This window comes from Camelus ferus, chromosome 9, assembly GCF_009834535.1.
Source record: "Camelus ferus isolate YT-003-E chromosome 9, BCGSAC_Cfer_1.0, whole genome shotgun sequence".
NCBI lineage: Eukaryota > Metazoa > Chordata > Mammalia > Artiodactyla > Camelidae > Camelus > Camelus ferus.
In genome coordinates this window covers 10,889,056-11,014,540 of record NC_045704.1, presented here as the reverse complement: position 1 = coordinate 11,014,540, position 125,485 = coordinate 10,889,056, and the positions used below count along the sequence as shown (strand labels likewise).

At 41.1% G+C, this 125,485-nt stretch overlaps 4 protein-coding genes, 1 long non-coding RNA gene, 1 other non-coding gene and 1 pseudogene across 11 annotated transcripts in view; 1 reads left to right on the top strand and 6 right to left on the bottom strand.

Annotated features, from left to right (window-relative positions):
• Positions 1 to 8,211: 8,211 nt before the first annotated feature.
• LOC102509088 (zinc finger protein 480-like) lies at positions 8,212 to 29,829 on the bottom strand. Of its 3 annotated transcripts, none has more exons than XM_032487894.1 (4): positions 29,692 to 29,829; positions 26,973 to 27,062; positions 19,732 to 19,858; positions 8,212 to 8,330 (listed from the first exon to the last, which is right to left on the bottom strand). In XM_032487894.1, exons 2-4 carry the CDS (start codon positions 27,042 to 27,044, stop codon positions 8,233 to 8,235), a joined length of 297 nt encoding a protein of 98 aa, XP_032343785.1. In that variant the 5' UTR covers positions 27,045 to 27,062; positions 29,692 to 29,829; the 3' UTR covers positions 8,212 to 8,232. The 3 variants fall into 3 exon arrangements, with proteins under 3 accessions (XP_032343785.1, XP_032343783.1, XP_032343784.1); XM_032487892.1 differs by lacking the exon at positions 8,212 to 8,330 and adding an exon at positions 12,203 to 13,306; XM_032487893.1 differs by lacking the exon at positions 8,212 to 8,330 and adding an exon at positions 12,203 to 13,306 and having other exon boundaries at positions 29,584 to 29,693.
• LOC116666034 lies at positions 10,687 to 11,890 on the bottom strand. Its single transcript, XR_004322888.1, has 2 exons — positions 11,611 to 11,890; positions 10,687 to 10,867 (listed from the first exon to the last, which is right to left on the bottom strand). It is a non-coding gene; the product is annotated as an uncharacterized LOC116666034 (long non-coding RNA).
• LOC116666183 lies at positions 21,303 to 21,409 on the top strand. The gene has a single exon (XR_004323027.1). It is a non-coding gene; the product is annotated as a U6 spliceosomal RNA (small nuclear RNA).
• A 6,938-nt stretch (positions 29,830 to 36,767) lies between the features above and the next one.
• On the bottom strand, positions 36,768 to 77,389 carry LOC102508851 (annotated as a pseudogene).
• Positions 77,390 to 79,623: 2,234 nt separating this feature from the next.
• Positions 79,624 to 84,423, bottom strand: LOC116666004 (zinc finger protein 665-like). The gene has a single exon (XM_032487813.1). The coding sequence runs from the start codon at positions 84,295 to 84,297 to the stop codon at positions 83,089 to 83,091; it is 1,209 nt and encodes a 402-aa protein (XP_032343704.1). The 5' UTR covers positions 84,298 to 84,423; the 3' UTR covers positions 79,624 to 83,088.
• Positions 84,424 to 101,444: 17,021 nt separating this feature from the next.
• On the bottom strand, positions 101,445 to 118,319 carry LOC102515372 (zinc finger protein OZF-like). Of its 4 annotated transcripts, none has more exons than XM_032487767.1 (5): positions 117,327 to 118,319; positions 115,514 to 115,906; positions 113,238 to 113,538; positions 106,687 to 106,813; positions 101,445 to 105,354 (listed from the first exon to the last, which is right to left on the bottom strand). In XM_032487767.1, the coding sequence occupies exons 3-5, from the start codon at positions 113,250 to 113,252 to the stop codon at positions 103,862 to 103,864; spliced, it is 1,635 nt and encodes a 544-aa protein (XP_032343658.1). In that variant the 5' UTR covers positions 113,253 to 113,538; positions 115,514 to 115,906; positions 117,327 to 118,319; the 3' UTR covers positions 101,445 to 103,861. The 4 variants fall into 4 exon arrangements, with proteins under 4 accessions (XP_032343658.1, XP_032343660.1, XP_032343661.1 ...); XM_032487769.1 differs by lacking the exon at positions 117,327 to 118,319 and having other exon boundaries at positions 113,238 to 113,335; positions 113,415 to 113,538; positions 115,514 to 116,028; XM_032487770.1 differs by lacking the exon at positions 117,327 to 118,319 and having other exon boundaries at positions 113,238 to 113,335; positions 113,415 to 113,538; positions 115,403 to 115,529.
• A 6,929-nt stretch (positions 118,320 to 125,248) lies between these two features.
• The window catches only part of LOC116665999 (zinc finger protein 160-like), a 15,437-nt gene continuing 15,200 nt past the window's right edge, over positions 125,249 to 125,485 (bottom strand). Inside the window, exon 4 of the mRNA XM_032487734.1 lies at positions 125,249 to 125,485. This exon is cut by the window's right edge and continues 5,099 nt beyond it. The gene's annotated coding sequence lies outside the window, so the exon portion shown is untranslated.

Sequence of the window (125,485 nt, the reverse complement as noted above, 5' to 3'; positions counted from 1 at the left end):
TCCAACACCTGGAGATGGGCTTTTTAATGTACCTCTATTTAATTCACCTGTTACTTTCAAGGTTTAATTTCTTTCCTCTTACTGTCTCTTTTGTCTCTCTACAAGTGCCTCAACCATCCTCTACGTCCCCAACGGTCCTCCCTCGTTCTTTTCTCCTTATCAGTGTTTCTATTTTTCTCTCACACCCCTCACCTGCTTTTCCTGGTCCTCTCGACCCACGTATTTAGAAAGATAGCGACTGAATGAGATGGCCGCCTACCGAAGACACCATTTTCCACCAGGGTGCAATTTGGGACGTAAAAACAAGGCTAGGGATGGTCACCTCTAACTTCCCGGGGTGGGGGAAGGGCTGACTACGTAGAAAGGCCTGAAAAGGACGCGAGGACACGGGCTGGCAGGCAGGGGGTCTCAGGAAAGGGCCGGGCTCCCGAGAATCCTGGGACCCGGGGAGAGGACGCGGCCTCACGAGAGCGAGGCCGCAGGCGCTGCCCTCCAGAGGCCGAGACAGCGAGGTTGGGGGCGGGGGGAGGGGCAAATCCGCCTCGCGGAAGGCGACTTTACATGGGGAAAGGGATTGGGGGACTGGGGGGGCGGCGGTAGTAAAGCGTTTCAAGCAGGAAAACGGCAGAAAGGCGGTGTCTCCGTGACTGAAGGTAGAAAAGCCAAGGGCAGGGACCACTCTCAGGAAATTCAAACCCAAAGGAAAATGATAACCGAAGTAGAGCAACGCCGTCCGGACTTACGTGGGGCCGAAGACCCAAGTGCCGAGGCCTTAGGTCCGTAGCAACTCCACACCCTGAGGACTAAATGAGCGGGATGATGCGGCACAGAACACCAGAAAACAGAAACTTCGCTCTGTTGCGTGACCTCCACGCCGCTCTCCGCTTCCGGTTCCGGGAGAAACTCTTGAGGGTAGAGTAAGAGGCGGGACTTCCGGAGGCGGGGCCCCAGCGAATAAATAACGGAGAGGGCGTGGCCTGGGCGGAGCGCTAGCGGCCGAGGGCGGGGGCGGAGGGGCAGCGAGGCAGCGAGGCCTGTTCCCAGAGTCGCGCAGCAGGGAGGGGAGATACTATCCCATACCTTGAAGCAATTGTTTTAAGTTACTGTCTGGAAGAGACTTTAGGTAAAAGTTTACACTGATGTGGACCAGTTATGTCAGATGCCAAGATGTTTTATCCTCAGATAAAAAAGGTTTAAAAATAAGCTCACAGGGAGAAAAAAAAAACATGACAATGAATATATGTATGTTCACGTATAACTGAAAAATTGTGCTCTACACTGGAATTTGACACAACATTGTAAAATGACTATAAGTCAATAAAGAAATGTTAAGAAAAAAAAAAGGTTTAAATAAAAAGCTGTTTTGCCAGCAGTTAGCGCTCATGATCTGCTGCCCAGGGATAAGCAATCCAGAGGTCCCGGAACTTGGGGCTCCCAGACGGGAAAGAGAGGGGTTGACATGGGGCGTTGGTAGGATCCAGGAACATTTTCAAAATTGGAATTAATTTAAGCAGTTTTAAAATAAACAAGAACTGGACTAGTCTCTGTGTTACTAATGCAAAAAACAAATACAAAACTCTCCCTGGGTAAAATGGGATATATACTGACACCCTACAGAACAGCTTTTCTGATTCATTCACGCAGAAGGGCAAACTGAACACACTGCTCAGTTTCACAATCTCAGGGACAGAACCTGGGATCTGAGACTGGAGGACTAAGGCATCTGACAATTTAGGTCATTAACCATTGCCTTGAAAAAAGCAATGCAGTTCTTTAACTGCTATAAATGGCATTATTCTTTCTTTTGTCCAACGTGTTTTAATTATTTCCTTTTTAAAACCAATTCTTTACGTAGTAGCATTTAAGAGTTGTTTACACAACTCTGTATACACTGATATACATCACTATGTAAGTTCCAGGTTTACAGCATATGGAACAATACCACAATGAATTTAGTTAGCATCCGTAATTTCATACTGATAAAGAGGGCAAAATAGGAGAAAACATTTTTTCTTTTGATGAGAACTGCATTATTCTTTAAAATACCTATTCTAGCCCACATCTTTGATGAATTACCTTCTGAATTTACATTGTGAATAAAAAATTCTTTAAAAAAAAAAAAAACAAGGTAAAAGTATCTTAGAACAAAATACACCTAAGCTAGAAGTAGGAAAAATGATTAGACTAGAGACAAATGAAATGGAGAATAAAACTACAGAAAATGACAAAAGTACAAAATGCTTCTTTGAAAAGGACAAGAAAATTGACAATTCCTCATCTAGATTAACAAAAAAGGGGAGAAGACTCAATTACCGAATAAGAAAAACATAACATTATAACAGATTACAACTAGTTTTACAGAATTCTTTTTAATTTAGAAAAAATACCCAGATAATTCTATGTCTAAATATAGGATATAACCTAGAAGAAACAGATAAATTCCTATGGAAACAGAACCTACCAACACAGAATCATGAAGAAATTAAAAATCAGAACATGTAACTTGTAAGGAGACTGAATCACTATTCAGAAACCATTCAACAAAGGAGAACCAGAGAGCTTCATTGCAGAATTCTATGCAAGGTTTAAAAACAATATTAATTAATTAATTAAAAAATAAAATAAATATAGGATAACCTAGAAAAAATGGGTAACTTCCTATAGAAACAGAACCCACCATGAGAGAATCATGAAGAAATTAAAAGTCCAAAAAATCCTGTAACTTGTAAGGCGACTGAATCACTATTCAAAAACCACTCAACAAGGGAAAGCCAGAGACCTTCACTGCAGAATTCTACCCAAAGTTTAAAAACAATTAAGACCAACCTTCCTTAAACTTGTCCCCAAACTACTGAACAAAAGGGGACAGTTCTCAACTACCTCTATGAACCCAGATTTATTCTAATACCAAAGTCAAAGACAGTACAAGAAAACCACAGGCTAAAACTTCTAATGAATAATGAGGCAGAAATCATCAATAAAATAGTAAACTAAAATCAACATCACATTAAAAAGATTATACACTTTGCCTAAGGAGAATATGTGAAATGCAAGGATCCTTCCACATGTGAAAATCCTTCAAAGTAAAACAACACACTAACAGAATGAAAGTAAAAACTTCCATGATCATCTCATGTGACACAGAGAAAGCATTCAACAAAAGACAATAGCCTTTCATGATAAAAAAAAAAAAACAATAAAACATGAATAGAAAAAAACTAGCTCTAAACAATAAAGGACGTATGTCAACAGCCCACAGCTAACATCATACTCAATAGTAAAACACTGAAAGCCTTTCTTCTAAGACCAGGAACAAGACACGGATACCTTTTCTCACTATTTCTAAAAATTTATTACTAGAGTTCCTAGAAAAAAAAAAAAGTAGTTCAGGAAAGAATGCATAGTCGGAGTCAGGGGGGTGGGGGTAAAGGTATTGCTCAAGCAGTAGAACACATGCTTAGCATGCACGAGGCCCTGTATTAAATCCCCAGTACTGCCTCTAAAAATAAGTAAATAAATAAACCTGATTACCTCTCTTGCCAAGAAAAATTAAAATTAAAAGAATGCATAGGCAGAAATAGATAAAAGGTACCCCAACAGAAAAAGAAAGCAAAACTATCTGTTTACAACTTATACGATCTAATATGTAGAAAACTCTGAAGATTCTGGGAAAAAAATGCTAGAAATAATGAATAAATTTGAAAAAATTACAATATATAAAAGCAAAATGTAAGAATCAATTAGTTTCCTATATATTACAAATAATCCAAAAATTGAGAAAACGATTCCATTTTCAATAGCATCAATATAAAGCAAAATATTTAAGCATAATGTTATACAGGAAAGGAATTATGTGTCCACAGTAAACTAAAAACACTTGTGAAAAATGCTCAAAAAGGCACAAATACATGCAAAAATATCCCAATTTCATGAATTGGAAGCCAGTACTGTCAAGTTGTCAATATTAGCCAAAACAATCAACAGATTCACCCCAATCCCTAAAGAAATCCCAACCCCAAATTTCTTGAAGAAATAGGTAAATCCATCATGTAACTGATAATAGATTCGTATCTAGAATATATAAAGAACTGTAAAAGGGACTGATCACCAATTCCATCATGGGGGCGGGGGGCGGGGGGGGCCTTCCCCAATCAAGCATCTCACACTTTGCAAACATAAAAACAAAAACAACTAAGAGTAACATCCAAAACACAGACCTCATGGTAAAATAAACAAATATCAAGATAATTTATAATGCATAGAAATCTACAAAATGAAAACAGGAAATTTAAGTATCTTAAAACAGATTATGGTTCACCACTGAAAGTATCTGTCATTCAGACACTTCAAAATTAGATCTGGAGATAGAAGGAACAGGGGCACACACAGGCGATGAAAAATGTGGCGTCATTAATAATTTAGTCAACAGCCTTACAGATATGAGGATGAGAAGTTGGACCATGTTGTTTCTAGGAGAAATTCCTACACTATTTACTGAGGCTCAAAAGGGATGGTCATTAGTGTATGTAAGCAACACTGTCACAATGCCCTTGAGACAGGCTTTTGTGACATGCCTCAAAAACAGGAAAATAAAACTGGAAAGACTCACAGGTCAGTCTCTCATGATAGTTTGCTTCTCCAATCTTACAACAAATGGCCACTCTACCAAGTAGCTTCAGGGAGTGATTCTGTACACAGTAGGACAATATTACAACGGTGGGGAGGGTCTAGCTTAGTGGAGGGGGAGGGTAGAGCTCAGCTGGCAGAGCACAGGCTCAGCATGCAGGAGGTCCTTAGTTCAGTCCCCAGTACCTCCTCCAAAAACAAACAAACAAACCTAATTACTAACCCTCCCCAAAAGTAAAATAAAAAAATATATATATATTACAGCATATGACAGAAAGTACTCTCCATGAAACATTTTTTGTTACCCAGTAAACCCACCCCATAGAGTCCACCAGAAGCTGTCCTTTAATTCATGTTGGATTATCACAGCAAAGAAACTGGGTAACATTTCAGACCCTACGACTATGTATTTCAAAAGCACATTTCAGAGGGATAATCATGCAAATTTAGGAGAATATGAAATCAGGAAGAGTATGCATTCCATGACTAGGTAGACAGTACTACAAGGGGAAAAATGCATGATATGGAGGTCAGAGCTTATAGACTATCCGCATGGAACCATGAACTCTACCCACAGATGCCACGCGCAGAGCATGAAGACATATATTCTCACCATGTGGGACTGGGGATGAGAAGATCTCTCTGTTGGCTGTCCTGACAGTCTTTCTAAGTAACCATCACAGAGGATCCAGAGGACTGGCTGAAGTGTGTGGCAAAAGCAGAAAAAAGGCTGAGGGATGTAAACAAGCAGACAGAATCATGCAGGTTCTGAGGTGCCAGATGGAATCAAAGAGCAGCCAGCGTGTTCCCATTCTGTGAGTAGGTCTTCCAAGAACATCCAGTGGGGAGGGAACTGGGCAAGGGCCGGGGATTGGAGTCTGGAGGCATCAGCTCTGATCAATGTGGACTGAGAACAGAGCATCCGGTGGAATCCCACCCTGAAGGAGAGAGGAGGGGACAAAAGACTCCAAAAAAACAGCCCGCCTCACGCTCTTCAGAGTCAAAGAACGAGCTCACAGGAGGCACATGACAGTGTTGAACATGGAACACTCTGCTGTTGTCTCTTGGAGCTGCAGCACCACGGAGGGTGAAACCACACATTTCACATGTTGAAGGGTAGAGGGATATGTTGGGGAGAAATAAAACTGTTTGTGAAAGTTCACAATAAATAAACTTTGGATTTCCCAAAAAACTCTCTAGTGATCAGTTTCCCAAACACTATTCATGGGGCTGCCTTTGAGATCTGACCTGTGATCACAATTTGCACACATTCCCAACAATTAGATTTTTTTTTTGCTATTTTCACATCATTCTTCTCAGTCCTGGGCTCTTCTCCTTGCTCCAAAATGCAAATATTTGTATCAGAAACAGAAATCCCTACATATCAAAAGACATAAACATCAAGTGCAGTCACTTTTCAGAATCCCAGCTCTTTCCTCAGCTGAGGAGTGAGGACATTACACGTGGGTCTGGAAAAGTATTTAGCAAACTCGTCCTCCACAAGCCTCCTTCTGAATGCATGGGGACAAGTGCAATATGCAGACACCAGGCTCTCTTAGTAGAAGTGCTGAGTCACAAGCACATGGTGGGAGGAGAGCGGAGAGCTTAGCGGTAGAGCGCACGCTGAGCACACAGAAGGTCCTGGGTTCAATCCCCTGTAGCCCCTCTAAAATAAGTAAACGTAATTCCCACCCCCAAAAATAATTTTCAAAAATGCACAAGGGTAGAAAACAGGGAAGTGGATATATGAGAAGTTTGCCACTGAGCTTTATAAACATGTAAGCTCTGGAAAAACACCTGATGTATCACGAAGTGGGCAGAGCCTTTGAGGAAAAGGTATGTTTAAACTCCTGATGCCAAATCATGAAGCTGTTCATGTCTGAGTCACCGGAGACTGCAGATCAGTCAAGTGAATCAGGGGCTCCCAAGAGGCACAGAGGGAAAATGCAAAGACACCCAAGGGTAGATCCCAACTCCCAGAGGGAAGATATCCTCACCCAGGGGCAGCAGGTTCCTGCAGGTCTCCAACATCACGTCCCTGTACAGGGCCCTCTGAGCAGGGTCCAGGCACTCCCACTCCTCCTGGGAGAACTCGATGGCCACATCCTCGAATGCCAAACTTCCCTGAAATGAGAACACATTTCACCAAGGGGCTGTGAGGAAAGCTCTTATTTGCACACAAAATGAGGAAGAGGAGAGAGGGGTAAGGATCAATTCAGTTGCTGTAAGTATTCTGATACTTCCCTGGAAAAGGATTTAGAGTAAATCATGGATCTCCAATTTTAAATTCTTGTGCTTTTCCACTGAGATTTTGATATCCTTGAATCAATGTGGATTTTTCATTTTTTGGACAACACATGAAATACATATATATAAAACTCAATAAAACAAGCTCATACTGCATAGCACAGGGAACTCTATTCATTATCTTGGAGTAACCTATGGTGAAAAAGAATATGAAAAGAAATGTATGTTCAGGTGTGACTGAAGCATTATGCTGTACACCAGAAACTGACACATTGTAAACTGACTATACTTCAATATACATATATACAAAAGAAAACCTCAACAGCTGTTTGTCTATGCAGGAGTGTTAGATACTCTGTTCTACGCACTGAGTGATATTCAGTATCTAGATGAGCTATGGTCTGAGGGGTGTCTTCCAAGATGACAAAGTCCACAGTAGCTTTATGGAGAGGTCAAAAACTTAAATTATAATAATGCTAACAACAGCAGGGACTAAAGGTGTTTGAACAATTCCTATGTGCTAAGCATTACTCCAAATGCTTTACATGTACTAACTTGTAATCAACATAGTATCTCATTAGAAGGGGGAAGGGTACATATAGCTCAAGTGGTAGAGCACATGCTTAGCATGCACAAGGTCCTGGGTTCAATCCCCAGAACCTCCATAAAAAAAGTTAATAAATTTTTAAAAATTAAAAAATTAATAAATAAACCTAATTACCACCCAACTCAAAAAAATTTTTTTAATTAAAAATAAAAAAAAAATTCTCAGAGTAGTAAAAATAATGTCAAACAAGGATATGGAAAAAATACATTGTTATTAAGGAAGAATATTTTGCAGGGAAAGTATAGCTCAGCGATAGAGTGCATCTTCAGCATGCATGAGGTCCTGGGTTCAATCCCCAGGGCCCCCTTAAAAATACAGATAAACTTCGTTACCCTCCCACAAAATCTTAAAAAAAAAATACATTGAAAAATTTTAAAAGAGAAAAAATAATAAAGACCACCAATAATAAATATAATAACAATGAAAATGTTTGAAACATTGTGAGAATTACCAAAATGTGAGACACAAACTGACCAAACGCTGTTGGAAAGATGGCACCAAAGACCTCCATGCAGGGTTGCCAGAAACCTTCAATGTGTGAAAAAAAAAATTCAGTATCTGTGAGAAGCAATAAAGCAAAATGCACAAAAATCAGGAATATGCTTGTATAGATCAAACAGAAAGTTACCATAACCACAATTACATATGACATTAAGTCAATTAAAAATGGAAAGACACACCCGTGAAATTAACTACAGACGCTGAGTAGTTGAAGGGTATAAATAACGTGCCTTGTTAGTGTAGCTACGTGCTTAAGAAATTATCTTTGCAGCCAGACAGCATGGATTCAAATCCGGATTCAGCCACTTCCTGGGATGGGATTTTTCTGGTCGCATCCAAGTTTCTTTATCTGGGAAATGAGAAAAAACATTAGAACTTATTACAGAGCAGAAAACTCAATTAAGATATTATGCATATAGCACTAACTACAGTGACTCTCAGTGAAAGTGTGATGTGAAAGAAAACAGAAATTGAAATGAAGATCACTTACCGAAAAGAAATGTTTTTGGTTGGGAGCAAATTCGAAGTAGATACTGGATGTCAGCTGTCATGTTCAAAGGAGCACAAAGCTTATTTTCTCTCACAATGCTCTGGCTCTGAATGTGAATCCATCACTGGGAAAGGGTAGGATGGCATCCACACATTTCAGAATGGAGAGTGTCTCCTTGTCACAAGCTATAGTTGGAAGCTTGGCATCTTTCTACCACGGTCATCGTTATATTTTCATTCCCCTCACTGTGTGCACGTGTGGCTCCACACACTTGATTTTCAAGCACCTGAACACAGCCAACTCCCACAAAACAGGTCAGGTCTCCACTGTGCCCTTTCCAGTTCTTTCACTGAACTGACCCCTAGAGGAGCGCTCTCTCCTCCTGCTTCTCGTGCACCTACTTTGTACATGTAATTGTGTTATGTGCATTTTCATGTTGCAAGAGCCTGAAAATAACACACCGATTCATCTGTCCCTTGGTGTCAAACAAGGGACATACGTGTGGAAGAAAAATACAATGCTAAGGAAAAACTGTATTAAAGAATACTTTATTGCATTACAAAATAAACCATATAACATATCCTTAACATCATAATTTAAAAGGGAAATTTTAAAATCTTCTGGAAAACTGTTGTTGTAGTACAAGTGCTTATTTATACTAACGAACACTTGCAAACATTTTTATTAAAATAGTTTAAATATCTTAGGCAATGTATCTAAACGGTATTTTACAGACACGCTTAACAACTATATTGAACAATGGAACATACTGTGCTGACGGAAAGGAAATGTAGTAAATTACTACTGTGAAGAAAAGTGTGGTGTGTCCTAACCAAGAAATCAGGTTTGAAGGGGAAACATTTAGTGTTTAATTAAACAGTCCGCATTTTGTGATGTTTCACTGGTCACACTGATGAAGCCTTACCACAATCTCCTATGCAACCCATCTGGGCAAGCTGCTAAAAAGAGCCTGATGACTCCTTCCTTTGGAACCAACTGGAGGTTCAAACCAAAAGCAGGTAACCTCCCTTCAACCCCACCCACTAATCGCCTTAACACACCAAGCCAGTCACCATCCCCTGGTCTCTCAAACCATTTTTTGAACACCATCAGTCTCCACTGTCCCCTGAGAACGCTGAATTATTGAAGAAATATCCTCATGACCCCTCAATGTTTGTATCAGCACTCATGATCATACCAAACTCTGGGTGAGGTTTCATCCTAATCCAGGGAATGGTCACAAATGCACACGAGCAACATGTTTTGGGAGAAACGAAATGTATATAGTTTATCCATCAACAAAAATGTCCCCACTGTATGTTGTTCAGGACAAAACTCATGATGCTGATCTTTTCAAATTATTGCACTAAGCACTTCAAGCACAAGAGAGATTTCATGATTTAAACATTTTCCAAAATTTTGCACAAAGGTACTATTTTCCCTCATGTTAATCAAGGTGCATGCCATGGGTTCTATTTCAACACAAAAAAGGGACATGAAGAAATATATTCATATAGTGTCTATTCAGAAATAGGGAGCAAGTTTTAGAGAGTGTTTAAAAAAAAAAAAAAAAAAAAAAAAAAAGCCCCAAGCTGGCGCTGCTCGCCCCCAGGAGAACAAGCCAAGATTTCACTGCGGTTTCTCCCCTCCCAGGAACGCGACCTTAAACCAGTCACCCTAGACTTTCCTAACACCAGTGAGTTAACCTACAGGGTAAGACTTCCGTCCTCCATTTACTGAAAAAGGCAACTTTGCCTGAAACAACCCTTCCTTTTACTAACAGCTTTCTTATCCTGCCCAGTTTCTGCCTTGAAAACCTTTCCACTTGGCACGGCTCCTGGAAGCGCCTTTCTTTGCTACATGGCACGCTGCCTGAGTCATGAACCGTTCCATAAAGCCAGTTAGTTTTTTAATTTACTCAGTTCAATTTCTGTGCCTTCACGGAAGTCAGAGTCTGAAGTACACTGTTAGGAAATATCCTGCAACAGAAATATCCTGCAACAGAATGTGGGGAGAATAACTCAAGCACAAACGATGAGCATGTCATTCCCAAACTGTATGCTGTTTGCATCTAAGAAGAAATTATTGTATCATAGAAAGAAATGGAGATTCATTCAACCCTGATTGCCTAATAGTGCACTGTTAGCTTCTGTTATAAAGGACCAAGGCAGAGTAAAACGGTGTTGGTGGAAGAAATATGATTCATCCAGCGTTATGACAAAAATGATTAAATTTTATTTATTAAAACAGAAGACCTGTGATACATTCTAATACAACAGCAGCAAAAGGCGACAGCAGCAGTTAAATGTGAATCCTATCCGTACACATGCCACTCTGGTTCTTCCGGTTAAACTTGTCTCTCAAGACAGCAGCTCTCTCTCCAGTTTCCAGGAGGACTAGTTTTTCTTTCAGGATCAACAGCCAGTGCCATCCGATGGAGAAAATGACCAACCTTCCCCCTGCACTATTTCTAGTGGAGAGTCAGTCCCTAGGAACTGGTCACTGTCCCCCCATGAAAAGCCCGGTCCCTTGTGCTCTGTTTATGGGCAGCTGGTGGAGCTCTCTGTCCATAACCCACAGTGACCTCTCCAGAGACAAGCACCCTGAACTTAGTGAGCAGGATGAGGCAAGTCACAGTTTTACATTATTCTCTGCCCCTCCTTGAGGGTAATTCACACACTGTTGAATTGGATAATTCAGGGTCCTCGTCTTTCCAGGGAGCATGGATGTGAATGAACCACATCTAAAGAAATCAGCCCCTTCATCCTGCTGGGCTTTCCCAGAGACCATCTTGAAAAGCCTGGAACGAGGGCGTAAGATCAACACGTTACCAACCCCAAGCTCTTAATGCTTGCCGCACGACAGGCCAGTCAATTGACGGACTAGTTGTTGGGGCAAGAATGGGGACTTTATCTGGAAAGCCAGCAGACAAGCTGGGGGGCTAGACTCATCTTCCCTGAGTTGGAATGCAGGCTTCTCTTATACTAAAAGGGGAGGCAGTAAAGTGCTGGTTCAGGTCTGACCACACTGAATACACTTCTCTGGCTTCCAGCCAGTATGAATTTCTCACGAAGCCTGAGATGTGAACGCCTGCTAAAACCACTACCCCACTGTTAAGAGCTCTCGCCAGTAAGGATACTTGATGGTAAATTAGGCTTGAAAGCGCACTGAAGGATGGGACACACTCGTTAGATCTCTAAGGTTTCTCTCCAGGATGAATTCTTTGGTGGATCATAAGGTATGAATTTTGACTCAACACTTTGAGACAGTCATTACCTTTGTAAGGGTCCTCTCCAGTATGAAATATCTGATGGTAAGTGAGGCTGAACGCGCAAGAGCTTTGCCACACTCAGTATCTGTAGGGTTTCTTTTGAAGTTTGAATTGTCAAGACCTTCCCACATGGTCACACTTGCCCAGTTTCCCCTCACGTATGGATTTTCTGATGTTTAGTGAGGGCTGAGACCTGAGCAAAGGCTTTTCCGCACTTGAAACATTTGAAAGGTTTCTCTACCACATGCACTCTCTGATGACTTGTGAGGTGTGAATTTCGACTGAAGACCTTGCCACACTCATTGCATTGGAAAGGTTTCTCTCCGGTATGAATTCTCCAGTGGAGTCGAAGATGTGATTTTTGACCAAAGACTTTTCCACAGTTATTACATTTGTAAGGTTTCTCTCCAGTATGAACTCTTTGATGCTTTGCAAGAGTAGCCTTTTCGCTAAACGCCTTGCCGCACTCGTTACATCTGTAAGGTTTCTCTCCAGTGTGAATTCTCCGATGGGTTGTAAGGGGTGAACTGTAATTAAACAGCTTGCCACACTCGTTACATTTATAACGTTTCTCTCCAGTATGAATTCTCAATGATCTGCAAGGTTTGACTTTCAACTAAAGACACTGGCACACACATCACATTTATATAATATCTTTCCTGTATGAACTGTCTGATGTCTAGAAAGGTTTGAGCAGCGATTAAGGTTTTGCCACACTCGTTACATTGGAAAGCTTTCTCTCCAGTATGAACTCTCCAATGATTTGCAAGGTATGAATTTCAACTAAAGACTTTGGCACACACATCACATTTATGTAATTTCGCTCCTGGGTGGATGATCTGACGTCTGGCGAGGATGGAGTCATCACTAAAGGCTTTGCCATACTCATTACATTTATAACCTTTCTTCCCACCGTGAATTTTCTGATGACGTACAAGCTGTGAATTTCAACTTAAGAATTTGTCACATACATCACACTGATATAATTTCTCTCCAGTATGGGTGATCTGATGTCTGGTGAGGTGTGAGACCCTGAGAAAGCTTTTCCCACACTCGTCATGTCTGTGAGGTCTTTCCCTGTGTGCTTTCTGGTGTTGTGTCATCACAGAAGGATGCATAAAATCACTCCCATGTATATTAGACACATCAGTTTGGACACTAGGAGGAAGTCTTTGAAATGGTGAAAACGAGAAACTACTGCTGACAGACTTCTCAGCTTCATCACATTCAGAAATTAGCCCTTCAGTAAGAAGTATGTGCAGCTCATCCTGAACGTTTAATCCAAGCCTATTTCCAATGGGCTTGATTCCCGTATCCCTTCTGTCAGGTCGACCTCTTCCGCCTGTGAGATCTTCCATATGGGCTACACCCATTCCTTTGTGACATCTTACGTCATCTCTCCACCAACACTCAAGGTCATACATGTTTTCCTGGATTTCCCTGAGGTGGAAGTGCTTGATCTTATGACTTTCAGGACTTCCCAACATCACTGTTTGGAGTACTTCCCCTGTATCATTGTTTGCTTTCGGTTGTAAGTGCTTAATCACATGCATAGGAGAGAGATCTACAAGATACAAAGGAACATAGGTATCCTGTTCACTACAATTCATAAGTAAATGTCTCCTTTTGAATGTATGACATTACACCAACAGCAATACTTACACCAAAGAGAGTTATGCAGCAGCCCAACCACGATCTTAAACTATCAGAAACACTAAAGGGATAAAGTTTTTGTTGGTGTTCTTTTGGGGGCGATGGGGGTGGGGGTGGAAATTAGATTTACTGATTTATTTATCTATTTATTTTTAACGTGGGTACTAAGGATTAAACCCAGGACCTCCCTCATGCATGCTAAGCATGCGCTCTACCACTGAGCTATACCCACCTCCCCATAAAGGGATCAAATTATTTACTAAAGAAAGGTAATGTGCAATTCAAATTGCTTTTAGGGTAGGCTAGTATCAAACACCCTCGCACAAAAATATTCACACTGGACAAACTTATGTCAGCTCTCAAAGAAAGGGAACTTTTCCACTATGAATGACCCCAAAGCACATACCAATTAACAGTAAATGTACTGCCGTCTCATGACTGAGGAAGAACCATAGCACAGATAATCCTGCACACTTACTGTACAGAAACAAATGCTGCTGAGCGCACAACATATTGTAACGCTAAATAATCCGAAACCAACGTAACCAATGACTAATCTAAGTGGCTGCTTAGAATTGTGAAAGAAACACAGCACAGAGAAAGATGAAGAATTTGATAAAACTGCCTTTAAGAAAGCAAACTATTTTTCTAAATACCTGCTTCAAAACTACAAATACATAAAAAGGCATTTATTTTACATTAACAGGTAGTGTGTCAGCTGTATTGCATAAGACATGCTGAAAGTCCATCATCTGTAAATCACAACCAACAAATAGTAAGATTCTCCAGTTATCTAACAGCCATTAAGTACAATTCGTACCTATGCAGTGCCTAAAATCATCTACTTCACTGGCTCCAAAACACATGCAATAAACGAGGACTTGGTAAATTTATTAACTAGGGTCAGACACAATGTCGTTGAGAACAAATTAATAATTCAAATGGATGTTATAAAAACCATGACAAAATATTTATATAGCTTTTTATACAAAAGTAACTTTTGAGTATTTACTACAGAACAGGCAATATTCTAAGCCATCTGACAGCACTAGTTTGTTTTAAAAGGCTTGAGGTAAATTAACACGATTTGTCATATCAGGGCAGCAGACTCAGAGGTTTGGCTCCATGACCCCAAAAGACAGAAAGTGGTGAGAGAACCAGGATGTGACCTTGGACCTAGACACGGAGACAGCATATTCTTAAGCAAGACTGCCCACCCAGGCAGGACAGATTACAAATATTACAACAAATACCAAGAGTTTAGAAATAAAATGTCCAGGGAGATGCAAGAAGAGGTGAGCTGTGTAAGTAATACAGTTATTCAGCCATCCCTCCCTGAAATGGTCTCTGAGTCATCACGGCTGCACATGGTGATTTCGGTTGTGTCCTGGGGAAGGTGTTCAATGGAAGAAGAGGGGTCATTTTACAGCGTGAGTCATGTGGAAGGTGGAGGGATGGGTGAGGGAGGGCTTTGGAAACTGGGAAGTTCAGGACAACAACTCACATGTGCTAACAGATAACCGTGTTTCCATCCAGACCCAGGTGCCATGTGAGGAAAGGTCAGGACGGAGAGAGGGTCCGAGTGGAGCACGGGGCACACGCACACGTGGGAGCACAGCCTGGGACTGCGCGTCTGTGTGACTGTAACTGAATCATTCACACCTGCACCTAACATACTGACCTCGAGAGAAAAGACGAATTGATTTAGCAAGTAGGGTACCACTGTCCCATTTTTAACCATGAGAATTACAGTATGGGAATGGACAGAAACGAAAGAGATTTAAAACGTTAGAGCGTGGCATTGTAAGGAAAAAGCAGAATTACGTCTATCACACTATTTGCTGTGCAATGTATCAAACTGAATATGCCATATGTTCCACTGTCATGTTTATAGTAAAAAAAAAAATACATAAAAAAAGAAAAACATATATAATATTCCAAGAGATTGTGCAAGAATGTTTTCAGCAGAAACCGGAAGGAAAAACCAGGAAAAGGACAACAAAAGGAGATGGGTGCGTATATTCTGTATACATACATCTTGTTCCACACCCGTTCCACACCCGTTCCCCCCAAAATTGAGGAATATCAACAAAAAGGGAGGACTGAAACCAAACGGGATGCTGTGAGGCCCTGCCGGGGACAAAAGCCTTTCCTAGTCCCGTTTCCTATTTGGAGAAAAGGCTTTTGTCTCCTAGACCTTCCCTGAAATCCAAAGAGCAGATTCAAGCAGTTACTGTGAAGGGGTGAGGAAAGGCAGAAACAAAGGAAAAGCAAGCCCAACATACTCTTTTCCACGACTGTAGCTTAAACCATTAACTTGATTTATGACCCCAAACTGTGGCTACAACCAGCTACCCCAAGAGGACTCAAAAGTTGATGACACCTGGAGGGGTCAACAGAGAACTGGAATTCATAACCTGACACGTGGGCTCTGAGTAAATCATAACTGCTCTTCTGCCCTCTCCCGGAAGGAAGCTGAAGGATCCCAAGACCAGGATTTAGGCGCCAGTTTTGCAGGATCAGACAGAGTAACCACGAAAAAAAGTCCCAACATGGTGCCAGAAAGGCTGCGGCTGAGATCTTGCAGCAAAGCTGGGATCACAGACACTCCCCCTCCCATCTCCTTTAAAAATCTGACACCCTGTCCAGCCAGGAAGACGGATCTGAAACAAGGCTGGGTCTCCATCATCCAGGTTGCCTCCTCAACTAATAAACCTTCCTCTGCTCGGTTTGTCTGGCTTCACGGTGCGTCAGGCACATGAACTTCGTTCGATATCATATTTTAAAGTAAAGTCTCTGTTAGGAAAAGGTGTTAACACTGCACTGAAAACAAGGCTTCAATGGAGCAGCTCCTCAGAGCTCTCATCACACTCAGTGGTGAAAGAATGAAAGCTCTTCCTCTAAGACCACAAACAAGACAAGGATACCTGCTCTCACTACTTCCAAAAATCTATTACTGGAAGCACCAACAAAGACACACGGGCAGAGAAGGAGACAACTGGTACCACGGCAGCAAAAGGGAGCAAAATTCTCTCTCTTCCCAACGGCCACAATCGGGTATGTGGAAAACCCCGAAGAGTCTGCAAAAGACTTGCTAGAAATAATGACAGCGTTCCAAAAAATTACCAGGTATCAATTCAACATACAAAAATCAAAAGGGTTTCTTAACACCAAAAATGAACACTCAAAAAAGAAACAGAGACAACTATCCCATTTACAAGGAAACAAAAATAAATAAAATATTAGACATGATGTTATAAGAAGTAAACAATTTATATACTACAAACTAATAAAAGACTGCTGGAAAATATTAGAAAAGATACAAATAATTGAAAAAGTATCCCATGTTCCTGGACTGGAAGCCAGTATCGACAAGACGTCAATGCCAGCCAAAGTTACCAACAGACACACCCGACCCCGAGAGCAATCCCAGTGCCATTCCCATGAAAAAACAGGTAGATCGATCGTACAATTTCCTATGGAATCTCAAGAGAGAATGAACAGCAAAAACAAGCTTGAAAAGAACACATTCAGGGGTCTCACACTTCATTTCAAAACTCACTCCAAAGCTACACTAATCAAAGCAGTGCGGTACTGGCATAGACACAGAGAGACCACTGGCACAGAACAGACAGACCAGAAAAAGTCTTGCATACAAGGTCAAGTGATGTTCCACAGGGGCATCAGGACCACTCAGTGCGGGAAGGGCTCTCCAATGATCAAAACGTGCTAAGAAAACTGAGTATCAGAAGAATTTAGTTGGACCATTCTCTTACACTACCGACAAAAATTAACTCAAGATCAATAAAGACCTAAACGTAAGTCCTTACTGTATAAAACTCCTAGAAGTAAACATACAGGAAAAGATTCTTGACATTAGATACACCAAAGATGTTTCAAATACAATACCAAAAACACAGGCCCACAAAGTAAAGACAGATAAATTATACTACATCAGAATTAGAAGTTATTGTGCACTAAGCACACTCAGTAGTGAAAAGACAACCTATGGTACAGGAGAAAAGATCTGCAAATCACATGTCTGATAACAGACAAACACAAAGAATATACAAAGAACTCTCACAGGCACTGGTCACCAGCTCCACCATGGGGGGGCCCTTCCCCAAGCAACCATCCCCCACATCACAAATACAAAACAAAAACCCTAAGAGTGACATCAAAACAGAAACGTGATGATAAAATAAATCAAAATCAAAATCACTTCTGATGCAGAGAAACATACAAAATGAAAGTAACAGTGTCTTAAATAAAACAACTGATGGGTCATCACTGAAGGTATCACTCCACTACGTAATCTCGCATTCAGATGCTTCAAAATCACACGTGCAGGCAGAACTCACACACAGGTGATGGCACACGGGGCATCGAGTCAACAGCCCCACAGATGTGAGGATGTGAGCTTGGACACAACTGTCCCCAGGAGAAACTAGCATACTACTGACCGAGGCTCAAAGGGGATGGTCATTGCTATATGTGAACAACAGTGTCACAGTGCCCTGGAGACACGATTTTTTGACATCCCTCAAAACTAGGAAAAAAAAAAACTGGAAAGACTTATAGGTCAAGGTCTTGAAATACTCTCTGTCTCGTATACAACATGTTGACCACTCTGCTAAGTAGCTTCAAGTGGTGGCGCTGTACGAAGCAGGAAATTATTACAGCATGTGAGGGAAACTCTCCTCCACCAAAAATTATCTGTTACCCAGTAAACCCACCCCATAGAGAGTCCACCATAGTGGTTGACTAGAGGTGGATTATCACAGCAAAGAAACTGAAAAAACCATCAAACCCTAGGACTACCTACTTCAAAAGCAAGTTTTAAGAGGCAAAACTATACAACTAAGGAGAATATAAAATCTGGAAGAGTCTACATTTGAGCCTAGCTAGAGCAGTACAGCTAGAGCAGTACAAGAGTGGAAAAAATACAACATGTGTGGGTCAGATATTATAGGACCTTGAGAAGGGACCATGTGCTCTACACACAGATGCCAAACTGGGAGCCTGAAAGACGCACATATGCTGCCCTTGTAGGATTTGGGGTCAAGAGCATCTCTGCGTCCACTGTCCTTCTACTCATCCTAAGCAACAATGACAGAAGTTCCAATCCACCTGGTTGTTACAAACAGCCCTGAAGTGCATGGCAGAAGCAAAGAGAAGAAAGGGCTGAGGGATGCAAACAAGCAGACAGGATCTGAGGCAGCTCCACGCAGGTTCTGAGGTGCCAGATGGAATCAAAGAGCAGCCAGTGTTTCCCCATTTTCTGATTAGGTCTTCTAAAAACATCAAATGGGGACGGAACAAAAAAATGTTCAGAGCTTGGAGTCTGGAGGCATCAGCTCTGATCTGTATGGACTGAGAACCAAGCAACCAGTGGAATCACACCCTGAAGGAGGTGAGGGGACAAGAGGCCCCTTTAAAACAGTCCCCATCATGCTTCTCAAAGTCAAGTAACAATTCCACAGGAAACAGATGGCAGTGTAGATCATGATACAGACTTTGCCTTTGTCTCTGGAGGAGCTGCAGCACCACTGGAGGGTGAAAGAACACATTTTACAAGTTGCAGGACAGAGTGAGAAGTTGAAGAGAAGAAAAATTTCCTGTCAGAGTTTTTGATAAATAAATTTGTTTTCTTAATGAACTCTCCACTATAAGAAGGATCCCAAACACTATTAATGCTGTGGCTTCCTCTCTGCTCTTCTGAGATCTGACCTATGTGCACACTTTTCATACATTCCCACCTGATACAGTCCCACCCACTGGGTTTTCTATTTTCACATCATACCCCACAGTCCAGGGCTGTTTCTCTTGCTCCAAAATAGAGGTAATATTCAAATCAGAAATAGAAATTGTTGCCTATCAGAAGGAAGAAATCCAAAGTACTGTGTCTTTTCCAGAATCCTATCTCTCTGCTCAGCTCAGAAGGGAGGATATTCGGGGTGGGTCTGGAAAAGTATTTCACACATTAATCCACCGCTTGCCTCCTTCTAAATGAGGAGGGAGTGATATGCGGATATCTAGCTCTCTTCCAAAAAACAGAGAGTCAACAGTCAAAAGGCAGAAATACGAAATTGGGTATTTTTTAAGAGTTTGCCATTGAGCTTTATACATAATCAACCTCTAGAACAATCCCTGATGCAACATGAAATGGGCTGACCATCTGAAGAAAGGGTCAGTTGAAATTCATGACACCACATCATGTCTGAGGCAACAGGGCTTTCGGATCAATTAAGCAAAACACAGGCTCCCAAGAGGCATAGAGGGGAAAATGCAAGGACACTCAAGGACAGATCCTGAATTCTAGAGGGCAGTTCTCACCCAGGGACAGCAGGTTCCTGCAGGTCTCCAGCATCACGTCCCTGTACAAGGCCCTCTGAGCAGGGACCAGGCACTCCCACTCCTCCTGGGAGAACTCGATGGCCACATCCTTGAATGTCAACCCTTCCTGAAATGAAAACACATTTCACCCAGGGGCCATGAGAAGAGTTCTCATCTTGATGAAAACTGAGGAAGAGGAGAGAGGGGTCAGGATTGATTTGGTTGAAGTATGTGTTCTGACAGATCCATGGAAGGGTATCTGAAGCAAACTGTGTGTTCCTTAAACTCTAATGCTTTTTTTTGTTTTATTATTTTAAAATTTTTTTATTGAAGTATTTTCCGTTTACAATGTGTCAATTTCTAGTGTACCGCATAATATTTCAGTCATACAAATACATATATATTCTTTTTTTATATTTTTTTACTATAGGTTATTTAAATCATTCTCCTTTTGATAAGTATATCATCCAATTAGTAGGGATTTTTCATCTTTGTGGAGAACCCATGAAACACATGTAAATAAAACTCAGGAACAGGCTGTTATGTGCAGGAAGTGTTACATATTCTGTCCTACACACTGAGTGACAGTCAATATCTAGATGAGCTACAGAATGAGTAGTGTCTTCAGAGATGACAAAGTCCACATCAGCTTTACAAAAATGTCAAAATCTCAATTATGATGATGATAACAATAATGATTAAAAGTGTTGGAATACTTCCTATAAGCTAAAGATTCCTCAAAGTGTTTTACAGGCATGAATTTGTTATCAACATAATAGCTCATTAGAGAAAAATCTGCTCTCATCTGACAGAGGACAAAACTGTGTCAGAGACACTGAGAAACTCAACTCAAAAAGCTAAGAAATGTCACAGCAAGCACCTGAACTCAGAGGGTTGGGCTTTGAAACTGAAGGTTAGGAATAAAACAGTGAAGCAACAGAGAGAGCATTGAAAGTACACTGACAGAGGGTTTCCTGAGAAAACCTGAAAGAAATCCAAAGTGAATGACATAAAACAGCATGAAAGTCCATTAGACATATGGGCACACACACACAGGCACATACACATAAAATGTTCGTAATCTTACTACTATTTAAGCCGTTAATACGATAGTGCAGAAAAAAGTAATAAAAAAAGATTAAAAAAAATTTTTTAAGATAGTGCAGAAAAAATTTCAGGCCATGGAATATATTGAAGATAAAATTTAAAAGGAAAAAAGATATAAGGTACAGTTTTGAAATCATGACTTTTTTATCAAAACCATAGACTTCCACATCCATAAACTCATGAACACACCTGTCTACACAAAATTAACTGAAATGAGAGAAGTTTTCTCTTGATATATTTGTGGACAATTTTTTTAATCATCATTTATTCAGTTTTCCCCTAATGAAACATTGATACAAAATTACAAAAGTTATTCGTATTACACGTTATTTTCATGGATTGAGAACAAAATTATCATAATAGTAAAGTTCAACATTTCTAGAAGAATTAAAAATCATGATAAAAAATATAATCATTAAGCAAGAACACTTCACCAAAAGTAACTATCAGAAGGAAACATTTAAGTGCTAACTTCTGCAGCACGGATACTACAACTGGGACAAAACAGAGAAGATTAGCGTGGCCCCTGGGCAAGCAAGACATGCAAGTTCCTGAAGTCTTCCTTACTTTTAAACAAAATCGACAAACCTCTGCCAGGATCACCAAGAAGAAAAGAGAGAGGACCCCACCCCTGCCCTGCCACCTCCAAAAAAATAAGAAATAAGAGAAATGGCAACCAATACCACAGTAAAACCAAACAATCTTAAGAGACTATTACGAACAATTATATGCCAACAAATTTGGGACAACCTAGAAGAAATGAACAAGTTTCTAGAAACATACAGTCCACCAAAACTGAATCAAGAAGAAATAACGTAATTTGAAAATACTGGTCACTAGAAGTGCAATAGAATCTGTAATAATAAAAAAAACAAAATCCACACAAACAGAAGTCCAGGGTCAGATGGCTTTACTGGGGAATTCTACCAAACATACAAAGAACTTATACCAGTCCTTCTCAAACTCTTCCAAAAGCATCAAGAAGAGGGAACACTCCCAAACTCATTCTATGAAGCAACCATTAGTCTGAAACCAAAGCCAGACAAAGACACTACTAAAAAAGAAAATTACAGGCCAATATCTTTGATGAATACAAAGGCAAAAATTCTCAACAAAATATTAGCAAACCAAATATAACAACACATAAAAAAGACAACAAATTACAATTAAATCAGATTCATCTCAGGCTCACAAGGATGGTTCAACATATGCAATTCAATCAATGTAATACATCACAACAATAGAAAAAATAAAAACTATATGATTATCTCAAGGGACACAGAAAAAACATTCTATAATATTTAACATCCTTCATGATAAAACACTCACCAAAGTGGCTACAGAGGGAACATATCTCAACATAATAGAAATTGACAAACCCACAGCCAACATAAAACTCAACAGTAAAAAGCTGAAAGCTTCCTGATAAAATCTGAAATAAGACAAGGACACCCATGCTCACCATTTCTATTCAACATAGTATTTGCAGTCCTAGCCATAGTAATCAGATAAAAAGAATTAACGATCCAAATAGGAAGGGAAGAGGTAAAATTGTCACTATATGCAGATAACATAATATTATATATAGAAAACCCTAAAAATTCTACACAAAAATTACTAGAGCTGATACACAAATTCAGCAAGGTAGCAGAATACATGATTAACATACAGAACTCTGTTGCATATCTTCATGCTAACAATGAAATATTAGAAAAGCTAAAAAAAAAGAAGCCTTTTAAAATCGCATCAAAAAAAAAAAAAAAACCTTAGAAATAAACCTGACCAAGGAGGTGAAAGATTTATATGCTGAGGCCTATAAAAGACCTGAAAAAGAAAATTAAAGATGATTTAAAGAAATGGAAAGATATCACATGCTCTTGGATTGGACGAATTAAAATTGTTAAAATGGCCACACTACCCAAAGCAATCTACAGATTTAATGTGATACCTATCAAATTACTCAGGACACTTTTCACAGAACAAGAACAAATAACCTTAAAATTCATATGGAATCACAAAAGACTCAGAATTGTCAAGACAATACTAAAGAAAAAGAACAAAGCTGGAGACATAACACTCCCAGACTTCAGATAATACCACGGAGCTACAGTAATCAAAACAAAGTGTTATTGGCACAAAAACAGACATATGGATTGATGGAACAGAATACAGAGCCTAGAAATAAACCCACATTACTTAAGGTCAATTGATCTTCAAGAAAGGAGGCAAGAACACACAATGGAGAGAAGACAGCCTCCTCAGCAAGTGGTGTTGGGAAGGCTGAACAGCCACATGTAAATCAGTGAAGTCAGAACACTCCCTCACACCATACACAGAAATAAACTCAAAATGACTTACAGACTGAAACAAAAGACAAGACATCTTAAGTGTCCTAGAAGAAAACATACGTAAAACATTCTCTGACATAAATGGTACCAATGTTTTCCTGGGTCGGTATACCAAGGCAATAGAAATAAATGCAAATGTAAACAAATGGGACCTAATGAAACTTACAAGTTTTTGCACAGCAAAGGAAATCATAAACAAGATGAAAAGACAAATTATGGGGGAAAATATACTTAAATTATACGACTGACAAGGGCTTAATTTCCATAATATACAAACAGTTCATACAACTCAATAACAAAAAAGCAAACAACCCAATCAAAAAGTGCACAGAAGACCTAAACAAGCAATTCTCCAGTGAAGACATACAGATGGCCAATAGGCACATGAAAAAATGTTCAGTATCACTAATTATCAGAGAAATGCAGATCAAAACTAGAAACAGATACCACCTCATGCCAGTCAGAATGGCCATCAGTAAAAAGTCCACAAACGATAAATGTTGGAGAGGGTGTGGAGAAAAGGGAATCTTCCTACACTGTTGGTGGGATTGTAATTTGGTGCAGCCACTATGGAAAACAGTAAGGAGATTTTTTAAAAAACTGAAAGTACAGTTATGATATGATCTAGCAATCCCACTCCTGGGCATTTATCTGTAGAAAACTCTAATTCAAAAATATACATGCTCCCCAGTGTTCACAGCAGCACTATTTACAATAGCCAAGACATGGAAGCAACCTAAATGTCCTTTGAAAGATGACTGCATAAAGAAATTGTGGTGTATATACACAGTAGAATACTACTCAGTCACAAAAAAGAATGAAATAATGCCACTGGCAGCAACATGCATGGACAAAGGCATTATCATAGTAAATGAAGTAAGCCAGATGGAGATGGACAAATATCGTATGATATCCCTTACAAGTGGAATCTAACAAAATGATATAAATCAACTTATTTACAAAACAAACAGTCTCACGGACATAGGAAACAAATTCATGGTTACCAAAGAGAAAGAGGGGAAAGGATAAATTTTGACTTTCGGATTGACAGATACATACTACTATGTATAAAACAGAAAAACAATAGCACAGGGAACTATATCCAATATCTCAAAATAACCCTTAATGGAGAAGAATACATATATGTATAACTGTATCACTATGCAGTACACCAGAAACTAACAGAACATTGCAAATCAACTACAGTTCAATTAAGAAAAAAAAAAGGAAACACTAGATGCATGCCCTCTGAAATTACAGTGTAGTGAAGGGGAATGGCCAGGGGTCCTGCTTTTCACCACTGCACAGGGTGCCTGAGTGGGGAGCACGAGAGGAAGTAACAGCAGGAGAAACAGAGAGTGACAGACACAGAGAGAGTGTGAGACAAAGTTCAGAGAGTTGAAACTATTAACACTCACAGATCTAAGGAGATGGAAAAGCTAAAAATGAAAGGATGAAAAAAGATATTCCATCCTAAAGAGAGCAGGATGACTACCTTATACCAGACAAAACAAAGACAAAATCTGACACAAAATACAAACGGTGTTACATAATGTTAAATGGGTCAACTCACCGAGAAGATTTAACAATTATAAACATGTGTACATCTAACATTACAGCTCCCCGCAAATGAAGCAAACATCAACAGAAGCGAAGAGAGGAACAGACATCAGCACAGTAATAGTATACGAGACTTCAATGACCCAGTGTTACTCCTGGATGAAACCAAACAGAAGATCAATAAGGGAAATGAGCACGTGAACAACACTATAGACAAATGGACATAACAGACGTGCACAGACCACTCAACCCAACAACAGCAAAAACACATGCTTCTCAAGCACACGGGAAACATTCTCCATGACAGACTGCATGTTAGGCCACAAAAGAAACCTTAACAAATTTAAGAGACTGAGACCATAAAAGGTATCTTCCCCAATTACAATGAAATAAAAGAAAACATAAACAGTAGAAGGAAAAAAGATAAATTCTGCAAACTACAGAACTTAAACTCATTCTTACACAACCAATGGGACAAAGAAGAAATCACATGGAAATTTTAGGATATTGGGATGAAAACAAAAATGCAACATACCACACACCAAAATTTATAACATGCAATGAAGGCTGTAGTGAAAGAAGTCTACACAGTAAAATGGTTACAACAAAAAGGGAAAAGATTTCAAATCAGAAAACTATTTTTACATTTCAAGGAAGTACAAAGAGAAGAAAAAACTAAATCCAATTTTAGCAGAAGTAAAGAGGTTAATAAGAAAGATTTTACCAGAGCTAAATGAAACGGAAATTAGAAAAACACGAAAGTCAACATGCCAAGAACTGGTGTTTTAAAAAAAATTAACTGGAAAAACCCTTGACTAAGAAAAAAGACAGAAGATACAAATAACAAAAAGATATGTGAAACAGGACATTAAAAAATGTCTTTGACATCAGTTGCAAAGTATTAAGGGAGTAGTGTAAACAATAATGCTAATAAATTGCATAATCTCGAACATAGAGGTAAATTATTAGACACATACAACCTACTAAACCTTAATCATTAAGAAATAAAAAATCTGAACAGAAAGATAACTGGAGAGATTCAAGCAGTAATCAAAAACCTCAAATAAAAACCCCAAACCAAATACATTCAATGCAGAATTCTACCAAACATTTAAAAAAGAATTACCTATAATCCTGCTAAAAATGTTAGAGTTGAAGAGGAAACACTGGTAAACTCACTCTATGGACCTGGAATAATTCTGAAACCAAACCCAGAGACTGACCCAACTAGAAAGGAAAACTAAAAACCAATGCCCATGATGAACACTGATGCAAAATCCATAACAAATACTAGCAAATCAACTTCAACAGCACATTAAAAAGATCTGACTTCATAACCAAGAGTATTTTATTCCTATAAGGGAAGCAGGACTCAACATATAAAAATTAATTCATTTGATAGATCACATTAACAGATTAAAAGAAAAAAAACATACATGATCATCTCAATTGATGCAGAAAAAGGAGTCAGACAAAATTCAATAACTTTTGAAGATACAAACATTCAACAAACTAGAAACAGAAAATTATGTCAAAATATACTGTTCAACAAAGTACTGAAAATCCAAGCTAGCCTTATCTGCATCAAAAGTAAAAACATCTGTGTGTCAAAGGGCACAACTGACACAACGAAGATGGAATCTGAAGAATGGAGGTGATGAAAGAGATTTTAAAAATTTCCACCTCCCAGAAGTTTAGCTTGATTTCACTGTTTAAAATTGATAACAGAATAAAAGACTTTCTATCACTGATGTCTCTTTCTGAACTTTCCTTTCCATCCCCAATCATTAAGATTTTTTAACGTCAGTGACACACATATTTAAACAAATTTCCCCTTATTGATCTATTTCCAGGTTTTACCAGGTATTGTGCATATTAATCTCTGACTTCCCTGTGCGGCTTCTTTCTCTGGTTTACAGAGAGCAGACAGCGCACCCAGATGGGCCCCTAAACTCTCCCTGCTGCCCCACAGCACTGACTCCGCGTCTCCAACCCACGGGGGTGAAGCCTGCCCAGGACGCTGCCCAGGGAGCCAATTCACAAGACCCAGGTCCCGGGTTCCCGGGGGTGGAGTCTGAGTGGGGAGGACAGACGCTGAGGGAGGGCCCTGGGTGACTGTGAATGTACAGGTGTCAGGCAGGATACTTCGGAGTCAGACAGGATTAGCGAGTCCAAAGGGCATCTCAGGAAGGACAGACTGAGAATCCAGTGAGAATATGACTTTACCTGAGAAATAGCCATTTCTGACTTCTTTTCTGTCCTCTTCCTCCTGTTTTGGGCTTCATCCTCAGACAACATGAGTCTTTAAAGGTCAGTCTTCAAAGTGGAAAACATGCTGTTTAATGCTTAGAATCAACACACATCTTCCTGTGCCATAACCACACACACACACAGGGGAGACCTCACCATGTGGGACAGTCCTCTGCTGCCCACTGTCACAGGAGGGACTCAGGATAGGAAACTCCACACACAGACCAACAAGGGAGTTTCCCCACACTGTTCTCAGATCACCCTCCCCTCCTGGTGAGCCCCTCCCCTACACGGCAGCACTGGGCGCCTCAGCTGGACCCAACAACCCCTTTCAGGTCACAGACCAGGCCCTGATCCATCCCCCCGCAGAGCAGAGCCCTCTCCCTCTCAGCCCGGATCTCAGCCCTCAGGATGGGAGGACTCAGTCAGGATGCTCAGTGAGGGATCCAGACTGGAATCACCTGGGGGCCCTTAAATATCATTGAGGTTCCCACCAAGACTATTTGAAGGGAAATCTCTGGTCAGAGGGGACAAAACATGGCTCTATGATTTGACATTTCTAGTTTCCACATAAAATATCTTTCTTCTTCTGTCATAATAACGTTCTAATTTATGGGTGACAAATTTTCTACCTCCATTCATTTGTCAACATTTTAGTTCTTTCTCCATCTTGGCTGTTGTGAATAATGCAGTAATGCTCACTGGAGTGCAAATATTTCCCTCAATATAATGATTTCAGTACCTTCGGATATCAAGCCACATGTGCATCACTTAAGCATACAAACTTTAAATATACTGCATTCTAAAGTCACAAATCAATATATCAGAAATTAATGACCCACATCCAAACAACTCACCTCCCATCTGCATCCACTCTCCCCCTCTGACCTGCACTACTGTGTTCCGGGTTCATTCTTTATCTGTCTCCCTCTCTCTGTTTTCCTCTATTCTCCTCTTGTTCCTTCTGCCCTCCTATTTCTTCCCTCACTCTTGTTCTGCCTCACTTTGCAACGTGTTCCCTATCTTGCTGCTCTTTCTCCCCAACCTTTCTGATGGTCCTGAATCACCACACATTTCTGCCTCTTTCTTCCTCCGATCTCTGCTCCCTCTCTACCCTCTGTTGCCCACGAAATGAAGCACAAAGCGGTTGTGGTGCAAAATGTCTCCCGAGATTCGGGTTCCTTTATTTTTTATACCATCTACACAAAGGAGTAACTCTTGCCAAGCACACAGTGAGTAAGCATTTTTTTAAATTGACGCATGCGCACTACATCTAAGACACTCTTCTTATTCCTTATCTTAAGAATGCTAAGCTTCCTTAACTACATCCAGACCCTCCCGTTCCCAGGCCTGTTCCTTTTGAGGAACTGGTAAACATCCCTGTTTGCAAGCAATGTTTCCCCTGGGAACGGGCAGAGTCACCTGGCAGGAAATTCTGTTTGTAGACAAGTCCGGCCACTTCCGTGAGATGTCCCGCGAGCAAGCACACCCACAGTTTTCATGCTTAATCTCCTTCACCCTCCGAGTTACACCCTTTTTATCCTTTGACCCTCCCGTCCTTCCCACTCTCTCGCACCCCAGGTGGCTATGCTTCTTCCCTGCTCTCTCTCCTCTGCTCTTCCAGTCAATAGCTGTCCTCTGTTTCTCTCCCAGGACCACGATGTTCTGAAGGCCAGGACTCCAACTGTCCTATCCTCTCCCCCACTCAGTGTGCGAAATGCCTCATCATGATTACCCTTCCCCCGCCCTCTTCCGCCTTACCGCTGACCCAGGGCCCCTCTCCCTCCACGGCACTCCAACGCCTAGAGATTCCCGCGCCTTTATTTCCTTCTCTATTGTATTCACCTGCTACTTAATTTTATCCACCTGCTACTTTAAGGTCTAAGTCTATTTCATTTTACTATCGCTTTGCAAGTGCCTCAGCCATCCTCAACAACCCCATCGGTTTTTCATCATTCTTTTCTCCTTCTCAGTATTTCTATTTCCCTCTCAGTCGTTCTCTTTTGATATCCCTCTTGTCTTCTTCTGTCTGCTTCTCCTAATTCCCCTCACCCACGTATTTAAAGGGTTGGCAACGGAATAAAACGCACCCCCCGACCCCACCGAAAGAGACCATTTTCCAATGGATGTGATTTACACGGAATTACACTGGAGGTCACATGGCTGGCCCAGGTCACATTCTCCTAGCGGGATGGGGGAAGGGCTGACTACGAAGAGGAAACCCGCGGAACAGGACCGGCCTGAGGAGGACGCGAGGACAGAGCGGCTAGGAGGGAGGGGGTCTCAGGAGAAGGCCGGGCTCCCCAGAATCCAGGGACCCGGGAGAGGACGCGGCCTCACGGGAGCGGGGCGGCCGGCGCTGACCTCCAGGGACAGAGAGGGCGAGGCTGGGGGCGCGAGTCCACCTCGCGAAAGAGGACTCTTCATAGGGGGGTGGAAAAAATAAAAGGTCCCATGAAGGAAAATAACACGAAAGGCGGTGTCTCCGTGGACGGAAGGCAGAAAAACCAAGGGCAGGGACGAACTTCAGCGGTTTCAAACCCAAAGGAAAAGATCCCCGACCTAGAAAGGCGCCGCCTGGACTTACGTGGCCGGAGGGCCGGGTGCTGGGATTTTAGGTCCGCAGTGACTCCCAGACCCTGAGAATGAAGGGGGACCTCGCAGCACACAATCAAATAAGAAACGAGCAGCTTACCGTCTACACCTCGACCTTCACGTCCAGCCCTCCTTCCGGTTCCGGAAGAAACTGCGCGCGCAGTCTGAGGCGGGACTTCCGGGACGAGGGGTCAGGCGGAGTGTTTCCGGCAGGGGCGGTGCGAGGAGGCAGCCCAGGTCCACACAGGGAGCGCCGGAGGGTCGGGCAGGAGCCAGGAGAGGATTGGCCTTTCCCGGAACCTTGAAAACGCTCATTTTAAGTTACTCTCTGGAACAGTTTCACGGTAAAAGCTTAGTTGTTTGGGGACCAGTTATGTCGGAAACTAAGATGTTTCCTCCTGACAAGTTGAAACCGGTTTCAATAAAAAGCTGTTTTTACCAGCAGGTGGCTCGCATGTCCTGTCCTGCCAGGGAAGTGGAAGCAATTCTGTGGTCTGGAAACTTCCGTCTCTAAGTGGTCGCTGTCGAGCGGTGGTTGGATCCAGGAACATTTCCTGCAAGTAGAATTTAAGCAGTCTGAGGAAATGAGAACCGAACTTGACTATAATAGAAACTAGAATGACAAGGACAAAATTCCCCCTGAATAGTAAAGTTTACTTCACACTTACACCCCACGGAACAGCCTTATTGTTTCTATTCCTTATTCAACAGGAGGTCAAACTCAACACGCTGCACTGGTCCACAGACTCAGGGAGAAGACCTGAGGGCGTCGGAGGCTAAAGGACTAAGGCGTGTGACGTTTATCCTGCCATCACAAAAATAAAGAGATGAGAGATAAGTTTCTCTATTTTTTTAACATATTTTCCCAAATAGATGTTTTTCTCTAGTTTAGAGGGTTTTTTTTGGGGGGGGGGTAATTAGGTTTCTTTCTTTTTTTTTTAGAGGAGGTACTGGGGATTGAACCCAGGACCTCATGCATGCTAAACATGTGCACTTTGAACTATACCCTCCCCCACCAAAGCTTCTCTTTATTGAAGTGATGAATAATCTGTTGTTTTCTTTGACCTGGGACAGAGAACTGCATGTATATTCTCATTGACTTTGGACATGTAGACGGCACATACACATGCGGATGAAGTGGGTATTATGTTAAAACTCTTCTGATACACCCTTACTTGCTGGAATGTCTTCACGTAATTCCGTGTCAGGACCTGTTGTGGATGCAGTGAATCTAAATTAGTAAACAGTAGTTGAGCTCAATTACACAAGAAATTATCCAAGAAATAATCGTCCTTCCACATCAGCACTATTCGGGAAAAATAATTACAAGCAAAACTAGAATCTCCTGACCCAGAAATTTCCTCCAAGTAGTAGAATGGAAGGAGAACAGCTTTATTACTGAATAATCTATAACCAGCATATGATGGGGATAATAGCCATCACTAACAGATTGCAAAGACACAAAGAAATCCCACCCTTTTATGCGACCTACCACCTACATCTTTCCAAGATAAGTAAGACCTAGTACTCAAGTAAGAGGTCATGACAGCACCATTGGTAACACCTAGTTCATCTTAGCATTACTTGGAAAATGGGAATGACAATCTATGTAAGCCTATAAACTTCATACATAGAAAAGTGGAAAAAAAAAGACATCCTGGGAGCCATGAGTAGTAGATCTGAACTATTCTCTGAACTCACTATGGAGACATTGGCTTATGCTTTTTTTAATTGCATCATTTGCATACAATAAAATTCACACTTTGCAAATGAATGAAAACAGTGGGATTTAGTACGTTTACCACTTGTTTGTCACTTTGTCTAACCACAATATTATCATTCATCACCACCCCTTAAAAGACGCATATCCTTTAGCAGTTATTTTGAACTCCACCCCCATCATAAGCAAACAATAAGCTACTTCCCATCTCTATGGATATGGCTATTTGGGGCATTTAATAGAAATTAATTTATACAATATGTGGCCTTATTTCAACCTTCTTTCACTTTCAGGGGTCATCAATGTTGTAACAGTTACCAGTACCTCATAACTTTTTATTGCTGAGTAGTAACATTCCAGTTTTTTATCCATTCGTCACTTGATGGAGCTTTGGGTTCCTTCTACATTTTGGCTATCACGAGAAAAGTTTCGATCAACAATCTTTAACAAGGTGTTTTTGTGGATAAGCGTTCTCAAATCTCTTGGATATATTTGTAAAAGTGGAATTGCTGGGTTTTATATTCTAATTTGTCAGAAATACAGATTTGACCATTCAGATGACTAATGCGTTACTTCTCATACCCTAGTTAGCAAAAGTGATCTCATGCCCTTGCCTTGTTGCAAGGAGACAATTAGGGAAATACATGACTAGGCATAAGAAGGTAGTAAAAGGGTGAGGAAAGTCATTAGGCTGAAGTGGTCTCCATCATACATAAAGAGCAAAGTGTAAAATATGATATATAGCATCTTTTTTGTTGTAAAAATTATACTTTAAAAAAAGAACAAGCTTGGCAACATTGTAATGTGGATACTTGTAGTACATTTTTTAATTTATTTTTGACATTTGGGGCTCAGTAATATTTTATATGTGGACAATGAATTTAAAAAGGAAATTCAAAAATATTAAGTTATTAATATTAAAATAAATTCAGAGATGATATTTGAATATTTCCCAACTGCAAGCCTTTTGTATATCTCTTGCTTTCAGGCAGGATGGCATGAATAAATAACATCTCAAGATGGATTCTTTTATTTCTGACATTGATTATTAGAAAATTATTTTTAACTGTGTTTGGATTCAGATAGAGAAGAAAGGAAGTAAATCTGTAAGTTAGAAAATACTAAGGTCTCTAATAATTTTTGCCTTTCATTTGGAACATGGGGCAGAGTGGCCATGTGTTACATGGAATGTTATACTATCAGGATAAAGAACAAAGTCTGTTGATATAATCTGTCCCTATCACCCCCTTTACCTTTCTCTGTTCATGAGGTAGAAATATGAAATTCAAAAATTCACATTTCTTTTAAAAATTATGGTGGCAATTTAACACAATGAGCTAATAAATAGTTGGAAAAAATGTTTGGGATTACTTTTTCCATGAAAATGAGACAAAATCTAAAATTGAAAAGGGTTTTGCCTCTCAAACCTTGCTCTTCCTAGTCATACAGGAGCCATGTTGCTGTAAGAAAAGTGAAGACTTAAGTGGAGGCTCATGGCGGGAGAAGGGGCAGAGGACCCGTCACAGCGCACACTGCGCCCTCTGCACTTCCTGTCAGGTGAGACTTATGATAAACCTCCGACTTCTTTCAGTCACTATTTTCCAGGTGGTCTGTCACTGACAAAAACTGTCCTAGCAGAGAAATAGGATTATTCTTTTGTGATGGATATAGAATGGAGCATTTCAGAAAGGATCTTCAATTTAAAACTGTATGACTCTGGAGGAGGGTCTAACTCAGTGGTAGAGAGCATGCTTAGCATGCACGAGGTCCTAGGTTCAATCCCCAGTACCTCCATTAAAAAAATAAAGCCTAATTACCTCAACCCCCAAAAAATTTAATTAAAAATTTAAAACTTTAAAAAATAAGTTGTATGGCTTAAAAAGACTTCATGAAGACATTCCTTCACTGATGAGTTAGGTCTGTTTAGTACATGTTGCCAAAAAAACACAACTTGCTCAGAATAAATTATACTGTGATAATTTATGACAAATGTTCACAACATTAGGCTGCAAAGTATGAGACTGAGGAATTTGAGGCCACAAATATAATTACTTATTTACTTGACCATTTGACCTGCTGATCTGTGAACATATCCATTACAGCAACCTTCTTTGCTCTGACAAAATGCATCCACTCATCTGTGAATTGGGAATGACTCCAGTCACTGAATATTTAGCAGGAAACAAAATCAATACCCTGCCTTCAGGTAGCTTATATTTTAGAAAGGAATGTCAGCATTAAGTAAATAAGACATGACCATGTTAATTACAATAAAGTTGATATTTACAAGGATGGAGCGACAGTGTGTCCTAATTTTAAAAATATATTCAGGAAATGCACATATAAGAAGATATTTGAATAAAATCATTAATTAATGGAAAGAGTGTGTCATGCAAATACACTTGGGGCCTATGAGGCAAAGGATATAAGTGGCTTCTGGAAAACAGGAAAGGCAAGAAAATGAGTTGTGATGAGGAGTAACCAGAAGCGGCACAGTGCTTTGCTTTGAATCCATGTTACACTCTGGCCTCCAGAACAAGAGAATAAATTTGTGTTGCTTATTGCTTAAGACACTCAGTTTATCGGAATATGTCACAGCAGAAATAGGAAATTTAATGATAGGGTGTATGTAGGAAAACAAAAGAATCTACAAACATCTCTGGACAAAGTATAATTTGCAAAGTGTAACAATACAAGATGCAAAAATCAATCGCAAAGATACCTAGCATTTGATTTTACTGTAAAAAACCACATCATCAAAAAGAGACAGCAGAAAAATGAAAAAAGATTTCTAGAACAGAACCAATTTCAGACCAGAATACTGAATTGAAAAGAATATGGCTGGGGGGAGGGTATAGCTTAAGTGGCTGAGTACATGCTTAGCATGCCCGAGGTCCTGGGTTTAATCCTCAGTACCTCCACTAAAAATAAATGAATAAATCTAATTACCTCCCCCCTCAAAAATATTAAAAAAAAAAAAAAGAATAGGGCTGTTCCTAGGGAACACTGGGAGTCTTTCCTTTGGGAGAAGTGCACGTGAGAATATGGAGAAACAACTAAAGCTCCAACAGACAGGAACCACCTTTTCAATTTAAACCCTATCAAAATCAAAGGCTCCCTCCCTCAGAATAAGACTGCAGTGCAAATGGAGGGGGTTTCTAATGCACCTGTTAAGGCTTTTCTAAGTCATTAGAGTTTTACTTAGAAGAATTTAAAGGAAGGCACTCCTTTTTTCTAGAAACTGCCCTTATTCACCTGATAGGTACAGATCTGTAAGAAACTTATGAAGCCCCTATTTCTTTTACTCCTAAGGGAGAAACATTTTTTGACCTAAAAGATCAATCAGATTTTCTTCATATAATATTCGTGACCTATGATGAAGGTGATGCAGAGCAAGAAGAATTGTCAGGCTTATACCTGAAGAATTGCGGGCAGTTGATCCTACTGACGTATGAGAATACATTCTACATCACCCATGAAAATCATCACAGACCAAATAAACCCCTGCCCAGTATTCATCAATACCCATTTAGACGAGAAGCTATAGAGGAAATAAAACTCTTGATATCAGCTTCCATTAAAAAAGTAGTTTATTCCTATAATGAAAAAAGAATATGAAATTGAATATATGTATGTATATGTATGACTGGGACATTGTGCTGTGCACCAGAAATTGACACAACATTGTAAACTGACCATATTTCAATGAAAAAGCACGTAAAAATTAAGGTAAAAAGAATTGTTTAAAAAAAAAAAGTAGTTTATTGTAGCACGGAGGGTGGACCTCAGTGGTAGAGTGTGTGCTTAGCATGCACAAGGTCCTGGGCTCAATTTCCAGTACCTCCGTTAAAAAGTAAATAAATAAACCTAATTACTTCTTCCCCCAGAAAAAAGAAAGAAAAAAGGGCTTTTTATGCCTTACACCAGCCTTTGTAACACTCCCTTTCTGCCATGTAAAAAACCTAATGGCAAAGGTTGGAGATTTGTACAAGATTTGAAATCTACCAATACTATTATTATTCCTCACCATTCTGTAGTATCTCACCCCTATATTTACCATCCTATATCCCTAAAAAGTGACTTCTTTTCTGTGATAGATCTCTGTAGTGCGTCCTTTAGTACCCCTGTACCTCCTGATGACCGATAATCTTTTTACCCTCACTTGGAATGAATGACCATTTCCATGGGCTGTGATGCCACAGGCTACACTGAGAGCCCCACTTCCTTTTCTCAGATATTAAAAGCAGACTTAGACGATCTAGTTTTTTTCTTCATAAATCAGCTTTAATACAGTATGTAGATGATGCTGTTGTTTTCAGATTCTTGATAAATACCAAAACGCCCTGTATTTGCCTTAGAGTTAGCTTCAAAGGGACATAAGTATCCAAAGAAAAATGCCAATTTTGTAAAGCTAACGTGAAATGTTTAGGGCATACGGTATCTAAAGAAGGGCTTTTAACTGATCTAGACAGGGTAAAGGGCATTTGGCTTTCCCTGCACCTAAAACAAAAAAGGCAACTAACAGGATTCCTAGGGCTTGCACACTACTGCAGGAGCTGGGTTCCCTGATTCTTCTTTAGTGGCTCGACCATTATATAATTTACTTAAACAGCAGCAAACTGGAACAATTTGCTGGGAAACAACATTCGAAAGCTGTGGTAACCATAAAGGGTCTCCTGGCAAAGACCCCGGCCTTGGGGCATCCAAATTATGATGTACCCTTTTTCTCTTTGTACATGAAAACAAGGGTGCCATACTAGGAGTGTTAACCAACAACATGGCAGTTACTACTGACCGATAGGGTATTTACTAGACACAGTAGCCAAGGGCCTCCCCCCTGGTCTCCAGGCTGTCACTGCAACAGCCATGCTGTGTCAAACCACAGAAGAGACAGTCATGAGTCACCCTCTCACTGTTCCCCAGTCCATGGAAGCTTTCCTAAGCTCTCACCACACACATCCAGCAAGCCGTTTAACTTCTCGTGAGACTGTCTTGTTCTCACCAAACATAACCCCCACAGGTATAATAAACTTAATCCAGCCAGCTTGCACCCAGAAGAATCAGAGGTCAATGACTAAACGCATGACTGTATTGTTATGACTGACAATCTTTTATCTCCTAGGATTGTCCTTCGAGAAAGCCCAGTGGATAATCCTGATTTTATATTGTTCACTGATGGTTCCTATCTAGGGGGACCTCATGCAAGGTACCAGGCTGGCTATGCCCTTCTTTCTCCAGCAATCTGTCCTTGAAATGGTCCCTGCCCTAATGTCTCTTCCACTCAACAGGCTGAAATGATAGCACCAACAATATGGTTCCACAAGAAATGTACTCCAAAAATTAAAGTACACAGAGTGAAAATGAGGAAAAAAGATCAACCAGTATGAACACAATTCAAAATACAGCGAGTATCTTAACAGCAAAGTAGATTAAAGAGCAAATAATACGACCAAGGATAAGGAAATCCATTTTATAATCATAAAGGGAGAACTTCACAGGAATGCCCCGACAACAGGAAATTATGCGGCCAACAGCAGAACCTCCAATCTCTGAAAAACTGGCAGAAATGTAGTAAGAAGTAAACAAATCCAGGTTTATGGTGAGACTTCCATGCCCGCTCCCTGAGTAACAGACAAGTAGGCAGAAAACATAGTACCAATCAATGAAATTAATGTAACTGACATTTATAGAACAGTGAGATAACAGAAAATACACACATTGGCCTCTGCCCCCCATCCCTGGCAGCTTCTAAAACCCTGGTAACTTCCTAAGTGATAAGAGCATTGGAAATCCCTCTTGTTCAATTTGTCTGTGACCTCATCCCTCACACAGGGCTCCCATTCCCGTGGGAATCCCTAAATCAGCATCTTTTGTTCTATGGAGGTGACTCCAGGTGAGCTCCTAGACAGCTCCTAAATGGGGACTGTTACCAAAAAGAAAAAGCCATGATTGGAAGCTTTGAATTTTCAGCCCCATGCTTCATTTTCCAGACTGAGGGGCTAGAAAAGATAATTGCTCTGACCCACTTGAGGAAGCCTCTGTAAGACTGCAACATGAGTTGATTCAGAGAGCCCCACGCTGGGAGGTTGATGCACCCCACCTCCACAAGGACAGAAGGTCCTGCAGCAGGGTCCGCCTAGAACTCCCCCACGAGACTTTCCACCTGGCGATTCATCTGTATCCTTTGTCATACCCTTTAATAAACTGGTGTTTCCCTGAGTTCTGTGAGGTGCTCTAGCCAATTCACTGAACCTAAAAAGGGGGTTGTTGGAAACTCTGCTATATAGTCAGTGGGTAAGGAGCAGACGTGATGACCTGGCCTTGGGACTGGCATCTGAAGTGCGCTGGGGCAGATGGCTTGTAGGATCTGTGGGACCTCATATGGGAACCCTGCACCCCCCCATTGGTGACCAGAACTGTCAAATTGCTCTGTGTGAGAGTGGTTGTGCTGGGAGCATAAAGGAGACTCAGAGGAAAGAAACACACTGTAGGAAGATCTGAATTTTTCCTTCTACAAGAGGAACAATCCACCTAAAGAGAGAATTTTTACACAACAAAGTGCACATACTACTTCAGTAAGACAAACCATATTCCTGGCCATCAAACAGTTCTTCACAAATCATAAGAATTCAGGTTATACAAAATGCATCTATGACAATGGAATTAAACTAGAAATCAATAACAGAAACATCTCCTGGAAATCAAATATTTGGAAAACAGTGATCCACTTAGAAGGAATCCTGTGGAAAAGAAGAAATTAGAAAGCAAATTAGAATGTATTCTGAATTGAATGAAAACAGAACATACCAACATATGTAATTTGCCAGGAGCATAGGGGAAATATTTAAAAATCACTCCAGGGAAAATACTTTCCACATCACTATCCAGCAATCAGCATGTTCTCCTCCCTCCGTGAAAACCCCCACCTGCCTTCAGGGGCCATGAAAAAGGAAGCTTCTCATATTATACTCTGGTGATGTTCATTAGGAAAATGTAATTGTTTGTGGGAATTGGCAAATGGAAACAAGGTACTTAGAGAAAAAAAATTCTCAGCCCTCCAAGTCTGCACTGTCCTTCTACTACAGCTGAATTGATGCTGCAGCTCTAGGAGATGGTGTCAAAATCACAAACACAGCTCAGGGAATGGCTGTCTCCCTCCCTGATCCACCCGCACACACCAGGCTCAGCCCACAGTCCTGGCACCAGGAAGGAATCAAATGAGTATTTGCCTATTTTAGCCTGAGAGACAGCCTCTAAGGGAAAGAGGTTGTGAGTCACTGGGTGAAATAATTTGAAAGATCAATGTTCATGAGTTTTCTCTGAAAATGAACAATAAATAATGGGAACTTTTTTTGTTTGATATATAAAGTAGAAATTTCCTATATTCACTCACCAAATATTCTTTGACTCAAGGACATAAAAAGAGATTGTAGAATTCTTAAACTTTCTAACATTTTTCACATGCTTACTATAGTCTGATTCTCCCACCAGGTAAATCCATATCATGGGTAGTCTTTCCACCCAATAAAGCACAGGAAGGACTACGTTCACTTACTGCGTATTTGTGAACCTGGAGCACGTTTTAGGGAATGTTCAAAAAAACAGTCCCAGGGCAGAGCTGTTTGCCCCCAGGGCAGGAAAGCAAGACTTACTTGCAGTCACACCCCTCCCAGGAATGTGACCTTAAAGCAATCACTCTGGAAGTCCCTGAACACCACCACAGAGGTCACCACCAGGACAAGACCTTTGCCCTCTTGCCCCCAGCAAAAGGTAACCTTCTCCTAAGAGAATTTTTTTTCTCTAAGTACAATGAAAGATTTGCCACACTCAGTATATTTGTAAGCCTTCTCTCCAGTATGAGCTCTTTGGTGGATTTTTTCCTTTTTTTTTTTTTTTGAAATATAGTTGATTTACAATGTTGGTGACTCTTGAGGTATGAATTCTGACTGAAGACTTAGAGACATTCATTACATTCCTATGATTTCTGTTCAGTGTGGAGTATCTGATGGTAAGCGAGGCTTTGCCACACTCACGACATGTCCATTTCCCCCCATGATCAATCTCCCATGAATTTAAAAAGACAATTTTGAATGAAGACCTTCCCACATATACCACATTAATATGGTTTCCCCTTTGTATCTATTCCCTGAGGTGTAGTGAAGGTTGAGATCTGAGTAAAGGCTTTTCAAAACTCTTATTTTTGGGAAAAAAAAAGAAAAAAAGAAAAACACTCTTACTTTTGAAATGTTTCTCTCCAGTACGAATTATCTCCTGGTTGTACGGGTTGCTGTTTCACCACAGCCCTTGACTCCCTCATTGCATTTAGAAGGTCTTCCTCCAGTATGAATGTTCTAGTGAATTGCAAGGTATGAATTTCAACTACAGATTTCCCACATACATCACATTTATATAATTGCTCTCCTCTGTGGATTATCTAATGTCTCCTGAGATTGGAGCGGAAATCAAAGATTTTCCCAAAACAATTACGTTTCTCAGGTCTCTGCGGCATGAACTCTTTGCTGAGTTGTGAGGCATGCATTTTGACCCCCCTTTTCCCAAAGACATCACATTTATATGGTTTTTATCCGGGATGAATTAGTTGATGTTTTCTGAAGTGTGAGGACTGATGAAAGGTTTTTGCCACACTCATTACATTTGTAAAGTTTCTCTCGAGAATGAATTCTCTGATGTCTTCGAAGGGCTGTTTTACGACTAAACGCTTTGTGACGCTCGTTATATTTGTAAGGTCTCTCTCCAGTGTGAACTCTCTTACGACGGGAGAACGGCAAATTCCGCCCAAAGACTTTCCCACAGACATCACATTCACGTCATTTCTCTCCTGTATGGACGGTCTGATGTCTACGGAGGGATGATCTCTGAAGAAAAGTTTTGCCACACTGAGTATACTTGTGAGGTCTTTCCCTGTGTGCTTTCTGGTCTTGTGTCAGTAACGAAGGATGCGTAAAATCACTCCCATATATATTAGAAGTGTTGGTGTGCAGACTAGAAGAAACTCCTTGAAGTGGTGAAAATGAGGCATTACTGTTGACATTCTGGTCGGCCTGATTACGTGCAGCAGTTTTCTCTTCACTCCTAACAATGTGCAGTCCATCTTGAGAGCTTACTGCAAGTCTGCTTTCCACAGGCTTGTTTCCTGTGCCACTTCGACCACGTGGATCTCGCTCATCAGTGAGGTTTTCGTTACGGGTTAGAGGACTTCCTTCGTCATTTCCTGCCTCACCTGTGCAAAGACTCAAAAGTCATACATAATTTCCTGGATTCCTCAGCGGGAAAAATGCTTCATTTTATTCCTTTCGTGTCTTCCCAGTATCACTTTTTGGAATACTTCTCCTTTGTCAGAGTTTGCTTTTAGTTGTAATTGCTTGAACAGATGTATTTGAGAGAGAGCTACAAGATATAAAGAACCATGAGTAGTGTATTCACTGCAGTTCATAAACAAATGTTTCATCATAAACACATGCTATTACACTAAAACAAACACTTACACCAGAGTTTGAACTGCCTACCATGATCTTAAAAACTAGGAACACAAATGGAATAGGATTTTTTGCTAAAGCAAAAGTAATCAGAGATAATTCTAACGATTTTAGGGAACCCCTAGTTTCAAAAAAGAAATGATAAAAACACTCAAACTTCTGTTAGCTCTCAAAGAAAGTGTATACTTCCACCATAACCACAAAGCACATACCAATTTATAATAAACATAATGCTGTCTCATAACTCGGGGAAATCATATTATACTATATGTCTATATATTTTCTGCATACTTATACATAAATAAATGCTAAAGAACAGACAATATATTGTGAAAGTAAATAATTGAAAACTAGCCTTATCTAATGAATAATCTCAATGATCGGTAGTCTAGAATTGGGAAACGAATACACCATAGAGAAGTTAAGTATATGATAAAGCAATTTAAAAAAATATATATTTTTTTCCAGATACCTCCTATAAAACAAAGGACCCATGAAGTAGCATAAAACATTCTGAAAGACCATCATCTGTAAATCAAAATTAAATTTCATGAATGAAACAGTCTCCAGTAATATGAACAGCCAATAAATGAAGCAATCCCCTAACTATGGAGTACTCTTAAATATTCAGTTGAATGGCCCCAAAATATACGTAAGAAACAGTGAGCAATTTGTAAATTTATTAATAGGGTCAAAAATAATGTTGTTGAGAACAAATTGCAATAGAAAGATATAAGATATAATACATACATACAAAGGGATGTCTACTCAATGTGACAGAATATTAATATAAATTTCTATACAATAGTAACATCTGAATCTTTACTCTAAAAAATGCACAATTCTAAGTCATCTAACAGTACTAATTTCTTTTCAAAGGCTTGAGGAAAATTACCATGAATTTTCAAGTAAAGGAAGTAGACTGCAAGTTCTGTACATGATGCCAAGTGACACAGAAATTAGAGAACCAGGATTTGAACCTGGGCTTACAGACTGAGAAAACATATTCTGATGCATGACTGCTCACCCAAACACTATAGACTACAAAATATTATACCAAATACAAAGAGTTTCATAAGAAGACATCAAAGGAGATGCCAGAAGAAGTAAGCTGTGTCAGTAGTAATGTTATTCAGCCGTCCATCCTGGAAGGGTTTTTGAATCGTCACAGCAGCACATAGTGATTTCAGTCGTGTCCTGAGAAAGGTGTTCAAAGGATGCAGAGGGGTCATTTTTACAGTGTGTATGAGGAAGGTGGAGGGATGGGTGAGGGAGGGCTGTGGAAACTGGGAAGTTCAGGAGAACAACTTACATACGCTAGCAAATAACCGTGTTTCCATCCACATCCAGGTGCCGTGTGAGGAAAGGTCAGGACGGAGAGAGGGTCCGAGTGGAGCACGGGGCACATGCACACGTGGGAGCACATGCACACGTGGGAGCACAGCCTGAGACTGCGCGTCTGTGTGACTGTAACTGAATCATTCACATCTGCACCTAACGTACTGATCTTGAGAGAAAAGAACTGGTTTAGCAAGTAGCATGCTACTGGCCCATTTTTAACTATGGGAATTATACCATGTGTATGTCAGGGAAATGAAAGGGATTTCAGTGCTGTTGGGAGACAGTAGATTTGCATCTATTGCTCTATACGCTATGCAACGTATCTAATGGAATACTCCAGAGGTTCCATTTCCGTGCATATATTCAAGAAAAACACAGTATTCCAGCACATTGTATAAGAATGTTCTTAGCAGAAACCAGAAGATAAAACCAGGAAAAGGTCAACAAAGTGAGACGGATGAGTTTATTCTGTACACACATATGCAGATCAAAGGAAGTGTACCAACAATACCATAAAGATCATGATTTCAGAATGAAGATCCTGGCTGGGTGAGCAGAGTTTCATGGGCAAACAAGACTAGCAGAAGATGTCTGCCAAAGTCTGAGTAATTCAAGAACATGATCACATTAGTTAACTAAGTAGAGGAAACGAACAAACAAAAAAGAAATGTTATTAACTAAAAAATTAATTACATAACATACTTCAAAAAAAGTAATGTATTGACTTTGGCATATAAAATATTTATGCTAACACTGCTTATTATTAAACATGACTGAGTTCCTTTAGCTGGCCTCTTTAATTATTGGAAATCCTATCATTAAATTTCCTAAGACAAACTCTGCAAGGAAAAACAAAACAAACAAAAAGATGACGAGTTCTGTGGGCAGTGTAGATGAACCGTAAACCAAAGGCACTCATTAACCTATGAGGAACCCAAGTTAAAAACAATAAAAAACAAAAAGCCTTTGAGAAAGAGAAATGAACCAGTGAAGAAGCTACTCCACCCAGGCAACTGCCTCCTACCATGAAAACAAGAAACTGAAAACTGTAGGAAAGTTCAGGAAAATCTGCTAGCCTGTGACTCCCAAACTCCTTCATTCATTACAGTGCGACTGAACTGGAGGAAGCCTCCCAGTTCCCAGATGTGCCCTCAGGCGGGAATGCAAGTCAGACCCACGGAGAGAAGGTAGGTCATGCCTGTGAGAATACCTGCCCTCAGTAGGAGGCAAGTGGTGTTGATAACTGCGGGGAACAGAGTTCTAGGACCTGTTTCTGGGAATGTAAGTTGGTGCGGCTACTATGGAAAACTGTAAGGGTCTTCAAAGTTTTTTTTTTAATTCATAGAATGCACCAGTTCCCATGTGAAACTCTCTTTAAAAGATACCTGCACTCGCACGTTCATTACAGCATTATTTACAACAGCCAAAACACAGCAAAAACTAAGTATCCAACAGACAAATAGGGAAAGAAGAGACTGAAAAACAAAAACAAAAACAGCCCTGGTAGATATTCACAATGTTATCTAGTCAGGAAAAAGGAGGAAATCCCGCTACCTGTACCAACTTGGTTAAACACTGAAAATATTTCCTCAGTAAATTAAGTCAGAGAGAAGGACTAATACTAAATGATCTCATTTATGTGTGGAATACCTTATCTAAAAAAAAAAGTGCCAAAATAACAAAACACAGTAGACGACGGGGGCTGGCAGAGTAAGAAGACATCGCGCAGAGGGTAGAGCTCAGTGGTAGAGCGTGTGCTTAGCAGGCACGAGCTCATGGGTTCAATCCCCGGTACCTCCATTAAAAAAAAAAAAAGACTGGGGAGATGCTAGCTATAAGACTACATTTCCAGTTGTAAGTGAAAAGAGCCCTAGGACTCAAATGTACAGTATGGTAATTACAGTTTTCAATACTGTAGTATATAATGTAAAGTTGGTAAGACTGTGTATCTTAAATATTCTCATCCCTTGACAAAAAATACTGTAATTAATTGAATGGAAGATGGTGTTGAGAAACCTACTGAGGTAATCTTTCTGCAATATGAATATTTATCAAATTACTGCACTGTACACTTTAAAGTTACACCATGTTATATGGTAGTTAAATATCAAAAAAGCTGAGAAAAATACAAATAAGTGCGTAAGAAGGTCCTGGTTTATCATGTGTTTTTTTAAAAAGTTCCAAAAAAAAGAAAAAAAGGAAAAGATCTTAGAAGAATAACATAAGCCTAAGGTATTAGAAGTAGGGAAAAATTAGAGATGAATGAAATACAGAATAAAAACTACAGAACTAGAACAAACAATCCTAAGATTTATGTGGAATCACAAAAGACCCAGAATTGCAAAGCATTACTGAAGAAAAAGAACGAAGCTGGAGAATAACATTCCCAGACAGCATGGTATTGGCACAAAAATAGACACATGGATCAATGGAACAGAATGGAGAGCCCAGAAATAAACCCAGACCTACGATCAATTAATCCTCGACAAAGGAGGCAGGAATACACAATGGAGAAAGGACAGTCTTTTCAGCAAGTGGTGTTGGGAAAGCTGGACAGCTGCAAGTAAATCAGTGAAGCTAGAACACTCCCTCACACCATACACAAAAATAATCTCAAAATAGCTTAAAGACTTAAATATAAGACAAGACACTATAAACCTCCTAGAAGAAAACATGGGCAAAACATTCTCTGACATAAATCTTAGCAATGTTCTCCTAGGTCAGTCTACACAGGCAATGGATAGAAAAGCAAAAATAGAGAAATGGAACCTAATTAGACTTGTAAGCTTTTGCACAGCAAAGGAAACCATAAGCAAAACAAAAACACAACCTATGGAATGGGAGAAAATTTTTGCAGAAGATGAGACTGACAAGTGCTTAATTTCCAGAATATATAAACAGCTCATACAACTTAATAATAAAAAAACAAACAACCCAACCCAAAAATGGGCAGAAGACCTAAACAAGCAATTCTCCAAAAAAGACATACAAATGGCCAATAGGCACATGAAAAAATGCCCAATATCGCTAATTATCAGAGAAATGCAAACCAGAACTACAATGAGGTATCTATCACCTAACACTAGTCAGAATGGCCATCATTCAACAGTCCATGAACGATAAATGCTGGAGAGGGTGTGGAGACAAGGGAACCCTCCTACACTGCTGGTGGGAATGTAGTTTCATGCAGCCATTATGGAAAACAGTATGGAGATTCCTCAAAAAACTAAAAATAGACTGACCATACGATCCAGCAATCCTACTCCTGGGCATACATCCGGAGGGAACTCTAATTCAAAAAGATACATGCACCCCAATGTCCACAGGAGCACTATATACAATAGCCAAGACACAGAAACAACATGAATGTCCACTGACAGATGGCTAAATAAAAAGATGTGGTATATTTACACAACAGAATACTACTCAGCCATTAAAAAAAGAATAAAATAATGCCATTTGCACACCATGAAGATTTTCGTGTCTGAGTCAACAGGGCTTTCAGATCAGTCAAGCAAAACAGGGGTTCCCATGAGGCACACAGGGAAAATGCAAAATACCTAAGGGCATAGTCCAGCTTCTAGAGGGAAGAAATCCTCACCCACAGAGATCAGGTTCCTGCAGGTCTCCAACATCACGTCCCTGTACAAGGCCCTCTGAGCAGGGTCCAGGCACTCCCACTCCTCCTGAGTGAACACTACGGCCACATCCTTGAATGTCAACTGTCCCTAAAATGAAAATACATTTCACCAAGGAGTCATAAGGAGAGTCCTTATTTTCACACAAAATGAGAAGAGAGAGGGGTAAGGATCAATTCAGCTGAAGTATGTGTTCTGGCAGATCCATGGAGAGGTATTTGGAAAAAATGATGGGTCTCTAAGTTTAAATTTTTATATCTTTTCATAGAGATTACAATATCCTCCAAGTAATGTAGATTTTTTTCATTTTTTAAACAAAACATGAAATATATACAAAAAGAATTCAACAACAGGTTGTCTGTGCAGAAGTATTGGACATTATGTTCTACACACTGAGTCATATTCAGTTTTGCAACGAGCTAGTGTATGAGTGGTATCTTCAAACATGACAAAGTCCACAGTGGCTTTAAAGCAAAGACAAAATCTAAACGATTTTGATGATAACAAGAGCAATGACTAAAGATGTTCGAATATTTCTTAAATACTAAGCATTACTCTCAATGCTTTATAAAGTATCTACATCATAGGTCATTAGGGAAAAGATCTGTTCACATCTTAACAGAAGAGAAAAGTGACACAGACATTAAGCAGCACCAAAAGGGATAGAACACGGAGGAAAAACTGGGCCAACAAGGTGAAAGATTTCTATGACTTTACCTGAGAAAAAGCCATTTCTGACTCTTTTTCTATCCTCTTCCTCCTCTTCTAGGAATTCTTCTTCAGGCTAAGTAAATCTTTAGAAGGCAATCTTGAAAGTTGAAAAGATGCTGTTTAATGTTGAGAATCAGCACATCCCTCCCTGTGCCACAACCACACACAGGGGAGACCTCACCACGTGGAACAGTCCTCTGCTGCCCACTGTCCCAGGAGGGACTCGCGACAGGAAGCTCCACACACACACCAACAAGGGAGTTTCCCCACACTGTCCTCAGATCACCCTCCCCTCCTGGTGAGCCCCTCCCCTACACAAGCAGCAGCGGGCGCCTCAGCTGGACCCGACAGCCCCCTTCAGGTCACAGACCAGGCCCTGATCCATCCCCACGCAGAGCAGAGCCCCCGCCCCCTCAGCCCGGATCCCAGCCCTCAGGACGGGAGGACTCAGAGTCAGGATGCTCAGTGAGGGACCCAGACTGGAATCACCTGGGGTCTGTTGAGTATTACAGAGGATGGACCTGAAACCAACTCTATGAAGGGGAATCTCTGCCAGCAGGTACAAAGCGAGTATTTGCAAAATGCCCCATCGATCTAATGTGAACCCTGGGTTGAGCACCACTCAGAACAGGCAAACCCAGCTCACCTCCCACTTTCTTTCCTTTTCCAGTTTTATTGAGCTACGACTGATGCATAACAATGGTGTACATATGAGGCCTACAATGGGTTTTTTTTAATGAAGGTACTGGGGGTTGAACCCAGGACTGCATGCACGCTAAGCACACACTCTACCACTGAGCTATACCTTCCCCCCACAATGTGATTATTTAACAGATGTATACACTGTAATAAATTTCACAATAAATTTACACTTCCATCAACTCACAATACCATTTTGTCTCTGTGTGGTGAGAACTTAAGTATTGCACTCTCAGCCAATTCTAAGTATTCAGAAACACTGTGTGATTCACTAGCCAGCACCCTGTGTACTAGGTGTACATGCTGTACTTACTTATTTCACAGCTGGTCGTTTGTAACCTTTGACCAACATCTCCCCGTTTACCCCACCACCCAAACCCTAATGACAGCCTTTCTACTGATATCCCTATGAGTTTCACGTTTCTAGATTCCACATAAAATATCTTTTAATGTCATAATAATGTCATAATTTATGGCTGACATAAATTATATCCACTTATTTTTCAAGAAACATTTAGTTTCTACATCTCAGCTGTTGTGAATAATGTGGAAATGCTCACTGGAGTGCAAATATCTCCTTCACTATAATGATTTCGTTACCATTGGCTATTTAGCCAGAGGTGGGTTTCATAGATCGTGTGCCTGTTCTATGCTTGATTTATCGAGGAACCTCCGTATTTTTTTTGGTAAGAGGCATACCATTCATATTCTCACCAACAAAACCTAAGAGTTTCCTGTTCTCGTACTGTGTGTGTGTGTGCATGTTTGAGACTGGTAGGGAGAGGACAGCAGGGGAGCCAGTAATGACTGGCAGCAAGAAAACAGGAACTACATCTTCCGAAGGATGGGCTCTGGACTGCACATCCCTGAGTGGTGGCCAGGCTCTCTGATTCTTGGAACCATCTTTCTCTACATCAAAGAATTTAATGGTGACTCAAGCTGCGTCCACAAACATACACCTAGCAGAATCTCCCTAATAAAAAAAACACTTCTACATTTCAACCTTGTTCTCATAATTTCCCTTCTGGACTCATATGAACTTACAAAATCTCAAGAGTTCAACACAGTCTGCATACAACGCATACTCATCTACTCATCTAGCTGTAAAACACCAGAACACTTTCCAAACGCTAACAAACCACGCCTGAGGGGAAAAAATATATATGAAGACACTCAAGGACCCACCAGGTGCAGAACAATACTTTCATTCCCAGTGACCACAGACCAAGCACTGTCATCTCCAAAAACTACATATAAAAAAAGACATTTCCAACGAAGCACATGCTGCAGTGAGAACACAACATATCCAAAGGAAACACTGCAAATTCTCTTCTGGATTTTTCATAGCACATCTGAAACCTTCTTCATTTGCAACCCAAAACACTAAAAAATACCAAAGGTAACTTTTAAGCGAAAAATGAAATTGCCCCTATATTACTCTAAAAATTGCAGAATGATTCTTGCCCTTCCAAAAGCCCTAACTCAAGTCACTTGAGGAGTGGACACTATGGGGAACCCCCTAGATCCATCCCCCGAGGACAAGGCACCCGTCCTGCTGCACCCAGAGCTCCCCGTGGGCTCAGCTCCTGCCACACTTCTAACAACATTGGAGCAAAATGTTTCTCTCTGCCTAAACCCCCTGCCTTCAGTCCTCCTGAGGTACGACCATGAAATACCTGACTAAACCAAGGCATGTAAGTGCCAGTCACAGGAGCTGAGTCCGAGGGAGCTGGACCTAAGGCCCCTCGGCACCTCGACCCATGCAGTGAACCCCGTAACTACCCACGAACCCCATTCCAGGGGCTCCAGCCTGAACTGAGACATCCTGTGCCCATAGTCCCACACGCCCCTGGAGCCCACAAGGGACAGGCGCACACACCGCTCACGGGGCTCATCCTGCCGCCCACACCGGCTGCCAGGTCCCTCCTGCAGACCCCACAGGCTCCCCTCCACTTTCCCCATTTCTCCACCTCTCCTCCACACACGCGTGGGAAACAGGGCAAAAGGGAAAGGACCTCTCAGCAAAGGCATCATGACAGGAACACACACAAGCTGCCACCCAAAGGACAGTGGGCATTCAGTACGAAGGTCAGGAAATTAGCCCTGCTGGGAAAATGCACCAGCAGCTGGGGACATTATGGAAACCAGTTACAAAGGCATTTGAGTTCAGTGAGGAGGTCTCAGAGATGGCCCTCAGGTTTCCTGTCTCCTGTTCTGCCCACTCACAGGTAAGTAAAAGACACCCTAGCTCTCTGAGGAAGACCTCCGCCCCTCCTTAGGTTCCAGACTTCTGCCCACCCTCAGCACAGTGAGATCACTATCCCTGACTCAGCAAATGAACTGCTGGAAGGCAAAGCTTCCATCAAGGTGGCAACAGGTCCCTGTATGTGCACAGCCTGGAAGACCTGGGGGCTACAGCACAGCAGTGACACAGCACAGTACACATGGGGACACCTCAGGACACTGCATGAGTAAACACAGGGACACCTCAGGACACTGCATCAGTTCTGTAGGGATTTTTAGGACTCTCTACATCTTTGGGCTCCTATTTTGAATAACTAAGTAGCCACGTGGGGTAAGGATAAATTAGAGCTGAAACATCCACAACGAATTGGCAACAGTCCTCACTGCCTACCCTACTCCCTTGAATAATCCTCTGAGGATTATTCAGCCCAACCCACAGTCCCAGCATCTCATCTCATCCCCAGAGTGAGGTGCCGCGGCCATCCTGGGAGGAAGAGGAACACCATGAGCCCTTCAAGGAAAGGAAAGTGGGAAAGACTCCAAGTAACACATGCGGAAGGGCACTTCTGATGAAGGTGATTGATATAGAGGCAATAAGACCTGGGTAATGTGACAGAGATTTGTCAGGAGGGGATGGGGAGACCTCTGTGAGCCTAGACCTGAGGGAGGACAAAGGGCCTGAGCTATGGTGACTTGAAGGCAAAAGGTAAGAACAGGAAGTAAGATCTGAGACAGAAAAGGTGTTAGTGTTTGGGAACAGAGAAAAGGTGACAGTGACCAGGGCAGAGTGAACCCTGAGAACAGGGTGAGCTCCCAGGATGAGGCTAGAGACACTGGCAGGGCCTGGAGGATGACACAGGGCTGTGGAGCCACAGTGAGGATCCAGGACTTTTGTCCTCAGGACAAACAGAAGCTCATCAAGGTCTGAGTACCAACACTGACAGAATCTCTCTTCAAATTACACTTAATGCACAGAAATACACCCGACTACGGTCACTTTTAGTCTGAGCCTATGTTCTTCTCTCCAGTCTAGCATTTCTGTTTTACTTTTTTCATTCTGGGAGGACTGGGACCCACTGAAAATTCTAAATACAAATGGACACTCTCTCCAAAAAGAATTCCCGCACACAGATGCACACCCAATTTAGCCAATCGTTTCAGGGATCACTCCTGCTGAGACTGAGAGTTTCTAGTTGAATCTCTCATCTCCATGTTTCAAGTGGGCTCCCTGAGGCCCAGAGGGAGACACTTATGAGAAAGTCCTGGGTTGAGTGAACAGAACCAGATGCAACTGAATTCTGAAATGCGATCTCAAAGGGACAATGAACAGTCTGCCCTTCTCATCAGTCCCAGTTAAAACACCAGGACCACAACTGAAGAGCCTGAGTAAAGGAAACATCTCTTCAAGGTCTGATAACACTGGTACCAAACATTTACTCCTTCTTTTCTGGAAGAAAAAAAACCGCAAAGATATAGCCACTGTGCAGAAAACACTGAAAGGGGTCAGCTTAGAAATAAGCTCTGAGTAAACTTCATCATGAAGAGATGGGCTCCGCTGGAATGAGGTTCCAACTCAACCCTGCCCACCCTTCATCATTTGTGGAGACAGTCAAGAGGGACTGGAGGGAACATGTTCATGTCACCTCACAGCTCACTAAGATCAAACAAAAGGTAAAAAAAACTGAATATTAGACGAACTGGTTAAACTAGGTTTTGACTAAATACAAAAGATCATTGACATCTTATCAAATACTCATCAAAATAATCTAAAATTATTTAATAGTTGCCAAAGAAGTTTTCCCATCTGTAAGATAAAGCAAAGTAGTTATAGGCCTCAAAAAATGCTCTGAAACATGTTTTAAAGAGAAATACTTCGTTAATTTTTTTTACCTAAAAATTCTGTTGCCTAAGGTTTTAAAAACTGACACTATACATTTAGAAAAGAATGACATGAGTTGATTATAGACCACCACCAAAACTTATTCCAAAATTTAATAATTATTTATAGGAGAGTAGAAATAAAACTAAGACTTATTACAAACTACAAAATGAAATACATGTAAAGAAAGAAAAAAAGAAAAGAAAGTCCATTACCAAAAAAACCCAAAAAACTTTTAATGTTCTTTTAAAAGGGCACCTCGTACTGAGTCAGTCATTTCTTGTCTCAAGTGTCCTCTCCCACTTCTGAACCCCATGTCAGGAAAAGGGAAGAGGGTGATGCACAATTCAGTGAATCAAATTACTTCCTCTTGACTGAATATGATTTAAAAATTAAAGTTATCTTCTCATACAATTAATTTAAAAATGCACAAGTCCTATCGACAGTTTTCAATTCCCGCTCTCATCTGTATAATTGAAACAAAGTTTAAATCTACTACATTCTGAAGGTACAAATCTCCTCTGTTTTTCTATTTCTCTCTCCGTAGCTCCTTCTCTGCTTTTCCTGGTCCTGCTCGCCCACGTGTTTAGAAAAATGGCGACTAACTAGGATGCCCGACTACTGGAAAAGGCCGTTTTCCAGCGGGGTGGAATTTGGGACGTCACAATACTGGGGAGGTCATACGGCTGACCCCGGTCACCTCCCCCAACGCGGGATGGGGGAAGGGCTGACTACCAAGGGGAGGCCCGCGGAGCATAAGGATCGGCCTGAGGAGGACGCGGGGACAGAGCGGATGGGATCCCAGGAGAGGGCCGGGCTCCCCAGAATCCCGGGACCCGGCCTCACGGGAGCGGGGCGGCGGCGCCGCCCGCCAGGGGCCGAGACGGCGAGGCTGAGAGCGCGAGTCCACCTCGCGGAAGAGGACGTTACATGGGGAGGACGGAAGGAGTAAAGGGTTTTATGAGGGAAAATATCACCAAAGGCCGTGGCAGAAGGCAGAAAAGCCAAGGGCAGGGACCAGCCTCAGGGTGGCTTCAGACGCGAAAGAAAAGATCCCCGACCTGGAGCGGCGCCGCCTGGATTTAGGTGGGGAAAGGGCGGGCGAGGGGATTTTAGGTCCGCAGTGACTCCTACAGCCTGAAGTCGGACTAAAGGGGGACTGCGCGGCCGATTTACAGTATAAACAAGAAAGTTTACATTCGCCCGTGTGACCGTCCCTCGGCGATCCTTGCTTCTAGTTCCGGAAGAAACTGCAAGAGCGGGGCTAGAGGCGGGACTTCCGGGGGCGGGGCGCTACTGGCGGGGGCGGGGCCGAGGGAGCCCGAGAAGGAGGGGCAGCGGGCGGGGCAGAGGATGGTGCTTCCCTGTTCCTTGAGTGTGCTTTTTATAAATTATTGTCTTTTACAATTTTGAGGTAAAAGCTTAGCGTTGTGTGGACTAATTATGTCGGAAACGAAGATTTTTTTCCTCCTAACAAGTTCAAAACGGTTCCAATAGAGAGCAGTTTTGGCCAGCAGGTGGCACCCTTGTCCAGCTCATGAGGCTCAAGGAATTCAGTGGTTGGGAATCCCGGTCTGCAGGTGGTCGCTGTGGGGCGGTGGTGGATCCCCGGATTTTCGATTTTTTTTCCCCTGCAAGTGGAATTAATTTAAGCAGTTTAAGGTAATGAGAGTCGGACTTGTCTCTATATTACAAAGTACAATGAGAAATACAAAACTCTCTCTGGTAAGAATGCTCCATTTAAGACTGACACCGTACAGAACAGTTTTTCCTTAAAATTCCTCATTCAGCCAAGATTCCAGCTCAACGCTGTCAGTTCCAGAGACTCAGGGAGAAAACTTGGGGTCTGACACTGAAGGACTAAGGCATGTGATAATTTCAGTCACTAACGGCTATTGATTTTAAAAGAATATTTTTTACATTGTTATAAATTGCATTGTTCTTTTAATCTTTTTGCCAAAGTGTTTTTATTTGCCTTTTTTGTTCTCTATATATATTTATGGAAGTATAGTCAGTTTACAATGTTGTGTCAATTTCTGGCACAATACTTCAATCATATAGGAACATACATATATTAGCTTTCATATTCTTTTTCACCGTAAGTTACAAGATATTGAATATAACTCCCTGCTTTACAGTATTAACTTGTTGTTTTATCTATTTTATTTGCCTTTTAAAACCACCCTTTCCCCCCGATTTTGAGATGTACTTGACATATATGACTGTATGAGTTTAACATGTACATGTTAGTGCTCTAACTTACATATATAGAAATAATTATCACAGTAAGTTTCTTACTTTTTTTTTTGTTATTTTTACCACAATAAGTTTAGTTAGCATCCATCATCTCATACAGATGCAATAAAAAGAGAAAGCAAAAAAATTGTTTTATGACAAGTGAATTATTCATTAAAATACTTGCTGTATTACACACTTGTCAGAATTACCTTTCACTATCTTTCAGAAAAAGATGTTTCTGAAATTATACAAAAGTGTATAACAAACATAATGTACTTTCAAACAATATGTTTCATGTGAGTACAGTTAGAAACTTTTACTTTTTATTTCCAAATTATACTCTATTTTAGCTCTTTTCTGTTTTCTATTTCTGAAAGTTCTGTAAAGTGTGGATGTCAATGCCTGTAAAATAAAGTCTTCAGAAGACATTGGGATTTATTTCCATCTGAAGAATAACTGAATTGCAATAGTTTTAAGGGCATTTAGTAGGCAGGTATATTCTCTTTAACAGGAACCTAAAAGAAAGTAAAATTAGATTATCAAATATACAATAACTGCATTTTGACCCACAAAATTTTTATGGCAATCTTTGAGATCACATCCACTACAAAGTATGTTTTATCACATCCCTGCATGTGAAACATTTCATCCATAGACACAGCAATCATTGAAATGTAATGAAGTTTAGATAGGGAAATTAGTGTATTTAAATATTTTAAGGTAAAATTAGCAGAATATCCTGGGGTAGCACACATATGAATACAAGACGATATGTCACATTTATAAGAGATGCAGTGACTCAGGTAAACTGTGTGAACTTTATTAGCTAGATTACCCTGTATCACACAGTATTTGTAACTAGTCATGTTGGCAAAACAGACTCTTCAGTGTGGACTTTCATAATTCCGAGCAAATAAATTAGTGAATAGTGGAATTTTTCATTAAACAGGCCCTGCCATGCCATCTTTCATTCTTCTCTGCAAAAATCTGCCCCTGTAAACCTGGACCTACTGAGGATCCAAATGCTAAACACAAATTAGCGTTTATAAGTTAATTTAGCAGTTGCCTCATATTTTTGAGAGTAGACAAATAGATTGCAAAACTCCCAGAAGAAAACTTGCTGTTTCTGTCTGTCCATTTGTTTGTTGAAGCCTTTTGGAAAGTCATCCATCCTGTTCAAAATGGAGAACCATTGTTTTAAATAACTGCACCTTAAAGGGCACCCTTAAAAAAAGAAGATTCCAATCCTGTCTGTAGACAATGTAATGTATTCTTTGACTCGTATGCAGAAGTTTCCAAAAGATGAATCACCTTCAAGAAGGTTTTAAAAGATTCCATACACTGTGCAAACAGAAGTTGGATCTACATATGCTTTTGAGTTCAGAGTTTTGAGTTCTGAGACATGGCTAAAAGTTTAGGGAAAATACATGTTTTTTGTTTGCAATCTGTCTGTATTTTTATGTGTATCTCTATATATGTATATGTGTATTGAAGGTGTGTGGTATTTTTTTTTCCTCAATTGGGATGGCATTGCTAAAATTACTTTGTAAAAGAACTCTAACTGGCTTAAAAAAAAAAACAAGCACATATAGGAATTAAGGAAATATAACAGAAATCTAACTAAAATGCTTTGCAAGTTCATGCAATGTGGGATTAAATTTTAGTACAGGAAAGCTAGCTTAAGGTTGTCAGTTCAATGAAAATAGACATATCTTTGGAGTTATCAAAACAGAAAATAATACAGGCATATACTTTTTATCCTAGTTGGCTTTTTTGGCCAAAGAAGTTTGTTACCTCAGTTAGAAAAGTGTCAGCAATAAAAATAATGTGGTAAAATTTTGTGTAAGTAGTCTAAACAGGAAAGTCGACAACAACTGAACTGAATGGATATGTGTGAGATCAAAGTTTAGATGTAAACATTTTAAATTGCTTTCCCAAATCTTTGGCAACATGAAACTTTATACTTTTGCTAAGTTAAATTAAAAGATGGGTAGTTATTAAATATCTAGATGATTTCCAAATAAAATACCGAAACATTACTAAAAATAGATGCATTCAATTTCGGCTTCCTTTACATAGGAACTAAAGATAATTGAGTTTAATGTTGATAACACCCTGGTGCAAAATTTAAATTTGGGTTTTCTCTCTGAAAAAAAGGAAAATATTTGTTTTCTTAAAGAAAAAAATATTTGAATACTGGTTTGCTCCTAATAATGGATTGTGAAAGGTTCTCCCTTAACTTTATATAAAGTGCTTAGAAAACAAACATTTGTGTTTTACTGGAATTATTTCCTATACTTCATATTGTCTTAAATAGGTCTGTGATTACTAAAAAAAAAAAGCCTAAAACTTCTGAATATAGAAGAGGCCACTATTCCTTACAACTCGATAACCTTTTCTATTTGTCATTGAAATCTTTCAGTGTTGCTTTGAACAAATAGATAATTAAGTATCATTTCATAATGATCTGTCATCCGGTATGCGCAAATGTACAAAACCTTTTGACAAATATTAGTGACACACCTGCTCAAAATCAGTATCTGAGGGAAGACTTTTTGACACTGAAATAACTAGGCGCTTCTCAATGTCCCCTGGGATATTTTGAGATTCCTCTCTCACCAGGTAAAATGTGGAAACAATCAGGTTAAATTAAAATGGAGCTTTGGCAAATTAAACAAACAAACCAAATATTTGAACCTTATATTTGTCTAGATGTATGTTAATGTATTTCAAAATTGTATGAAATTCTTCAAATTCTAAGATGTCTTAAAATAATGTTATCTATCATACTGTTAAAATATACATCACAGAAATAAGCAGATCTGTTTGTTAGTCTCATTATATTGACCTTTCATTAGGTCTTCAATAATAAGCATTTTTAAGACTTTTTGTCATTTACTGACAATATGGCACAACTTTGATGCTGTTGCAAATCTGTTTCATCTTCTGAGAACTTGTCTGAAGGGACTCTGACCATCACTGTGAAATCCAACTCTTGTGAGGAGATGGAATGTAAGTGGAGAAGACAGGCCCTGAAAGAAGGAAGGTACCGGGTGACTGAATGAACAGGTGTCAGGCTGGATACTTCAGAGTCAGACAGATTAGCAAATCCAAAGAAGGGCATTTCAGGAAGCACAGTTGAAACAATCAACTGAGAATATGGCTTTACCTGAGACAGAGCCATTCCTGACCTCTTTTCTCTCCTCTTCCTCCTCTCCTGGGCTTCTTCCTCAGGCAACATGAGTCTTGAGAACTCAGTTTGAAAGTTGGAAAGATGCAGCTTAATGCTGAGAATCAACACACCCCTTCTTGTGCCACAACCACACACACAGGGGAGACCTCACCACGTAGAACACAGTCCTCTGCTGCCCACTGTCCCAGGAGGGACTCAGGAAAGGAAACTCCACACACAGACAAACAAGGGAGTTTCCCCACACTGTCCTCAGATCCACCCTCCCCTCCTGGTGAGCCCCTCCCCTACTCGGCAGCAGTGGGCGCCTCAGCTGGACCCAACAGTCCCCTTCAGGTCACAGACCAGGCCCTGATCCATCTCCATGCAAAGCAGAGCCCCCTCCCCCTCAGCCCGGATCCCAGCCCTCAGGATGGGAGGACTCAGAGTCAGGATGCTCAGTGAGGGACCCAGACTGGAATCACCTGGGGCTCCTTAAATATTAATGAGGTTGAACCCCACACAGACTGAATGAATGGGAATTTCTGGTCTGAGGGTATAAAACATGTATATGCAGAATGCCTGACTGATCTAATAACGTGAAGCGTGGGTTGAGCACCACTCAGAGGCAAGCCCAGCGCACCTCCACTTCCTTTTTCTTTCCCAGCTTTCCTGAATTATATAACTGATGCATAACAATGGTGTTCATATGCAGTGTACAGCGGGATTATCTGACAGACTGTCTACACTGTGTAACAATTGTCACAATAAAGTAACTGACACTCCTATCAAGTCACAATTACCAACTTGTGTCTGTGGGGTGAGAACACTTAAGATTTACTCTCAGGAAATTCCAAGTATACAGAAACACAGTGCAATTAACTATAGTGAGCATTCTGTGCATTAGATTCACATGTTGTACTTACTCATTTCACAGCTGAACATTTGCGACCTTTGACCAACATCTCCCTACTTCCCCCCGCCACCCAACCCCTGGTAACAACTTTCATAAACTATGGCTCTATGAATTGACATTTCTGCTTTCCACATATGTCTGTCTTCTGCAGTGCTAATGATGTCAGAAATAATAGTAAGGTCAGATGTCATAATAATAATTTATGACTAACAGAAACTTCTACATCTACTCATTTCTCAGCAGACTTTTTAAAATTTCTATATCGTGGCTGTTGTGAATAATGCAATCATGTTCACTGGACTGCAAATATTTCCCTCACTATAATAATTTCACTTTCTTTGCGTATCTAGCCAGAGGTGGGTTTCGTAGATTGTGTGCCTGTTCTATGTTGAATTTATTCACTAACCACCATATTGTCTTAGATAAGGGCTGTACCATTTAACATTCCCAACAGCAAAGCACAAGGGTTCCCTGTTCTCTGTATTGTACGTGTGTGAGCGCCCACGCACATGTTTTGAGACAGATAAGGAGAGGGAAGTAGAGGAACCATCGCTAGTATGGCAGCAATAACGTAGTAGCTACTCCTTCCCAAAAGGATGAGCTCTGCACTGCCTATCACTGGTGTTGCTGGCCCTGATTCTTAGAACAATCTTTCCCTGCATCAAAGAACTCAATGGCCCCTCTCAAACTGTGTCCACAGACACACCTAGCAGAGTTCCTCTAACGAAAACCTTCTGCCATTTGAAGCTTAGTGCTCATAACTTCCCTTATAGACTCAAGTGAACTTACAAACGCTCATGGAATCCAAGTCTCCATAAAACCCATATCCACTCATCCTGCTATAAAATACCAGAAAACATCCCAAAACCTACTAAATCGTGCCAAAGGGGAAAATATATATGAAGACACCCAAGGAACACCTAGATGCAAAACACCATACTTTCATTCCCAGTGATCACAGATCACACACTGTCATCTCCAAACACTACAGATAAAAGATGTTCTCAGTGATAAATGTGCCCCAGTGAGAACCCCACATCAACCAAGGAAACACTCCAAATTCTCCAATTTTATATCTTTCATAGTGCATCTAAAGCTTTCTTTATTTGCAACCCAAAATACTAAGAAAAATAACAAAAAAACAAAGACTATAAAGTTTAAATACTAAAAAACAGTAAAAAAAAATTCTCTAAAATTTTCTCTTTATTACTCCTTACTCAGCCTCCCAATAAACCTTTCTCAGCTCCAAACTCCATTTCTGTTTGTTTGGCTTCAGTGTGTCTTGGACACACAAAGTGTCACTCGCTAACACCTACTCTCTGTGTGAAATGCCTCACGGGTGTTACCCCCACTCCTATGCTGATCCAGCGCCCCTCTCCTTATGTTGCTCTCCAATCCGTGCAGATCCGGGTTTTTTATTCACTTCTCTATTCATTGGCTACATTTATGGCTAAACACTCTTTCATTTTACTGTCTCTCGGCAAGATCTGCCCTTCACCCCAATCCATCAGTTGACAAGGTCCCAGGTGATAAGGAAAACAGCGTCCCTCTTTTGGAGCACTTAGTGAAGCTGCCCGTCTCTCCCCATCAGATGGAACCCAGCACTCGTGCTCCCTTTACTGAAATCACCCAGCACCTGGAATGGATCCTGGAGCAGCTGCCTGAGCCAGCCCCCATCCCCAGGGCTTCCCTGCTACACAGTCAGGGTAAGTGGGCACAACTGAATGTTGCCTCTCTCTTCCTTTGAACTCGGAATTATCTGAGGAGACCAAGTGTATCTGTTAGTTGAGAAGGCTGGGTGCACGAGGAGGGCAAGAGGATTACTCAAAGAAAGTATAGTTCTCTAATTCTAGAGCCTGAGGGAGGAGGACAAGGAAAGAAGAGGTAAAGAGGGCTGGGGTGACATCTCCCCCTTTCATCCTCAACATTGCCACTGGTTCTCCCTCATTTTCTCCTTCTCAGTCTCTCTCTCTCTCTCTCTCTCAGTGGCCCTTTATCTCTACTTTTCCTGATCCCCTTCGCCAGGAACAGAAAAGACCATTTCCAGCTGGGTGGGATTTGGGAACCAAACAACACTGAGTGTCATATGGCTGGTCCAGGTCACCTACCCCTACACGATGTCAGGGATGGGTTGACTGTGAAGAGGACGCCTTCAGAGCATAAAGGCCGATCTGAGAAGGATCCAAGGAGAGAGAGGCTTGGACTGGAAGGTGTCTCAGGAGAGGGCCGGGCTCTCCAGAATCCCGGGACCCGGGAGAAAACGTGGCCTCACGGGAGCGGAGAAGCTGGTGCTGCCCTCCAGGGGCGCAGAGGGTGAGGCTGGGGCGCAAATCCACCGGGAGGAAGAGGACTTTAGATGGAGGGGACAGTGGGAGTAAATGGGTTTAAGAACAAAAATATCTGGCAAGGCATTGTCCATGAGAGAGGAGGGAAGGGGACAGGGTATAACCAGTAGAAGAATGACACAGCAATTAGCACTAAGATGGCGGAAAGGTCAACTCCCACTAGACTTAGAGCCTCCTTATAAGCTCATTGTAATGTATTAACATGGTAAATGGCACTCCCACACTTGCCAGGACAGTTTCGAAGCTAACCATGAAAGATCAAAAACTGAGTGATGGCCCCATTTCTGGGAATCCCAGCCCATTCCCCAAAGGGGTTGTAATAATCCTCCACTTACTAACATATGAAGTTATCAAGTCCATAAAAGCTAACCACCCTGCACCTCAGGGCCTTCCTCTTGCCTTTTGAGATCGCTTCCATTCGTCTGTGGATTCTCTCTCTCTCTCTGAATAAGTCTACCTTCACTCTCTTATAACTCACTCTTGAATTTTTTACTGCAGGAAGCCAAGGACCCTCACTTGGTCAGGCGCATGCCAAAGACCGGCCGAAGACCTGAAACACCGCCATCCACTCGCGCCCCACTGTTCCTGTATCATCTCCTTGGACTAAACACAGAAAAGCCGAGGGAAAAGACCAGCCTCAGAGTGACTTCAAACCCAAAGGAAAAAATACATCACCTGCAGCAGCGATGTCTGGATTTACATGGCGGAGAGCTGGGTGCTGGGATTTTAGGTCTGTAGTGACCCTCACACCCTGAGGCTGGAATAAAGAGGACGGAACAGCACAGATTTGCACTAGAAAGCAGAGCAGCGTGACCCTCCCTCAGCGCGCCCCACTTCCGGATCCGTAGGAAACTGCGCACGCGCGGAGGCGGGACTTCCGGGAGCGGGCCCTTGGTGGAGCGCTAGCGGAGGGGCGGGGCTAGTGGTGGGGTTAGGAGGGAACCCAGATAGAGCTGGAGGGCGGGGCAGGGGCGGGGAGGGGATGGTGCGTCCCTGTACCTTTACCCGCTTCATTCAAGTTACAGTCTGTTGCAGTTTTGAGGTAAAAGCTTACACTTCTGTGGGCATTTATGTCGGAGACTAAGATGTTTCCTCTTAACAACAACGGCTGCAGTAAAAAGTTGTTGCTCGCGTGCATGGATCATGAGACTCAACACCAATTCAGTGGTTGGGAACGCGGTTCTCCAAGCCGTTGCTGTGGGGCCGTGGTGGATCCAGGAACACTTCCTGAAAGTAGAGTTAATTTAGGCTCTTTAAGGAAAGAAGAGCTGGACTTGTCTCTGTATTACAAAGTAGAATGAGAAATAGACATAGGAGATTTTATTGAACAATGGTAGTGAATCTGATATAATCGCAACGGTCTTTATAAGAAAAAGGCAGGTTAAGTTTGACTCATGTAGAAATTGATGATGTAATGGAAGCATGTCAACAGAGATAAAGAAGGATTTTATGAGGCTACCTTGCTGCCTTAAAAGAAGGAGGAAACGGACCAAGAGGCAAAAGATTATGTGGCCTCTGGGATCCAGGAAAGACAAAGAAACAAATTTTGATATGGAGTATCCAGAAGGAACACAGTGCTTTGCACTGGACTCATTTTACATTTCTGACCTCCGAATCAGAAGAGAATGTATTTGCTTAAGGCTCTCAATTGGTGGTAATTTGCTACAGAAATAGGAAATTTAATGAAATGATGTATGTACAAAATCAAAAGAATCCCCACAGATTTCTAGAAAAAGCCTAATTTGGAAGGTGGCAGGATACAAGAACAACGTTTAAAAATGTATTGCAATTTTACATACTAGCATCTCAGAAATTGAAATTCAAAATGTAATACCACGTGAAGCCTCAAAAAAAGAAAAATGTGTAAATCTAAAAATATATGGACTTTTTGCTGAAAATGAACAAAATAATAGTGAAAAAAATTAAACATGACCTTTTTATGTAGGTCATCCTAGAGAAACATACCATATTCATTAAACTTTTAGAGAAACACATAAAATTCATTGATTGGAAGGCACAACATAGAAACAGTATTAATCCAATTTGATCTACAGGTTTAATGCATTTCCAATCAATATTTTTTGTAGCCACAAACAAGATAATTCTAAAATTAACATGAGAAGCAAAACACCAGAATATCTGAAAAATGCTTAAGTGGTTGGAATCACTCCACATTACCTCAAGACTGCTAAGAAAATAGCAATTGCTAATAAAAAAGTTCCCATTATATATTATTCATTTGTAAGAGAAAACTCATGAACATGTATCTTTTCAAATTATTTCACTGACTCAAGAACAAAAAAGAGATTTGCAAAATTTTAATTTTCTTATATTTTGTATATGCTTACTATGTTCTTATTTTCACATCATGTAAATCCAGCTGCATGCATGGTTTTCTTTGGGTACAATTAAGAACAGGAAGCACTACATTCACGTGCTGCATATTCATGAATGTGGAGCAGGCTTTAGGGAGTGTTCAAAAAAAGTAAAACAGACCCAGGAAGGAATCCCTTGACCCCAGCACGCAACCCAAGACTTAATTGTTTGACCCCTCCCAGGAATGTGACCTTAAACCAGTCACTCTGGATTTCAACACTAGTGAGGTAATCTACAAGGCAGCATCTTTGCCCTCTCTCCCCCAGCGAAAGGTAACATTGCATAAAGGAATTTTCTCTGTTGGTAATACTTTTCTCTCTGCCTGGTTGCTACCTACAAAAACTTTCCATTTTGTACAGGTCCTCTGAGTATCTCTTTATTTCCTAGATGGAGTGCACCCTGATTCATGAATCACTCCAGAAAGCCAAGTAGGTCTTTAAATTTACTTCGTTAACTTTTTGTACTTTACTAGAAACAGTCTGAAATGTACTTCTATGGTACTTTGATTAAAGCCACAAAAATATTCTGGAGCAGAGTTTGGAGAGAATAACTCAAGGATAAATTATGAGTGTCTAATCACCAAATTGTATGTTTTTGATTCTATCAAGGAAAGAAACTGGTACATATTCTTTCAACCCTGAATGCCTAATGGTGCACGTTTAGCTTCCGTTATAAAGTACCAAGGTGGAATAAAACTGTTGTTCAGAGGACCATGATTCACCGAGGGTTATAAAAAATAATAAACTTTATTAATCAAGACAGGGGACCTAGGGTACATTTTGAGTTAAACCGTAGTAAGAGGTAATGGCAGCAATTAAATATCAATCATGCACATACATCCACGATTTTGGAATTTTCTCCTTTTTAAATTTCTTTTGTTTGTTTGTTTGGGGGTGGGTAATTAGGTTTACTTATTTATTTTAATGCAGGTACTGGGGATTGAACCCAGAGCCTTGTGCATGCTAAAGTCTACACTCTGCCGCTCAGCTAAACCCGCCCCTCAATTTTGTTTTTTTCAGTTAAATGTTCCTCTCATAACAGCTCTCCCTTGGATTTCAAAGAGTAAGACTAAGTTTTCATGGAACATAGATATGTACAACAGCTACTCCCGTGCAATGGAGAAACTGACCAACTTTTCCCGCGCATTGCTCACAACACATACTCAGTCCCTAGTAACTGGTCCCTCTCCTCCCATGAAAAGCCCAGGCCCTTAATGTCCTGCCTGCTCTGTTCAGTCAGCTGAGGTAGAGCTTTCAGTCCTGTAACCCACCTGTGACCTATCCATGGACCAGAACCCTGAACATAATGAGCACGATGAGTCATGTGGATTCTTGGCGGAAATTTTTACAACATTCAGTAGATTGGAAATGCTGCTCTCCAAAAGAAGTCCTCTCTGTTCCAGAGCTTCGCTCTCCAGCTGCAAGCTTTAGCCCACATACTTTGTGCAGTTTCTCCTAAAGATGTGTACTGAGGAGTCCAGCACATTGAGAGGCCTGAATAAAAACTCTGCTCATTAATTTGTATGATTTCTGTTCAACAGAAGAGAAGATTCTCCTCCTGTTGCCTAATACTTGAAGTCAAGGAAAAAGTTCTGTCATGCCCATTGCATCTGAAAGATCTCTCTCCAGTATAATCCCTAACCTGTGACCTTTGGGTAAAGCCCTTGCCACACACATTACATTTGTGTGGTTTCTCTCCAGGATAAATAATCTGATATCTACTGACAACTGAGTAACAATCTGAAACTGTGCCATACTCATAGCATTTTTTAAGTATGAAGTATTTGGTGAACCCTCCATTTAAGGCACAACACAAAAGCTTTGCTACATTCAGTACATCAGTAATGTTCTGTCCCATATGGACTACCTGATGACTGGTGAGAAGTGAGCCCTCAGTAAAGGTTCTCCCCGTTCAGGGCACGTGTGAGGTAATCTCCAGAATGAATTATTTTGTGACTGCATTCCTTACCCAAAGTCCTGGTCATACTACACACATTTATCTGCTTTCCTTCTAGGATACCCTGGAAGCCTAACGTGTGGATATCTGCTAAAATGGATGCCTAAAATCCCTCAGCAGCCTGGATTACCTGAGGGTAAGTTAGGCTTCAAAGTAGGATTTGCCATACTTACTACATTTGTAAACTTTCTTTCCAGTATGAATTCCCTGGTGGATTCCTTTTTTTTGAACTCCAATTGATTTACAAAGTTGTTGGTGGACCCTGAGGTATGAATTTTGACTGAAGACACTGAGACGTTCGTTACATTTCTACAATTTCTGTCCATTATGGATTATCTGATGGTGAGGCTTTGCCACACTCATGACATGTCCACCATTTCTCCCCAGGATAAATCTCGCATAAACTTAATATACCAATTTTGAATGAAGACCTTCCCACATACATCACATTAATATGGTTTCCCCTTTGTATTTATTTCCTGATGTGTAGTGAGGATTGAGATCTGAGTAAAGGCTTTCAACACCCTTTCCTTTTGAAAGGTTTCTCCTAAGTATGAATTCTCTGATGACTTACAAGGGTTGCTTTTTGACGAAAGACCTTGCCACACTCATTACATTTGTAAGGTTTCTCTCCAGTATGAATCCTCTGATGTCTTGTAAAGTTTGAACGATGACTAAAGACTCTGCCACATACAACACATTTATGTAATTTTTCTCCTGTATGGATTAACTGATGACTCCTGAGGCTTGAGCCCTCGTGAAAGGTTTTGCCACATGCAATACATCTATAAGGCTTCTCTCCAGTGTGAATTCTCTGATGAACTGCAAGGGATGAATTTCGACTAAAGACTTTCCCACATACATCACATTGATATGGTTTTGCTCCTGTATGCATTCTCTGATGTTTCGTGAGGTGGGAGCCATGATTAAAGGTTTTCCCACACTCATTACATTTGTAAGGTTTCTCTCCAGTATGAATTCTCTGATGACCTCCAAGGGTTCCTTTTTGCCTAAAGGCCTTTCCACACTCATTACATTTGTAAGGTTTCTCTCCGGTATGAATTCTCTGATGAACTGCAAGGTAGGAATTTCGACTAAAGACTTTTTCACATACATCACATTTATGTAATTTCTCTCCTGTGTGGACGATCTGGTGTCTACTGAGGTATGATCCCTGAACAAAGGCTTTGCCACACTGATTACATTTATAAGGTCTTTCTCTGCGTGCTTTCTGGTCTTGTGTTAGTATTAAAGGATGCATAAAACCATTGCCACGTATGTTACGAATGTTGGTCTGGATACTAGAAGAAATTCCTGGAAGTGGTAAAAATGAGGCACAATTATTGATACTCTTGTTGGCTTGATTAAACTCATCAATTTTCTCCTCACTTTTAAAAATATGCAGGTTGTCCAGAGAGCTTAATGCAGGCCCTTTATCCACAGGCTTGATTCCTGCAATACTTTCATGCTGATCTCTCTTATCAGTAAGGTTTTTCTTATGAGTTACACTCATTGCGTTGTAATTTCCTGCCTCATCTGTCTGCTGTGACTCAAAGTCATATGTATTTTCTCGGATGCTCCTGAGGTAAAAGTGTTTTATTTTATTCCTTTCATGTCCTGCCAACATCGCTGTTTGGAATAGTTCTCCTCTATCAGTGCTTGCTTTTAGTTGTAATTTCTTGATCACATGTACTTCTGACATATCTACAACATAAAAAGAACCGTAAGTATTTTATTCATCAGAATTTATAAATGAATGTTTCATCTTACACACATGATATTACACTGAAACAAGTAATTATACCAGAGTTACGAACTATGTACCATGATTTTATAAATTTTAGGAACACAAAAGGAATAGAATTCTTGAACTAAAGAAAAAGTGATCAGAGATAATTGAAATAAATTTAGGGCACCCTAGTTTCAAACAACCTATGATGAAACACTCACATTAAACAAGATTCTGTTAGCTGTCAAAGAAAGTGTAGTTTTCCACCACGACACCAAAGCACATACCATTAGACATACTGCTCTCTCATAACTGAGAAAAGAATATTATATTACACACATATTTTTCATACTTATAAGTAAATGCTAAAGAACAGACAATATAGTGTAGCACTAAATAATCCAAAACTAGCATATCTACTGAACACAAATGAGTGGCCCTTAAAAACTGGGAAAGAAATATAGCATAATGAAAATGAAGAATATGGCAAAACAATTTTTTGAAAAACAAAATATTTTAAAAAATACCTTCTATAAAATAATATACCCATAAATAAGCATAAACCATTCTGTGTGACCATCATCTGTGAATCAAAATTAAGTACTAATAAATGAAATATTCTCCAATTATGATAACAGTGAATAAGCAGAGCAATTCCCTACCGAGGACAGTGCCCTGAAATATCCAGTTCATTGGCTCCAAAATATATGGAATAAAGAGTAAGCAATTTGTAAAGTTATTCATAGGGTCAGAAACAATGCTAATCAGAACCAACTGCAACAGAAATGCATACAAGATATAATGTAAACAAAGGGATGTCATAACCAACATGACAGAATATGAATGTATCTTTGTATATAATAGTATCTTTTCGGTCTTCATTATAAAAAATGCACTATTCTTAAAAAATAATAAAATAATATCATTTGCAGCAACATGGATGGACCTGGAGAGATTGTCATACTAAGTGAAATAAGCCAGAAAGAGAAAGAAAAATACCATATGATATCACTTATATGTGGAATCTTTAAAAAAAAAAAAAGACAGAAATGAACTTATGTACAAAAAGTAAACAGACTCAGAAATAGAAAACAATCTTCTGGTTAACCAGGGGGAAGGGGGCAGGAAGGGATAAATTAGGAGTTCAAGATTTGCAGATACTGACTAGTATATATAAAATAGATAAACAAGTTTACACTGTATAGCACAGGGAACTTTATTCAATATCCTGTAGTAACCTACAATGAGAAAGAATATGAAGACGGATACAGGTATGTATATGTACCACTCAAACATTATGCTGTATGCTGTGACACACTGTGATCCAACTCTACTTCGATAAAGGAAAAAAATGCACTATTCTAAGCCATCTAACAGCACTGTAACTTGTAAAGACCCCGAATCACTAATCAAAAACCATTCAACTTAAAAAGCCACATAGCTGCACTGCAGAATTCTACTCAACATTTAAAAACAATTAAAACCCACCTTCCTTCAACTCTTTCCCGAAAAACTGAAGGGAAAAGTTCCAAATTCTCCCTGTGAGGTCAGAATTATTCTAATACAAAAGCCAAATAATGGCACTACAAGAAAACCAGAGACTAAAATTTCTAACCAAGAATGATGCAAAAATCACCAACAAAATAATAGTCATGTGAACTCAACAGGACATTAAAAAAATTGTATAAGTAATGGGGATATATTTCTGAAATACAAGGATGGTTCAATATATGAAAATCTAACAATGTTAAATAAAGCAGCATGTTAACAAAATGAAAGAAAAGAATCGGATTAACATCTTAACTGATACAGAAAAAGCAGTTGATAAAAGATAACAGCACGTTGTGATAAAAGGATCCAATAAAGTAGAAACAAAAACATTCCTCAGCATTAAGGATCTATGTTAACAGTGATGGCTAACATCACACTCATACAACGGTGAATGACTTAGAAGCTTTTCCTCTAAGATCAGGAACAAGACAAGGATATCTGCTCTCACTGTTTCTAAAAACATATTACTAGAAGTCCTAGCAAGAATACATAGGCAGAAAAAGAGATTAATGATCTCTTTTGAGAAACAACATGATCTAATATGTAGAATACCACGAAGGATCTGCAAAAAAGTTGCTAGAAATGATGAAGGAACTCAGAAAAATTACAAGATATAAAATCAGCAAGCAAAATTCAATTGTGTTTATATACATTAACACTGAAAAAATCAAAAATGAAATTTAGAAAATAACTCCATTTACCATCAAAAAAGAAATAAAATTCTTGAAATAACCTTATATAACAAGGGAAAGACTTGTACCATGTAAACTAAAAACAAAGCATTAAAAAATATTAGAAAATATACAAATTAATGCAGTGATTATCTCAAGTTCATGCACTGGAAGTCAATATTCTCAAGATGTCAATACTACCCAAAGCGATCCAGAGTCAACACCATCCTTATAAAACCCCAATACTGTTTCTTGAACAAACAGATTAATCCATCCTAAGATTTATATACAATCTCACAGTATCCTTGATCGCAAAAATAAGGTAAAAAAGAACAAACCTAGAGGCTTCACAATTATGTCAAAATTACTACAAAGCTGAACTACTCAAAGCCATGTGGTACTGGCATAAAGACAGACAGAGAGACCAGTGGAACAGAGCAAGGACGTCAGAAATAAACTCTTGCATTTCTGATTACATGAAGTTCCACAAGGCAGTGAGGCCCACTCAATGGCGCAAGGATAGTTTATTAAACAAAACAAATGATGGTTCATTATGGAAGGTATCACTCCACTTCATAAACCTTCTCAAAGATGCTTCAAAATTAGGTGCCGAGGTAGAATGAACAAAGGCACACGCAGGTGACAAAGAATATGCCGTCACTAACACTTTACTCAACAGCCTCACAAATAGGAAGCTGTGAACTTGGTCCCCAGGAGAAATCCTCATACCACCTACGGAGACTGAAAGGGCGTGGTCGTTACGAGGTGTGAGAGCACTGTCACAGAGCCCTTGAGACATGCATTTGTGACGTTCCTCAAAAGCAAACAAAAAAATTAAAAAGACTTACAAGTCTGGCTCTCCTGATACTTAAAAAATTTTTTTTCAATTTGTTTTTTTTTTTTGCAGGGGAGGTAATTAGTTCTATTTATTTATTTACTTCTGGAGGAGGTACCGGGGACTGAACCCAGGGCCCGGTGCAAGCTAAGCAGCGCTCTACCGCTGAGCCCCACCCTCCCGCTTCTCCTGCTGCTTCCGGCCTCGCGTGGTGGGACACGCTGACCGCTCCACTAAGCAGCTTCAAGTGCGGGTGTTACACACGGCAGAAAAATACTGTAACATATGAGGGGAAGTATTCTCCTCCAAAATTCTCCGTTACCCAGTAACCTCACTCCATAGAGTTGGCCAGAGGTTGTCCATTAACTCAGGGCACCCCATCACAGCAAGGAAACTGGATAAAATCTCAGGCTTTAGGACTACGTATATCAAAAGCAAATTTCAGAGGAATAATCACGCAAACGTAGGAGAGGAAGAAAATAGGAAGAGTAGACGTTTCACGACTAGGCTGAGCAGCACAGACCCAACAAAATACAAGACAGGTGGGTCGGACGTCGCAGGACCCTGCAAGGAAGCCGCGCTCCGCTCACCGACGCGGAGCCGGGCCTGAGGGACCCACGCCCACCCGACCAGGGACGGGGGATGAAAAAGAGCATCTCTGTCCACTGCCCTTATACTCATCCTAAGTAATAATTACAGAAGATCCAATCCACCCGGCGGCTACCACAGCCCTGACCTGTGTGGGAAAAGCAGGAAAAGAGCAATGGCTGAGGGATGGCAACAAGCAGATGGGGCCTGAGACAGCTCCACGCAGGTCTGAGGTGGCAGGTGGGATCAAACAGCAGGCAGTGTGTTCCCATTTTGTGATTAGGTCTTCTAAGAACAGCCAACCGGGAGGGAACTGGGCAAGGTCCGGGGATTGGAGTTTGGAGGCAACAGCTTTGATCTACATGCACTGAGATCAGAGCATCCAGTGGAATCCTACCCTGAAGGAGGTATGAGGGGTGAGAGACCTCGAAAACAGAGCCTGCCCCACACTCCTCAAAGTCAAGTAACAAGTTCACAGGAGCCACATGACAGCATGTAGATCATGATACTTTGTCTCTGGTGGAGCCGCAGCACCACTGAAGGATGAAAGAACAGTTTACAGAAGGGTAAGTTACAGAGAAAAAAATTTCCTCTGAGAGTTTACAGTAATGAGTAAACATCTATATTCCCACAGAAGTCTCTGAGGAGGGGAGAGTTTCCCAAACACTATCTTTAAAAAACATTTTTTTGGGTGGGGAAGTAGCTAGGTTTACTTATTCACTTATTTTTGGAGGAGGTGCTGGGGACTGAACCCAGGACCCCATGCATGCTAAGCATGCGCTCTACCACTTGAGCGACATCCTCCCCACCTCAAATACTATTTAATAACAAGGCTTCTCTGCCCTTCTGAGGTCTGACCAGTGTTCACACATCGATCCACCACCAAAGGCATTCACTTCACACTTCACAGCCCAGGGCTCTTTCTCTTACTACAAAGTGGTAAAACATTCAGATGAGAAACAGAAATTCCCTTACATAAGAAAAAATACGATTTGCTGTGACTTTTCCAGACTCTTACTTATCTGTTCAGCTGAGGATTAAGGACATTACCAATGGATCTAGAAAAATATTTCAAAATTTTAGCCACTGTCTGCCTCCTTCTGAATACACAGGGACAGTATAATATGCAGAAATGTAGCTGACCTCCTAGAAGTGCTAACTCAAAAGCTCTGGAGAAGAAAACTGGAAAGTCTGCCGTTAAGCTTGATACATACAAAAGCTCTGGAACAACCTCTGATGTTCCATGAAGTAAGCAGATCGTCTCATGAAAAAGTACTTTCAAACTCCTGGTGCCAGGCTGTGAAGCTTTTCATGTCTGAGTCAACAGAGATTGCAGATTAGTCAAGCAAAACACAGGCTCCCAAGGAGCACACAGGGAAAATGCAAAGACACCCAAGGGAAGATCGCAACATCTGGATGGCAGTTCTCCTCACCCAGGGACAGCAGGTTCCTGCAGGTCTCCAGCATCACGTCCCTGTACAAGGCCCTCTGAGCAGGGTCCAGGCACTCCCACTCCTCCTGGGAGAACTCGATGGCCACGTCCTCGAAGGTCAACTGTCCGTGAAATGAAAACACATTTCACCAAGTATCCCCATGAGAAGAGCTCTTATTTGCACACAAGATGAGAAGAGGAGAGAGGGGTGAGGATCAAGTCAGCTGAAGTGTGTGTTCTGACAGATCCGTGGAAAGGTATTGGGATTAAATTCTGGGTCTCCAACTCTAATTTCTCATGCCTTTTCATAGAGATTATGATATCCTCCAAGCAATGTGCATTTTTCATTTCAGGGGAAAATACACAAAATAAATACAAATAAAAATCAACAATGGCTTGTCTATGCAGGAGTGTTAGATATTACATGTCACACACTGAGTGATACTCAGTATCTAGATGAGCTACAGGCTGACTGGTGTCTTCAGAGATGACAATGTCCACAGTGGCTTCATACAAAACTAAATTATGAAGATGATGGCAAGAACAATGACTAAAGGTGTCTGAATACTTCCTATATGCTAACTATTACTCTACATGTTTATAGGTGAGAACTTTTTATCAACAAGATAGCTCACTGGAGGAAGATCTGTTCCAATCTCACAGAAGAGAAGTATCAGAGAGACACTAAGAAACTCCACTTGAGGAAGAAAATGAGGAAGACACAGCAAACACATGAACTAAGGTGGCTGGGCTCCTGAACTGAAGAAACAAAAACTTAAGTAACAGAAAAGGCATGAAAAGTACATTGACACAAGTTTCCCTGAGAAAACTTGAAAGTAGTTCAAGGCAAACAACATGAAAGTGCATAATCAATGGAACAGATTAGAACACCGGAAATTACCCTGTGAATACAGGTAAACAGGACAGACAAGGGAGCCCAGACGACACAAAGGCGAAAGGACAGAGTCAACAACAAATGGGGCTGAGAAACTGGGTATCTACCAGCAGAAGGATGGAACTGGGCCTCTTCCTGCATGAAAGGCAAAAACTTCTGAGTGTCAAAGAACACAATCCACAGAATGAAAAGACATCTTCTTAAAAACAAGGTGATGAAAGCAATTTAAAAAATTCCCAAATGTCAGAGAGTGAGGTTTATTTCACGGTTAAAAATCGATGACAGAAGAAAACACCCTGTGTCACTGATGTCTCTGGCTTTCCACTCTGTTCACAGTCATTAAGATTTAAGTCTGTGACTCAGTCGTGTAGCTCAACTCTCTTAGAAAACACAGAACAAATCTTCCCTAATTGGTCTGATTTCCCCATTTTACCACGTATTGTGCATATTACTACCTGACTTCCCCGTGCAGCTTCTTTCTCTGGTTTACAGAGAGCAGACAGCGCACCCAGATGGGCCCCTAAACCCTCCCTGCTGCCCCACAGCACTGACTCCGCGTCTCCAACCCACGGGGGTGAAGCCCGCCCAGGACGCCACCCGGGGAGCCGCTTCACACGTTCCAGGTCCCGGGGTCCCGGGGGTGGAGTCTGAGTGGGGAGGACAGGCACTGAGGGAGGGTCCCGGGTGACTGTGGATGTACAGGTGTCAGGCAGGACGCTGCAGAGTCAGACAGGACTAGAGAGCCCAAAGGGCCTTTCAGGAAGGACAGACTGAGAATCCAGTGAGAATATGACTTTACCTGAGAAACAGCCATTCCTGACTCCTTTTTTTGCTCTTCCTTCTCTTCTGGACTTTTCCTTCAGGAAAGGCAAGTCTTTAGAGGTCAATCCTGAAAGTTGGAAAAATGTCCTTTAATGCTGAGAACCAACACAGCCCTCCCTGTGCCACAACCACACACACAGGGGAGACCTCACCACGTGGGACAGACAGTCCCCTGCTGCCCACTGTCATAGGAGGGACTCGGATCAGGAAACTCCACACACAGACCAACAAGGGAATTTCCGCACACTGTCCTCAGACCACGATCCCCTCCTGGTGAGACCCTCACCCACATGGCAGCAGTGGGCGCCTCAGCTGGACCCGACAGCCCTCTTCAGGTCACAGACCAGGCCCTGATCCATCCCCAAGCAGAGCAGAGCCCCCTCCCCCTCAGCCCGGATCCCAGCCCTCAGGATGGGAGGACTCAGAGTCAGGATGCTAAGTGAGGGACCCAGACTGGAATCACCTGGGGTCCCTTAAATATCACTGAGGTTGGAACCCACAGACTATATGAAGGGGACTAACTGGTCAGAAGATAAAAAACATGTATTCGAAACATGTCTGACTGACCTAATGTGAAGCCTGGGTCGAGGGGAGCCCAGCACACCTCCCACTTTCTTTTTCTTTCCCAGCTTGAGGTATAACTGGTGCACAACAATGGCGTACATATGAGGTGCATAAAGTGAGCATCTGACAGATGTCTACACTGTGTAATAATTACCACAATAAAGTAATTTACATTTCCATCACTCACTAGTATTTTATTTCTGTGTGCTCAGAACACTTAGTGCTGCTCTCAGCAAATTCCAACTATATAGTAACACAGTATGACTGATGGTAGTCAGTTCACGGTACATTAGATGTACATGTTGAAAATATTTCCCTCAGTACAAAGATTTCCTTTCCCTTGGAGATCTAGACACAGGTGGGTTTCACACACTGTGTGCCTGTTCGATGTCTAATTTATTTGGGAACTTCCATACTAGTTTCAAAACGAGTTGTACCATTGCATTCCCAGCCACAAAGCACAAGGGTTCCCTCTACTTTGTTTTTTGTGTGAGAGTGTGTGTGTGTGTGTGTGTGCGCGCGCACGCACGTGGGCACACCTATTTTGAGACAGATGAGGAGAGGACAGTACAGGAATCAGCACTGACGGGCAACAAGAAGGCAGTACCTGCATCTTCCCAAGGATGAGCTCTGCACTCAGATCCCTGTGGTGTTGCTGGCCCTCTGATTCTGGGAACAATCTTCTCCTACATCAAAAAACTTAATGGTCCCTCAAGCTGTGTCCACAGGCACACACCTAGCAGAATGTCCCTAATGCAAACATCCAGCCATTTAAAGTTGATATACAAAATTTCCCTTTTGGAATCAAATTAACTTACAAAGTCTCAGGGGGCCAATATAGTGTCCATACAACACTTAATATTCCACTCATCCGGCTATAAAATACCAGAAAACATTCCAAACTGTAACAAATCATGCTGGAGGGAAAAATACATACGAAGACACTCAAGGAGCCACTAAACGCAAAACAGAATATTTTCATTACAGAGATCACAGACCAAACACTGTCATCTCCAAAAACTACATATAAAAAGAAAGATGTTTCTGGTGATGGACATGCTCCAGTGAGAACCCAACATCTCTTAAAAAAAATTTCAAATTGCCTTTTGTATCTTTCAAAGTGCATCTCATGCTTTTGTTCATTTGTAACCTAACATACTAAAAATTACCAGAGGGAACACAAAAATTACCAGAGGGAACACACAAAATGATCACTGAAATTGTTCCTATATAACTCCAAAAATTGTACAATGATCCTTGAGCTGCCAAAAGATCCAACACAAGTCATCTGCGAAGTGGATGCTGTGCGGAACTCCCTAGATCCATCCCCTGAGGACAAGGCAATGAATGCCCAAATCACCCATGAACCCCATTCCAGGTGCTCCAGCCAAAACTGAGACATCCCTTGCTCTCAGTCCCACATCCTGGAGCCCACAAGGGACAGGCGCTCACACTGCTCACTAGGCTCATCCTGACGCCCACACTGGCTGCCAGGTCCCGTCTGCAGATCCCACAGGCTTCCCCTCCGCTTTCTTCATTTCTTCATCTCTCCTCCACACAAGCGTGGGAAACAGGGCAAAAGGCACAAGGACCTCTCAGCAAAGGAAGAGCAATAGAAATATCTACAAGCTGCCACCCAAAGGATACTGGACATTGGGTATGACGGTCAGGAAGCAGGCCCCCCTGGGAAAACTTACTAGCAGTTGGGGAACTGATGGAGACCAGTCACAAAGGCATTTGAGTTCAGTGAGGAAGTCTCAGAGACAGTCGGTCCCCAAGTTTCTTGTCTCCTGTTCTCCTCACTCACAGGTAATTAAAAGATACCTCAGCTCTTTGAGGGAGGCCACCATCATGCCCCCTTAGGCTCCAGACTTCTGCCCACCCTCAGCACAGTGAGATCACTATCCCCGACTCTGAGCGGATGAAATACTGAAGGCAAAGCTCCCAACAAGGTGGCAACAGGTCCCTGGATGCGCACAGCCTGGAACACTTGGGGGCTACAGCACAGCAGTGACACAGCACAGTTAACATGGGGACACCTCAGGACACTGCATGAGGACACCAGTTCTGCGGGGATTTTTAGGACTCCCTACATCTCTGAGTCATCTTTTTAGCAATTCAGTAGCCACACGGGGTAAGGATCAACGAGAGCTGAAACGTGCAGAACAAATATGGGAACCATCCGCATCACCTACCCTGTTCCCTTGGTCCCCCCTGAGGACCGTTCACCCCAACCCACAGCCCCAGCATCTAATCACCTCCCCAGAGTGAGGTGCTGCAGCCATCCTGGGAGGAAGAGGAACACTGTGAGCCCTTCAATGGGGGGAGAATGGGAAAGGCTCCAAATAATCCATGGAGAAGGGCACTTGAAGGTGACTGAAACAGAGGCTTTTGAAACAGAGGCAATGAAACCTGGATATCATAACAGAAACTGTCAGGAGGGAATAGAGACACCTCTCTGAGCTAAAACCTGAGGGAGGACAAAGGGCCTGAGCCATGGAGACTTGAAGGCAAAAGGTAAGAACAGGAACTGAGATCTCAGAATAGGTTTCAGTGTTTGAAAACAGAGAAAAGGTGAATGTAACTTGAGCAGAGTGATCCCTGAGAACAGGGTGAGCTCCCAGGATAAGCCTGGAGACACTGGCAGGGCCCGGAGGATGACACAGGGCTGTGGAGCCACAGTAAGGAGTCGGGATTTGGGGGAGGACAAATGAGAACCAATGGAGATCTGAGTGCAAAAGTGACATAAACTCTCTTCAAACTACACTGAATGCAGAGAAATCCATCTGAGGACGGTCTCTCTGACTCTCAAGTCTTCCGGGTTACACCCTTCTATCCATGCTATCCCTTCCTCTCCACTCTCGGGCACCCCAGGCGGCTGGGCTTCCTTCCCGCTCTCGCTCTCCCTCTGCTTTTTCTCACCTTTTGGCCTTTTTCTCTCCCAGGACTAAGATGCTCTGAAGGCCAAGGTTCCACTTTTTCTCCTCTCCCTCACTCTCTGTGAACTGCCTCACCACTGCTACCCGCTCCTACCGGTGATCCAGGACCCCGCTCCCTATGTTGCGGTCCAATCGCTGGAGATCTGGCTTTTAAATTTCTCTATTTTGTTCCCATGCCTTTTTTCGGATGTCTTTCTTTTTACTGTCTCTTTGCACGTCCTCAGCCATCTTTTATGTTCCCGTTCTTTCGCCCTCATTCTTTTCTCCTTCTCAGAGTTTTTATTTCTCTGAAACTCACTGATTCTTTGGCTTTCCTGACCCCCTCGTCCACGTTATTTATAGGAACGAAAACTGAATAAGGTGCCCTCCTACCAAAAGAGCCAGTTTTCCAGCAGGGTGGAATATGGGACGGAAGAACCATAAATGTCACATGGCTGGCCCAGGTCACCTCCCCCTACGAGGGGTGGGGGAAGGGCTGACTACGAAGGGGAGGCCCGCGGAGCAGAAGGACCGGCCTGAGGAGGACGCTGGGACAGAGGGGCTGGGAGGCAGGGGGTCTCAGGAGAGGGCCGGGCTCCCCAGAACCCCGGGACCCGGGAGAGGACGCGGCCTCACGGGAGCGGGGCGGCAGGCGCTGCCCTCCAGGGGCCGAGAGGGCTAGGCTGGGGGCGCGAGTCCACCTCGCGGAAGGGGACGTTACACGGGCGGGGGCGGAGGGGGTGAAGGGTTTTATGAGGGAAAATATCAGGAATGGCGGAGTCTCCGCGACCGAAGGTAGAAAAGCCAAGGGCAGAGACTAGCCTCAGACCGGTTTCAGACCCAAAGGAAAAGATCCCAGACCTGGAGCGGCGCCGTCGGGACTTATGTGGCCGGGGGGGGCCAGGTGCTGGGGTGAGAGGTCCCTAGTGACTCCCACACCCTGAGGACGGAAGAGGGGGGACAGAGCAGCACAGATTTACATTAGAAAAGAGGAACTTACGGTCAGCTGCGTGACCTTCCCTCGGCTTCTCTCCACTTCCGGGTCCGTAAACGTCTGCACAACCGCGAACAGAGAGGCGGGACTTCCGGGGGCGGGGCCAGGGTATCTCCACCGGCGAGGCGGGGCTAAGCGGGAGTCAGGTTTGCACGGGGACAGGCGGGAGGCTGGGCAGGGGACTCTGGGAGGCCGGGGGAGGAGATAATGCTTCCCGTTGTCTTGACCCCTTTGGTTTTAAGTCCCAGACTGGAAGAGTTTTCCAGTAAAAGCTTACAGTTATGTGGGCGGCTAAACGTGGAAACTAAGATGTCTTGCTCCTGAGGCTCAAGCAATCCAGTGGCTGGGAACGTGGGTCTCCAAGTGGTTGCTGTGGGGCCGTGGTTGGATTTCGGAGTATTTACTGCACGTAGAATTCGCTTAAGGCTGTTTAAGGGAAAGAGAGCTACACTTGTCTCTATTATAAACTAGAATGAGAAATAACAAAACTCTCCCCTAGTAGAATGGGCCATTTCATACTGGAACGTACAAAGACAGCTTTTCATTTCTATTCCTAATTCAGCCAGGAGGCCAGCTCAACGCGCCTCAGTCCTGGGAGTAGTTATGAAATACTGGTTAGGTGAATTGCCCAAGATGATTTTCCACGTTTCTTGAAATTTAACGTGTGGAGGTGTTTGTCAAGTTATAAATAGGAGTCATAAGTTTTCAGAAAAATCAAATTGAAAGGCCAGAAGAAAATTGTCTATTTGAACTTACAGTTGGGAGCATTATATCCAGATTTCTGAACAGAAGTTTAATTCCATTTTGTGGACCCTATATTTTATTATATATATATTTTCAATTGAAGTATAGTTGAATTACAATATTATCTTAGCTACAGGTGTACAGCATCGTGACAAACTATTTTTATAGGCTTTAATTCATTACAAGTTATTTCAAAGTCATGGCTGTGATTCCCTGTGAAGTACAAAATGTTGCCATGGTAATTGCTTAATTATGTTATATATAGTAGTTTGGATTTCTTAATCTTCACTGCTATCTTGCCCCTCCCCTCTTGCTTTTCTCCACTGATAACCTCGATTGTTTTCTGTATCTCTGAATCTGTTCCTGTGTGGCTATATACATTTTTTGGTTTTAATGTCTACATTCCAAATGTAAGTGATATCATACTGCCTTTCTCTTTGATGTGTCTCAGTAAGCCTAATATCCTCTAGGTCCAACCACGGTGCTACAAAAGGCAATTTCATTCTGTTTTATAGCTGTATCTTTTTGAATACGAGTTTTTTTCCCAGGTATATGTACACGAGTAGAGTTGCTGGGTCATATGGCAGTTCTATTTTCAGTCGTTTGAGAAACCTCATTTTCTGAATCATGTATTTTATTATTTGCTTAAAGAGACTGCTTTGCCCAATTTACATATTTAGCTTGGATTTCTTGACTTTACTTCAGTGAAAAACCCAGAGGATGTATAAATCAAGGGCTTGTCTTCATTTGTGTGGCATGGAAACGTACATAGAGGAACAACAGGTGCAAAATTCGAGTTCTATAACCATGAAGATAGAAGCTTCTCATGTTTTCAGCTTCACTGAGAGTTGCAATGATACAACGTAATGTACTGAACGTTAAAAATGGGGGAGTAAGAGACTTGTTGCTAAGGTGCAGGTGCATCACTAGGACTCTGGAAACAAAACGTGTTAATTGTACCTTAAAACGCAACTCTCCAATTCGTCCTGATCATGCCACTGTGTCTACCATCATGTCTTCCTTCCATTCATACAACAGAACTATTATCTGAATTCAAAAAGCAGATAATAGCCAGTGCTTCTTTGATTGCATAACTTCCACACAACAGGATGCACCATTTTCATGTGTACAATATTGTGTGATTTAGTATGTTTGCAACTTGTTCAACCACAATATTATCATCATACATCACTCTCTCTTAAAGAAAATGTTCAGCAGCAGGGCATTCATTGAATGAATTGATACAATCACACGATAAATTACTATAGAGACATTGTGTTATTTGTATGTATTTAGTTACAAGGGAAGCTTGATTTTCGAACACCTGACTACAGCCAACTCCCATAAAGATTTCACATCACCATTTTGTGATTCCAGTGCTTTCAATAAAGTGAAGCTCCAAGGTAACTCTTCACGTTTATAATGCAACTTCTTTCTACAAGTCATTTCCTTGTGAGCATTATCATATCACAAGACACCCAAAATAACTCACTGATTTATGTATTTCCCTGTTGTAAAATACAGAAAAACACAAGGAAGAGAAAAAAATACAAAGAAAAATTTTATAAACATATTTTATTGCAATAGAAAATTAACCACGTAACATATCATCTGATCCCATAATTTAAAATTCAAATTTTAAGTCTTTTGATAATTGTTTCTCTGGTATGTTGCTAAGTTATATTATCTAGAAAACATTCCGAGACACTAATTTTTAGCAACCTAGTGTAAAAGTCTTAGGTAATATATCTAAGGAAGATTTTTTCAAACATTTGAAACTGTATTGAACAATGGGATGCTTCTCTGCTTAGAAGGATTACACCTCACCACAACCTCTTCCTACTTGGCCTGTGTGATCAAGGTGACAAAACAGCCTGAGGGCTTCCTCTTTTGAGCAACTTTAACCAACTGGAAGTTCAAACCCAAAGTGGGTGTGCTCCCCTCAGCCCCCACCTAGCAATCACATTAAGACTAAGCCGGACACCATTCCTTGCTTCTTCATATCATTTCTGGAACAACTTGAAACTCTCCCCTGGCCCCCTAGATATCTGAATTATAGAACATTCTCGTAACACTTGAACGTTAATATCACTCTGAATGACAAAACCAACCTTTGGCTGGAGGTCCGTCCTAATCCAGTCAATAACCACAAAAGCAAATCAGCAACAATACTTTTGCAAAATATATGAAATTCCTAGTTTATCTATCAAATAAACATGTTCCTACTGTACATGGTTCATTTTTAAAAGAAAACTCAGGACTACTGTTCTTCGCTAATTATTGTACTCAGTTGGTCAAGGTCAAAAGTGAAACTGTAGAACTTTTAAAATTTCTACTATTTTTCATATGCTTACTGTATTCCTATTCTCCCTGCATGTAAATTTAGATGCATGTCATGAGACTGATTTGGATGGGGAAAAAAACACAGGAAGAAATATATTCATATGCTGAATATTCAGGACTAAGGAGCAGCTTTTAGGGAGTGTTTAAAAAAAAAAAAGTCCCAAGGTGGAGTCACTTACCCACAAGATAGCAAACCAAGACTTAAATGTAGTTTCAGCCCTCAAAGAAATAGGACAGTAAACCAATCACTGTCAACTGTCCTGAACACCAGAGGTAACCTACGGGGTAAGATTTCTGTCCTTCCCCTAAACAAGGTAGACTTGCCTGAGAGAACCTTTCCCTTACTAATAACTTTCTATCCCACCCAGTTTATGCCTGAAAAGGTGTTCCATAGCGTACAGCTCCTTGGAACACCTCTTAATTTAGAAGGTGGAGTGCAGCCCAATTCACAAATCATGCAATAAAACCAACTAGATCTTTAAATGTACTCTCTTCAATTTTTGCACATTAGTCGGAGTCTGAAATGAACTGCTCTGCCTCTCAAGCTCTTTTGATTAACTTTTCCTCTTGCGGGAACTGCTCTCCCCTCAAATTCCAAAGGTAAGAGGAACTTTTCACTAAACATACATACCTACACCACCTACTCCCACGCGATGGAGAAAGTGACCAGCTTTCCCCGAGCCTTGTTCCCACCACATAACCGGTCACGCTCCTCCTGTGAAACAGCCGGTCCCTGGACGCCCTGCTGCTCTGCTCATGGGCGGGCGCGGCAGGCGGGGAGCTTTCTGCGCTGTAGCCCGCTGCGGCCTGTCTACAGGCCGGCACCCTGAACACGCGTCTGCTGAGTCAAGTCAGCTTTACATTAGTCTCCGACCCTCCCTGATGCTAATCCACACAATATTGAATCTGATAATTCCGGGTCCTGTTTTTCCAGGGAACTTGGACGTGAGTTGCCGTGCCTGATGAAGTTGGCCCCTTCATCTTACTGATTCCTTCCCAGGGAGAAAACTCAAAGGCCTATAATGTAGGAATCAACAGACTTCAAACTTCAGGATAAAAGGCATGAAAAGCAATGTACTCCTCTCGAGGAAAATGAAACAATATTTAGACACGGAAGACAATGGGTCATTTCCACATGTCCTTCTGCCTCTTATACACACATCACGTCATCAGGTTTACCCTGTCGTGACTTGTAATGATTCTGCAGTTGGCCGCATTTCAGAGAAGTAAAAACTGATTTCTTCCTAGTATGCATTCTCTGACAGGTGGTCTGTTGTAATTATTGCTCAAAAAACTCACAAAATTCATGACATTTGTAAGGATTCCTGGAATAGGAGTTCTTCAGGGAAACCTAAGGACAGTTTCTTAAAATTGTTTCCATGTTCAGTGTACCTGTGTACTTTCTGACCTGTAAGGATTTTCTCATTATACCAGAGCAGTTAGGACATGATAAAAAACGTTACAACATTCATTCTGTTTGAAACCTTGTTTTCCAACAGAAATTCTGTGTTCCGCATAGTTGATCTTCAGGTACAAGCCTTAGCACACATACTGTTTAGTGAGGTTTCCCTCCAAACTGTATATTCTTAAGTCTAGTGGACTGTGAGACTGCATACATTTTCTACCATATGTTACGATAGCTGTTCAACATGGACTTTCTCCTGTTGCCTAAGAAACAGAACTCAAGCTAAAGGTTTAGCCACACCATTACATTTGTAAGGTATCACACCAGTATGTCCCGCAACTTGTGGATCTTTGGGTAAATTCCTCACCACACACATTTGTGTGGTTTCTCTCCATGATAAATATTCTAATCTCTAGTAATGAGTGAGGAGTATTATGAAACTGCTATTTTCATTGCATTTTTAAGTAAGATGTGTATGGTGAACCCCCTGCTATAAGGCATGACCCAAAAGCTTTGCTACATTCAGAACATCTCTAATGTTCTGTCCAGTATGGACTACCTGGTAACTGCTGAAAGGTGAGCCCCAAGTAAGGATTTTTCTCATTCAGGGCCTCGATGATCTCCAGAATGACTTCTCTGCTGAATGAATCCCCTGTCTATAATCCTGGTCATACTAAATCCATGTATCTGATTGCCCTCCAGGACGACTGTTCCAATGAAGCTTAAGATGTGCACACCTGCTAAAGCCCTTACTTAACGTTCCTCACCAATAGGATTCTCTGGCTCTAAGTTAGGCTTCAAAGAACAATGAAAGATTTGCCGCACACGTTATGTTTGCAACATTCCTCTCTAGTAGGAATTTATGGTGGATCTTTTTTACCTGAGGCACAGTTGACTTACAATATTGCTGGTTAAATCTGATGTATGAATTTTGACTGAAGACATTGAGACATTCATTCCATTTCTATGATTTCTGTCCACTATGGATTATCGGACGGTGAGTGAGTCTTTTTCACATTCATAATACGTCCATTTCTCCCCACAATGAATCTCCTGTGAATTTAAAATGTCAATTTTGAATGATGACCTTCCCACATATATCATATTGATACGGTTTCTCCTGTGTATCTACTCCCTGAGGCGTACTGAGGGTTGAGATGTGAGGAAAAGCTTTTTCAACACTCGTTACTTTTGAAAGGTTTCTCCTCACAATGAGTTCTCCAATGCCTTGCAAGGTGTAAATTTTGACCAAAGCCTTTCCCACATACATCACATTTTTAGGGTTTCTCTCCTGACTGGATTAGTTGATGTTCTGTGAGATGTGAGCCTTGATGTGAGGTTTTGAAACCCTTACTACGTTTATAAGGTCTCTGACCACAATGAATTCTCTGATGATTGTTAAGGTTTGTTTCTGTGCTAAAACCCTTGCTGCACTCATTACATTTGTAAGGTTTCTCTCCAGTATGAATTCTCTGATGTTTTGCAAGCTCTGCTTTGTGATTAAAGGCACTGCCACACTCATTACATTTATAAGGTCTCTTTTCAGTATGAATTCTGTGATGAATCCTGAGGGTTGATTTATATCTGAAGACCTTGCCACACTCACAACATTGATAAGGCTTCTCTCCAGTATGAATTCGCTGATGGTTTGCAAGCACTCCTTTGCGACGAAAGGCCTTGCCACACTCATTACATTTATAAGGTCTCTGTCCAGAATGAATTCTCTGATGATTGTTAAGGTTTGCTTTTACGCTAAAGACCTTGCTGCACTCATTACATTTGTAAGGTTTCTCTCCAGTATGAATTCTCTGATGGTTTGCAAGGACTCCTTTGCGACGAAAGGCCCTGCCACACTCATTACATTTGTAACGTCTCTCTTCAGTATGAATTCCGTGATGACTTCTGAGGGTTGATTTACACTTGAAGACCTTGCCACACTCACTACATTGATAAGGTTTCTCTTCAGTATGAATTCTCTGATGGCTTCCAAGGGCTTTTTTGTAACAAAAGCCCTTGCCACATTCACTACATTTGAAAGGTCTCTCTCCAGTATGAATTTTCTGATGAATTGCAAGATTTCCTTTATAGCGAAAGACTTTGCCACAGTCATTACATTTAAAATGTTCCTCTTCATTATGAATTTTCTGATGAACTGCAAGATTTCCTTTATAGCGAAACACTTTGCCACACTCATTACATTTAAAATGTTTCTCTCCAGTATGAATCCTCTGATGAATTGCAAGGGATGAATTTCGACGGCAGCTTTTTCCACAGACATCACATTTATATGATCTTTGTCCTGAATGGACTACTTGATGTTGCCTGAGATGTGATCTCTCACAAAAGCCCTTGCCACACTCACTGCATTTATATGGTCTCTCTCCAGAATGAATCCTATCATGCTTTGCAAGACTTTGAATGAGAGTAAATACCTTGCCACACTCATTACACTTGTAACGGTTTCTCTCCAGTATGAATTCTCTCATGCCTGCGAAGAGTATCTTTATGATTAAAGACCTTGCCACACAAATTACATGTGTAATGTCTCTCACGAGTATGAATTCTCTGATGTCTTGCAAGTTTTGAATGAAAAGGGAAGACTTTTCCACATACATCACATTTATATAATTTCTGTCCTGTATGGATGATCTGGTGTCTACTGAGGTATGACCCTTGGAGAAGAGGTTTGCCACTCGGAGTACTTTTGTACAGTCTTTCGCTGTGTGTCTTCAGGTCTCGTGTCAGTACTAAAGGATGCATAAAATCACTCCCATATATTTCAGAAATGTTGGTTTGGACACTAGAAGAATTTTCTAGAAGTGGTGAAAATGAGGCACTACTGTTGCCTCTCTTGTCAGCTTCATTAAAAAAATCAATTTTCTCTTCACTTTTAAAAATATGCAGTTCATTCTGAAAGCTTAATGCAAGTCTGTTTCCCCTGGGCTCGGTCCCTGCACCACTTGTGGCACGTTGGTCTCCCTCTTCACGTAGATTTCCACTACCGTTTACAGACGTTCCTTTGTGATTTCTTTCCTCATCTCTCTGCTGAGAGTCACTGTCATATGCATTTTCCTGGATGCTCCTGGGGTCAAACTGTTTTCTTTCAGTCCTTACATGTCTTTCTGTTATCACTGTTTGGAGTAATTTTTTATCCATATTTGCCTTCACTTGTAATTTCTTGATCACAAGTATATGAGACATATCTATAAAGAACCATAAGTACCCCATTCATTAAATTCATCAGTAAATGTTTAACATTAAATACATGATAGTACACTAAAAGTAGTGCTTATACCAAACAGAGATATGAAGACACCTAGCATGATCTTGTAAGTTTTAGGAACACAGAATACTAGGATTCTTTACCAAAAATGAAGTGATCAAAGGTAATTCTAATAATTTTATGACAGCCTAGTTTCAAACAACCTATGACAAAAGGACACAAATGGAACAAAGTTCTTTTTCCTATCAAAGAAATTATTTTTCCTTGGTAACTCCAAATCACATACTAATTAACAGTAGATACTGCTGTTTCATAATTGAGGATGAAACTACTATTCTACATAAATTTTGCATACTTACTGTAAAGGAGGAAGTGCTAAGGAAGAGAAAATAGCCTGTGAAAGAACATATCTAGCATTCTGAGTAATAACTAAAATTCATGGCAGTTTAGAATAGGGAAACAAATTTGGTAGAGAAAAAATTAAGAATTTGACAAACGAATTAAAAATAAAAAATTTTTTCAAAATACTTCCTAAGAAAAAATACACCCATAAGTTGGGGAGATGAAATATATCCTTCAAGGGTTTTCAGTAAAAATAAACTTCTGTTTGCCCAACAAACTCTCCACTGTGAAAAGAGGATTCCAAACACTATTAATGCTGTGGCTTCCTCTCTACCCTCTGAGAGCTGACCTGTGTTCACACTTTTCATACATTCTGACCCATTGGGGTGTTTTTGCTTTTTTTTTTTTTTTTTTTTTTTTTGCTATTTTCAAGTCATGTCCCATAGTATAGGGCTGTTTGCTATTCTCCCCCAAAAAGGAGATAATATTCAGATCAGAAAAAGAAACCCTTGCCTATCAGAAGAAAGAACTGCAAAATGCTGTATCTTGTCCAGAATCACAACTCTCTTGTTTAGCTGAGGAGTGAGGACTCTTCAGATGTGTCTGGGAAAATGATAACTTCCCACCACATGCCTCCTGAATATATAGAGACCAGTGTGGTATGCAGGTATCTAGCTCTCTTCCTAACAATACAGAGTGAAGAGCCAAGGTAGAAGGCAGAATACAGGAAATTGGGTATTGAATAGAGTTTGCCATTGAGCTTTATTGATAATTCAGCCCTGGAACAACCCCTGATATAACATGAAAAGGGCAGATCATCTGAAGAAAGGGTCAGTTTAAAGCCACTGTACTATATCATGTCTGAGACAACAGGGCTTTCAGATCAACCAAAACAGGGGCTGCCAAGAGGCACACAGGGGAAAATGCAGTACACCCAAGGGCACATCTGAACTTCAAGAGTGAAGCTCTCTCACCCACAGACAGCAGGTTCCTGCAGGTCTCCAACATCACGTCCCTGTACAAGGTCCTCTGAGCAGGGACCAGGCACTCCCACTCCTCCTGCGAGAATGTGATGGCCACATCCTCGAAGGTCAGCTGTTCCTGAAATGAAAATATAATTCACCAAGGGGTCAAGAAGAGAGTTCTTAACTCCATACAAAGTGAAAAGATAGAAGGGTTAAGGATTGTTTCAGGTGAAGTAAGTATTCTGACAGATGGAAGTTAAGTATTTGGAGCAAACTGTGTGTCCCCGTTTTATTTTTTAATTTTTTTCTTTCCTGCTTTAAATTGTTCCATATCTTCCTATGAGACTATGATATCATCCAATTAATAGACATTTGTTGTCCGTGTAGATAATCCATGACACACATGTAAATAAGATTCAGCGAGTTGTCTGTGCCACTGCAGTAGATATTCTGTCCTACACACAGACAGACAGTCAATATCTAGATGAGCAACAGCATGAGTGGTGTCTTCAGAGATGACAAAGTCCACATTGGCTTTACAGAAATGTCAAAATCTCAATTATGATGATGATAACAACAACAATGATAAAAAGTGTTGGAATACTTCCTATAGGATAAACATTCCTCAAAATAAGTAATTTAGAGGCATGAATTTTGTTATCAACATATTATCTCATTAGGAGAGATCTGTTCCATTCTTACAAAGAAAAAAACTATGTCACAGACACACTGAGAAACTCAACTCAACTCAAGAAGCTAAGAAATGTCACAGCAAGCACCTGAACTCAGAGGGTTGGGCTCTGAAATTCAACCTTAGGAATAAAACAGTGAAGGTACAGAGAAATTCTGGAGAGGCTCTGGAGAAATGGAAACCCTACACTGTTGGTAGGAATGTAATTTGGTCCAGCCACCATAAAACACACTACAGAGATTCCTTAAAAACTTGGAAAATAGAGGTACCCTTTGATCCAGCAATCCCACTCCTGGGCACTGATCAGGAGAAAACTCAAATGCAAACAGAGACATGCATCCCAATGTGCACAGCAGCATTTACAGTAACTGAGCCATGGAAGCAACCTGAATGTCCTTTGACGGATGACTAAATAAAGGCGTTGTGGAATATACAGAGTGAAACACTACTCAGCCTTAAAAAAGAAATAAATGCCAGTGGGAACAACATGGATGGGCCTAGGGATTATCATATTAAGTGAAGTAAGTCAGAGAAAGATATGTATGCTACCACTCATATGTGCAAGTTAACAAAATGATACAAATGAATATATTTATAAAACAGATTCACAGACATAAAATACATATTCATGGCGACCAAAGAGGAAAGTGGGGGAGGGATATACATCAGGAGTTTGGAATTAGCACATACAAATTACTACAGATACAACAGAAAAACAACAAGGTCCTACTGCATATAGCACAGGGACTACATTCAATACCTTGAAATAATCTTTAATGAAAAAGAATACTATATATGTATGTATAACTGTATCACTCTGATGCACACCATAAACAGAAGACTGTAAATCAACTGTAACTCAATTTTAAAAAAGGAAACACTAGATGCATTCCTTCTGAAATTACACTCAAGTGAAGTGGCCTGGCCGGGGCTCCAGCCTCTCACCACTGTACAATGTGCCTCAGCAGGGACCAACAGACGAAGTAACAAGAGGAAAAACAGACAGGGAGTGACACAGAGACACAGACACAAAGGGAGTGTGTCAGAGAGTGGGAACTGTTAACTTTCAAAAATCTAAGGAGAAGGAAAAGCTAAAACTGAAAGGGTGGAAGAAGCCATCCCACCTAAAGTGAGCAGGCGACTGACTACACTGCGGGGCCAAATGACATCTTTCAAAGTCCAAAAGCCCCCGTTTCTAGGCTCGCAGAAGGCTGCCTGCCATCTCCTCAAAGATAAAGTATGTTCTGTCCTGGGCGTGTTCACCAGTTAATGCCCCATCTCACACTAGCTGAGGCTGGTTTCTTTCAGGCTGGTCTCCACCTTATCCATCATAAATTCCACAGCCCATCACAACCCTGAGATTCTTACCGCACCTACAACCAATCAAAAAACTTGGGCACAGCCCCCAACCCATTGACTTCACCTGCTCCTCCGCCACGTCCCAAAAAAGACCCTGGACTTTCATCACAACGCTCGCACAGGCACGCCTCGTGTGTGCGCTCCACTGCTGTCTATGGCAGTGTAACCTGATACGTTCCTTTTCTATTTCCAGTCTTTGTCTCTGGTAAATTCTTTGAGCACCCATGCACCTGTCTGCTGTGTTCCCCAACATACACTGTATCAGACAAAACGACAAAATAAAGACAAAAAATGACACAAGATACAAAAGATATTACATAATGTTAAATGAGTCCGTTCACCAAGAAGATAAAGGAATTCTATGTTTATACCTAACGTTAGAGCTTCCCCCAAAATGAAGCAAACGTGAACAGAAATGAAGAAAGAAACAGAATCAGCTCAGCAATAGTTGAGGACTTCAGTGACCCAGTTTCACTTCTGGATGGAACCAGACTGAAGATCAAAGGAATCACAGGACCTGAACAACACTACAGACCGACTGGACATGACACACACGTACAGATCACTCCACCAACAGCAGCAGAAAACATGCGCTTCTCAAGCACACATGAAATATTCTCCATGACACAGCACATGTTAGGCCACAAAAGAAATCCTAACAATTTTAAGACACAGAGATCATAAAAGGTTAACTTGTTGTAATCACAATGAAATAAAACTAAAACAGGAGAACGGAAAAGGAAAAAGTCTGCAAAATATGGAAACTAAGCAACTAATTCTTAAACAATCAATGGCACAAAGAAGAAATCACACGAATATTGTTAAACATTTGGGTGAAAAAGAAAACACAACATGCCGTAATTTACAACACACAGTGAAGGCTGTGGTGAAAGGGAATTCGACACAGCAAAATGGTTACAACAAAATGCAAAGGATTTCAGATCAGAAAACCATTTTTACATCTCAAGAAAGTAGAAAGAGAAGATCAAACTAAATCCAACTTTAGCAAAGAAAGGGTGAAATAAGATTTGACCAGAAAGAAGGAAAAGGAAATTAGAAACATTTAAATGTCAACAGAGCAAGAGTTAGCGTTGGGAAAAACTGAAATGGAAAAACGTTTAACCAGATTCGGAAAGAAAGAAAAAAAGAACCAAAACCAGATATGAAACAAGAGAGACTGCAACTGATATGGGGGGAGGGTATCCCTCAAGTGGTAGAGCACATGCTCAGCCCCCAAGAGGTCCTGGGTTCAGTCCCCAGTACCTCCTCCCGCAAGTGGAAATCAATGAAGAAACCTAAGTACCTCCCCCTAATAAAAAACAGAAACAACACAAGTAATTGATATTGAAGTCATTTTTTAAAAGACTATAAGAGAATATTATACACAATAATGCCTACAAACTACATAATCTAGCACATTTTTAGAAACACACAACCTACTGAACCTTAATCATTAAAAAATAAAAAAATTGAACCAAATTATGACTTGAGAGGCTCAAGTAGTAATCAAAGATCTAAAACAAAGAAACATCTAGGCTCAAATAAGTGCACTGTAGAATTCTACTATTAAAAAAAGAATAATCTGAAAAAAAATTTATCTTTAATGCTGCTAAATATTCTCGAGGCAAGATACTGAAACGAAATCCACAGAAAGACCCAACAAGAAAGAGGAACTAAAAATCAATACTCCTCTTGAATACTGGTGCAAAATCCTTGACAAAGTACTAGCAAACCAACTTCAACAGCACATTCAAAATATCTGAATGACTGAACCCAGGACCTCGTGGGTGCTGAGCATGTGCTCTACCACTTGAGCTATATATACCCTTCCCCTATATCAGTTGCAATCTCTTTTGTTTCATATCTGGTTTTTGTTATTTTTCTCTTCTGTTTTCCTAATCTAGTTAAGGTATTTATTCTTATAAGGCAAGGGGGCCTCAATATACAAAAATCAATTCATTTCTTAGATCACATAAACATTTTAAAGAAAAAAACCCACACGGATCATCTCACCTGATGCATAAAAACCCATTCTGCAAAATTAAACAACCTTTCAAGATATTAGCACTGAACAAAATAGAAACAGTAAATGACTCAAAAGAATATATATCATTTATGGGGTGGGTATTAGTGGTAGAGTGCATGCCTAGCATACACGGGCTCCAGGGTTCAAACCCTAGTACCTAAAGTAAGTAAATAAATAAACCTAACTACCTTCCCCTAGAAGCAAACAAAAAAATGAACATGACTTATGAAACACATACAGCTAACATCATACAAAAAAGTTAAACAATGGAAGTTTTTTCCTCTCAGATCAGGAAGTCAAGGATGTACACTCTCTGCACTACTGTTTCAAAAAGTAGTGAAACTCCTGCCAGTGCGATTAGATAAGAAAAAGAAATCAAAGTTTTCAAAGTGAAAAACAAGTAAAATTAACTTCTTTCTTACATGATACGGTTATAAATGTATAACCTGTAAAGATTCCACAAGAAAACGGGTACATCAAATAATAATTTTAGAAAAGTTGCACAATACAAAACGAACATGCAAAACTCAGATGCATTTCATTATACAATAAACAATGTCCATAGAAAATTAGAGAAGAAAAGTATTTAGTAAGTATTTAAAGAGGGATGAAATATTTAGGAATACATTTGCGAAGAAGGGTAACGTCTTGTAAACAGAAAACTATTAAAACATTCCTAAAAGAAATCCAAAAATATACACATAAATGGACAGACAACCTGTACTCATGCACTGCAAGTATTAATACTCTTGAAATGTCCAAACTATCCAAACTCTTCTACACATTCAACGGAGTCATTAACAAAATTCCAATGGCTTTCTCTGCAGAAATAGGAAAAACACGCTAAAGGTTATAGGAAATTTCAAGTGGCCCAAATACCCAAAATGCTGGAAGAAGAAACATGGAGGCCTCCTTTTTTCAGATTTCAAAGCATCCTACAAAGTAATCAAGATGGTGCGTTACCGGTATAGACACAGATACACAAATCAATGGAACAGAAGAGAATGCTCGGATACAATTCTTTACATCTATTTAAAATGTACTGACAAGGACATTAAGATTGCAGAGTGAAAAAAAGACAGTCTCACAACAAATGGTGCTGGGAAACTGGGTATTTACCTGTAAAACAATGAAGCTGAAACCTTATGGGCCAAACAACACAACCAACACAGTGAAAAGGAAAAAACAGAAGAATGGAGGTGATCAAAGTGATATAAAGAATTTCCAACCCCCAAACACTTAGATTTATTTCATAGTTTAAAATAGATGATGGAATAAAACACCCTCTATCACTGATATCTCTTACTCATTATGATTTCAGTCACTGACTCATTCATTCAGCTTCGATTCTCTTAGAAAAAGTCACAACAAATTTCCCCTTATTGCTCTATTTCCAGATTTTACCAGGTATTGGGCACGTTAATACCGACATCCACATGCAGCTTCTATTTATTTTAATGAAGGTGCTGTGGATTGAATCCAGGACCTCAGGTAAATATTGTTTTAAATATTTTGCTTTATTTATTTTTTATTTTGTTTTGGGGGAAGGTAATTAGGTGTACTTATTTATTTTAAACATTTGCATCTCCCTTATCTTGATTCATAGATTGGACAGTGCATCCAGATGGGCCATTACACAACCCTGCTGCCCAACAGCACTGACACACCAGTTGTTTGAATCCACTAGTGTGAAGCCCTGCCCAGGACAATGCTCAGTGGAGACGCTTCGCATGTTCCAGGTCACTGGGTCACAGGGATGGAATCTAAGTGGATGACAAACACTGAGGAAAGAAGCTGGGTGACTGTGAATGTATAGGCGTTAGGCTGGATACTTCAGGGTCAGACAAGATTAGCAGGTCCAAAACAGGGCATTTTGGAAGGACAGACAAAACAATCAACTAATGTGGTATATATACACAAGTGAAAACTACTCGGCTAAAAAAGAATAACATGATGTCATCTGTAGCAACATGGATTAATGTGGAGTTCATCATTCTAAGTGAACAACAGGAAAAAGAAAGAAATACTATAGGATATCACTTATATGTGGAATCTAGAAAAAAGTCTAAAAAAAAAAAGACACAGATAAACTTATTTACAAAAGAGCAACAAACTTACAGACATAGAAAACTTAGAGTTACCAGGGAGAATAGTGGGTGGGAAGGAATAAATTGGGAGTTTGAGATTTGCAGATACTAATTACTATATAAAATAGATAAACAACTTTATACTGTATAGCACAGGGAACTATATTCAATACCTTGTAGCAACCTATAATGAAAAAGAACATGAAAAGGAATATACATGTGTGTGTGTGTGTGTGTGTGTGTGTGTGTGTGTGTGTGTATGAAGGTAACGTTACGCTGTACATCAGAAATTGACACAACATTGTAAACTCACTATACTTTGATAATAAAGAGAAAACTGAAAATATGACTTTACCTGAGAAGGAGCCATTCCTGACTCCTTTTCTTTCTTCTTCCTCTTCTTCCCGACTTCTTCCTCAGACAAGTGGAGTCTTCAGAGATCAATCTTTCAAGCTGAAAACATTCTGTTTAATGCTCCTAAAAAACATACCCACTTCCTGTGCCACAACCACACACATCGGGGGAACCTCACCACGTGCACTAAACAGTCCTCTTCTGCCCACTGTCACAGGAGGGACTCAGGACAGGAAACCACACAGAGGCCAACCAGGCACTTCTTCACATTTCTTGGTATCTCACTCCACTCGTGGTGAGGCCTACAAAGCGATTATTTGACAAGTGTACACACTGTGCAATAATTCTCACAAGAAAGTAATTTATACTTCTGTCAACTCGAGATTACCATTTTGTCCTCTATGTGGTGATTCCAAGTATACAGTCGCACTATGAGAGTAACTACAGTCAGCAGGCTGTACGTTAGATGTGCGGGTTGCACTATTTTATTTTACAACTCAACGTTTGTAACCTTTGGCCAACATCTCCCCGTTTCCCTCTCCACCCAGCCCTCAGGACAACCTTTACACTCCAAGGCTCTATGAGTCTCACGTTTCAGGTTTCCAAGGAGCATTCTTCTTCTGTCCTAATACTGTCTTAATTCATGGCTGACATAAATTTTCTGTCCACCCATGTGTGAACAGACATTTTAGCTCATTCTGCATCTCAGATGTCCTAAATAATGCAGTAATGCTCACTGCAGTGCAGATATTTCCCTGAATAGAATGATTTCGTTCCCTTTGACTATCTAGCCAGAGGTGTGTGATTTAAGCAAACAAACGCTAAATGTATTACATTGTAAAGCCATCAATCAGTATGACGCAGATTAGTCGTCCACATCCAACATCTCACCTGCCATCTGCATTCAGTTTGCCCCCTCAACCTGCACTATGTGTTTCCATTTCATTCTTTATCTGTCTCCCTATTTCTTTGTGTCACTATCTTTGTTCCCCTCTACCCTCCCTCTGTCCCTGCTGCGCTCCTGTCCCCTCCCTCGCCCCGGTCCTGCCCCAATCGGCAACGTGTTTCCCCTCTTGCTGCTCCTTCCCCCCAACCTTTCTGATTGCCCCGTATCTCCACGGATTTATGCCTGATTCTTCCTCCACCTCTGCTCCCTGTTGGCCCTCCGGCTTACATCCCTTCTAACCTTTCACCCTCCCTTCCTCCCCACTCTCACACCCCAGGTGGCTGTGCCTCCTTCCTGTTCTTTCTCTCTCTTCCTCTGCTCTTCAAGTCAATAGCTGTCCTCTGTTTGTCTCCCGGGACCACCATGCTTTGAAGGCCATGGTTCCAAGTCTTCTAAGCTCTCTCCCACTCCCTGTGTGAAGCGCCTAACCGTTGTTAGTCACCGTCTCCCGCCTTCCCGCCGACCCAGGGCCCCTCTCCTGCTGTGGCTCTCCAATGGCCGGAGATCCTGTTCCTTTATTCACGTCTCTATATTATCCACCTGCTACTTCAAGGGATAAATCTATTTACTACCGTTTTGCAAGTGCCTCAGCTACCTCAACGACACCATCCATTCGCTAACATTCTTTTCTCCTCAGTGTTTCTATTTTCCTCTGAGCTGCTCTTTGTCGCTTGTTCAACTGAACCCCTCGCCCAAGAATTTACTGGAGGAGTGAATAAATGCCCGCCTAAAGGAAGAGACTGTTTTCCAGCGGAGTCGAATTTGGGACGTAACAATACTGGGGAGTCACACGGCTCACTCACATCACCTCCCCCTATGTGGGGTGGGGGAAGGGCTGACTACAAAGGGGAGGCCCGCGGGACAGAACGACCGGCCTGTGGAGGGTGCCAATGTAGAGGCTGGGAGGGAGGGGGTCTTAGGAGGGGACCGTGAGGCCCAGAATCCCAGGACCAGGGAGAGGAACGCGGCCTGACGGGAGCGGGGCGGCCGGCGGCTCTGCCCAGGGTCGAGAGGGCGAGGCTGGGGGCGCGTTTCCACTTCGCGGAAGAGGAAGTTACACGGGCGGGGGCAGAAGGACGGACTAGAGGGTTCTGAGCAGGAAAATATCAGCATCGGCGGTGTCTTCGTGACGGAAGGCAGAAAAGCCAAGGGCAGGGACTGGCCTCAGAGCGGTTTCAGACCCAAAGGAAAAGATCCCCGACCTGGAGCGGCCCCCACCGGACTTACGTGGCTGGGAGGCCGGGTGCTGGGGCTGTAGGTCCGCAGTGACTACCACACCCTAAGGACGGAGGAAGAGGGACAGCGCTGCACGATTTACATTAGAAAAGAGGAACTTACACTCTGCTGCGACCTCCCCTCAGCGATTTCCACCACCGGGTCCGTAAACATCTGCACATCCGCGAAACGAGAGGCGGGACTTCCGGCGTCGTGCCGGTTAGCGCTACCGGCAGGGCGGGGCGGAAAGTGCAGCCAGGTTTGCACGGGGACCGGCGCGAGGAGGGGCAGGGGACGGGGTGGGGACGGGCAGTGGATGATGTGTCAGTGGCCTTCAGATGAGGTAAGGCCATGGGAAACAAGTACAGGGTCACAGCATGTTTGTACTATGCTGTAAATAATGATTGTACGCATGCGTCGGTTATAGAACTTTTAGAACAAAGAAAATAGAAGTACGCATGTGCTAGATACTCTGAAGCCTTACGACCATAGAAGTTGACACTGCGCATGTGCTGGCAGAAAATACAGAAAAGCAGGATAGCTGCACCTTAGGCTGCGCGCACCACCTTGTGGCAATAGAATAAAGTGCTGTAAACTCCATGTGCACTCAGCGTGAATTCTGTTTTGTGGTATGGCAGCTCCTCGTGAATTTTTTCAGTTGGGCCGCTCACTTCCACGTATCCCACTTCAGGCTCCCTTGGCTGACGCTTGGCACTGTGAACATGATGAGCTGAGTGCCCCCTCTGAACCAGCTTCCCCGGACCAGAATCCTCAGATGAAATCTATGTGGCCTCCTATCTCTCTATAGTCCCAGGTGGCAGCCTATTTGCTGACGTGTGCTTAGCCTGAGGATTGGGACACAGTGGCACCCTGGCCAGATTATGTCTGGAGGGCGCTGGAGTTTTTAGAAAATAATGTCCCACTAGCCCACCGAGAGGTAGCCAGGAAGGTGGCCTGGATGTTTTTGTCGCTTTTGCGGTATGCTAGCCAAGACGTGAGAGAATTGCAGGTGCAAGTAGAGCAGTTACAGCGCAAGGAAGAGGAACTCCAGCCGAGACTCAGCCCAACAGAAAGGTGACCACATGGTCCTAGCTCCGCCGCCTCTGAGATCTATTGTGTCTGTGCAGCTCCAGTCCCACCGTCCCCGAGAGCGGTAAGCCCGACCCCTCCCCTCGTTCCACTGTGTCTTCAACCCATGGTGAGGCAGTGGGTGGAACTGGAGGAGCGCATTGCTCAGGGGGCACCTCCTCCTCTGGGACTGCAGCGACCCATGGGACAAACAACCTACGTGTCTCTACATCAGTGGAATTGCGAGACGTGGCAAAGCAATGCAAGCAGCTTATGGGTTACTCACTCCCTGCATGGCTACTGCCCATTTAGGACTATGACAGCACTAATAGCACTGTATCTAGACCACCCCATACATAAAGTAACTGACACTCTGGCTCCTCTGGGGGAATGTAAAGGTGCGCTGAAAGGGGGTGCGCACTGCCAAGACTAAAGGTGAGTCCAAGAACTCCTACCGTGCAGTGATTTACAAAGGGAAGTTCACACAGAGGAGGAAAATGGGGAATGCTCCAACTTTGGTAGGGCCCCAAAAGCTAGCTTGCCGGCAGATATGATGTGATTTACTGGCAGCTGGCTTAGAACATGTAAAATTACATAGCCAGCCTTTGGACGTGCTGATGGCCTTATGGAAAAAATTACAGCCTGAGCAACAATATACTCCGTTGCCAACCTCCAATCAGGACTGAGAGTTAGCCTAGCTAATTTCCTCCCAGACTAGGAGGACGGCCAAAGTATTTGGGACATGAGGCACCCCGACGACCAGAGGCCACATATTAAACTATCTTTCCACTGATGACCCATAAGTCAAAAGCGAGTACTGGCACAAGGAGACACAGGAGCTGAAATTACATTAGTACATGGAAATCCAGAGCATTCTCGGGGACTGTGGATTAATATAGAAGGATATGGAAACAACCAAATGAGCCTTAAACCAGTGATTCTGATTTTGGGCATTGGTCGTCTGCCCCCTGCTGCATATGAAGTGCATATATCGCCAGTAGCTGAATATATTCTGGGAAGAGGCATTTTGCAAGGATTGCAAAAACAGATGACTCAAGGGGAATTGCACCTGAGAGTTCGCGTAGTGAAAACAGTTATCCGGGGGCATCCTCGTCACGTACCTATGATTTTGCCACAGGCCACACAAGTGGTGAATGTCTGGCAATATCGATGGCCCGGAGGCCATGAGGAAATAGGACAGAGTATTCTGAAGCTTGAGCAAGCCGGTTTTATTTGGGCGACCCATAGCCCGTATAACTCTCCGCTGTGGCTACGCCTGAAGGCTCCTGGAGGACGACAGAGGACTGTCGGGAACTGCATAAATTCACTCCACGCATGCACACAGCTGTGCCAAATATAACAGATTTGCTGGACCGGATGTCCCATGAATTGAGTACTTGTCACTATGTGGTTGACCTGGCTAATGCATTCTCTATAGATATAGCCGCTGAGAGCCAACAACAGTTTGCCTTCACCTGGGAAGGCAGATAATGGACATTTGTTGTGTTGCCGCAGGGATGTCTGCACGGCCCCACACTGTGCCATGGTCTAGTGGCCTAGGACCTGGCTACATGGAGCAAACAGATACTGTCCATTTGTTCCATTACATAGATGACGTAATGCTAACCTCTGATTCGCTTTCAGAGTTGGAAGCCAGGGCCACAGCGCTGCGAGAAGCGCTGGCGGGCTGGGGGCGGGCCGTGAACGAGGACAAAGTGCAAGGAGCTGGATATTCTGTCAAATTCTTGGCTGTTCTCTGGTCGCGTAAGACAAAAGTGCTGCCTGCAGCAGTAATAGACAAAATCCAGGCATATTCACGCCCTGAAACAGTTAAACCGTTACAGACTTATTTAGGCCTTTGGGAATACTGGCGGGTGTTTATTCATCATTTGGCCCAGATAGCTAAACCCCAGGTTTGATCTCATTAAGAAGGGAGAAGTCTGAAGTTGGTCTGATGAGATCGAATGTGCATTTGTTGAATCTAAGTGGGCGATGGCCCAAGCGAAAGTGCGGTACAAAATAGATCCAGACCTCCCTTTCTGGCTAACACTCCATGTGGACGATGATGGATATGGTTGGGGCTAAGGGCAAAAGCATGTGCAACAGAAAGTGCCCATAGGATTCTGGTCTGAGTTATAGAAAGGGGCTCAATATCGTTGTTGTTTTACTGAGAAACAATTTCTAGCTACTTATTCATCCTTGATAGCCACTGAACCCCTGACGGAGGCAAGAGGTCCAAGTGCAGACCACATACCCTACTGCAGGATGGGCACACACGTGGGTAAAGCAACCCCGACCGGGAACTGCCTAGACCCCAACTGACAAAGTGGGGTGCTTATTTGGAACAGAGAGCCCAATACACCGCTAGCCTCTTGGCTGCAGGTTTGCATCAGGTATTAAGACCTGTGAGATTTGCTGCACCTGTTGTACAGATGCTCCCACAAGGGGTGGACCCTGTGCCCAGTCCCTTTCATGAAGGGAAAGGGCCACCCCTGGGAACTGCTTGGTATACAGATGGCTCTTGTAAGGGCAGCCCACCCACTTGGGTTGCAGTAGCACTGCACCCTGCTACTGCAGCCTTCTGGTATGAGACGGGAGAATGCCAATCCAGCCAATGGGCTGAGTTACAGGCGGTGTGGATGGTGTTGATGAATGAACCTAGCCCCCTGCAGATCTGCATGGATAGTTGGGCTGTGTATCGAGGCCTCACATTGTGCATACCCCAATGGGCCCTGCAAGACTGGATGATTGGGCAACGACCCCTGTGGGGACAACAGATGTGCAAACAGTTATGGGATAAAGGCCAAGAAGGTCAGTATACTGTTTACCATGTACCAGGGCACTGCCAAGCCTTGGCATCAGGTGATGATGCTGCTGATGCGCCAGCCCAACTCCGCCCTGTGCAAGCCATGGTCCCAGCACCCGACGTAGTCCCTGGCTCCACGAGAAACTTGGTCATGTAGGCTTGTACACAGTGAGGCAGGTAGCTGAATGATGGGGCCTTCACCTGAGCCACAGTGAAGCCAACGATGCCTTGCGGCAGTGCCCATGGTGTGCTAAGCGCCACCCGCACTGGCGGCGATGGCCCCAACAGATGGGGAGGATTGCACGGGGAATTCAGCCATTGCAGGATGGCAAATAGATTGCATAGGCCCCTTTGCTCCTAGTACGGGCTTGCGGTACCTGCTGACAGTGGTGGACACCGCTACTGGCCTAGGTTTTGCTCAGCACGTGCCCCGAGCTACACAAGACGTTACTAGCACAGCACTGGAAGTTTTACGGGCCTTTTATGGGACTCCCTCAGAAATACAAAGTGACAGAGGGACCCCTTTCACTGCCCAACAGACCCAGGAGTGGGCCAAGGGAAATGATATTAACTGGACATTGCATGTGACTTACCGTCTCCAAGCAGCAGGAATGGTTGAACGGTACAATTGCCCATTAAAGGACAAACTGAGGGCTCTCCAACCACAAGGGCGAGGCTGGAACAGTGTCTTGCCACAGGCGGCACATCTTTTGAATGAACAACCTTGCCATACAGGTATGAGCCCACTGGAAAAGTTACTGCAAGGGACCATTCGGAGGCTCAGCGTTGGGCCCGTGCAGGATGCCTGCAATGTCTCAGTAGTGGCGCACGCCTTAATACTATGCACCCCCAGGGTGTTAACTAGGGACCACAGGACACCTGGACATGGAAGAACCAGCTCCAGACTGAAGGCCCCTGGCTAGCCCTATTGCAACCATGGGGCGACGGGCTAAAGAAAGCCCTGCAGATAACCCCACGAGTGGGGAATGGCCTCTTGATGTACAGGTCGCCCTAGGGAAACAGGAGTGTCCCTACTTAAAGGAGCAGGAGCCCTACAGCTTTGGGCAATTCCAGCGATAGCTCCTGAAGCACTTCCAGAGTGTAACCAACCCAGTGTGGGCGGGTTGCTGTGGTACCAATGCCCGGGCGAACAGCCCTTCCCGCCACTGTGCTCTCACAGGATGAGAAAGTGGCTTGCGTCCTCCCAGAAGGGAGAGATTTGACACTCATGGTGTCCACCTCTGCTCTGTCCTTCCGTCCTGGGCAACAGCAAATTCCATGTTCTCCTGGGCACACACTTTCGCGGGAGTCCACAACATCTTCACTGTCGGGTGTGTGCTGAACTTCCTGTAGATGCAGGAGATGGACTGCCGTGGCCCCTCCACCCCGCGTCTGGAGCTAATCGGAGCACCTTGGTTCATTGGAACGCCAACAGGACAGCGAGATCGCCCTGAGACTTGCGGCTACAGTATTTAAAACACACTCTGACATAAGCATGACAATGACCAGCCCCTTAATTAGAAGAACCTTATGGAATGGGTGGGGATTGATGAACAATGTTCATGTCAAAGTGAGAAATTGAAGCTGGAGGTGCAAGTCCACCTCATGGAAGAGGATGTTAAATTTTCTGAATCATGTATTTTTTTATTTGCTTAAAGAGACAGCTTTGCCCAATTTACATATTTAGCTTGGATTTCTTCACTTTACTTCAGTGAAAAACCCGGAGGATGTATAAACCAAGGGCTTATCTTCAGATTTGTGTGGCATGGAAACTTACATAGAGGAACGACAGGTGCAAAATTCGAGTTTTATAATCATATAGATACAAGATTCTCAGGTTTTCAGCTTCACTGAGAGTTGCAAAGATACAACGTTCAAAATGGGGGAGCAAGAGACTTGTTGCTAAGGTACAGGTGCATCACTAGGACTGTGGAAACAAAATGTGTTAATTGCACCTTAAAATGCATCTCTCCAGTCCCTCCCCATCATGCCATTGTGTCTACCATCATGTCTTCCTTCCACTCCTACAACAGCACTATTACCTGAATTCAAAATTCAGATAATAGCCAGTGCTTCTTTGATTGCATAACTTGCACACAGTAGGAGGCACCATTTTCATGTGTACAATATAGTGTGATTTAGTATGTTTGCAAGTTGTCCAACGACAATATTATCATCATACTTCACTACCTCTTAAAGAAAATGTTCAGCAACATTGAATGAATTGATAAAATGACACAATAAATTACTATAGAGACAGTATGTTATTTATATGTACTTAGTAATAAGGGAAGCTTGACTTTCGAACACCTGACTACAGCCAAGTCCCACAAAAGATTTCACATCACCATTTTGTGGTTCCAGTGCTTTCACTTAAGTGAAGTTCCAAGGTAAATAATTCTTCATGTTTATAATGCACCTTCTTTCTACAAGTCATTCCCTTGTGAGCATTATCATATCACAAGACACCCAAAATAACTCACTGATTTATATACTTCCGTTATAAACTACAGAAAAAACACAAGGAAGAAAAAAAAATGCTAAGAAAAAATTTATAAACATATTTTATTGCAATAGAAAATTAACCACGTAACATATCGTCTGATCCCATAATTTGAAATTCAAATTTTAACAGACTTTTGATAATTGCTTCTCTAGTACACTGCTTAGTTATATTATCTACAAAACATTCCCAGATACTAATTTTTAGCAACTTAGTGTAAAAACCTTAGGTGATGTATCTAAGGAAGATTTTTCTCAAGCATTTGAAACAACTGTATTGAACAATGGGATGCTTCTCTGCTTAGAAGGATTACACCTCACCACAACCTCTTCCTACTTGGCCTGTGTGATCAAAACAGCCTGAGGGCTTCCTCTTTTGAGCAACTTTAACCAACTGGAAGTTCAAGCCCTAAGTGGGTATGCTCCCCTCAGCCCCCACCTAGCAATCACATTAAGACTAAGCTGGACACCATTCCTTGTTTCTTCATATCATTTCTGGAACAACTTGAAACTCTCCCCTGGCCCCCTAGATATCTGAATTATAGAACATTCTCGTAACACTTGAACGTTAATATCACTCTGAATGACCCAACCTTTGGCTGGAGATCCGTCTTAATCCACTCAATGGCCACAAAAGCAAATTAGCAACAACAAATGTTTTTGCATGATATACAAAAGTCCTAGCTGATCTATCAAACAAAAATTTCCCAGTCTACATGGTTCATTTTTATAAGAAAACTCAGGAATATTGTTCCTCTCTAATTATTGTACTCAGTTGGCCAAGGACAAAAGTGAAATTGGAGAAGTTTTAAAATTTCTAGTATTTTTCATATGCTTACTGTATTCCTATTTTCCCTGCATGTAAATTTAGATGCATGCCATAAGACTGATTTGGGTGGGAATAAAACCCCAGGAAAAGTATATTCATATACTGAATATTCAGGACTAAGGAGCAGCTTTTAGGGACTATTTAAAAACAAAAAACAAACAAAAAAACCCAAAACAGTCGCAAGGTGGAGTCACTTACCCACGAGACAGCAAAGCAAGACTTAATTGTAGTTTCACCCCTCGAAGTAACACGACAGTAAACGAATCAATGTCAAGTGTCCTCAATGCCACTGAGGTACGCTACAAGGGAAGATTTCTGTCCTTCCCCTAAACAAGGTAGCCTTGCCTGAGAGAACCTTTCCCTTTACCAATAACTTTCTATCCCACCCAGTTTATGCCTGAAAAGGCTTTTTATAGGGTACAGCTCCTTTGAGCACCACCTTATTTAGAAGTTGGGATGCAACCCAATTCACAAATCATGCAATAAAACCAACTAGATCTTTAAATGCACTCTCTTCAATTTTTGCACATTAGTCAGTCTGAAATAAACTCCTCTGCCACTCAGGCTCCTTTGATTAACTTTTCTCTAACGGTAACTGCTCTCCCCTCAATTTCCAAAAGTAAGATGAACTTTTCACTAAACAGAGATATCTACACCACCTACTCTGATGTGATGGAGAAAGTGACCAGCTTTCCCCGAGCCTTGTTCCCACCACATAACAGGTCACGCTCCTCCTGTGAAAGAACCAGTCCCTGGACGCCCTGCTGCTCTGCTCATGGTCGGGGGCGGGGGAGCTTTCTGTGCTGTTCTGTCCAGTATGGACTACCTGCTGACTGGTGAGAGGTGAAACCCAAGTAAGGACTTTTCCCAATCAGGGCCTCTGTGATCTCCAGAATGACTTCTCTGGTGAATGAATCTCCTGTCTACAGGCCTGGTGATACTGAACCCATGTATCTGATTGCCCTCCAGGACGGCTGTTTCAATGAAGCTTAAGATGTGCACACCTGCTAAAGCCCTTACTTAACTTTCCTCACCAATAGGGATTCTCTGGCTCTAAGTTAGGATTCAAAGTACAATGAAGGATTTGCCACATACATTATATTTGCAACCTTCCTCTCTAATAGGATTTCATGCTGGATCTTTTTAAATTGAAGCACAGTTGACTTACAATATTGCTGGTTGACTCTGAGTTATGAATTTTGACTGAAGACACTGAGACATTCATTGCATTTCCCCGATTTGTCCAGTATGGATTATCTGACGGTAAGTGAGGCTTTTCCACATTCATAGCACGTCCATCATCTCTCCCCACAATGAATCGCCTATGAATTTAAAGTGTCAATTTTGAATGATGACCTTCGCACATATACCATATTGATATGGTTTCTCCTGTGTATCTACTCCCTGAGGCGTAGTCAGAGTTGAGATGTGAGGAAAGGCTTTTCAACACTCGTTACTATTGAAAGGTTCCTCCTCACTATGAATAATCCGATGCCTATCACGGTGTGAATATCAAAGCATTTCCCACGTACATCACATTGTTATGGTTTTTCTCCTGACTGCATTAGTTGTTGTTCTGTAATGTGTTAGGCCTGATGTAAGGTTCTGAAACCCTTATTATGTTGATAAGGTCTCTGTCAAGAATGAATTCTCTGATGACTTTTAAGGTTTCTTTTTGTACTAAAAACATTGCTGCACACATTACATTTGTAAGGTATCTGTCTTGTATGAATTCTCTGATGTTTTGCAACCTCTCCTTTGCGACGAAAGGCCCTGCCACACTCATTACATTTATAAGGTCTGTCTTCAGTATGAATCCCATGATGAATTCTGAGGGTTGATTTACACCTGAAGACCTTGCCACACTCACTACATTGATAAGGCTTCTCTCCAGTATGAATTCTCAGATGGTTCACAAACACTCCTTTGAGACGAAAGGCCCTGCCACACTCACTACATTTATAAGGTCTCTCTTCAGTATGAATTCCGTGGTGACTTCTAAGGGTTGATTTACAGCTGAAGACCTTGCCACACTCACAACATTGATAAGGTTTCTCTCCAGTATGAATTGTCTGATGACTTTGAAGGGTTGATTTATAGCGAAAGACCTTGCCACAGTCATTACATTTAAAACGTTTCTCCCCAGTATGAATTCTATAATGAACTACAAGATATGAATTTTGAGCAAAGGCTTTTCCACAGACGTCACATTTATATGGTCTTTCTCCTGAATGGATTGCTTGATGTTGCCTGAAATGTGATCTCTCACGAAAGCTTTTGCCACACTCAGTGCATTTATAAGGTCTCTCTTCAGAATGACTCCTATAATGCTTTGCAAGATTTCCTCTGTGGTTAAATACCTTGCCACACTCATTACATTTGTAAGGTTTCTCTCCAGTATGAATTCTCTCGTGCCTCCGAAGTGTGTCTTTATGATTAAAGACCTTACCACAGAAATTACATTTGTAAGGTCTCTCACCAGTATGAATTCTCTGATGTCTTACAAGTTTTGAATGGAAAGGAAAGACTTTCCCACATACATCACATTTATCTAACTTCTCCTTCATATGGATGATCTGGTGTCTACTGAGGTATGATCCTTGGAGAAGAGCTTTGCTACTCTGAGTACTTTTGTACAGTCTTTCACTGTATGTCTTCAGGTCTTGTGTCAGTACTAAAGGATGCATAAAATCACTCCCATCTATTTCAGAAATGTTGGTTTGGACACTAGAAGAATTTCCTAGAAGTGGTGAAAATGAGGCACTCCTGTTGCCCGTCTTGTCAGCTTCATTAAAAAAATCAATTTTCTCTTCACTTTTAAAAATATGCAGTTCATTCTGAAAGCTTAATGCAAGTCTGTTTCCCCTGGGCTCAGTCCCTGCACCACTTGTGGCACGTTGGTCTCCCTCTTCACGCAGATTTCCACTACCATTTACAGACGTTCCTTTGTGATTTCTTTCCTCATCTCTCTGCTGAGAGTCACTGTCATATGCATTTTCCTGAATGCTCCTGGGGTCAAAATGTTTTCTTTCAGTCCTTTCATGTCTTTCTGTCATTGCTGTTTGGAAAAATTTTCTATCCATGTTTACCTTTAGTTGTAATTTCTTGATCACATGTATACGAGACATATCTATAAAGAACCATAGTATCCCATTCATTAAAATTCATTAATAAATGTTTCACATTAAATACATGAGAGTACACTAAAACTAGTACTTATACCAAACAGAGTTATGAACCTCCCTAGCATAATCTTATAAATGTTAGGAACACACAAAAAAATAAAATTCTTTACCGAAAATAAAGTGATCAAAGGTAATTCTTATAATTTTAGGGCAGCCTAATTTCAAACAACCTATGACAAAAGGACACAAATGAAACAGTTTTACTATGAATGAATGTATTTTATCGTAACTCCAAAGCACATGCCAATTAACAGTAGATACTGCTGTTTCATAATTAAGGATGAAACTATTATGCTAAACAGAATTACCATACTTATTGTAAAGGAAGAAACTCTAAGGAACAGAAAATAGCCTGTGAAAGCACATAATTTAAATCTAGCATATGTAACTAATACCTGAAATTCATGGCCGTTTAGAACAGGGAAACAAATTCAGTAGAGAAAAAGTTAAGAATTTCACAAACAAATTAAAAATAAAATTTTTTTTCCAAAATGCTTCCTAAGAAAGAAAATACACCCATAAGTTGGGGAGATCAAATATTTCCTTCAAGAGTTTTCAACAAAAATAAACTTCTGTTTGCCCAGTGAACTCTCCACTGTGAAAAGAGGACCCCAAACACTATTAATGCTGTGGCTTCCTCTCTGCCCTCTGAGGGCTGACCTGTGCGCACATTTCTCTAACATTCTGACCCACTGGGGTATTTGTTGTTTGTTTTGATTTTTCCTATTTTCAAGTCATGTCCCATAGTTTAGGGCTGTTTGCTATTCTCCCCCAAAATGGAGATAATATTCAGATCAGAAAAAGAAACCCGTGCCTATCTGAAGGAAGAAATGCAAAATCCTCTGTCTTTTCTAGAAACACAACTCTCTTGTTTAGCTGAGGAGTGAGGACTCTCCAGATGTGTCTAGGAAAATGTTTGATAACTTCCCACCACATGCCTCCTGAATATATAAAAAACAGTGTGGTATTCAGATATCTAGCTCTCTTCCTAACAATACAGAGTAAAAAGCCAAGGTAGAAGGTAGAAGACAGGAAATTGGGAATTCTTTAAGTTTGCCACTGAGCTTTATTTATAATTCAGCCCTGGAACAACCCCTCATACAACATGAAATGGGCAGATCATCTGAAGAAACGGTCAGTTTAAAGTCACTGTACTATATCATGACTGAGACAACAGTACTTTCAGATTAACCAAAACAGGGGCTGTCAACAGGCACACAGGGGAAAATGCAAATACCCAAGAGCAAATCTCAACGTCAACAGGGAAGTTCTCTCACCCACAGACAGCAGGTTCCTATAGGTCTCCAACATCACATCCCTGTACAAGGCCCTCTGAGCAGGGACCAGGCATTCCCACTCCTCCTGCGAGAATCTGATGGCCACATCCTCAAAGATTAGCTGTTCCTGAAATGAAACGTATTACACCAAGGGGTAAAGAGGAGAATTCTTATCTCCATACAAAGTGAAAAGTGAGAAGGGTAAGGATTGTTTCTGGTGAAGTAAGTATTCTGACAGATGGAAGTTAAGTATTTGGAGCAAGTTGTGTCTCCCCGTTTTATTTTTTAATTTTTTTTTTCAATTCTTACATGTCTTCCTAAGAGATTATGATATCATTCAACTAATAGTGATTTTTTTTTTTGTCTGTGTGGAGAATCCATGGAACACATGTATCAAACTCAGTGAAATGTCTATGCCAATGCAGTAGATATTCTGTCCTACACACAGAGTGACAGTCAATATCCAGATGAGCTACAGAATGAGCAGTGTCTTCAGAGATGACAAAGTCCACATTAGCTTTATAGAAATGTGAAAATTTCAATTATGATGGTGATAATAACAACGATTAACAGTGTTGGAATACTTCCTATAGGCTAAACATTCTTCAAAATAAGTAATTTAATGGCATGAATTTGTTATCAACATATTATCTCATTAGGAAAGATCTGTTCCCTTTTTACAAGGGACAAAACTGTGTCAGAAACACACTGAGAAACTCAGCTCAAGAAGCTAAGAAATGTCACAGCAAGCACCTGAACTCAGAGGGTTGGGCTCTGAAATTCAACCTTAGGAATCAAACAATGAGTTACAGAGAAATCCTGGACAGGCTTTGGAGAAATGGAAACCCTACACTGTTGGTAGGAATGTAACTTGGTCCAGCCACCATAAAACACACTACAGACATCCCTTAAAAACCTAAAAATAGACATACCCTTTGATCCAGCAATCCCACTCCTGGGCACTGATCGGGAGAAAATTCGAATGCAAACAGAGTCATGCATCCCAATGTGCACAGCAGCAGCATTTACAGTAACTGAGCCATGGAAGCAACATAAATGTCCTTTGCCAGAGACTAAATAAAGGTGTTGTGGAATATATAGAGTGAAAGAGTACTGAGCATTAAAACAATAATTAAATGCCAGTGGCAGCAACACGGATGTGCCTAGGGATTATCATACTAAGTGAAGTAAGTCAGAGAAAGACACATATATATGCTACCACTCATAGTGGAATCTAACAAAATGATAAAATTGAACTTATTTTAAAACAGACACACAGACATAAAAAACATATTCATGGCGACCAAAGAGGAAAGTGGGGGAGGGATATACATCAGGAGTTTGGGATTAGCACATACAAATTACTACAGATACAACAGAAAAACAACAAGGTCCTACTGCATATAGCACAGGGACTATATTCAACACCTCAAAATAATCTTTAATGAAAAAGAATTTCCATATGCATGCATAACTGTTATCACTCAGATGCACACCATAAACTAACAGAAGACTGTAAATCAACTGTAACTCAATTTTAAAAAAGGAAACACTGGATGCATTCCTTCTGAAATTACAGTTGAGTGAAGTGGCCTGGTCGGGGCTCCAGCCTCTCACCACTGTACCATGTGCCTCAGCAGGGACCAACAGAGGAAGCAATGAGAGGAAAAACAGACAGGGAGTGACACAGAGACACAGACACAGAGGGAGTGTGTCAGAGAGTGGGAACTGTTAACTGTCACAAATCTAAGGAGAGGGAAAAGCTAAAACTGAAAGGGTGGGAGAAGCCATCCCACCTAAAGAGAGCAGGCGACTACACTGTGGGGCCAAATGACATCCTTCAAAGTCCAACAGCCCCCATTCCTGAATGCTCAGAAGGCTGCCTTCCATCACCCCAAAGATAAAGTATGTTCTGTCCTGGGTGTGTTCGCCCCAACAAACTAACAGCCCCAGGTAACACCCAATCTCACACTAGCTCAGAGTGGCTTCTTTCAGGCTGGTCCCCAACTTATCCATCATAAATCCCACAGCCCTTCACAACCCTGAGATTCTTACCTCACCTACAGCCAATCAAAAAACTTGGGCACAGCCCCCAACCCATTGAGCTCACCTGCTCCTCCGCCCCACCCCGAAAAAGACCCTGGACTTTCATCTCAACACTCACACAGGCACACCTCGTGTGTGTGCTCCACTGCTGTCTATGGCAGTGTAATCTGATACTTTCCTTTTCTATTTCCAGTTTTTGTCTCTGGTAAATTCTTCTAGCACCCATGCACCAGTCTGCTGTGTTCCCCAACATAAACTGTGTTTGAGAACATGACAAAATAAAGATAAAAAATGACACAGAACACAAAAGATATTCCATAAAGTTAAGAGTCCGTTCACCAAGAAGATAAAGGAATTCTATGTTTATACCTAACATTAGAGCTTCCCCCAAAATGAAGCAAACGTGAACAGAAATGAAAGAAACAGAATCAGCTCAGAAATAGTTGAGGACTTCAGTGACCCAGTTTCACTTCTGGATGGAACCAGACTGAAGATCAAAGGAATCACAGGACCTGAACAACACTACAGACCGACTGGACATGACACACACGTACAGATCACTCCAACAGCAGCAGCAGAAAACACGTGCTTCTCAAGCACACATGAAATATCCTCCATGACAGAGCACATGTTAGGCCACGAAAGAAATCCTAACAATTTTAAGACACAGAGATCATAAAAGGTTAACTTGTTGTAATCACAATGAAATAAAACTAAAACAGGAGGAAGAAAAAAGAAAAATTCTGCAAAATATGGAAACTAAGCAACTAATTCTTACACAATCAATGGCACAAAGAAGAAATCACACGAATATTCTTGAACATTTGGATAAAATGAAAAGACAACATGCCATAATTTATAGCACGCAGTGAAGGCTGTGGTGAAAGGGAAGGCAACATAGCAAAATGGTTACAACAAAATGCAAAAGATTTCAAATAAGAAAACCATTTTTACATCTCAAGAAAGTAGAAATAGAAGATCAAACTAAATCCAACTTTAGCAAAAAGAAAGAGTGAAATAAGATTTGACCAGAGAGAAGGAAAAGGAAATTAGAAACATTTAAATATCAATAAAGCAAGAGTTGGTGTTTTGAAAAAACTTAAATGGAAAAACCCTTAACTAGATAAGGAAAAAAGAAGGAAAAAAGAATGAAAAGCAGGTATGAAACAAAAGACACTGCAACTGATATGGGGGGAGGGTATCCCTCAAGTGGTACAGCACATGCTCAGCCCCCAAGAGGTCCTGGGTTCAGTCCCCAGTACCTCCTCCTCCAAGTGGAAATCAATGAAGAAATGTAAGTACCTCCCCCTCATAAAAAAAAAAAAACACAAATAACACAAGCAATTCATATGGAAGTCAGTTTTTCAAGGACTATAAGGGAATGCTATAAACAATAATGCCTACAAACCACATAATCTAGAACATTTTTAGAAACACACAACCTACTTAACCTCAATCATTAAAACATAAAAACAATTGAACTGAATTATGACTAGAGAGTCTCAAGTAGTAAGATCTCAAACAAAGAAAAACCCAGTATCAAATAAGTGCACCGCAGAATTCTACCATTTAAAAAAGATTAATTTCAAAAAAAAAAAAACTTCAATCCAGCAAAAAATTCTGCATGCAAGATCCTGAAACAAAACCCACAGAAAGACCCAACAAGAAAGGGGAACTAAAAACCAATACTCTCATGAATACTGATGCAAAATCCTTGACAAAGTACTAGCAAACCAACTTCAACAGCACATTCAAAATATCTGACTTCATGAGCAAAAGGATTTTATTCCTATAAGGCAAGGGGAACATAATATACAAAAATCAATTCATTTGATAGACCACATTAAGAGATGAAAGAAAAAAAAAAACACAAATCATCTCAACTCATCCATAAAAAAGCATTGTGAAAAATTCAACAACCTTTCAACAAATAAACACTCAACAAAATAGAAACAGTAAATGTTCTCAACAGAATGAATATCACTTATGGCATGGGCATCAGTGGTAGAGTGCATGCCTAGCATGCACAGGCTCCAGGGTTCAAACCCCAGTACTCAAGTAAGTAACTAATCAATAAACCAAACTACCTTCCCCCATGAGTGAAGAAAACAAATGAATATGATTTATGAAACACGTACAGCTAACATCATACTAAAAAGTGAAGGACTGGAAGTTTTCTCCTCTCAGATCAGGAAGAAGGCAAGGATGTACTCTCTGCACTACTGTTTTAAAAAGTACTGAAAGTCCTGCCAGTGCAATTAGACACAAAAAAGAAATCAAAGTCTCACAAAGTGAAAAAGAAGTAAAATTATCTTGTTTCTTATATGATATGGTTATATATTTATAACCTGTAAATATTCCACAAGAAAATTGGTACATCAAATAATAATTTTAGAAAAGTTGCACAATACAAAACCAACGTGCAAAAATCAGCTGCATTTCTGTATACAGTGGACAAAGTCAATGGAAAATTAGAGAAGAAAACTATTTAGTAAGTATTTAAAAAGGGATGAAATATTTAGGGAATACATTTGCCAAAAAGGGTAAGGATTTGTAAATTGAAAACTACTAAACATTCCTAAAAGAAATCCAAAAAGATACACATAAATGGACAACCTGTACTCATGCACTGCAAGTATTAATACTCTTGAAATGTCCAAACTACCCAAACTCTTCTACACATTCAGTGGAGTCATTATCAAATTCCAATGGCTTTCTCTGCAGAAATAGCAAAAACACACTAAAGGTTATATGGAATCTCGAAGGGCCCCAAATACCCAAAAAGCTGGAAGAAGAAACATGGAGGCCTCCTTTTTTCAGATTTCAAAGCATCCTACAAAGTAATCAAGATGGCACATTACTGGCTTAGACACAGGCACAAAAATCAATGGAAGAGAAGAGAATGCTCAGATACAATCCTTCACATCTATTTAAAATGTACTGACAAGGATGTTAAGATTGCAGAGTGAAAAAAAGACAGGCTCATAACAAATGGTGCTGGGAAACTGGGTATTTACCTGTAAAACAATGAAGCTGAAACCTTATGGGCCAAACAACACACCCAACACAGTGAACAGGAAAAAACAGAAGAATGGAGGTAATGAAAGTGATATAAAGAATTTCCAACCCTCAAACACTTAGATTTAGGAGGGAGGGTATAGCTCAAGTGGTAGAGCAGATGCTTAGCATACACAAGGTACTGGGTTCAATCCCCAGGACCACCTCTAAAAATAAATACTAAGCAAACCTAATTACCTCCCCCAAAAAAACTTAAAAAAAAAAAAAAAAGAAAAAAGAAACACTTAGATTTATTTCATAGTTTAAAATAGATGATGGAATAAAACACCCTCTATCACTTATATTTCTTAATTATTATGATTTCAGTCACTGACTCACTCATTTGGCTTCGATTCTCTGAGAAAAATTCACAACAAATTTCCCCTTATTGCTCTATTTCCAGATTTTACAAGGTATTTTGCACATTAATACCGACATCCACATGCAGCTACTGTTTATTTTCATGGAGGTACTGGGGACTGAACCCAGGACCTTGTGTAAATTTTTTTTTTTTATATTTTGCTTTATTTATATTTTGGTTTTATTTTGGGGGGAGGTAATTAGGTTTACTTATTTATTTTAAACATGTGCAGCTCCCTTATCTTGATTTATAGAGATTGGACAGTGCATCCAGATGGGCCACTACACAACCCTGCTGACCAACAGCACTGACACACCAGTTCTTTGAATCCACTAGTGTGAAGCCCTGCCCAGGACAATGCTCAGTGGAGACTCTTCGCATGTTCCAGGTCACTGGGTCACGGGGATGGAATCTAAGTGGAGATGACAAACACTGAGGAAAGGAGCTGGGTGACCGTGAATGTACAGGTGTCATGCAGGATACTTCAGAGTCAGACAAGATTAGCAAGTCCAAAAGAGGGCATTTTGGAAGGACAGACAAAATAATCAACTGATGTGATGTATATATACAATGGAGTACTACTCCGCCATAAAAAAGAATAATATGATGTCATGTGTAGCAACATGGATGACTGTGGAGTTCATCATTCTAAGTGAAGAAAGCAGGAAAAAGAAAAAAATACTATAGAATATCACTTATATGTGGAATCTAGAAAAAAGAGCCTAAAAAAAAAAAAAAAGACACATAAACTTGTTTACAAAAGAGCAACTGACTTACAGACATAGAAGACAAACTAAGGGGTTACCAGGGGGAACAGTGGGGTGGGAAGGGATAAATTGGAATTTCAAGATTTGCAGATACTAACTACTATATAAAATAGATAAACAACTTTATACTGTATAGCACAGGGAACTATATTCAATACCTTGTAGCAACCTATAATGAAAAAGAACATGAAAAGGAATATACGTCTCTGTGTGTGTGTGTGTGTATGAAGGTAACGTTACGCTGTACATCAGAAATTGACACAACATTGTAAACTCACTATACTTTGATAATAAAGAGAAAACTGAAAATATGACTTTACCTGAGAAGGAGCCATTCCTGACTCCTTTTCTTTCTTCTTCCTCTTCTTCCCGACTTCTTCCTCAGACAAGTGGAGTCTTCAGAGATCAATCTTTCAAGCTGAAAACATTCTGTTTAATGCTCCTAAAAAACATACCCACTTCCTGTGCCACAACCACACACATCGGGGGAACCTCACCACGTGCACTAAACAGTCCTCTTCTGCCCACTGTCACAGGAGGGACTCAGGACAGGAAACCACACAGAGGCCAACCAGGCACTTCTTCACATTTCTTGGTATCTCACTCCACTCGTGGTGAGGCCTACAAAGCGATTATTTGACAAGTGTACACACTGTGCAATAATTCTCACAAGAAAGTAATTTATACTTCTGTCAACTCAAGATTGCCATTTTGTCTCTATGTGGTGATTCCAAGTATACAGTCGCACTATGAGAGTAACTACAGTCAGCAGGCTGTACGTTGGATGTGCGGGTTGCACTATTTTATTTTACAACTCAACGTTTGTAACCTTTGGCCAACATCTCCCCGTTTCCCTCTCCACCCAGCCCTCAGGACAACCTTTACACTCCAAGGCTCTATGAGTCTTACATTTCAGGTTTCCAAGTAGTGCCCTTCTTCTGTCCTAGCACTGTCTTAATTCATGGCTGACATAAATTTTCTGTCCACCCATGTGTGAACAGACATTTTAGCTCATTCTGCATCTCAGGTGTCCTAAATAATGCAGTAATGCTCACTGCAGTGCAGATATTTCCCTGAATAGAACGATTTCGTTCCCTTTGACTATCTAGCCAGAGGTGTGTGACTTAAGCAAACAAACGCTAAATGTATTACATTGTAAAGCCATCAATCTGTATGACGCAGATTAGTCGTCCACATTCAACAACTCATCTGCCATCTGCATATCTGCATTCAGTTTGCCCCCTCAACCTGCACTGTGTGTTTCCATTTCATTCTTTATCTGTCTCCCTATTTCTTTGTGTCAGTATCTTTGTTCCCCTCTACCCTCCCTCTGTCCCTGCTGCGCTCCTGTCCCCTCCCTCGCCCCGGTCCTGCCCCACTCGGCAACGTGTTCCCCCTCTTGCTGCTCCTTCCCCCCAACCTTTCTGATTGCCCCGTATCTCCACGGATTTCTGCCTGATTCTTCCTCCACCTCTGCTCCCTGTCGGCCCTCCGGCTTACATCCCTTCTAACCTTTCACCCTCCCTTCCTCCCCACTCTCACACCCCAGGTGGCTGTGCCTCCTTCCTGCTCTTTCTCTTCCTCTGCTCTTCAAGTCAATAGCTGTCCTCTGTCCTCCGGGACCAGCATGCTTTGAAGGCCATGGTTCCAAGTCTTTTAAACTCTCTCCCACTCCCTGTGTGAAGCGCCTAACCGTCGTTAGTCACCCTGTCTTCCCGCCTTCCCGCCGACCCAGGGCCCCTCTCCTGCTGTGGCTCTCCAATGGCCGGAGATCCTGTTCCTTTATTCACATGTCTATTTTATCCACCTGCTACTTTAAGGGATAAATCTATTTACTATCGTTTTGCAAGTGCCTCAGCCATCCTAAACTACATCATCGATTTTCTACCATTCTTTTCACCTCAGTGTTTCTACTTTCCTCTGAGCTGCTCTCTCTCTGTTTCAACTGAACCCCTCGCCCAGGTACTTACGGACGAGTGAATAGGATGCCCGCTTCAACGGAGAGACCGTTTTCCAGCGGGGTGGAATTTGGGATGTAACAATACTGGGGGGGGAGTGTCACACGGCTGCCTCACGTCACCTCCCCCTATGTGGGGTGGGGGAAGGGCTGACTACGAAGGGGAGGCCCGCGGAGCAGATGCACAGCCCTGAGGACGCTGGGACAGAGGGGCTGGGAGGCAGGAGGTCTCAGGAGAGGGCTGGGCTCCCCAGCATACCGGGACCTGGGAGAGGACGCGGCCTCCCGGGAGCGGGGCGGCCGGCGTTGCTCTCCAGGGGCCAAGAGGGCGAGGCTGGGGACGCGAGGAAGAGGATGTTACACTGGCGGGGTCGGAGGAGGGAGTATAGGGTTCTTAGCAGGAAAATATCAGGAAAGGCAGTGTCTCCGTGACCGAATGCAAAAAAGCCAAGGGCAGAGACCAGCCTCAGAGCGGTTTCAGACCCAAAGGAAAAGATCCCCGACCTGTAGCGGCGCGTCCGGACTTACGTGGCCAGGGGGCCGGGTGCTGGGGCTCTAGGTTCGCAGTGACTCCCAAATCCTGAAGACGGAGGAAGGGGTCCGCGCAGTACAGATTTATATTAGAAAAAAGGAACTTACCCTCTGCTGTGTGACCTTTCCTCCGCGCTCTCCACTTCCGGGTCCGTAAACATCTTCACATCCGCGAGATGAGAGGCGGAACTTCCTGGGCGGGGCCTGGGTAGCTCTACCGGTGGGGCGGGGCTAAGAGGGAGTTAGGTTTACACAGGGACAGGCTGGAGGCTGGGCAGGGGACTCTGGGAGGCCAGGGGAGGAGATAATGCTTCACATTGTCTTGACCCCCTGGTTTTAAGTCCCTGAGTGGAAGAGTTTTCCAGTAAAAGCTTACAGTTACATGAGCAGCTAAACTTGGAAATAAGATGTCTTGCTCCTGAGGCTCAAGCAATCCAGTGGCTGGGAACGTGGGTCTCCAAGTGGTTGCTGTGGGGCCGTGGTTGGATCCCCAATTATTCCCTGCAAGTAGAATTCATTTAAGGCTGTTTAAGGTAAAGAGCTAGACTTGTCTCTGTATTATAAACTAGAATGAGAAATAGAAAACTCTCCCCTAGTAGAATGGGCCATTTCATACTGGCATGTACAAAAACAGCTTTTCCTTTTATCGTCTGACATAAATGCACAGCCTAAAAATTGAGAGTTAATGTTTTATTTGGCGGGAGGACTCGAGGCGGGATGACAGCCCCTCAGATAGGCTCTGAGGGACTGCTCCAAAGAGGTAGGAGAGGAGCTAGGATATATAGGAGCTTTACAACAAAGACCAGGTAGTTGGAACATTAAAAGATTACTTGTTATCTAAAGAAAATCAGGCATCTCAAGTTCAAGAATTTAGTGCTTTTCTATATATGGGAGGAAGCAAACATTTGGGCTCGCTGAAGTCATTCCTTTTACAAGCACCTAGGTATCTAGGTTCATTATTGTGTCCTTTATTATTGTGAGTCTGATGAGTGCACCATTGTGAGTGGCTGCAGAGGCAGGGTTGCAGGCCTGTCCTCACCGGAGGGCAGCGGCAGCCGCTGATGACTTGTGTTTAGCATTCTTTCTTTACTGATATGGTTGCAGTATTTTCATTCACAGTGCTCCCCCTTGGTCCTAAATTTGACCAAAATTTTGGGAAACATTTCATGACCACTTTTGTGCCACAGTGCTAGGAAGGCTAATTCCAAGATCAGGTGAAGAATCTGTTGTCATGCCACTCAAAGTGCTAGTTTTTGGATCAGGCCCTGTTGATCCTAAAAATTCTCTGGATCACCTGTCTTACTAGTCTATTATGATGCAGGAAATGTTTACCCCTTGTTGCTCATTCCCATACCTAGAATCACACTATAACAATTATTCTATGCAGGGTTATAAATTTTATGTTTATCCTTAAGATGTTTAGCCATCATCAATCTTGTTGGAGGCCTAGTTACACACTGGGAAATGTAAGAGACAACAATCTTATAAAATAGACAGGATGTAATAATACAGCTAGTAATGTTAATAAAGTCACGAGTAAGGATTTAATAGTTGAGAAGTTACATTTTTGGGTTAAAATTTTGCTTGTTTTTCTGATTGAGCTTGAGTGATCTTATAAGATAATTTATAATCATGGTCAGGCTGAGAGTGGGTGTTATTAATTGGCCAGGTGAGGTCTCCCACCTTGTAATGTCAACAGTGGCCTAAACAGAACTATAATTATAACTGTAGAATAAATTTTCTGAGGGCTGTCTAGTTAGAACCTTGGAGTTGGGAAACCCACCAAGGTAACACAGAAATACTAGATATAGGTAGTTTACCATAAACCTAACAATTGGAGTAGTTCATAATCAAAAGTATGAGCAATTATCAAAGTAATTGATATACAGGCCTGGTCCGGTGTCTTGAGTCAGCTGTTTACCTCAGATGTCGTCTTCTTTTCACCCTGGCCTGGTAGCTTCTTCTCCATTTCAGCACTGTTTTAAGGTGAGCAGTACTCTATAGGCCACTCCACTGCAGGGGTTTTTTGACTGGAAACTAGTCCAAAAGTCAGTTTCCTTCAGCTTTTGCTGTGTATGGTCTGGTTAAGAGTACCTGATAAAGGATCCTTCCATTCAGGTTGGAGATAATTCTTTTAGTCATGCTGCTTCCAACATGTATAATCCCCTGGTTGCAGGTGATGGGGCATTGGACCTTCATCCAAGGAAGGATTACTGAGCTTCAGAGACAAACCTAGAGTGTCCGTTTAATAATTCAATTAAACTTTGCAGCAATGTAACATAACAGTAAGGAATGATTTGGGAAGTGTCTTAGTAAATATAGGCCTCAATTAACAAAACTAGAATTTAATATCCACTAAAATATAATCTTTTTCTCTCTAAAGTTACCCTCATTTTTTATCAAATATAGCCAAATCAAGACTAATTTGTTTACAAGTTAAGTCTGATTATTTGATCATGTAGTCTCTTTTAAATTGGCTGTATTGGAACTTTTAATAAGGAATCTCAGGCTAGAATTTTAATGAAGTTTCCTATGGCCAGGAAAGCCACATCAAGGGCTTGTCATAGACTTTTGCCTTACAGATTTAGGTAAATTGTTTTCTTTTTAAGGTCCTTAAAATACCTTGAGATTCCTATACCTGTTAGGAGATGATCTTCTTAATTTATCTGATAGAGCCACTGGGGACCTAAGAGTTTGCAGTCTCTGGAGGGATCAGATAGAAAAGGTAACTGTTCCAAGTCTGCTTACATAGGTATAATTCATCAAATTGCTGTGAATCATAACTAGCTTAAGGAGAAGTGTTTCTTTATGTCTGGGAAACAGATTAAAAGCCAGTAATATTTCAGACAAAATCAAAAATTAACCATATTCATCAGTTTACTCAGTCCCATGTAACTAATCCTTTTGTTAACAGTTTTATGAAATCAGAGTTTTCATCAGACCTTTAAAATTTCTTACCTAGTTTAGTTCAGTGCAATAGTTTGAAATTTATTAGAAACCAGTAAGTCTCCTTGAAGAGAAAGCATTTTGCAAAATTATCAGAATAAAACAAAAACTGCTTATAAATGACAAAAGATTTCAAAGCGTGGTTAAACACCATTATACTGTAATCAATAAAAAAAAAACCTGGTCACAGTAACCAGAATTATGACTGGTAATATTTTAGATATACCAGAATTTTAGGGATTCCATATAATTTCTAGAATATCTATATTAATACTATTTTCTCATACAATATAACCTAGGAAGATTTATTATTCATTTGACATACTTCCCATGTTATTTAACATACCAAGTGAAATTTACTAGTTTAAAATCTCTCTTTGGGGAGTTTCAGGGGTCCCTCTGTATCACCCCAAAGTTAACTGGAGGTCAAAAGAACTTTAATCAGAATTTGATATTTGGGAAACTTGTTAAAAGGTTTCAAAACACTTGGTAAGATTAAAAGTATAGATCACTGTGAAAGAGTACCTACTCATTAACAAGAAAATATTTCAAAGGTAAATGTAGAACAGATCACTTAAGGGGTATAAGAAGCTTTACAATCTGTTACTGAAGGCAGATTAACATTTTAAGAAAACTTTGTCCTCTTAACAGAGAGAAAACTAAATCTACTCTTGTACCAGCTTACTTCTACGATTCATTTACTTTGACCAAATTTATTCTAAACTTAGCCAGTCCCGACCATGTACAAAACTGTTTTCTCAGGGTTCCTCTGCCACAAGCTTCCACAGCTTTCTATACTCATGTTATTTTGTCCCTTATCTTCTTTTTCATTCAGAAGTAACCAGCTTCAGGACAAAGCTACTATTTTCCATTAACAAAATATAACTCCATTCCTTATATCTTCCTTTACACATTCATCTTACTTTCCTAGGATACTGAGATGTTTCCCTTAATAGTAGAGAATAGTTCAGGGTGTCACCAACCATTTATTAATATTTCTAAACACCTTTAGTTTCTCTGTAAGAGGAAGTCAAATGTTAAGTAATTAATATTTTAATCCTTATTTTATCTGAAAATGGCATAGCTATTTAATAAATTCCCATCATTTAATTTAACACAACTCTAGAATTTAAAGATACCAAACATTTACAGAGATTATCTTAAGCATACATTTTAAAAAATATATTTTTAAACAATTTACCTAAAAGCTCTCATCTCATTTGCATTTAACTTACTCAGCATTTTATCACATTACTCTTTTTTTTTTTTTCTTTGACAAATCTGCAACAGATATAACAGGACCTTATTTGACTTTCATTAAACCTAGGTAGAGTAAAGGTATTATACTTAATATTGATGACTCTAAAGATGTATATATTAATTAGAACAAACTTAAACTAAATACCAAGTATTAACTTAAAATTGAATGTTTTCCAGTTCACATGAACATGAAAGTCAATTTGGTCAGTTTTTATTTTAGAAATATTTAATTTGTAAGCTCTAATTTTTAAGTCAATTAAGCAGAGCTCTTTGATTTTGATTTTTTTTTTTTTAGCAGTAGAAATATATCTATAATGTCTATACAGACTTGTAAACAGACAAAAGCTAGAGATCTCATAGCTTCACTTTAAAACTTACTTATGAGTTAGGTATTACAATATAAATTTATTGCTTATAAATAACAGTTGGAGGAAACTGAATTTGTTTGCTCAAATCACTAAGGCTTACTATATATGAAAAAGACATTTAAAATTTCTATTTGTCCTTGGCAAAGTCTGAAGGATCTGTCAGATTTCTGAGTTTTAAAATGCCAAAAAAATTTTTGGCCTTAAGTTTTATCTCATTGAGCTAATTAGGCTCAGTCCCTAGGTCACTGTTTGCTGTATTTATATTTCTGATCTGCAAGACAAAGACAGATGCTTCCAGTTGCCCAGAGAACTGGTCTGTCACCTAGATCCAATTGTATCTTCTTAATATGCTTTTGTGTATCAGTGAGAAGAGCTCTAAACAAAGAATTCCATGTTTTAAAACTTTAATGTTTACTTTATCATGTCTTCAAAAGCTTGCATAAGGCACTTAGTAAGGTCTTTTTTCCTTGAGTTATAAGTTAAACCCAGGGTAAATCTCTTCTTATTTTTTTATTAGCCCCTGAATATTAGTTTTTAGTTTTACCTTATATTGGATGGCCCAGGTAACTCTATTGGTTTCTTTTAGTTTGTTTAATTAAATTTTTTTGAGGGAGATATGTGCCCAGCCTTATAATACCACGAAGGGGAAGCGTTTTCCCTTTGAAACATATTTATCCCACAACATAATTAAGCAAAAGATGTTTATATAAAGCCCATTTAAATATACCAATTTTACAAACTTCTATCTAAATTTTATTAACTCTTATACCTTTAATTTTTATATTTATTGGGTTTAATCAATAAGTCTTAATTCTGGAAGGAGTGCCAGAAGACTTTTCTTTTATTCCTTGTCCACTTTATCTAATTTTATATAAAAGTCTCTGGGATCCCCAAGTTTGAGCCAAAGGACTTAGGCCCTTGTCAGTTTTTAATTTGATTAATTGGTCTGTTGCCCCAATTATTGATCAGGTATCTCAGTCTATATATATTTCTTCCAGACCTATGAATATATACATGTTAAACTGGGGTAAAGCTGACTTGTTTGAACTTTAATGTTGGGGACCAGTAGGTGATCCCTTTGGCCTTTATTTTATTTTATTTTATTTTTATACTTTACATAGTGTAGTATTAAAGCCTTGTATCTTAATCCAAAAATGTCCATTTTATTTATCCCATTCAAAATAACCATCTAAAAATATTTTCCATTTGGTATAAGTTCCTTATTTTTTCTTGTTAAGAAAAAAAATCTTTCGACATCTTTACATTCCTTTTTCCAGTTACTCAACCCAAATAACACTAATTATTCTAACGTTTTTGTTAGCATCTCTCAAACCCATTGAGGGGAAAGGGAAAACACAAATGTAGCTTTCCAAACAGGTTTTGTTTTTTTTTTTAAACTAAGTTCTTAGGTTAAGCATTAGATATATTTTTTCACCTTTAAACTTGATTGATTTTAGTAGGTACCAATAAAACAGCTGTTTATAATGAGAGCTCTCTCAACTTTCATCGATTTAGAAGTTTCTCCAAATTAAAGGATCCAACATACAGCCATCAATTATGTATATGTATGTGTATATGTATATGTGTATGTATATGTCTGTATATATATATGAAGTGATTTTAAACCGATAAGAGGAAGAGGCTTTTCCACATGAGAGTGAGGGGTGTCACCTAAATAAAATTCAAAAGTTTACTCCACAAAAAGTAAAGGCCTTTATGGTCCAGGGTGATGCAACAAATGTTAAGATGGCAAAATGCCTGAGAATTGGTACAATCAAAGGATTGTTGAGAATCCCAATTTATTTGCTTGGCCGCCATATGTACACAATACTTGTACCTTTTGAATGGCAGATTCCAAGTTTTCTTTTAAAAAATTGAAACACATAAATGCATACATACACATACATAAAATGCCCAGAGAAAGATAAAATATTTACATTTCAAGGACACAGGAAGAGAAATCCAAGTTTCCCCTAAAGGGGAATTTGTTTTTATAAGGTCAGAATTCCAAAAAAATGTTTTTATCAGGCCTGGTTAGTTATTTTCAGGGTGGGATTTTTTAAATTCCCAATTAAAGTTGTAAGTTTTGTACCTACATAAACCTGGCAGGGGGATTATATGGAGGCTGGCAATCAGTCACTTTTCTTTTGTTTTGAAAGTTCTATTCCCCATTCTAAGGTCGGGTTGTCAGAATAAAATCGCTAGTAGGTTTTCCCTCAGGGACACCTGCACGGTATGAGGTCTTTGCCTCTACCACTCCTACAAGTTTCTCAGTGACCTGAGAAAGCTGTTGCCAGCCAGGAGGAGGGTCCCATTTTTGGAGTTGAAAGTTTCCTCATAAGATTTTTACTTTTATCCCGACAAATTTAATGGAGGTAGCCAAACTGAGGAAAGCATTAGACCAGCCTATTACTTAACCACTCAGTCCAGACCCCAGTATCTTTTTACCGGGCCCCACCTGGGACATCTCCACTGAGTGGGTATTTCCCTGGTATCTTTCAACCAGCCCCACCTCGGACACCTCCTCAAAGTGGGTATTTTCCTGGTGTCTTTCAACCAGCACCCCCCCACCAGGACATCTCATCTAGGTGGGTATTTCCGTATCTTTCAACCAGGCCCCACCCAGCATGTCTCCACTGGGTGGGTGTTTCCCCCCAGTATCTTTCAACTGGAGGGCCGGGTACCTGGATACACCACCAAATAAAACTCAGGATCATCAACCAATATGGGAGACCCAAGAACCAGGAGAGACTCACCCAAATTTGTCTGGACTCTGTGAGGAGGTGCATGGGCACTAAGGGCCAATGCTGGTACCAAGGCTGTGGTTCCTTGGAGAGTTCAGGCAAAGGAGAGACATCTGCTCTGGGTCCCTTCGTGGTCGCCAAAACCATTGACTGAAATAAATGCACAGCCTAAAAGTTGAGAGTTATGTTTTATTTGGCAGGAGGACTTGAGCCAGGATGACAGCCCCTCAGATGGCTCTGAGGGACTGCTCCGAAGAGGTAGGGGAGGAGCTAGGATATAAAGGAGCTTTACAACAAAGACCTGGTAGTTGGAACAATAGAAGATTACTAGTTATCTAAAGAAATTCAGGCATCTTGAGTTCAAGAATTTAGTGCTTTTCTATGTATGGGAGGAAGCAAACATTCAGCCTCATTGAATTCATTCCTTTCACAAGCATCTAACTATCTAGGGCCACTATTTTGTCCTTTATTATTGTGAGTCCACACAGAGAGAACCATTGAGAGTGGCTGCAGATGCTGGGCTGTAGGTCTGTCCTTACTAGGGGGTGGCAGCAGCCACTGATGTCTTGGTTTCAGCATTTTTTGTTTACTATATGGTTGCAGTATTTTCATTCAAACTTTCTATGCCTAATTCAGCTAGGAGGCCACCTCAACTGGCCTCAGTCCTGGGAGTAGTTATGAAATACTGTTTAGGTGAATTGCCCAAGATGTTTTTCCATATGTTTCTTGAAAATTAATGTGTGGAGGTGTTTGTTGGGTTATAAATAGGAATCATAAGATTTCAGAAGAATCAACTTGAAAGGCCAGAAGAAAATTCTCTATTTGAAGTTACAGTTGGAAGCATTATATCCAGATTTCTCAACGGAAGTTTAATTCCATTTTGTGGACCCTATATTTTATTAGATAGATAGATAGATAGATAGATAGATAGGTAGATAGGTAGATAGATAGATACATACATACATACATACATACATACATACATACGTACATACATAGATTGATTTTAACTGAAGTATAGTTGAATTACAGTATTATATTAGCTTCAGGTGCAGAGCATCGTGACAAACTATTTTTATAGGTTTTAACTCATTAGAAGTTATTTTAAAGTAATTGCTGTGATTCCCTGTGATGTACAATATGTTGCTGAAGATAATTGCTTAAATATGTTATATATAGTAGTTTGGATTTCTTAATCTTGTGCTGTTATCTTACCCCTAGCCTCTTCCTTCTCTCCACTGATAACCTCGATTGTTTTCTATATATCTGGATCTGTTTCAGTGTGGCTATATACATTTATTGGCTTTAATTTCTACATTCCAAATGCAAGTGATATCATACGGCCTTTCTCTTTGATTTGTTTCACTAAGCGTAGTATCTTCTAGTTCCATGAATATATCTGTATTTCACTTCTTTATCCATCCATCTGTTGTTGGATACTGGGCTTGCTTCTATGTCTTGGATACTGTAAATAGCCCTAGTAAGAATATTGGGTTTCATGTATCTTTTCGAATGAGTGTTTTTTTCCACGTATATATCCAGGGGTGGAGTTGCAGGGACATATGGCAGTTCTATTTTCAGTCGTTTTAGAAACCTCATTTTCAAAATCATGTATTTCATTATTTGCTTAAAGAGACTGCTTTGCAAAATTTTCATATTTAGCTTGGATTTCTTCACTTTACTTCAGTGAAAAACCCAGAGTATGTATAAATCAAGGGCTTGTCTTCAGATTTGTGTGGCATGGAAACTTACATAGAGGAACGACAGGTGCAAAATTCGAGTTTTATAACCATATAGATACAAGATTCTCAGATTTTCAGCTTCACTGAGAGTTGCAAAGATACAACATTCAAAATGGGGGAGTAAGAGACTTGTTGCTAAGGTGCAGGTGCATCACTAGGACTCTGGAAACAAAATGTGTTAATTGCACCTTAAAATGCATCTCTCCAGTTCCTCCCCATCATGACATTGTGTCTACCGTCATGTCTTCCTTCCATTTGTACAACTATCATCTGAATTCAAAATGCAGATAATAACCAATGCTTCTTTGATTGCATAACTTCCACACAGGAGACACCATTTTTACGTGTACAATATAGTGTGATTTAGTATGTTTGCAAGTTGTTCAACCAAAATATTATCATCATACATCACTCTCTTAAAGAAAATGTTCAGCAGCAAGGCATTCATTGAATGAATTGATACAATCACACAATAAATTACTATAGAGACATTGTGTTATTTATATGTATTTAGTTATAAGGGAAGCTTGATTTTTGAACACCTGACTACAGCCAACTCCCATAAAGATTTCACATCACCATTTTGTGGTTCCAGTGCTTTGACTGAAGTGAAGCTCCAGGGTAACTCTTTCTTCACATTTATAATGCACCTTCCTTCTACAAGTCATTTCCTTGTGAGCATTATCATGTCACAAGACACCCAAAATAACTCACTGATTTATATACTTCCCCGTTGTAAAATAAAGGAAAAACACAAGGAAGAGAAAAAAATGCTAAGAAAAATTTTATAAACATATTTTATTGCAATAGAAAATTAACCACGTAACATATCGTCTGATCCCATAATTTGAAATTCAAACTTTAACAGACTTTTGATAATTGCTCCTCTAGTACACTGCTTAGTTATATTATCTACAAAACATGCCCAGACACTAATTCTTAGCAACCTAGTGTAAAAGTCTTACATGATGCATCTAAGGAAAACTTTCCCAACAATTTGAAACAACTGTATTGAACAAT

What these genes read in the sequence shown, in the direction of transcription:
- LOC102509088 (XM_032487892.1), bottom strand. Translation starts at nt 27,044, where the DNA reads ATGTTGTCTGAGGATGAAGCCCAAAACAGGAGGAAGAGGACAGAAAAG. An exon ending in CAGAAATGGCTATTTCTCAG is followed by an intron (nt 19,859 to 26,972) that starts GTAAAGTCATAT and finishes TTTTCATTTCAG; the next exon opens with GAAGGGTTGACATTCAAGGA. An exon ending in CAGGAACCTGCTGTCCCTGG is followed by an intron (nt 13,307 to 19,731) that starts GTGAGAACTGCC and finishes TGTATCTTGTAG; the next exon opens with ATCTCTCTCCTATGCATGTG.
- LOC116666004 (XM_032487813.1), bottom strand. Translation starts at nt 84,297, where the DNA reads ATGAGAGAATTCATACTGGAGAGAAACCGTTACAAGTGTAATGAGTGT.
- LOC102515372 (XM_032487767.1), bottom strand. An exon ending in TAGGAACCTGCTGTCTGTGG is followed by an intron (nt 105,355 to 106,686) that starts GTGAGAGAACTT and finishes GGTTCTTTATAG; the next exon opens with ATATGTCTCGTATACATGTG.